At 44.4% G+C, this 144179-nt stretch overlaps 3 protein-coding genes and 1 long non-coding RNA gene across 9 annotated transcripts in view; 1 reads left to right on the top strand and 3 right to left on the bottom strand.

The window, feature by feature from the left end:
* Positions 1 to 17939: 17939 nt before the first annotated feature.
* On the bottom strand, positions 17940 to 29156 carry LOC149981367 (uncharacterized). Its single transcript, XR_016497561.1, has 2 exons — positions 29094 to 29156; positions 17940 to 20746 (listed from the first exon to the last, which is right to left on the bottom strand). It is a non-coding gene; the product is annotated as an uncharacterized LOC149981367 (long non-coding RNA).
* Positions 29157 to 52100: 22944 nt separating this feature from the next.
* selenoi (selenoprotein I) lies at positions 52101 to 102764 on the bottom strand. Of its 2 annotated transcripts, none has more exons than XM_036984538.2 (10): positions 102219 to 102764; positions 93773 to 93841; positions 91195 to 91303; positions 87195 to 87269; positions 73188 to 73450; positions 63835 to 63943; positions 63651 to 63699; positions 62388 to 62568; positions 61614 to 61793; positions 52101 to 58754 (listed from the first exon to the last, which is right to left on the bottom strand). In XM_036984538.2, exons 1-10 carry the CDS (start codon positions 102273 to 102275, stop codon positions 58647 to 58649), a joined length of 1200 nt encoding a protein of 399 aa, XP_036840433.1. In that variant the 5' UTR covers positions 102276 to 102764; the 3' UTR covers positions 52101 to 58646. The 2 variants fall into 2 exon arrangements, with proteins under 2 accessions (XP_036840433.1, XP_090098541.1); XM_090242415.1 differs by having other exon boundaries at positions 56765 to 58754; positions 61577 to 61793; positions 102219 to 102740.
* LOC118965477 (dolichyl-diphosphooligosaccharide--protein glycosyltransferase subunit 4) lies at positions 102750 to 107918 on the top strand. 2 transcript variants are annotated; one of them, XR_005052758.2, is made up of 3 exons: positions 102750 to 102888; positions 106278 to 106425; positions 107809 to 107918. XR_005052758.2 is itself a non-coding variant. In XM_036984539.2 (2 exons), exon 1 carries the CDS (start codon positions 106279 to 106281, stop codon positions 106390 to 106392), a length of 114 nt encoding a protein of 37 aa, XP_036840434.1. In that variant the 3' UTR covers positions 106393 to 106425; positions 107809 to 107918. The 2 variants fall into 2 exon arrangements, 1 of the variants encoding a protein (XP_036840434.1); XM_036984539.2 differs by lacking the exon at positions 102750 to 102888 and having other exon boundaries at positions 106279 to 106425.
* Positions 107919 to 139338: 31420 nt separating this feature from the next.
* Positions 139339 to 144179, bottom strand: part of LOC110529242 (microtubule-associated protein RP/EB family member 3) — a 38506-nt gene continuing 33665 nt past the window's right edge. For 2 of the 4 annotated variants that reach the window (XM_036984543.2, XM_090242413.1), the window contains 2 exons: positions 142859 to 142911; positions 139339 to 142736 (listed from right to left, as the gene is read on the bottom strand). In XM_036984543.2, coding sequence (XP_036840438.1) covers positions 142861 to 142911 — 51 coding nt within the window. In that variant the 3' untranslated portion in view covers positions 139339 to 142736; positions 142859 to 142860. The remainder of the gene's footprint in view (positions 142737 to 142858; positions 142912 to 144179) is intronic. The other 2 variants (XM_090242411.1, XM_090242412.1) reach the window with 1 other exon arrangement.

Here is a 144179-nt window from a genome sequence, read left to right as displayed (position 1 = left end):
TGGGCCCACTCCTCAGTTCTGAAGTGGGCCCACTCCTTAGTTCTGAAGTGGGCCCACTCCTCAGTTCTGAAGTGGGCCCACTCCTTAGTTCTGAAGTGGGCCCACGCCTCAGTTCTGAAGTGGTCCCACTCCTCAGTTCTGAAGTGGGCCCACTCCTCAGTTCTGAAGTGGGCCCACTCCTTAGTTCTGTAGTGGGCCCACGCCTCAGTTCTGAAGTGGTCCCACTCCTCAGTTCTGAAGTGGTCCCACTCCTCAGTTCTGAAGTGGGCCCACTCCTCAGTTCTGAAGTGGTCCCACTCCTCAGTTCTGAAGTGGGCCCATGCCTCAGTTCTGAAGTGGGCCCACGCCTCAGTTCTGAAGTGGTCCCACTCCTCAGTTCTGAAGTGGTCCCACTCCTCAGTTCTGAAGTGGGCCCACTCCTCAGTTCCGAAGTGGTCCCACTCCTCAGTTCTGAAGTGGACCCACTCCTCAGTTCTGAAGTGGGCCCACTCCTCCAAGCTTGCCTGCCACCCGGGTTCCCGTAGGACCCTGGCCTTTGTGCGAAAATGCTTTTGTTGGCCTATTATTGTTCTTGCACCCTATGTTTGAGGGTGCAAGAGAACCCCATAACTTAGAAGAGAGACACATGGTTCAAGGGGCCAAGAGAACCTCATCATTTAGGAGACACACATTTTCGGATGGGGCAAGAGATTCCAATAACTAAGTGGAGACATACGTGTTCGGAGAGGGCAAGAGAACCCCATAACTTAGGAGAGCTGTGTATTATTATGGGGCAAGACAACCCCATTATCACATTTTAGGGAAGCAGGGATCTGGAAGATGTGCTGCACCATGAGCTGGGCTGTCTCTTTGGCAGAGGGTAGCTTGGAGAGAGGAATGAAGTGGGCGGCTTTGGAAAACCGGTCCACTACTGTCAGGATGGCGGTGTTGCCATCAGATGGGGGAAGAACCGTGACAGAGTCCAGGGATATGTGAGACCAGGGACTGTGAGGAACAGGCTGAGGTTGAAGGAGACCAGCCAGAGCTTGCCGGGGAGTCTTGTTGAGACGTCAGGAACCATAATAGGCCAACAAAAGCATTATCGCACAAAGGCCAGGGTCCTACGGGAACCCGGTTGCCAGGCAAGCTTGGAGGAGTGGGACCACTTCAGAACTGAGGAGTGGGCAGCGTCAGGAACAAACATCCAGTTATTTGGGTCCCCCCCTGGGTTCGGCTGGGAACGCAGCGCCTCACGAACATGATTCCCTGAGTGCCGTCACCAGGCACAAGGTTGGAAGGATCATCTCGGGTTCCGGGGGTGTAGCCGCAGGGCTATAGCAGCGTGATAGCGCATCTGGCTTGACATTCTTGGATCCTGGTCAGTATGAGAGGGAGAAGTTGAACCGGGTGAAAAGCAGGGCCCATCTAGCTTGCCTGGAGTTGAGACGCTTGGCGGTGTGGAGATATTCTGGGTTCTTGTGTTCGGTCCACACAATGAACAGATGTTCCGGCCCTTCCAGCCGTTGCCTCCACTCCTTCAACGCCATCTTCACCGTGATAAGCTTACGATTCCCCACATCGTAGGTCCTCTACATTACATTGAGGTGATGGGAGAAGAAGGCACAGGGATGTAAATTGAGGACTAAGACGGTGGGACAGGACAGCCCCCACTCCAAACATTCGAAGCATCAGCCTCCACAACGAACTGGCTGGACGGGTCAGGATCAACCAAGATGGGAGCTGTGGTGAAACAGTGTTTGAGATATCAGCAGCTAGGGACCACGTGAACAGAACCTTGGGAGAGGTGAGTGCAGACAGGGGGGAAGCCAGGGTGCTGTAACCCCGAATAAAGCTGCGATAAAAGATGGCAAAACTGAACACGTCCCAGAGGTCCTGGCACTCTGCAGGAATGGCAGAGAGGTCCGGGGCAACTTCCTAGCCCCCTGGAAGTGGTCGCGGGGCAGGCTATGCTGACTTCAGGCAATAAGGGGAGTCACTGGAATCAAGAGAATCCAAATACCATGGGATCCTGAGGAGACTTAATAAGCAGGAATTGGATCATCTCACTGTGGTTCCTTGACACTCGTAGGTTGATGGGGATGGTATTGTGGGTGACCCGGCCTATAGAGTACCCGTCCAGAGCTCTAACATCCATGGGAATGGAAAGGGGTTGAGTGGGGAGGCCCAGCTTGGTTGCCAGGGTAGCAGCCATAAAGCTCTCATAGGCCCCAGAGCTGATGAGTACCCGGAGAGATTTTGACTGGTTCCCACACAGCAAGACGGCATGAAAAGGGGTGCGAGAAATGGGAGAGGAAAAGTTCTCCGTAAAGCCCAACGGAGTACTCTCTCCTACAGGGGAGCCTGGTCTTTTAGTAGACAGGTTGCCACAAATGGACCAATAGTCCCACAATGTTTTTAAAAATTATTTAACTATTATTTAACCAGGTAAGCCAGTTGAGAACAAGTTCTCATTTACAACTGCGACCTGGCCAAGATAAAGCAGTGCGACACAAACAACAACACAACACATGGAATAAACAAATGTACAGTCAATAACACAATAGAAAAGTCTATATACAGTGCGTGCAAATGTTGTAAGATTAGGGAGGAAGGGCAATAAATAGGCCATAGTGGCAAAATAATTACATTTGAGCAATTAAACACTGGAGTGGTAGATGTGCAGAGGATGAATGTGCAAGTATAGATACTGGGGTGCAAAGGAGCAACAACAAAAAAAATGTAATAATATATATATATATATATATACACAAATGAAATGAATAACAATATGGGGATGAGGTAGTTGGATGGGCTATTTACAGATGGGCTGTGTACATGTGCAATGATCTGTAAGCTGCTCTGATAGCTGATGCTGAAAGTTAGTGAGGGAGATATGAGTCTCTAGCATCAGTGATTTTTGCTATTTGTTCCAGTCATTGACATCAGAGAACTAGAAGGAAAGGCAGCCAAAGGAGGTGTTGGCTTTGGGGGTGACCAGTGAAATATACCTGCTGGACCGCGTGCCATGGGTAGGTGCTGCTATGATGACCAATGAGCTGAGATAACGCAGGGCTTTACCGAGCAAAGACTTATAGATGACCTGGAGCCATTGGGTTTGGCCACGAATATAAAGCAAGGGCCAGCCAACGAGAGCATACAGGTAGCAGTGGTGAGTAGTGAGTAGTGGTGACAAAACTGATGGCACTGTGATAGACTATATCCAATTTGCTGAGTAGAGTGGTGGAGGCTATTTTGTAATGACATCGCCAAAGTCAAGGATCGGCAGATAGCCAGTTTTATTAGGGAATGTTTGGCAGTGAAGGATGCTTTGTTGCGAAATAGGAAGCTGATTATAGATTAGGTTTGGATTGGAGATGTTTAATGTGAGTCTGGAAGGAGAGTTTACAGTCTAACCAGACACCTAGGTATTTGTAGTTGTCCACATATTCTAAGTCAGAACCGTCCAGAGTAGTGATGCTGGACGGGCGGGCAGGTGTGGGCATCGATCGGTTGAAGAGCATGCATTTAGTTTTACTTGCATTTTAGAGCAGTTGGAGACCACGGAAGGAGAGTTGTATGGCATTGAAGGTCGTCATGAGGTTAGTTAACACAGTGTCCAAAGATGGGCCAGAAGTATACAGAATGGTGTTGTCTGCGTAGAGGTGGATCAGAGAATCACAAGAGTGATATGTTCAGAGAAAAGAGTTGGCCCAAGAATTGAAACCTGTGGCACCCCCATAGGTCCGGACTGCCAGAGGTCCGGACAACAGGCCCTCCAATTTGACACACTGAACTCTATCAGAGAAGTAGTTGGAAAACCAGGCAAGGCAATAATTTGAGAAACCAAGGCTGTCGATAAGAATACGGTGATTGACAGAGTCAAAAGACTTGGTCAGGTCGATGAATACGGCTGCACAGTATTGTCATTTGTTGATGGCTGTTATGATATAATTTAGGACCTTGAGCGTGGCTGAGATGCACCCATGACCAGCTCGGAAACCAGATTGCAAAGTGGAGAAGGTACGGTGGGATTCGAAATGGTCAGTGATCTGTTTATTAACTTGGCTTTCGAAGACTTTAGAAAGGCAGGGCTGGATGGATATACTGTAGGTCTGGAACAGTTTGGGTCTAGCGTGTCTGCCCCTTTGAAGAGAGGGATGACCGTGGCAGCTTTCCAATTTTTAGGGATCCAGACGATACGAAAGAGAGGTTGAACATGCTAGTAATAGGGGTTGCAACAATTGCGGCAGATATTTTTAGAAAGAGAGGTTCCAGGTTGTCTAGCCCGGCTGATTTGTAAGGATCCAGATTTTGCAGTTCTTTCGAACATCAGCTATCTGGAATTGAGCGAAGGAGAAATGGGGGAGGATTGGGCAAGTTGCTGTGCGGGGTGCAGAGCAGTTGCCCGGGGTAGGGGTAGCCAGGTGGAAAGCATGGCCAATCGTAGAAAAATGCTTATTGAAATTCTCCATTATCGTAGATTTATCAGTGGTGACAGTGTTTCCTAGCCTCTGTGCAGTGGGCAGCTTGGAGGAGGTGCTCTTATTCTCCATCGACTTTACAGTGTCCCAGAACGTTTAGGAGTTTGTGCTACAGGATGCAAATTTCTGTTTGAAAAAGCTAGCCATTGCTTTCCTAACTGCCTGTGTATATTGGTCCTGACTTCCCAGAAAAGTTGCATATCGCGGAGGCTATTCAATGCTAATGCAGTACGCCACAGGATGTTTTCATGCTGGTCAAGGGCAGTCACGTCTGGAGTGAACAAGGGCTATATCTTTTCCTGGTTCAACATTTTTTGAATGGGGCATGCTTATTTAAGATGGAGAGGAAAGTCCTTTTAAAGAATAACCAGGCATCCTCTACTGTCGAAATGAGGTCAATATCTTTCCAGGATACCCGGGCCAGGTCGATTAGAAAGGCCTGCTTGCTGAAGTGTTTTAGGGAGCGTTTGACTGTGATGAGGGGTGGTTGTTTGCTGCAGTGATCGCTGAGATCCTGGTTGAAGACAGCAGAGGTGTATTTAGAGGGCAGGTTGGTCAGGATTATATCTTTGAGGGTGCCCAAGTTTTTGGATTAGGGTTGTACCTGGTAGATTCCATGATAATTTGTGTGAGATTGAGGGCATCTAGCTTAGATTGTACGACAGCTGGGGTGTTAAGCATATCCCAGTTTATGTCACCTAACAGTGCAAACTCTGAAGATAAATGGGGAGCAATTAATTCACATATGGTGTCCAGGGCGCAGCTGGTTGCTGAGGGGGCTTTGAAACAGGCGGCAACAGTGAGAGACTTATTTCTGGAAAGGTGGATTTTTAAAAGTAGATGCTCGAACTGTTTGGGCACAGACCTGCTGGAGTAATCCAGATCAGAGTCCAAAAGGTACAGAGCAGCAGACAATCTTGCGGTCAGGGCAGGTAGAGGTCAATAATCCAGGATGGTGTGACAAGGTACAGAAATGGTAGGCAGGCTCAGGGTATGGCAGGCAGAATTTTCTAAACTGGGAAAACTAGAAAACAGGAACTAGAAATATAAATAGACTGGAGCAAGGGGTAAAACACTGGTAGGCTTGATAAACAAAGCAAACTGTTAACAGACAAACAGAGAACACAGGTATAAATACACTGGGGAAGATGGGCGACACCTGGAGGGGGTGGAGACAAGCACAGACAGGTGAAACAGATCAGGGTGTGACACCCATAATTTAGGAGGGATAACTTTTCAGAGAGAACTCCATTATTTGGGAGAAATATGTTTTCGGAGGGGGCAAGAGAAGACCAAAACTTACAGAGATATGATTTCAGTAAGGGACAAGAGCAACCCATACAGTGTATTTGGGAAGTATTCAGACCCTGTAACTTTTTCCCCAAAAAAATTAAGATACAGCCTTATTCTAAAATGGATGAAATAGGGTTTTTTCCTCATCAATTCAAACCGGTTTTTTAAAATGTTTTCAGATTTATAAAAATTACAAAAATGCAATAAATATTTACATAATTATTCAGACCATTTACTCAGTACATTTCTGAAGCACCCTTGGCAGCGCTTACAGCCCAAGATTTCTTGGGTATGATGCTACAAGCTTGGAGTCTTCTTGGGTATGATGCTACAAGCTTGGAGTCGTCTTGGGTATGATGCTACAAGCTTGGAGTCTTCTTGGGTATGATGCTACAAGCTTGGAGTCTTCTTGGGTATGATGTTACAAGCTTGGAGTCTTCTTGGGTATGATGCTACAAGCTTGGCACACCTGTATTTGGGGAGTTTATTCTTTTCTTCTCTGCAGATTCTCTCAAGCTCTATCAGGTTTGATGGGGAGCATCGCTGCACAGATATTTTCAGGTTTCTCCACAGATGTTCGATCAGGTTCAAGTCCGGGCTCTGGCTGGGCAACTCAAGGACATTTGGAGACTTGTCCAGAAGCAACTACTGTGTTGTCTTGGCTGTGTGTTTAGGTTCGTAGTCCTGTTGGAAGGTGAACCTTTACCCCAGTCAGGGTCCTGAGCACTCTGGAGCAGGTTTTCATCAAGGATCTCTCTGAACTTTGATCTGTTCATCTTTCCCTGGATCCTGACTAGTCTCCCAGTCCATGTCGCTGAAAAACAATCCAACTTCCCCAGATATGTGCCTCGACACAATCATGTCTCGGAGCACAATGGACAATTCCTTTGACAATGGCTTACTTTTTTCTCTGACTGCACTGTCAACTGTGGGACGTTATATAGACAAGTGGGTTTCTTTCCAAATCATGTCCAACCATAGATGGATTCCAATTAAATTGTAGAAACATCTCAAGGACTATCGATGGAAACAGGATTCACCTGAGCTCAATTTAGAGTCTCATAGCAAAGGGTCTAAATATTTATAATAAGGTATTTCTGTTTTTTATTTTTAAAACATTTGCAAAAAATTATTGGTTATTGTGTGTAGACATATGAGGAAATCAATTTATTCTAAAATCAAAATCAATTTTAGAATAATGCTGTAGCATAAAAAATTGGGAACAAGTCAAGGGGTCTGAATACTTTCCGAATTCACGGAAACTATCAGGAAAGATAAGTGTTTGGAGGGGGCAAGAGAATTTATTAAAGATACTTGTTCTGAGGGGGCAAGATAACCTCATAACTTAGAGGAGAGGTACAAGTTCTAAGAGGGGAATGTATCCCCATATCTTATGAGAGATACATATTCTGAGGGAGCAAGAGAACCTCATAATTTAGAATGGAGATGCGTGTTCTAAGGGTGCTAAAGGACCCCATAACTTAGCTGAGATACATGTTCTGATGGGGCAAGAGAACCCCTTATCTGAGATGAGAGATATTTATTCTGAGGGATCAAGAGAACCCCATCATTTAGGAGAGATACGTGTTCTGAGGTGGCATCATTTAGGGGAGCTACGTTTTCGGTGAGGGCACTATGGTGTTGAACACTGAGCTGTAGTCAATGAACATAATTCTCACGAGTGTTCCTTTTGTCCAGGTGCGAAAGGGCGGTGTGGAGTGTGATTGAGTTTAAGTAATCTGTGGATTTGTTGGGGTGGTCTGCGAATTGGAGTGGATCTAGCGTTTCAGGGAAAATGGTGTTGATGTGAGCCATGACCAGCCTTTCAAAGTACTTCATAGGTACCACAGTGAGTGCTACGGGGTGGTAGTCATTTAGGCAGGTTACCTTCGCTTTCGTGGGTACAAGGACTATGGTGGTCTGCTTGTAGGTATTACTGACTCGGTATTACTGACTGAAAATGTCTGTGAAGAGACTAGCCAGTTGGTCCACGCATGCTCTGAGTAAACGTCCTGGTAATCCATCTGTCCCCGCGGCCTTGTGAATGTTGACCTTTTTAATGGTCTTGCTCACATCGGCTACGGAGAGCGTGATCACACAGTTGTCCGGAACTGCTGGTGCTCTCATGCATGCTTTAGTGTTGCTTGACTCTAAGTGAGCATAAAAGACATGTAGCCTGTCTGGTAGGTAACTGGGCAGATCGCAGCTGGGTTTCCCTTTGTAGTCCATAATAGTTTGCCCTGTATTGTCGCTTGCCTGTTTGATTGTTCGTCTGAGGGCATAGCGTGATTTCTTATAAGCGTCCGGATTAGTGTCCCTCTCCTTGAAAGTGGCAGGTCTAGCCCTAAGCTCAGTGTGGATGTTGCCTGTAAATCCATGGCTTCTGGTTGGGATATGTATGTACGGTCACTGTGGGGACGACTATCATCGATGCACTTATTAATGAAGCCGGTGACTGAGGTGGTATACTCCTCAATTTAGGAGAGCTACATGTTTTGATGTGGCAAGATAACCCCATAACTTAGGATAATTATATTTTCGTAGGGTACCAAAGAAAAGCAAAACTTATGTGTTATGTGTTCCTATGGGACAGGATAACCCCATAACTTGGGAGAGTTAGTTACGTGTTCACAGGGGGCAAAATGAATTATAAATTACCGGCGGGATACATGTTCTGAGCAGGCAAGAGAACCCCATAACTTATAGAAGAGTTACATTTTCTGAAGGGGTAAGACAACCCAATAACTTAGAGAGATGTCTGTTCTGAGGGGGCTACAGAACCCCATTACTTAGCTGAGATACATATTCTGAAGGGGCAAGAGAACCCCTTAACTGATATGAGAGATACGTGTTCTGAAGGGTCAAGAGAACCCTATAATTTAGGAGAGAAACTTGTTCTGAGGTGTCAAGAAAACTGCATAATTTAGGAGAGATACGTGTTTGGAGGGAGAAAGTGAAGCTCATAATTTAGGAGAGATATGTTTTAGGAGGGGGAAAGAGAACCCCATAAATAAGAGGAGAGAGAAGTGTTCAGAGGTGTCAAGAGAACCCCATAACTTAGTGGAAAAATAATTCAGAGGGAGCAAGAGAAAACCAACACTTAATAGAGATACGTTTATGGTAGAGGACAAGAGAACCCCATATAACAGAGGGGAGAGACATGTTTGAAGGGGGCAAGAGAACCGCATAACTTAGTAGAGAGATACGTGTTCGGAGGGGGCAAGAGAATACATAATTTAGAGGGGAGATACGTGTTCTTAGTATTGGATAGAATACACTCTGAAGTTTCTAAAACGGTTTGAATTTTGTCTGTGAGTATAACAGAACTCATATAGCAGGCAAAAACCTGAGAAATTCCACTTCCTGTTTTATTTTCTGGGGGTGGAAGATTTTCAACCAAGCTCTCATTGAAATTACAGCAAGATATTCACTTCCTACGCCTTCCACTAGATGTCAACAGTCAATAGAACTTTGTCTGATGACTCTAATGTGAAGGGGGGTCGAATGAGACAGGAAATAGTCACCACTGTCACGAGTTGACCATGCATTCACTATGCGCGTTCACAGGGGAAGGACCTGCGTTCCACCGGTCATCTGAAGTCATTCTAATTCTCCGGTTGGAACGTTATTCAAGATATATGTAAACAACATTCTAAAGATTTATTCAGTACATCGTTTGACATGTTTCTACTGACTGTTACGGAACTTTTGGACATTTCATCACATTATCGTGGATGCACTTTGTGACTTTTGGAATTGTTTTGTGAATGCTATATTTCGCTGGAAAATGGCTGTGCTTATTGTGGTTTGGTGGAGACCTAACATAATCGTTTGTAGTGCTTTCGCTGAAAAATCCTATTTGAAATCAGACACTTTGGTGGGATTAACAACAAGGGTACCTTTAAAATGATATAAGACACATGTATGTTTTAGGAATTGTAATTATGAGATTTCTGTGGTTTGAATTTGGCGCCCTCTATTTTCATTTACTAGCTATTTTATTTACTAGCTAACTAAATAGTAACAGAGGATAAACATACACACTTAATACATTAAAAACAGGTCCCTAGCGGACTGACAACAATGTGGATGCTTGTTACATAAGAGATGCAGAGGGGGGAGAGGGGGGGGGGGGACACTTAACATTGGTACTTTCAGAAACCACTCTTACTTACAGTAACCTTAAACCTGTTATGGCAAGGCGATCCCCTAGGGGAACTACTGTTGTTCCTCTCTGTAGTTGTCCGGTATCCTGTGACTTGACGTGAACAGAACTACAGAGTTTATTTTTCCTTCCATTCGCTCTTGAAGATACTTCTTTGAAGATAGGCTAGCCAGCCATGTCGATGGTTCCCAGTGGGGTGACAAGAGTAGGCTAATACAATGATTTGAGCAGAGTAGTATAATGGTCCTACTTCAATCTGCTTTTGAAGATACTTTACTTAGGACAGCTAATCAGCCGTACTAGTGATTGTCCATGAGGTGACTTTATCATCTCTACCTTGTGTTGAGATTCACAGTTCAAACCACTTTAAACGTGTAGCTTGATACTTTTTAGGTGTGCTATGTTAATTTCTTGACTCATCACTTATACAGTTTGTTCGAAAGGGGCGGTTCTGTCAGGCTGACATGCTCTCTGACTTCACTCAGGGGCGGTGGCTACTTACTGTGCACAGTTACAAAAAACAAATATCTCTTATAGTTTCTCAAATCACATCCCTATCTTAACAAAAACACTTTCATCATGTTTCATATTACATGCACAACGCACAGTATGGAAACTTGGTACATGTACAGTGGTTCGTACTTTAAAAGTTGTGAGCTTTTGTGGTAGATGGTGGCATTCTGTCATTGCACCACACTATAAAAAGGGGGCTTTAGAACGCTGATATATAGGTAGTCTGAACTGTGGCAATTAATGGTGGTGTTTTCAGTCTGAGAGTCTCTCTTCTCTGGCACTAGAGTCCAGCATCAGACAACAACAACAACAACAACTGTCGGTGGTCCTGGAGAGGAATTTCACATGACATGTGGGCTGACGATTTTCCAAAAAATAGTCACCGTGGGCTTTTGGAAAAAAATCATTCTAAATAACAAACTGGCTTTATTTACAAATTAGTAAGAATGTCTCACTCCATGTTCAAGAATGGCCTTTTCACCTTTTTTCAGATTACAATCGCTCACATACGGTTAATTGAAACGAAATCATCTCCAAAATATCATTGTTATTATTTTTTTAAAGCCATGGAAATGCAAATTCAGTAAAACAATTAAAAAGTAAGGAGCTTGGTTAATTAAAGAAAATTGTGATGAATAAAAATAGATACCACCTTCTCTTGCCATTTACAAAGCGATTATTATTATAATTATTAACCTTGCACTATAATTATATAAAAGCCCCTTAAATATTATTACAGACCTTAGATATTAATTTAGTATCCTCCAATCCTCGAAATGTAATTATTGCCGGAGAATCACGTCATTGAGTCAGGCAGCATTGGCGGAGTTGAAGAGGAACAAGATGGCAAACATGCAAATGTTTATTTTAACTACATTTTAGTTGCACCAAGTTTGGTCGGGTTTCATTCAGGAGACCTACATGTAGAGATAAAAAAACATATTTTTAGACATACTGTAGGCCTACCGTAGGCAACATGAGTCTCACTAGTGTTGAGTAATGTGCTGTTAAAAGTGTTGTAGGGGTTTTGTTTATTTATTTTTATTTAACCTTTATTTTACTACATAAAGGTCTACTTACTCTGCTGGCGTCTTGACCCAGTTTATGTCCTCATTTGCAATGCAAACCATAACATATAACCCATAAAAACCATAGAAAATTACTATGGGAATAAATTAGATGTTTATTTAACCTTCAGAAAGGGAGAAAAGTAAGGAACGTCTCTGTCGGCCCTGGAGGCATTTTGAAAACATATTTTCATAAGGGCCATAAGCAGGACAATACACGATGTGGTCCCAAAAACACCTCTATGACATAGGGTCCAGCATATCTCTTGAGGATGTCATTGAATGTCTTGCCAGCTTTGATCCAAGCCTGGGCCTGCAGGACGCAAAGTTATTTTTTGTTAGATGAATCATTGGGTCAAAACTACAGAACAGTACAAAAAAAGAGAACACACATGGTTAATGTTCTGGAAAAAAATAATATAATTAAAATATATAAATACTTTTTTTCATATGAGTTTACCTATATGCTTATGGTTTTGCCTACACCTAGCGACCTGTTTAAATTATTTGAGCAAAAAAGTATTTTTGTTTCAGGAGTCCGCCTGACTTTCTGACGAGTAATTATGACATCAGACTGTTAAACATCCACCACTAACATTGAGTGGCTGCTGCCAACAAACTGACTCAACTCCAGCCACTTTAATAATGGGAATTGATGGGAAATGATGTAAAATATATCACTAGCCACTTTAAACAATGCTACCTAATTACCTATTACCTATTCATATATCTTTATGTACATATTCTTTATCCCCTTACACTTGTGTCTATAAGGTAGTAGTTTTGGAATTGTTAGCTAGATTACTTGTTGGTTATTACTGCATTGTCGGAACTAGAAGCACAAGCATTTCGCTACACTCGCATTAACATCTGCTAACCATGTGTATGTGACAAATAAAATTTGATTTGATTTGATTAGTATTTATTTTGTTTGGGTGAAGAATGTCTCATGTTTGTAACCCCCGATATAAACAGTAGTATTTATTTAGTTTGGGTGAAGAATGTCTCATGATTTTTTACCCCCGATCGAAACAGCCAGACAAAAATAAAAGGGCCTATTGTCTCACCCCTTGTTCAACAAAGGCCTTTTCCCCTTTATTCAGATTACAACCGCTCGCTTTCGGTTATTTGAAAATGAAATCGTATCCAAAATATAATCATTTTTTTAGCAAGGACTTGAAAATGAGATTGTGAACTCTGCAAACAACGTTTCCACTCCGAGAATGAGAATGGTAAATGAATGTAATTAATACATTCATTTAAAACATTGGAATACAAAAGAAGCCATCCACCCATAATGGACAGGACAATAGACTCTTCATAGCCTGGCTACTGTAGGTGTGAAAATCCCCCCAACTTGCAAAGTATTCGATGCTTAAGTACTCTAAAGTTTTACATTTCTAACTCAAAACATCATGCAACCACAAAAACTCAGATAAAGCATACATTATCTGTTCATCAACATCTTTATGCTTTCGTCAAAAAAAAATAACGAGAAAAAAAAGACAGACGTTTATTTCATTTTAGTTGGACTTCCCCCCCAGCTCCACGACCACGGGTAAAACCTTTCTCAAGCAAAACATGTTGGTAGCTTTCTCCAGTTCCAAAAAAGTGATTTGTTTTCCTAGATTCTTAAAATGTGTTTCTGTACGCAGCATTTGTGTGTTGCAGTCACAATAGATTTAATTGATCTACCAATCCATGCCGTCCAATTGTTATAAAATGTCAGATTAAGCTGTACAGTATTTCTTCATCAATATCTTTACTCTTTCGTTAATAAAAATAATGATCAAAATACAGATTTTTATTTTGTTATGGATCCATAACGAATTACTATGTGAATAAATATCACTGACTCACAGAAAAATGTGAATAAAGTTGTCTAATGAAGGCAACACATAGTTGCTCACTGGAACACCCAAAGTCATCCAATTGTTATAATAGGATTTGAAGCAACAGCCAACCCGGGCGTGGTCAACTATTTCAGCACCGTTTCGCGCTGCCCTGAGACCAGCATGGGGACTGGTCTTGATAAATCAATGAGATTTTTATTTTCACTGAATCTCCACTTGGGTATTTGGTTAGACTACAATTATGGTGATGAAACGGTCACATTGTACAGCGCCATATTTTCCTAACGGAAACCCTGAGAGTTTTGTTTGAATATTAATCTAATTAATTAAGATACATTTCTTAAAATCTGTCCCATATACTATGTTCTTACAAAAAAGCTTTTAAAATCTCTAGTACAGCCAATATTAAAAAGAGACTAACGCTGCTCAAAGATTCTCTCTGGTGGTCAAACTAGCACTAACTAGCATGATTGGCAACAATGGCTGACACTTAAATAACGTGCCATAGAATTCTGCGGCAGCCCGCAAGGTATGCTGCAGTATTACGCAACTTTTAAAGGAAGAACCACTGTAGTTAGTTAGTCATAGCAGCCATTATAAAATAGGAATGTCATATCTAACAACAAATTAGCTGATTGGCTGAGAATCCAGTTGTCCAATGGCTGCTGTGGCTGCTGCTAGCTAGCATGATAATATAATGTTATTATGAATATGAACAGCAAGTACTTTGTTTAAAAATATATATATACACAGTACCAGTCAAAAGTTATAGAACACCTACTCATTCTCGGGGTTTTCTTTATTTTTACTGTGTTCTACATTGTAGAATAATAGTGTAGATATCAAAACTATGAAATAACACATATGGAATCACGTAGTAACCAAAAAAGTGTTGAACAAATCAAAACATATTTTATATTTGAGATTCTTCAAAGTAGCCAACCTATGTCAATCTACTATCCCCTATAGTACATACGTTGATAGGCTAGTGCTTTTGCTGTTTGTTAGGCCTACTCATCATGATGGTTGACGAAAAGTAAAAGTGGACAAGTCTTCCAATTTCTTCAATGCCTCGGAATTGGATACGGACGCGAGCAGTTGCGTCTCCGACGTGTCTGTCTTCACTTGTAGTGAAAAAACCCTGATCACCTGACGGGCATTGGCTAATAAGAATTAAGCTTTCTGAGAGAGCCATGTGAGTGAGAGATGCTTTGGAGCATGCAGCAGGGAGAAGGAACTTCTAATTACTGTATTATAATCAGCCCAAAGGTACAACGGCCACCGGCCGCAAAAGGCATGGATTCATTTATGGGGCATTACGACCACACTGGGAAATTTGAGGAATTATCAAGTGCTTGTCAGCTTTGTGAATGAGAGACTGATGAAGTGTGTGCAGCCTGCACAAATAACAAAGCAGAGCTTATTCCGTTCAAGCAACTTTTTTCAGGTCATTTTTAGAGTCGCATCATGCTTAGAATGGCCTCCCGAGCGGTGTAGCAGTCTAAGGCACGGCATCTCAGTGTTTGAGGCATCACTACAGACCTGGGTTCAATCTCCCGTGATTGGGAGCCCCTTAGGGTGGCGCACAATTGGCTCAGCATCATCCGGGTTTGGCTGGGGAGGGTGGGCTTTACTTTGAACATCGTGCTGTAGCGACTCCTTGTGGTGGGCCAAGTGCCTGTGGGCTGACTTCGGGCTATAGTTGAACATTTAAAAAATAAAAGTTCACCATTGCTTCCGGGTTTAGCGGGCAGGTGATAAGAAGTGTGGTTTGGCGGGTCGAGCACATTGGGGAGGTGCAGCGAAAAGACAAGATCACAATTGGATATCACGAAAAGGGGGGTAAAATACAAACGTTGGGCTGTATTTTTTGATCACAACTAAAATTGCATAAATAACTGTAAATTATGTCACACTCTGGCCATAGAGAGGCTTTTTATTCTCTATTTTGGTTAGGCCAGGGTGTGACTAGGGTCTATGTTCTTTTTTCAATGTTTTTGTATTTCTTTGTTTTTGGCCGGGTGTGGTTTTCAATCAGTCTGTCATTGTCTCTGATTGAAAACCATACTTAGGTAGCTGTTGCCCACATGGATTTTGTGGGTAGTTATTTTCTATTTAGTGTGTTTTGCACCTGACGGAGCTGTTTCGGTTGTTGTTTTGGTTATTCAGTGTTCAGTTAAATAAAGTAAATGACAAACATGTACCACGCTGCACCTTGGTCTTCACCTTCTTCCACCAACGGCCGTTACAGAACTACCCACCACCAACGGACCAAGCAGCGTGGAAAAAGGAGGAAAGGACATGGGAGGACATTCTGGATGGGAAGGGATCCTACACATTGGAGGAGATCCTGGCTGGAAGGGATCGCCTCCCATGGGAACAGGAGGAGGCAGCCAGGAGAGCGGAGGCAGCAGGAGAAGGGAACAAGTGCTATGAGGTAAGGCAGCGCAACAGGCACGAGAGACAGACCCCCCCCCAAAAAAATTGGGCGGGCACATGGGGATATTGGCTGAGTCAGGCGATAGACCTGAGCCAACTCCCCATGCTTACCGGGAGAGGCGTAGTACTGGTCAGGCACCATGTTATGCAATAAAGCGCACAGTGTCGCCAGTATGCGCTCATAGCCCAGTGCGCTATAGGCCAGCCCCCCGCAAGTGCCATGCGAGAGTGGGCATCCAGCTAGGGCGTGTTGTGCTGGCTGAGCATGTTTGGTCTCCGGTACACCGTTTGGGCCCAGGGTATCCTGCGCCGATGCTGCATGCTGTGTCTCCGGGGGGCTGGGAGGGTGCAGTTCGCCCTGTGCCTGCGCTCCGCAATGTGGGCATTGAGCCTAAGGGAGAGGTGCGAGTGGTATGTACCAGATCTCCAGTGCTCCCCCACAGCCCGGTTCAACCTGTGCCTGCACTCTGGATGGTCCGGGCTAAAGTGGTAATCCAGCCTGGAGGAGTGGTGCCAAGGCTGCGCACCAGAGCTCCCCCACAGCCCGGTCCATCCGGTGCCTCCTCCACGCACCAGGCCGGAGCTGCCGCCGTAAAGAAGGCACACCCGTACTCTCCCCTTTAGAGTCGGCCGGAGTCCGCACATTTGGGGGGGGGTTACTGTCGCGCCATGGCCAAAGAGAGGCTTTTTATTCTCTATTTTGGTTAGGCCAGGGTCCCACCTAGGTATCTGAAGATTAATGTACTGACTATGACTGGTCCACCTAACTATCTGAAGATGAATGTGCTGACTATGACTGTGATATGTGGTTGGCCCACCTAGCTATCTGAAGATGAATGTACTGACTATGACTGGTCCACCTAACTATCTGAAGATGAATGTGCTGACTATGACTGTGATATGTGGTTGTCCAACGTAGCTATCTGGAGATGAATTTTCTGACTATGACTGGTCCACCTAGCTATCTGAAGATGAATGCACTGACTATGACTGGTCCACCTAACTATCTGAAGATGAATGTGCTGACTCTGACTGGTTCACCTAGCTATCTGAAGATGAATGTACTGACTATGACTGGTCCACCTAACTATCTGAAGATGAATGTGCTGACTATGACTGGTTCACCTAGCTATCTGAAGATGAATGTACTGACTATGACTGTGATATGTGGTTGTCCCACCTAGCTATCTGGAGATGAATGTACTGACTATGACTGGTCCACCTAGCTATCTGAAGATTAATGTACTGACTATGACTGTGATATGTGGTTGTCCCACCTAGCTATCTGGAGATGAATGTACTGACTATGACTGGTCCACCTAGCTATCTGAAGATGAATGTACTGACTATGACTGTGATATGTGGTTGTCCCACCTAGCTATCTGGAGATGAATGTACTGACTATGACTGGTCCACCTAGCTATCTGAAGATGAATGTACTGACTATGACTGTGATATGTGGTTGTCCCACCTAGCTATCTGGAGATGAATGTGCTGACTATGACTGGTCCACCTAGCTATCTGAAGATGAATGTACTGACTATGACTGTGATATGTGGTTGTCCCACCTAGCTATCTGGAGATGAATGCACTAACTGTAAGTCGCTCTGGATAAGAGCATCTGATAAATGACTCAAATGTAACCTCAGCCCAGAGCCAGAACAATATTAACAACACACACAACAAATATTTATTCTGATGTGTTATTCCTCCTCCTCTCCTCCCCATCCTCTCTCATCCCATCCTCTCTCTTCCCCATCCTCTCTCCTCCCCATCCTCTCTCATCCCATCCTCTCTCTTCCCCATCCTCTCTCCTCCCCATCCTCTCTCCTCCCCATCCTCTCTCATCCCATCCTCTCTCATCCCATCCTCTCTCCTCCCCATCCTCTCTCATCCCATCCTCTCTCCTCCCCATCCTCTCTCATCCCATCCTCTCTCTTCCCCATCCTCTCTCCTCCCCATCCTCTCTCCTCCCCATCCTCTCTCATCCCATCCTCTCTCATCCCATCCTCTCTCCTCACCATCCTCTCTCATCCCATCCTCTCTCATCCCATCCGCTCTCATCCCATCCCCTCCCATCCTCTCTCATCCCATCCTCTCCCTCCACCTTATGGCTCATGGAGCGTATGAATAGTAGAACATTCGAATATTGAGTTATAATATTTATTTTTTTCTTGGTTGTGAGAATCACAGAGGAAGTGGTGAGTATTGTGGTCAGAAATATGGGGAATGTTGAAATGACTTTCCTCTGTATGTGTGTGTGCTGTTTTTAAGAACAGCCATTAGGTCGTAAAGCTGTGAGGGGTTTAATCCCATAATCAGAGACAGAGATGGAATTAAAACAACAAAATAACATGACATCACACATGCACAAACACACACAATGGCAACAGCATAAAAAAGTAATTCATCCTTACAGCCCTATTCTGTCCATCTTGCTTTCTCTCCGTTTCTCTTTCAATCTCTTTGTCTCTCTCTCTTTCCCTTCTTCCATTTATCTTTCTCTCACCATCTCTCTCTCCTTTTTTGAGAGTCTGGTGTCATGTAAAAATCTTCCCAACGTGAAATAGTTCCCAATTGTTCTGATTATGTTGTGATTGTGACGTCATGTTGTAAGATTTCTCACAGTGTGAAAATGTTCGCAGTCAATAATTAAAAGGCACGTCTATCTCCCTCGCCCTTGACTTATCTAGCTAGCATAATTAGGTATCAGCTGGTGGAGATGGCTTGTTCTCAGAGGTGTGCAGTTTTAGCTTGTTTATTTAGCTAAATAAAGTCATATAAAAGCTAGGTTATAGCCAAAGTATAAACAACTGTTTCACATCTCCTAGTTACTTTTGATAGCTAGCTCAATACATCTGCCATTCCGTGCATCACATGATAGGCTGCACTAGCTAGCTAGCACAACTAGATAGCTTATAACTTTACCCACCGTCTCTCACATTACCCAAAGCCAACAGTACATTGGTAGGCTCTCCTGGAGCAATTCCTGAGTAGAAAGTAAATGGCAGCACTGCAAATAAGTGCAATGCTGATTTGTGGTAAAAGCCAAATCAACTATCAACACTACTATCAAATACTTATACAACTAACCTATGGTGTTGCAGTTTCTCCAAAATAATCTGTTTTTGCTGTCATTTGTCACTTGAGTGACCTCTACTGTCCTAATGTAGAACTGAAGACTCAACTGTGTTCAAATCAAATCAAATTGTATTGGTAACATACACATGTTTAGCAGATGTTATTGCAGGTGTAGTGAAATGCTTGTGTTTCTAGCTCAGACAGTGCAGCAATATAACAAGTAATATCTAACCATTTTAAAACAATACACACAACACACACAAATCTAAAGTAAAGGAATGGAATTAAGAATATATAAATACCTGGACGAGCAATGTCAGACTGACATAGACCAACACACAGTACAATAGAATATAATACATTATACACATATGAGATGAGTAATGCAAAATATGTAAACATTATTAAGTGACTAGTGTTCCATTATTTAAGTGGCCAGTGATCTCAAGTCTATGTATATAGGGCAGCAGCCTCTAAGGTGCTAGTGATTGCTGTTTAGCAGTCTGATGGCCTTGAGATAGAAGCTGTTTTTCAGTCTCTGGCCCTGCTTTGATGCACAAGTACTGACCTCGCCTTCTGGACGATAGCGGGGTGAACAGGCAGTGGCTCGGGTGGTTGATGTCTTTGATGATCTTTTTGGCCTTCCTGTAACATCGGGTGTTGTAGGTGTCCTGGATGGCAGGCAGTTTGCCCCCGGTGATGCATTGTGTAGACCGCACCACCCTCTGGAGAGCCCTGCGGTTGCGGGGGGTGGAGTTGCCATGCCAGGCGGTGATACAGTGCGACAGGATGCTCTCAATTGTGCATCTGTAAATGTTTGTGAGGGTTTTAGGTGCCAAGCCAAATTTCTTCAGCCTCCTGAGGTTGAAGAGGCACTGTTGTACTTTCTTCACCACACTGTCTGTGTGGGTTGACCATTTCAGTTTGTCAGTGATGTGTATGCTGAGGAACGTTAAGCTTTCCACCTTCTCCACTGCGGTCAAATAAATGTGGATAGGGGGATGCGCCCTCTGCTTTCTCCTGAAGTCCACGATCATCTCATTTGTTTTGTTGATGTTGAGTGAGAGGTTGTTTTCCAGGTGCCAAGGCTGGACGCTGAGCAAGCACCCTTGTGGGGATCCAGTGTTGAAGATCAGTGGAGTGGAGATGATGTTTCCTACCTTCACCACCTGGGGGTGGTCCGTCAGGAAGTCCAGGACTCAGTTGCACAGGGCGGGGTTCAGACCCAGGGCCTCGAGCTTGATGATGAGCTTGGAGGGTACTATGGTGTTGAATGCTGAGCTATGTCAATAAACATAATTCCTACATAGGTATTCCTCTTGTCCAGATGGGATAGGGCAGTGTGTAGAGTGATGACGATTGCATCGTCTGTGGATCTATTGGGGTGGTACGCAAATTGAAATGGTTCTAGGGTGGCAAGTAAGGTAGAGGTGATATGATCCCTGACTAGTCTCTCAAAGCACTTCATGATGACAGAAGTGAGAAGTGAGTGCTACGGGGCAATAGTAATTTAGTTCAGTTACCTTTGCCTTCTTGGGTACAGGAACAATGGTGGTCATCTTGAAGCAGGTGGGGACAGCAGACTGGGATAGGGAGAGATTGAATCTGGCCGTAAACACACCAACCAGCTGGTCTGAGCATGGTCTGAGGACGCGGCTAGGGATGCCGTCTGGACTGGCAGCTTTGCGAGGGTTAACACGTTTAAATGCTTTACTCACATCGGCCACGGAGAAGAAAAAAGAAAGCCAACAGTCCTTGGTAGCGGGCCGTATCGGAGACACCGTGTTATCCTCAAAGCGTGCAAAGAATGTGTTTAGCCTGTCCGGAAGCAAGACGTTGGTCTCGGCGATGTGGCTGGTTTTCCTTTTGTAGTCCCTGACACATACAGTGGGGCAAAAAAGTATTTAGTCAGTCACCAATTGTGCAAGTTCTCCCACTTAAAAGATGAGAGAGGCCTGTAATTTTCATCATAGGTACACTTCAACTATGACAGACAAAATGAGAGAAAAAAAATCCAGAAAATCACATTGTAGGATTTTTTATGAATTTATTTGCAAATTATGGTGGAAAATAAGTATGTCCATCTCAGCCATTTCTAGCACGTGCTTCTGCTTCTGTTGAGCACCGCGGTACTGGACTGATGCCAATCAATCAAAGCGTTTTAGCCATTTCTGATGTTTTCCTCTGCTGAGGTCAGTGATCAATCCTTTTATGGGCGAGGGTTCACTAATTAGCGGTGGACTGGGAACAATCCCCTCTGATAGCTTGCACATTATGAAAAAAGATTTTGTTCATTTTTTTCAAAGTTTGGGTTTTGCGTTGATGGAAGCTGCAAATGCGATTTTAATTTATTTAAAGACGTTAATGAACCATCAATACTGGATCAGTGATGTGGGAGTTGATCGTGAATGAATTTGCAAAAGCAAAGTCAATGTGGAGGCTATATACAGGGGGTGCCGGTACAGAGTCAATGTGCGGGGGCACCGGTTAGTTGAGGTAGTATGTACATGTAGGTCGAGTTAATTAAAGTGACTATGCATAGATGACAACAGAGAGTGGCAGTGGTGTGGAGAGGGGAGGGGGGGGGCAATGTGAATAGTCTGGGTAGCCATTTGACTAGATGTTCAGGAGTCTTAAGGCTTGGGGATAGAAGCTGTTTAGAAGCCTCTTGGTCCTAGACTTGGTGCTCCGGTACCGCTTGCCGTGCAGTAGCAGAGAGAATAGTCTATGACTACGGTGGCTGGAGTATTTTACAATTTTCAGGGCCTTCCTCAGGGCCTTCCATCATCCTCCCTCAGGCAGATATCAGACTAAAAGCATGAGATGTAAAACCTGCACAAGTCAAGTCTCAGCTACAAGTCAAGTCTCAGCGACTAGGGCCTAGTGGACGTGTCAAACCCATTCCATGTAGGGCCTAGTGGACGTGTCAAACCCATTCCATGTAGGGCCTAGTGGACGTGTCAAACCCATTCCATGGAGGACCTAGTTGACGTGTCAAACCCATTCCATGTAGGGCCTAGTGGACGTGTCAAACCCATTCCATGGAGGGCCTAGTGGACGTGTCAAACCCATTCCATGTAGGGCCTAGTGGACGTGTCAAACCCATTCCGTGTAGGGCCTAGTGGACGTGTCAAACCCATTCCGTGGAGGGCCTAGTGGACGTGTCAAACCCATTCCATGGAGGGCCTAATGGACGTGTCAAACCCATTCCATGGAGGGCCTAGTGCACGTGTGAGGGTGAACCAGGGTGTCTGTAGTGAAGCCTCTAGCGCTGAGATGCAGTGCCTTAGACCGCTGCGCCACTCGGATGGCCGAGTGTCTGTGGTTTTTGCTCCTCCCTTGTACTTGATTGATGAATTAAGGTCACTAATTAGTGAAGAAGTCCCCTCGCCCTAGTTGTCTAGGTCTTAATTGAATGGAAAAAACATAAACATGCAGACACGAGGCCAGGGGATAGGATGAAAAACTCGAACTCACTCAGCCCTCAGTGGAATGAGTTTGATTAGAGTATACAGAGTGTCTAACTTTATTGTTCTAGAAGTAAACAAAGCCATATGTTTTTTATTTGTAGTTATTTTACCTTTATTTAACTAGGTAGGCTAGTTGAGAACAAGTTCTCATTTGCAACTGCGACCTGGCCAAGATAAAGCAAAGCAGTTCGACACATACAACATCACAGAGTTACACATGGAATAAACAAACATACAGTCAATAATACAGTAGAAAAGTCTATATACAGCATGTGCAAATGAGGAAGGATAAGAGAGGTAAGGTAATAAATAGGCCATGGTGGCGAAGTAACTACAATATAGCATTTAAACACTTGAATGGTAAGATGTGCAAAAGATGAATGTGCAAGTAGAGATACTGGGCTGGAAAGGAGCAAGATAAATAAATAAATACAGTTTGGGGATGAGGTAGATAGATGGGCTGTTTACAGATGGGCTATGTACAGGAGCAGTGATCTGTGAGCTGCTCTGACAGCTGGTGCTTAAAGCTAGTGAGGGAGGTAAGAGTCTCCAGTTTTAGTGATTTTTGTAGTTTGATCCAGTCATTGGCAGCAGAGAACTGGAAGGAGAGGCGGTCAAATTAAGATTTGTCTTTGGGGGTGACCAGTGAGATATACCTGCTGGAGTACGTGCTACAGGTGGGTGCTGCTATGGTGACCAGTGAGCTGAGAGTGAGCTGAGATAAGGCAGGGCTTTGCCTAGCAGAGACTTGTAGATGACCTGGAGCCAGTGGGTTTGGCGACGAGTATGAAGCGAGGGCCAGCCAACGAGAGCATACAGGTCGCGGTGGTGGGTAGTATATGGGGCTTTGGTGACAAAACGAATGGCACTGTGATAGTCCAATTTGTTGAGTAGAGTGTTGGAGGCTATTTTGTAAATGTCATTGCCGAAGTCAAGGATCGGTAGGATGGTCAGTTTTACGAGGGTATGTTTGGAAGCATGAGTGAAGGATGCTTTGTTGCGAAATAGGAAGCCAATTCTAGATTTAATTTTGTATTGGAGATGTTTAATGTGAGTCTGGAAAGAGAGTTTACAGTCTAACCAGACACTGAGGTATTTGTCTGGAGGATAGTTAACACAGTGTCCAAAGAAGGGTCAGATGTATACAGAATGGTGTCGTCTGCATAGAGGTAGATCGAAGAATCACCAGCAGCAAGAGCGACATCATTGATGTATACAGAGAAGAGAGTCGGCCTGAGAATTGAACCCTGAGGCACCCCCATAGAGACTGCCAGAGGCCCTCCAATTTGACACTGTCTGAGAAGTAGTTGGTGAACCTGGCAAGGCAATCATTTGAGAAACCAAGGCTGTTGAGTCTGCCAATAAGAATGTTGTGATTGATAGTCGAATGCCTTTGCCAGGTCGTGGAATATGGCTATATCTGTTCCTGGTTATAAAGGTTACTAGCGTTGCTTTGAGCTAAGAGGAAGTACTAACCAAGTAACAAGAAGCAGACCCCAAGCAAAAAAAATTGGGAGAGTTCTCCAAAATGGTATGTTTGCCTTGAATTTTTGAATCAGAGAGGGGAAATTCTCTTTAAATGGTGAGGAGTATTGTTTAGTAACTACAATTCCTAGATATGTCCATTTTTCTGAAGATGAAATGGAAGAAGTTCTAAACAAGAGGTGTTTTGCAACCATATGGGCATTAATTCGCTCTTGTTCCAATTTATTCTGTATCCCGAGAAGGTACCAAACACATTAATCAAGAATAGCTGGAATACTAGATTGTGATTCTGTTACATAGAGGAGAATGTCATCTGCATATAGGGAAATCTTATTTAGAGTATCTTTAGTATTATAGCAGTGTATTGCTGCATGAGATCTGATCGCCTGAGTGAGAGGTCCAATAATTAGAGCAAAGAGCATAGGCGACAGCGCACAACCTTGCTTTGTCCCTCTATAAAGGTTATATCGGGGCGACAATGATTGGTTAGTGAGTATTCTCGCACAGGGGTTCCTATATAAAAGCTGGATCCATTTTATGAACCCATCTCCAATATTACATTTCTGTAGGACCTTGAATAGATAGGACCACTGGTCAAAGGCCTTTTCGGTGACAAGAGACATAACGGTGTAAGAATATGTCGAAGAGGACGAGACAGAGGACGAGAGCTCAAAAGGACGAGAAGTCAATATAACGATTAAAGGAAATAGTGTTTTTTCTGTAATAGGGTATTATTGATCAAAGGTTCAGAGACATGGGAGGAACATGTCTTCTGAAATAGGATACTTGTTATTTGGCCATTTGGCTAGTTTTATTGCAAGGATTTCTAATTGCTCAACTACAGGCTAGGGCTGGGTTGTAAAAACTAGATGCTGTCCCTTTGTTCTGTGGAGAGAATCACAGGAGAGAACCACAGGAGAGAATCACTGAGAGAGCATCACTGAGGACAGGGGAGAATGACCATTTTCCTCACTGTATAATTTTTCCTCTTTGAATAAACCTAATAAACCTCCCCCTGATTTGCTTTGGGGTCTGTTATCAAAGAATAACATAAATTGCTCACAATGGCAAGGTCCACGTTGGGTAACCTCTAGAATACATAATGTTGAAGAGGCGCCTGAGATTGAAGAATGAGTTTCCGTTAGGGATAAAGCAGGTCTGGTCTGAATGGACCAATTTGCCCACTAAAGTGCTAAGCCTGTTAGCTAGAGTTTTTGCTAAAATATTTTGGTCTCTATTAAGGAAAGATATTGGTCTCTATGACCCTACCTCTTCCGGATCTTTACCCTTCTTATGTATAACTGTAACCAACAGTTTTCTTATGTATAACTGAAACCAACAGTTTTTGCAGGGAAAGAGCATGTTGCTCAATGTTTTATAAAATTCACCAGGGAATCCATCTGGACCCATGGTCTTTAGAGATGTAAGTGTTTGTTGAATTTCTCCAAGAGATATTTCCTTATTCGGGAAGTTGGAATCTTCCTGGTTCAGGGCAGAGGGATTAAAGTCCTCCAAAAAGTGTTGCATAATTAAGGGGTTAGGATCTGCTTTAGATGTATATAGAGTCTCGTAAAACTGACGGAATCTGTAATTGATGTCCTTGGGGGAAGAGAGTAATTCCCCAGTTGCAAATTTAACTTTGTGAATCAACCGGTGACTCTCAGTTTTTCGAAGTTGTCTGGCAAGTAATTTGTGTGGTTTGTCACCAAACTCAAAATATTTTTGCTTTGCATAGAGAAAAGATGTAGCTATTTTAGCTGAGAGAATATGATTATATTCAAATTTTAAAGCGGCAATTTTTTTTATGTTTCTCCATAGATGGACGACTAGCATTCTCTCTATCCAGTAAAGTGCATTTGTCCTCCAAATCTACTAATTTCTCTCTCCTGGCAGCCTGAAAGGAGATGATACAGCCTCTCAAATAAGCCTTCAGTGTTTCCCACAATAATGCTAAGGAAGTGTGTTTTAATTGGTATTAAACCTCCAGAGCCTCTGCTTTGATACGATGTCACCCTCAGGGAGAAGGTGAGTGGACTGTGGTCAGAGATTATAATATCATGATACCTCACATTACAGGTATAAGGGAGTAATTTTGCATCAACTAAAAAGTAGTCAATTCAGGTATAAACATTGCAAACATGAGAGTAAAAGGAGTATCCCTACCCGTTGGGTTACAGATCCTACAAATATCAAATCAGTTAGAATTTCTTATGTAGGTATTCAAGAATTGATTTGAATTGGAGGTAGGGGTTCGCCAGGTAGAGGATCTATCCAAATATTGGTTAAGGTCCCCCCAATGACCAGGTTAGTATGGGAGATACCTGGAATCAGGGCCCGTAGATATTCAGTAGAGTTACAGAAGTAGAAGGAATCTCTCCTATTTCGATCACATAACAACCCTCTTTATCCGCAATAGTGGTTTGATGTAGAACGGGAATTCCTTTCCGTACCAGAATCGCTGTGCCTCTCGGTTTGGCGTAGAAGTTAGAATGACCCACCCATCTACATTTAAGACTGCTATGATAATTGTTTTTCAGATGGGTTTCTTGCAAAAATATAATATCAGATGAGAGTGATTTTAAGTGGGCTAGGACCTTGCCTCTCTTAATTGGTTCGTTTAAACCCTTGACATTCCAGGAAGTAAATATAAAGCCCCGCCCTACTCTTGTTTGTAGTTCCTATGCTGGCCTGCAGAACATGTAACTCAATAAAAAGGTAAGAAGGCACACCAAGCCATCAAGATCAGCATATATGTACAGTGGTTCCTCCTTTAAAAGTTGTGAGCTTACACCGCAGGACCTAGAGGTACCCAGTGTCGCGGCTTCATTGTTCCAGAGCACCACAAGGGGGAGTTAGAGCACTCATAATGCATTTGGGTCCCAAGGTTTTATATGACCAATCATATCGAGGGGTTCCAATGACGTCACGAGCCACCAGTCCCTGATGACTTTCTTCAGCAAAGATGGCTGACAAAACATTATGGCTTTACGGTGGAAGCAAATGTAAGTAATTATAACAAGGCAAGCAAAAAAAATAGAATTGAGAGGAATCTGTTGGTTAATGTAACGATTGTGCATATTTTTTGAGCATTAAGTTCATTTACAAAAATCGCTATTTAGCAAGTTAGCTGACTAGCTAACATTAGCCAGCTAGCTAGCTGATAATATGACATAGTAATTTGTGTTGTTTCGTGTTTTAGGGACTCCTGAGAAAACCAGCAAACCAGGCTGTCGTCTTGGGAAACAGTGGATGTGAAGAATCTAGCTAGCTAAAGCATTTACTGCAAATGTAATGTACAATTGTGTAAGCTTGCCTTGCAATGCAGCTGAAGTAACATCGCTAGCTAACTATTTACTTGCTTATTGTGTAGTGGAGGATAACATTAACTGTATGACTATTTTTTTATTTAACCTTTGTTTATCCAGGTTTTTCTCATTGAGATAACATCTCTTTTCCAAGAGAGACCTGGTCCAATAGCAGCAGGGGGAACAATGTTTCAGACAAAACAACTTACATACACTAACATAACATTAAACAAAACTATAAACACACATACAGTACAACAATTACATATTACATTGAAAAACACAAACATCTTGACTGAAAACAGCTGTCCTAAAGACAATTACACTCTTCTATGATATATACATGGTCAAGTGTTTAAACTCCACCAACAAAACTAGATCATCACATTTTAAAATGTTCAGGAGAGAATTCCAGGACCACGGAGCTGAGTAACTAAAACTATTTCTACCATGACCTGTTCTAATTTTTGGTACTGTTAGAAGCAAATCAGAATGGGACCGTCATTTATATCTATTTACCAACCTGATTAAAAAAGAACAGAGAGAAAATGGCATTTTACCCAGTATGGGTATATAAATCAGTGTATACCAGTGTTTAAGCCTACGCAAGGTTAATGACGACTAGCCAACGGCGCTGCAGAGATCACAATGATGTGTTAGACGTTTCTGATTTGTAATGAACCTGAGGGCTGCATGATACACTGAATCAAGTGCTCTCAGGGTAGTGGCTGAGGCCTGCATATATATAACATCACTAAAATCTAAAACCGACAGTAATGTACATCGTACCAGCTCCTTCCTGGCCTCCAGAGAAAAACAAGCCTTATACTGGTAATAAAATCCTATTTTCAGCTTGAGCTTCCTTATCAAGTTCTCTACATGCACAGTGAAGCTCAGCTTATCATCAACCCACACACCCAAATATTTGTACACTTTAACTTGCTCTATAGTATGTCCAGCCGATGTAGCAATGACATGATTTGTAACATGCCTGGCATTTGAAAATACCATACATTTTGTTTAACCCGAATTCAAAATCAGCTTTAAATCATACAGATTCTGTTGTATGATGTTAAATGCTCTTTGGGCATTTTCAAAAGCTATAGATAAACTACTGCCACTTGAATAAATAACAGTATCTGCATAAAAATGAATAATATTCAATAAGATCCCCAATGTTGTTGATATACAAAATGAACAACAGTGGGCCCAAAATAGAACCTTGTGGAACACCTGAGCACACCTCTATGGACTCAGATTTACAACCATCCGCCATTACACATTGTGTACGATTTGATAGGTGATTTATAAACCAATCTAAATCATGACCAGTAATTCCACAACATTTTAACCTTTGCACTAACACAGCATGGTCCACGGTGTCAAAAGCCTTTGACAAATCAATAAAGACAGACAACACAATGTAACTTCTTATCAAGAGCACAGTGGATGTCATTTAAAACCTTCCATGTTGCTGAAACAGTGCTGTGGCCAGACCTAAAACCTGATTGCATTCCATCTAAGATGTTGTTTTCTTGGAAGTAGACCTTTAGCTGCCTACTAACTAAGGACTCCAGTACCTTTGACAGTACAGACAATTTTGATATGGGTCGATAGTTGTCAAGTAGCGAGGGATCTCCACCTTTCAGGAGAGGCAGTACAAAAGCAGATTTCCATAACTTGGGGATTTCCATTACATCAAGCGTGAGGTTAAAAATACATGTTAAGTTGCATATGAACGTGACTGACAGCTTCTCTGATCAATTCATTTATCAGAATCATTATTATAATGGATATAGCCAATAGAAACTAAGTTAAAACTAATGAAGCTGCTTGATGTGATTGTGTTACGCTGTAACCCTGAATTCACGCGTAGCGGATTGAATTGGCTAGCTAGCAAAGGAGAAGTTACGTTAGCTGGTGATTACTTGTGACTGAGAAAGATAGAAAGTGAACACTTACTGATAGTTTCCTTCCGTAGATGTTCCCAGGTACTGTTTTGAGATTGCCGTCTTGCACTATCAATCAAAAAAATAGAGCTATGTCATCGCAATAACAATCCAATTTCCTCACATCAACCCTCAGCACTTTGAGTCCGGATTGGCAGATGTACCAAATGCACATGCCCCCAGAACAGTTCTTCCAGGTCAAGGGAGATAGAGATATCTGCACGAGCTCAGCCATCCATACAAAGAGAAGCGCGTGCAATTATTGAACTGGGAACATTTTCACGCTGTGAGAAATTTTACAGCGTCACTATCACAACACAATCAGAAATATTGGGAACTGAGTTTTAAAACCCCAAATGACTTGAGTTCGTTTTCCCTCTGTCCTCCCCCTAAAACACGCACACAAACATGTACAATGGCACCAGCTGCACTGGTCCTAACAGAACTACTCTGTCCATCTAGCTTGCTCTCTCAATCTCTCTGTCCATCTCTCTTTCTCTCACCTTGTCTCTCTACTTTTTTGAGAATCTGGCACTGAGTTTCAAAACACCAAATTAATGAGTTAGTCTCCCCTCTCATCTCCCTCTCTCCTCTGCCCTCTCTTCTCCCTCTCTCCTGCCCCTCTTCTCCCTCTCCCCTCCCCATTTCCTCTCCCTCTCTCCTCTCCTCTCTCTTCTCCCCCTCCTCTCCCCTCCCCTCTCCCCTCTTCCCCCTCTCTCCCCTCGCCCTCTCCCCTTTCTTCTCCCTCTCTCCTCTCTTCCCCCTCTCTCCCCTCGCCCTCTCTTCTCCCCCTCCCCTTTCTTTTCCCTCTCTCCTCTCTCCTCCTCATCTCCTCTCCCTCTCTCCTCTCTCTTCTCCCTCTCTCCTCCCTCCCCTCTCCCCTTCCCCTCTCTTCTCCCTCTCTCCTCCCCCTCTCTCCCCTCGCCCTCTCCCCTCTCTTCTCCCTCTCTCCTCCCCCTCTCCCCTTTTTTCTCCCTCTCTCCTCTCTCCCCTCGCCCTCTCTTCTCCCCCTCTCCCTCCTTTTTTCTCCCTCTCTCCTCATCTCCTCTCCCTCTCTCCTCTCCCCTCTCTTCTCCCTCTCTCCTCTCCCCTCTTCTCTCCCCTCCCCTCTCTCCATCTCTCCTCCCCCTCTCTCCTCTCTGCTCCCCTCTCCTCTCTCCCCCAGGCTGACTGCAGTAGTTATTAAATCTAAATGTGCAGCAGATCTCTGAGGTCCTGTGTGTGTGTGTTTGTGTGTGTGTGTGTGTAACATCTTGCCACCGAAGAGGAAGCCCCTGGTTCTCCTGTCATCACCTTCCAGCTCCTCAAACATTTCAATTTTGAGCGCAGTGCCGGTCCCACACACAGACACACACGGTCTGCATTAGCGACAGTGGAGGTGCTCCCTCTGCTCCCATTTCAGGAGGGCGTTACTTCAACCCTCTCATTCTTCTCTCTCTCTCTTTTCTCCTCTCTCTCTCGCTTTCCTCCTCAATCTCGCTCTTTTCTCCTCTCATTTCTCTCTTTTCTTCTCTCTCTCTCAATTCAATTTAAGGGGTTTATTGGCATGGGAAACATATGTTGACATTGCCAAAGCAAGATAAACAAAAGTGAAATAAACAAAAAATGTACATTAAACATTACTCACAAAAGTACCAATAGAATAAAGACATTTCAAATGTCATATTATGTGCAAATAGTTAAAGTACAAAAGGGAAAATAAATAAACATAAATATGGGTTGTATTTAAAATGGTGTTTGTTCTTCACTGGTTTCCCTTTTCTTGTGGCAATAGGTCACAAATCTTGCTGCTGTGATGGAACACTGTGGGATTTCACCCAGTAGATATGGGAGTTTAGCAAAATTGGGTTTGTTTTTGAATTCTTTGTGGATCTGTGAAATATGAGCGAAATATGTGTCTCTAATATGGTCATACAAACGTAGGAGGTTAGGAAGGTTAGGTAGGAGGTTAGGAAGTGCAGCTCTGTTTCCACCTCATTTTGTGGGCAGTGTGCACATAGCCTACGGCGGCCTTTCTCAATAGCAAGGCTATGCTCACTGAGTCTGTACATAGTCAAAGCTTTCCATAAGTTTGGTTCAGTCACAGTGGTCAGGTATTCTGCTGCTGTGTTCTCTCTTTTTAGGGCCAAATAGCATTCTAGTTTGCTGTGTTTTTTTGTTAATTCTTTCGAATGTGTCAAGTAATTATATATTTTTTTCTCGTGATTTGGTTGGGTCTAATTGTGTTGCTGTCCAGGGGCTCTGTGGGGTCTGTTTGTGTTTGTGTCTCTCTCTCTCTCAGTGCATGCTGGGAGTGTTTTATAGTTGAGAGGCCTTGATTCTATTCTTAGTCTTTTCTTTAAATTTTTATTTTCTATGGTGGAGGGTTAACACTGTTGGTATAGTTCTACCAACTGTTTTTTTTTTTTCAAAATTAGGGAGGAAGAGGACAGACTTTTAGTTTCCTGGGGTTTGGATGGTGTGGTGTGCGCGATGGCTTCGCAGCCTAGAGTGGTGGAGACGCTGTCGTTACGGCATGGAATCAGGTGTGTTCCTGAGAATGGAGTTAAGGTGGAAGCTCGCGGTCGGTGAACAGGTAGGAGCTGAATTTATACATTACGCATCAAGAATGAACAAAGCTGTGGTTGTGTTCATGAAAAGAGTGACTTTGGTGGGAAGGCTGATTGCTAGTGGAATATTTGTAAGTATGTGTTGGTTGCCGATTTCTTCTGTTTTGACTCCTTCGACATAGTAGTTCAAATCAAATTGTATTGGTAACATACACATGTTTAGCAGATGTTATTGCGGGTGTAGTGAAATGCTTGTGTTTCTAGCTCCAACAGTGCAGTAAAATCTAACAATTTTCACAACAATACACACAAATCTAAAGTAAAGGAATGGAATTAAGAATATAGAAATACCTGGACAAGTAATGTCAGACTGACATAGACCAACACACAGTACAATAGAATATAATACATTATACACATATGAAATGAGTAATGCAAAATATGTAAACATTATTAAAGCGACGAGTGTTCCATTTCTTAAAGTGGCCAGTGATTTCAAGTCTACAATACAGTTGAAGTTTACATTATTTATTTATTTTTTATTCACCTTTATTTAACCAGGTAAACTAGTGGAGAACAAGTTCTCATTTACAACTGATGCCTGGCCAAGATAAAGCAAAGCAGTGCAAAAAACAACAACACAGAGCTACACATGGAATAAACAAGCGTAAAGGCAATAATACAATGGGAAAAAAAGAAAGTCTATATACAGTGTGTGCAAATGGCTTGAGGAGGTAAGGCAATAAATAGGCCATAGTAGCAATGTAATTACAATTTAGCAGATTAACACTGGAGTGATAGATGAGCAGATGATGGTGTGCAAGTAGTGATACTGGTGTGCAAAAGAGCAGCAAAGTAAATAAAACCAATATGGGGATGAGGTAGGTAGATTGGATGGGCTATTTACAGATGGACTATGTACAGCTGCAGCGATCGGTTAGCTGCTCAGATAGCTGATGTTTAGAGTTAGTGAGGGAAATGTAAGTCTCCAGCTTCAGCGATTTTTACAATTCCTTCCAGTCTCTCCCAGCAGAGAACTGGAAGAGAACTTGAAGGAAATGCGGCGAAAGGAGGAGTTGGCTTTGGTGATGACCAGTGAGATATACCTGCTGGAGCGCGTGCTACGGGTGGGTGTTGTTATCGTGACCAGTGAGATGAGATACATACACTAATTGACAGCATGCCAGATGGATTGCAGAGGTCTTGAGAAAGAAGGGTCAACACTGCAAATATTGACTCTGCATCAACTTCATGTATTTGTCAATAAAAGCCCTACACACTTATGAAATGCTTCTAATTATACTTCAGTATTCCATAGTAACATCTGACAAAAATATCTAAAGACACTGAAGCAGCAAATTTTGTGGAAATTAATATTTGTGTCATTCTCAAAACTTTTGAAGTCGGAAGTTTACATACACTTAGGTTGGAGTCAATAAAACTAGTTTTCCAACCAATCCACAAATGTCTTGTTAACAAACTATAGTTTCAGCAAGTCGGTTAGGACATCTACTTTGTGCACGACGCAAGTCATTTTTGCAACAATTGTTTACAGACAGATTATTTCACTTATAATTCACTGTATCACAATTCCAGTGGGTCTGAAGTTTACATACACTAAATTGACTGTGCCTTTAACTTCTTATGGCTGCATGGGCAGTATTGAGTAGCTTGGTTGAAAGGTGCCCAGAGGTGCCCAGAGTAAACGGCCTGCTCCTCAGTCCCAGTTGCTAATATATGCATATTATTATTGCAGTTTCTAAAACTGTTTGAATGATGTCTGTGAGTATAACAGAACTCAAATGGCAGGCAAAAACCTGAGAAGAAATCCAAACAGGAAGTGAGAAATCTGAGGATGGTCGATTTTCAACCCAGCCCCTATTGAATTCACAGTGGGATATGGATGAAGTTGCACTTCCCAGGGCTTCCATTAGATGTCAACCGTCTTTAGAAACTTGAATGAGGCTTCTACTGTGTTGTGGGGCTGAATGGCAGCTGAATGAGCCAGGTGTCTGGCAGAGAGCCAAGGGCTGGTCATCCGAAAGTCACATGATAGCGACCTGCGTTCCATGGCTTCTCTACACACAAAGGAATTCTCCAGTTGGAACTTATTTAAAGACTTATGATAACAACACCCTAAAGATTGATTCTATACTTAGTTTGACAAGTTTCTTCGACCTGTAATATAACTTTTTAAAGTTTTTGTCCGACGTTCGGATGGACCTGCACGAGCGTTTGGATTTGTGTACTAAACACGCTAACTAAAGTAGCTACTTGGACATAAATAATGGACATTATCGAACAAAGCAAGCATTTATTGTGGAACTAGGATTCCTGGGAGTGCATTCTGATGAAGATCATCAAAGGTAAGGGAATATTTATAATGTGATTTCTGATTTCTATTGACTCCAACATGCCGGATAATTGTATTTATTTTCTGAGCGCCGTCTCAGATTATTGCATGGTTTGCTTTTTACGTCAAGTTTTTTAAAAATCTGACACTGCGGCTGCATTAACCTGTTAGAGCTCTAGGGGCGCTATTTCATTTTTGGATAAAAAACGTTCCCGTTTTAAGCGCGATATTTTGTCACGAAAAGATGCTCGACTATGCATATTCTTGACAGTTTTGGAAAGAAAACACTCTGAAGTTTCAGAATCTGCAAAGATTTTGTCTGTAAGTGCCCCAGAACTCATTCTACAGGCGAAACCAAGATGATGCATCAACCAGGAAATTAGCAGAATTTCTGAAGCTCTGTTTTCCATTGTCTCCTTATATGGCTGTGATTGCGCAAGGAATGAGCATACACTTTCTGTCGTTCGCCCAAGGTCTTAGCAGCATTGTGACGTATTTGTAGGCATATCATTGGAAGATTGACCATAAGAGACTACATTTTCCAAGTGTCCGCCTGGTGTCCTGCGTGGAATTCGGTGCGCAATTGCCAGCTGCTTGTACTTTTCCATTTGATATAGGGGAGAAACCATGTGTCCAAGAACGATATATCAATGAAGAGATATGTGAAAAACACCTTGATTGATTCTAAACAACGTTTGCCATGTTTTCAGTCGATATTATGGAGTTAATTTGGAAAAAAGTTTGCGTTTTGAGGACTGAATTTTCGGGTTTTTTTGGTAGCCAAATGTGATGTATAAAACGGAGCTATTTCTAATACACAAAGAATCTTTTTGGAAAAACTGAGCATCTGCCATCTAACTGAGAATATCCTCATTGAAAACATCAGAAGTTCTTCAAAGGTAAATTATTTTATTTGAAGGCTTTTATGTTTTTGTTGAAATGTTGCGTGCTGGATGCTAACGCTAATGCTAACGCTAAATGCTACTCTAGCTAGCTACTTTTACACAAATTATTGTTTTCCTATGGTTGAGAAGCATATTTTGAAAATCTGAGATGACAGTGTTGTTTACAAAAGGCTAAGCTTGCGAGATGGCATATTTATTTCATTTCATTTGCGATTTTCATGAATAGTTAACGTTGCGTTATGGTAATGAGCTTGAGGCTGTAGTCACGATACCGGATCCGGGTTTGGGAGATCAGAGAGGTTAAGGAGAGGTATATCTATAATTCCATGTGTATAATTTGTATTTTCATCTACATTTATGATGAGTATTTCTGCTGAATTGATGTGGCTATTCAAAATCACTGGATGTTTTTGGAACTAGTGAATGTAACACTCCAATGTAAACTCAGATTTTTTAATATAAATATGAACTTTATCAAACAAAACATACATGTATTGTGTAACATGAAGACCTATGAGTGTCATCTGATGAAGATCATCAAAGGTTAGTGATGAATTTGATCTCTATTTGTGCTTTTTGTGACTCCTCTCTTTGGCTGGAAAAATGGCTGGGTTTTTCTGTGAGTTGGTGGTCACCTAACATAATCGTTCGTGGTGCTTTCGCTGTAAAGCCTATTTGAAATCGGACACTGTGGTGGGATTAACAACAAGATTACCTTCAAAACAGTATAAGATAGATGTATGTTTGAGGAATTTTAATTATGAGATTTCTGTGGTTTTGAATTTGGCGGCCTGCACTTCACTGGCTGTTGTCATATCATCCCGTTAACGGGATTGCCAAAGACGTTTTAAACAGCTTGGAAATGTCACATTTCAGAAAATGTCATGGCTTTAGAAGCTTCTGTTAATTGACATAATTTGAGTCAATTGGCGGTGTACCTGTGGGCCTACCTTCAAACTCAGCACCTCTTTGCTTGACATCATGGGAAAATCTAAAGAAATCAGCCAAGACCTCAGACAAAAAAATTGTAGACCTCCACAAGTCTGGTTCATCCTTGGGAGCAATATCCAAACGCCTGAAGGTACCAAGTTCATCTGTACAAACAATAGTATGCAAGTATAAACACCATAGGACCTTGCAGCCGTCACACCGCTCAGGAAGGAGACGTGTTTTGTCTCCTTGAGATTAACGTACTTTGGTGTGAAAAGTGCAAATCAATCCCAGAACAACAGCAAAGGACCTTGTGAAGATGCTGGAGAAAACAGGTACAAAAGTATCTATATCCACTGTAAAATGAGTCCTATATCAACATAATCTGAAAGGCCGCTCTGCAAAGAAGAAGCCACTGCTCCAAAACCAGCATAAAAAAAGCCAGACTACAGTTTGCAAGCATACTTCCAAAGTTGTGGAAAAATGGCTTAAGGACAACAAAGTTAAGATATTGGAGTGGCCATCACAAATCCCTGGCCTCTATCCCATAGAAAATTTGTGGGCCAAACTGAAAAGTGTGTGCAAGCAAGAAGGCCTAAGAATCTGACTCAGTTACACCAGCTCTGTCAGGAGGAATGGGCCAACATTCAGCCAACTTACTGTGTGAAGCTTAGGGTTAGGGTTAAGGCTACCCGAAATGTTTGATCCAAGTTAAACAATTTAAAGGCAATGCTACCAATTACTAATTGAGTGTATGTAAACTTCTGACCACTGGGAATGTGATGAAAGAAATAAAAGCTGAAATAAATCACTCTCTCTACTATTATTCTGACATTTCGCATTCTTAAAATAAAGTTGTTATCCTTACTGACCTAAGACAGGGAATTTTTACTAGGATTAAATGTCAGGAATTGTGAAAAACTGAGTTTATATGTATTTGGCTAAGGTGTATGTAAACTTCCGACTTCAACTGTATGTATGTACTGTATATAGGCAGCACCCTCTAATGTGCTAGTGATGGCTATTTAACAGTCTGATGTCCTTGAGATAGAAGCTGTTTTTCAGTCTCTCGGTCCCAGCTTTGATGCACTACTGACCTCGCCTTCAGGATGATAGCGGTGTGAACAGGCAGTGGCTTGGGTGGTTGCTGTCCTTGATGATATTTTTGGCCTGCTGTTAGTATCCTGGAGGGCAGGCAGTTTTCCACCGGTGAAGTTTTGGGAAGACCGCACCACCCTCTTGAGAGCCCTGCGGTTGCAGGCGGTGCAGTTGCCATACCAGGCGGTGATACAGCCCGACAGGATGCTCTCAATTGTGCATCTGTAAAAGTTTGTGAGGGTTTTAGGTGCCAAGCTGAATTTCTTAAGCCTCCTGAGGTTATCTGTGTGGGTGGACCATTTCAGTTTGTCAGTGATGTGTACACCGAGGAACTCGATGTGGACAGGGTGGTGCTCCCTCCGCTGTTTCCTGAAGTCCACAATCATCTCCTTTGTTTTGTTGACGTTGAGTGAAAGGTTATTTTCCTGGCACCACACTCCCAGAGCCCTCACCTCCTCCCTGTAAAATGTCTCATCATTGTTGGAAATCAAGACTACTACTGTTATGTCATCTGCAAACTTAATGATTGAGTTGGAGGCGTGCACAGTAAACATGGGCAACCTTTTAGATATCATCCTGACCAACTTGCCCTCTAAATACACCTCTGCTGTTTCCAACCTAAATCTCAGAGATCACAGACTCATTGCCTGCGTCCGTTATGGGTCCACGGTCAAACGACCACACCTCATCACTGTCAAATGCTCCCTAAAACACATCTGCAAGCAGGCCTTTCTAATCGACCTGGCCAAGGTCTCCTGGAAGGATATTTACCTCATCCCGTCAGTAGAGGATGCCTGGATGTTCTTCAAAAGTGCCTTCCTCACCATCTTAAATAAGCATGCCCCTTTCAAAAAATGTAGAACTAAGAACAGATATAGACCTTGGTTCACTCCAGACTACTGCCCTTGACCAGCACAAAAACATCCTGTGGCGCACTGCACTAGCTTCGAATAGTCCCCGCGATATGCAACTTTTCAGGGAAGTCAGGAACCAATATACGCAGTCAGTTAGGAAAGCAAAGGCTAGCTTTTTCAAACAGAAATTTGCATCCTGTAGCACTAATTCCAAAAGGTTTTGGGAGACTAAACTCCATGGAGAATAAGAGCACCTCCTCTCAGCTGCCCACTGCACTAAGGCTAGGAAACACTGTCACCACCGAAAAATCCAGGATAATCAAGAATGTCAATAAGCATTTTTCTACGGCTGGCCATGCTTTGCACCTGGCTACCCCAACCTCGGCCAACAGCTCTGCACCCCCCTCAGACACTGGCCCAAGCCCCCCCCCCCCCCCCCCCCGCTTATCTTTCACACAAATCCAGACAGCTGATGTCCTGAAAGAGCTGCAGAATCTGTATACCTACAAATCAGCTGGGCTAGAAAATCTGGACCCTCTCTTCCTAAAATTATCCTCCACCATTGTCCCCTATTACTAGTCTGTTCAACCTCCTTTTCGTATCGCCTGACATCCCCAAAGATTGGAAAGCTGCCACGGTCATCCCCATCTTCAAAGGGGAGACATTCTAGACCCAAACTGTTACAGACCTATATCCATCCTGCCCTGCCTTTCTAAAGTTTTCAAAAGCCAAGTGAACAAACAGATCACCGACCATCTCGAATCCCACCGTACCTTCTCTGCTATGCAATCCGGTTTCAGAGCTGGTCATGGGTGCACCTCAGCCACGCTCAAGGTCCTAAACGATATCATAACCACCTTCGATAAAAAACAGTACTTTCAGCCATCTTCAACGACCTGGCCAAAGCTTTTGAATCACCGTATTCTATCGGCAGACTCAACAGCTTTCGTTTTTCTATTGACTGCCTCGGCTGGTTCACCAACTCCTTCTCAAATAGAGTTCAGTGTGTCAAATCGGAAGGCTTGATGTCCGGACCTCTGGCAGTGTCTATGGGGGTGCCAAAGGGTTCATTTCACGGGCCGACTCTTTTCTCTGTATACATCAATGATGTCGCTCTTGCTGCTGGTGGATCTTTGATCCACCTCTACGCAGACGACACCATTCTGTATACTTCTGGCCCTTCTTTGGACACTGTGTTAACAAACCTCCAAATGAGCTTCAATACCATACAACACTCCTTCCATGGCCTCCAACTGCTCTTAAACGCTAGTAAAACTAAATGCATGCTCTTCAACAGATCGCTGCCCGTACCCGCCTAGCATCACTACTCTGGACGGTTCTGACTTAGAATATGTGGACAACTATGAATACCTAGGTGTCTGGCTAGACTGTAAACTCTCCTTCCAGACTCACATTAAGCATCTCCAATCCAAAGTTAAATCTAGAATGAGCTTCCTATTTCGCAACAAAGCCTCCTTCACTCATGTTGCCAAACATACCCTCCTAAAACGGACTATCCTGCCGATCCTTGACTTCGGCAATGTCATTTACAAAATAGCCACCAACAATCTACTTAGCAAATTGGAGGTAGTCTGTCACAGTGCCATTCGTCGCCAAACCCACTGGCTCCAGGTCATCTATAAGTCTTTGCTAGGTAAAGCCCCGCCTTATCTCAGCTCACTGGTCACCATAGCAACACCCACCCATAGCACACGCTCCAGCAGGTATAACACCTCTTTGGACACCTTTCCTTCCAGTTCTCTGCTGCCAATGACTGGAACGAATTGCAAAAAAAACTGAAGTTGGAAACGTATATCTCCCTTACTAACTTCAAGCATCGGATGTCAGAGCAGCTTATCAATCGCTGCAGCTGTACATAGCCCATCTGTAAATAGCACATCAATCCAACTACCTTCCTCATCCCCGTATTGGTTTTTTTTCTGCTCTTTTGCACACCAGTATTTCTACTTGCACATCCTCATCTCATCCTCATATTTCACTCCAGTGTTAGTTGCTAAATTGTAATTACTTCGCCACTATGGCCTATTTATTGCCTTAACTCCTTACATATTTTGCACACACAGTTTACAGATTTTCTATTGTGTTATTGACTGTACGTTTGTTTGTCCCCTTTGCTTAACTTGGCCAGGTCACAGTTGTAAATGAGAACTTCTTCTCGACTGGCCTACCTGGTTAAATTAAGGTGATTTTTTTTATTTAATGGCCATGCAGTCATGGGTGAACAGCGAGTACAGGAAGGGGCTGAGCACGCACCCTTGTGGGGCCCCAGTGTTGAGGATCAGCAAATTGGAGGTGTTGTTTCCTACCTTGACCACTTGGGGGCAGCCCGTCAGGAAGTCCAGGACCCAGTTGCACAGGGCGTGGGATCAGACCCAGGGCCTCGAGCTTAATGAGCTTTGAGGGTAATATGGTTTTGAATGCTGAGCTATAGTCAATGAACAGTATTCGTACATAGGTATTCCTCTTGTCCAGATGGGATAGGGCAGTGTGCAGTGCGATGGCGATTGCATCATCTGCAGATCTATTGGAGGGTAAGCACATTGAAGTGGGTCTAGGGTGTCAGGTAAGGTAGAGGTGATGTGAGACTTGACTAATCTCTCAAAGCACTTCATGATGACAGAAGTGAGTGCTACGGGGCGATAGTCACTGAGTTCAGTTACCTTTGCTTTCTTGGGTACAGCAACAATGGTGGCCATCTTGAAGCATGTGGGGACAGCAGACTGGGATAGGGAGAGATTGAATATGTCCGTAAACACACCAGTCAGCTGGTCTGCGCATCTTCTGAGGATGCGGCTAGGCATGCCGTCTTGGCCGGCAGCCTTGCGTGGGTTAACATGCTTAAATGTCTTACTCACGTGGGTCGCGGAGCAGTAGAGTCCACAGACCTTTGTTGCAGGCCACGTCAGTGGCACTGTGTTATCCTTTAAGCCAGCGAAGAAGGTGTTTAGCTTGTCTGGAAGCAAGACTCTTGTGTCCGCGACGTGGCTGGTTTTCCCAGCCACATACGTCTCGTGTCCGAGACATTGATTTGCGACTCCACTTTGTCTCTATACTGATATTTTACCTGTTTGAATACCTGACGGAGGGAATAACTACACCGTTTGTATTCGACCATATTCCCAGTCATCTTGCCATGGTTAAATGCGTTGGTTCGCGCTTTCAGTTTTGAGTGAATGCTGCCATTTATTCACGGTTTCTGGTTAAGGTAAGTTTTAATAGTCACCGTGGGAACAACATCTCCTATACACTTCCTGACAAACTCAGTCACTGTATCAGTATATTTGTCAATGTTATTCTCTGAACATATCCCAGTCCACATGATCAAAACAATCTTGAAGCATGGATTCCAATTGGTCAGACCAGTGTTGAATAGTCCTTGGCACGGGTACTTCCTGTTTGAGATTCTGCCTATAGGAAGGGAGGAGCAGAAAGGAGTCATGATCAGATTTCCTGAATGCAAGGCCGGGGAGAGGCATGTAAGCATTCTGGAAGTTGGAGAAGCAGTGATCGAGTGTTTTAGCAGTGCGAGTACTACAGTTGATGTCCTGAAAGAACTTTGGTAGCACTTTCCTCAAATCCCCAGCTACAATAAATGTGGCCTCAGGATGTGGTTTCCAGTTTGCATAAAGTCCAGTGAAGGTCTGAGGGCCATCGTGGTATCGGCTTGAGGGGGAATATACACAGCTGTGACTCTAAATGAAGAGAATTCTCTTGGGCGGTAATATGGTCAGCATTTGATTGTGAGGTATTCTAGGTCGGGTGAACAAAAGGTCTTGAGTTCCTTTATGGTATCACAATCACACGATGAGTAGTTAATCATGAAAAATCTTGCCAGAGAAATATTTATTCCTGCCTGTGCGATGAACTGAGAACCCAACTGGATGTACGGAGTCAGACAGTTTATCCCGAGAGAGCCATGTTTCCGTGAAACAGAATATGTTATAATCCCTGATGTTTCTCTGGAAGATAATCCTCGCCCTCAGCTCATCAGCTTTATTATCCAGAGACTGAACATTAGCAAGTAATATACTGGTGTGCGTTCCTCCTGAGTCGGACTAGAGGTCCGTTTCTAGTACCTCTTCTCCGCCGACGATAATTTGGGTCAGCCTCTGAAATCAGTTCAATTGCCCTGGGGATACAAACAAAGGATCAGATTCGGGAAAGTTGTATTCCTGGTCGTAATGCTGGTAATGAGTGAGTTACCACCACTCTGATATCCAAAAGTTATTCCCGGCTGTATGTAATAGCTTAATAATGTAAGAAATTACACATTTAAAAAAATACTGCAAAGTTGCCTAGAGGCTAGAAACACTGCTGCCCTCTATCGGCGCCATCTGCGAATCTGCCTCTGTTAATTATTATCAAATTCAGAAAGAACAGTTTGTTCAGTTTGATAGCGTTTTATGTGTACTGTCGGCAGGTTTTCAGGCAGATTCCGTTAAGCATGTTGTTTATTTCTGGAGGCAAGTGTTTATGTTTCTGAAAAACAATGAGCAACAGTAAAATGTGCATTTTAAAATGAAGCAAGGGAAGTGGCTCTACACAGGGTTTGCCGGCACGATACTTTGAGTGTGGGGATTTGGGGCATAAGAGCTTTGCATGCCCACATAAAGGCCGTAGACAAGGTGAGTGTACAAGCGCCAGTGGGGAAAATCGAGGTCAACATGCAAGTGGCCATGAGACACGGGCAGCAGAGGCTGGGTCTAGTCATGCTATAGATGGTGGTGTAGATGAGGCTGGGTCTAGTCATGTTATGGATGGTGGTGTAGATGAGGCTGGGTCTAGTCATGTCATGGATGGTGGTGTAGATGAGGCTGGGTCTAGTCAGGTTATGGATGGTGGTGTAGATGAGGCTGGGTCTAGTCATGTTATAGATGGTGTAGATGAGGCTGGGTCTAGTCATACTATAGATGGTGGTGTAGATGAGGCTGGTTCTAGTCAGGTTATGGATGGTGGTGTAGATGAGGCTGGGTCTAGTCAGGTTATAGATGGTGGTGTAGATGAGGCTGGGTCTAATCATACTATGATGGTGGTGTAGATGAGGCTGGGTCAAGTCATGTTATGGATGGTGGTGTAGATGAGGCTGGGTCTAATCATACTATGATGGAGGTGTAGATGAGGTTGGGTCTAGTCAGGTTATAGATGGTGGTGTAGATGAGGCTGGGTCTAGTCATGTCATGGATGGTGGTGTAGATGAGGCTGGGTCTAGTCATGTCATGGATGGTGGTGTAGATGAGGCTGGGTCTAGTCATGTCATGGATGGTGGTGTAGATGAGGCTGGGTCTAGTCAGGTTATAGATGGTGGTGTAGATGAGGCTGGTTCTAGTCAGGTTATGGATGGTGGTGTAGATGAGGCTGGGTCTAGTCAGGTTATAGATGGTGTAGATGAGACTGGGTCTTGTCAGGTTATAGACGGTAATATAGATGAGGCTGGGCATAGTCAGGTTATAGATGGTGTAGATGAGGCTGGGTCTAGTCAGGCTATAGATGGTGGTGTAGATAAGACTGGATCTAGTCAGGTTATAGGTTGTGTCGATGAGGCTGGGACTAGTCATACTATAGATGGTGGTGTAGATGAGGCTGGGTCTAGTCAGGTTATAGATGGAGGTGTAGATGAGGCTGGGTCTAGTCAGGTTATAGATGGTGGTGTAGATGAGAAACCCAGCCTAAAACCACGAACAGCAAGCAATGCAGGTGTTGAAGCACGTTGGCTAGGAAAAACTCCCTAGAAAGGCCAAAACCTAGGAAGAAACCTAGAGAGGAACCAGGCTATGAGGGGTGGCCAGTCCTCTTCTGGCTGTGCGGGGTGGAGATTATAACAGAACATGGCTAAGATGTTCAAATGTTCATAAATGACCAGCACGGTCAAATAATAGGTCTGGGACAGGTAGCATGTCCGGTGAACAGGTCAGGATTCCATAGCCGCAGGCAGAAAGGTTGAAACTGGACCAGCAGCACGGCCATGTGGACTGGGGACAGCAAGGAGTCATCATGCGAGGTAGTCCTGAGGCATGGATCTTCCTGAGCGGTATGACGTCTGCATGGTCCCATTGTGTTTATACTTGCGTACTATTGTTTGTACAGATGAACGTGGTACCTTCAGGCATTTGGAAATTGCTCCCAAGGATGAACCAGACTTGAGGAGGTCTACAATTTTCTGCGGTCTTGGCTGATTTCCTTTGATTTTCCCATGATGTCAAGCAAAGAGGCACTGAGTTTGAAGGTAGGCCTTGGAATTCATCCACAAGTACACCTCCAATTGACTCAGATGATGTCAGTTAGCCTATCAGAAGCTTCTAAAGCCACGATATCATTTTCTGCAATTTTCCAAGCTGTTTAAAGGCACAGTCAACTTAGTGTACGTAAACTTCTGACCCACTGGAATTGTGATACAGTGAAATAATCTGTCTGTAAACAATTGTTGGAAAAATTACTTGTGTCAGGAACAAATTAGTTGTCTTAACCGACTTTCCAAAACTATAGATTGTTAAGAAGAAATTTGTGGAGTGGTTGAAAAATGAGTTTTATTGACTCCATGTAAACTTGTACATAGATTTTAGTTTCTTCAAAGTAGGCACCCTTTGCCTTGATGACAGCTTTGCACACACTTGGCATTCTCTCAACCAGCTTCATGAGGGAGTCACCTGGAATGCTTTTCCACCAGTGTTGAAGGAGTTCCATCATATGCTGAGCACTTGTTGATTGCTTTTCATTCATTCTACGATCCAACTCATCCCAAACCATCTCAATTGGGTCTCAATTGAGGTCGGGTGATTGTGGAGGCCAGGTCATCTGATGCAGCACTCCGGCGGCAGGTAGCCTAGTGGTTATAGCGTTGGGCCAGTAACCAAAAGGTTGCTGGATCGAATCCCCGAGCTGACAAGGTAAAAAAAAATGTCGTTCTGCCCCTGAGCAAGGCAGCTAACCCACTGTTTCCTGAGCGCTGAAGACGTTAACCTTTCTGATCTCCCCATCCCGGATCCGGGATCGTGAATACAGACTCAAGCTCATTACCATAACGCAACGTTAACTATTCATGAAAATCGCAAATGAAATGAAATAAATATGCTAGCTCTCAAGCTTAGCCTTTTGTTAACAACACTGTCATCTCAGATTTTCAAAATATGCTTCTCAACCATTGCAAAACAAGCATTTGTGTAACAGTATTGATGGCTAACGTAGCATTTAGCATTAGCATTCAGCTGGCAACATTTACACAAAAAAACAGAAAAGCATTCAAATAAAATCATTTACCTTTGAAGAACTTCAGATGTTTTCAATGAGAAGACTCTCAGATAGCAAATGTTCAGTTTTTCCTGAAAGATTATTTGTTTAGGACAAATCGCTCCGTTTTCTGCGTCACGTTTAGCTATGAAAAAACCCCTGTATCCAGGATTGTGTAAATCTATCAGCAAGCTCATTAGCATAACACAACGTTAACTATTTATGAAAATCGCAAATGAAATGAAATAAATATGCCATCTCTCAAGCTTAGCCTTTTGTAAACAACACTGTCATCTCAGATTTTCAAAATATGCTTCTCAACCATAGGAAAACAATCATTTGTGTAAAAGTAGCTAGCTAGCGTTAGCATTTCGCGTTAGCATTTCGCGTTAGCATTAGCGTTAGCATCCAGCACGCAACATTAACAAAAACATAAAAGCCTTCAAATAAAATCATTTACCTTTGAAGAACTTCTGATGTTTTCAATGAGGATACTCTCAGTTAGATAGCAGATGCTCAGTTTTTCCAAAAAGATTCCTTGTGTATTAGAAATAGCTCCGTTTTATACATCACATTTGGCTACCAAAAAAAATCCGAAAATTCAGTCCTCAAAACGCGAACTTTTTTCCAAATTAACTCCATAATATCGACTGAAAACATGGCAAACGTTGTTTAGAATCAATCATCAAGGTGTTTTTCACATATCTCTTCATTGATACATCGTTCTTGGACACATGCTTTCTCCCCTGAATCAAATGGTAAAGTAGAAGCAGCTGGCAATTGCGCACCGAATTCGACGCAGGACACCAGGCGGACACTTGGAAAATGTAGTCTCTTATGGTCAATCTTCCAATGATATGCCTACAAATACGTCACAATGCTGCTAAGACCTTGGGCGAACGACAGAAAGTGTAGGCTCATTCGTTGCGCAATCACAGCCATATAAGGAGAGAATGGAAAACAGAGCTTCAGAAATTCTGCTAATTCCTGGGTGATGCATCATCTTGGTTTCGCCTGTAGAATGAGTTCTGGGGCACTTACAGACAAAATCTTTGCAGATTCTGAAACTTCAGAGTGTTATTATGCATAGTCGAGCATCTTTTCGTGACAAAATATCGCGCTTAAAACGGGAACGTTTTTTATCCAAAAATGAAATAGCGCCCCTAGAGCTCTAACTGGTTAAGGCAGCCCACCGCACCTCTCTGATTCAGAGGGGTTGGGTTAATCTCGCATGTGTAGTATTTTCACGTTCGGATGAAATGAGTGCCCAAAGTAAACTGCTTGTTACTCAGGCCCAGAAGCTAGGATATGCATATAATTGGTAGATTTGGAAAGAAAAACTCTAAATTTTCCAAAACTGTTAAAATGATGTGAGTATAACAGAACTGATATGGCAGGCGAAATTCAAGAGGACAATCCATCCAAAAAAAAGAACAATTCAGACTTCCACTGTTTTCCAGTGGCTTTCATGTTTATTATGAGGCGAAGTCCTCTCAGATTGCAGTTCCTATGGCTTCCACTAGATGTCAACATCTAGTTTCAGGCTGTTTTTTGGAAAAATGAGATAGAATTTGTGGTTTTTCGAAGTGGCTCCCATTTTGGCTGTCATGTTTCCATGCACATGGGTGAAAGCGCGTTCTTTGTGATTTATCTCCGGTAATGAACATACTATTCTCCGTCTAAATGTTATTGTTTATTTATGTATTAGAGTACCGGAGGTTTGATTATAAACGTTGTTTGACTTGTTTGGATAAGTTTATTGGTAATGTTTGGGATTCATTTTGTATGGATTTTGAAGGATGGAAACCGGGTGGATTTTTGAATGAAGCGCGGCAGCTAAACTGAGTTTTTATGGATATAAAGAAGGACTTTATCGAACAAAAGGACCATTTGTGATGTAACTGGGACCGGTTGGAGTGCCAACAGAGGAATATCTTCAAAGGTAAGGCATTTATTTTATCGCTATTTCTGACTTTCGTGTCGCAATCTGCCTGGTTGAAAAAGGTTTTTCATGTTTTTGTATGCGGGGCGCTGTCCTCAGATAATCAAATGGTGTGCTCTCACCATAAAGCCTTTTTGAAATTTATTTATTTTACTTATTTTACTTTATTTTGATGTATAATACTTGTATTTTCATGAATGTTAAATATTTATATTTCTGTCATTTGAAATTCGCGCCCTGCAATTTCACCGGATGTTTCCAGATGGGATGCTACCGTCCATAAGAAGTTAACCAATCACAAGGCTCTTGGTCAAATAGCCCTTACACAGCCTGGAGGTGTGTTTTAGGTCATTATCCTGTTGAAAAACAAAATGATAGTCCCACTAAGCGCAAACCAGATGGGATGGCATATCGCTGTGGTAGTCATGCTGGTTAAGTGTGCCTTGAATTTGAAATAAATTACAGACCGTGTCACCAGCAAAGCACCCCCACACATCACACCTCCTCCTCCATGCTTCACGGTGGGACCCACACATGCTGAGAGCCTACGTTCACCTACTCTGCGTATTACAAAAACACGACGGTTGGAACCAAAAATCTCAAATTTGGACTCATCAGACCAAAGGACAGATTTCCACCGGTCTAATGTCCATTGCTTCTTATTGGTGTACTTTAGTAGCAAATCGACCATGAAGGCCTGATTCACGCAGTCTCCTCTGAACAGTTGATGTTGGAATGTGTGCGTTACTTGAACTCTGAAGCATTTATTTGGGCTGCAATTTCTGAGGCTGGTAACTCTAATGAACTTATTCTCTGCAGCAGAGGTAACTCTGGGACTTCCTTTCCTGTTGCGGTCCTCATGAGAGCCAGTTCCATCATAGCGCTTGATGATTTTTGCGACTGCACCTGAAGAAACTTTCAAAGTTCTTGAAATGTTCTGGATTGACTGACCTACATGTCGTAAAGTAATGATGGACTGTTGTTTCTCTTTGCTTATTTGAGCTGTTCTTGCCATAATATGGACCTGGTCTTTTACCAAATAGGGCTATCTTCGGGAAACCATCCCTACCTTGTCACAACACAACTGATTGGCTCAAAAAGGAAATTCCACAAATTAACTTCTAACAAGGCATGCCTGCTATTTGAAATGCATTCCAGCTGACTACCTAATGAAGCTGGTTGAGAGAATGCCAAGAGTGTCCAAAGCTGTCATCAAAGCAAAGGGTGGCAACTTTGAAGAATCTCAAATATAAAATTTAATTGATTTGTTTAACACTTTTTTGGTTACTACATGATTCCATATGTGTTATTTCATAGTTTTGATATCGTCACTATTATTCTACAATGTAGAAAATATTAATAATAAGGAAAAACCCTGGAATGTGTGTGTCCAAACTTTTGACTGGTACTTTATTATGTTACGAATTCCAACGTTTTGATATAATTTTAATGATATGTTAAAGACCCCACTGAACGATTCAAAACATGAATAATCATATTTGTCTTGGTAAAATATATTCTATAACATAAGGAAGTGAAATGATCACCAAAGCATGTTTTCACCCACTCTGGGCAGTCACACTTTAACAGCAAAATGCTTTTGTATGGAGTGCGGAAAGTTTATAAATCACAAAAATATTGGATGTGCAGTCTTTTCATAAATGGCTCATGCAGATATTTAGTGTGAAATGCACAACCGTTATAAATTACCTTTACAATTTAGAGGTGATCTGCTGCTGCCTGGTGGAGGCAGGAGGTACTACATACAGCGCCTTATCACCAGTTTCAACTACATCACCATAGTTACACATAGTTACATCACCATGGGAACATTAACAAAAGCGTCACCACGGTTACATTCACATCAGGTGTGCAACGTTGAATTCAACAAAAACTGTACTATACTGAATGACTAGATGAAAAACGCTGATTATGGTATAATTATATAATATCTACCCAGAGGTAGATTGTATGGTGTTTGTTGCAAGAGTTTTGTGATTTAAAATGGTCCCATATTGATCAGTCCACACCCAGCAAAGGGGAGCAAAGTACCTCAAAGGCTGTTGAAGAACAGTACGCACCATTTTGGGTAAACGTGTCGTTCAGTACAAATCATCACGCAGCATAACAAAATAACTGAACGCATCCCTGGAACATTCAAACGTCCATATGAATAAATAGGTGTGTCGCTCTGATAGAAAGGTTAAACAAACATTTTATTAATTTGGACAGGCCTTTGTTTCTTTACATCATCATAATCATCATTATCAGGTGCTCTGCAGCCGCGTCACATGACAGACAAACTCACAGCTGTAAATGACAATAAAGAGCTCTGGACAGACAGAGTCACAGATTAACGGTTTCATCCAGAGTCGTTAGCAGTGATGGAGGAGACTTGATGACCAGGATCATTAGTAGAGAGGGTCCAATGGACCTCAAATCCCTTTCTATACCCAACTTCCAGACACATAGGGTGCCTCATAGAGCTAAAGTAGTGCACTACATAGGGAGCCTTCAGATGGACTAAACCCTACCTGGTCTCCGAGACCTTCCGATGGACTAGACCCTACCTGGTCTCCCAGACGTTCAGACGGACAAGACCCTTATCGTTTAAAACCACAGGCGACATCTGCTCAAAACAAAAGTGATGTAATTAAGCACGTGTTGTAATTACTAGGATTCTGTGGTTTCACAGGCAAAAGGGATTGCATTTTGATTGAAAATAAAACGCTTTCGGTCTTCCCAATGAACAAAAAATACTTTATGGAAAAGAGATGTATGATACACCATGCTGCCTTGTTGACAAAATCGCAGAGCTGCGTAGATTACTGTTGGATTCGTAGATTACTGTTGGATTCGTAGATTACTGTTGGATTCGTAGATTACTGTTGGATTCGTAGATTACTGTTGGATTCGTAGATTACTGTTGGATTCGTAGATTACTGTTGGATTCGTAGATTACTGTTGGATTCGTAGATTACTGTTGGATTCGTAGATTACTGTTGGATTTGTAGATTGTTGGATTCGTAGATTACTGTTGGATTTGTAGATTACTGTTGGATTTGAGAAGGGTGCTTCATTCGCGGTGAAAGAAGACCATAGACTGGTGCCACGTGGCTTAGCATAATCAAATCCGCCCATTGATAAACAAACACTGGGAAGTGAAGTCACCACTAGATACCGGTAATGACGTCATGACTAGATTCCGGTAATGACGTCACGACTAGATACCGGTAATGACGTCGCCACTGGATACCGGTAATGACGTCGCCACTGGATACCGGTAATGACGTCGCCACTGGATACCGGTAATGACGTCGCCACTGGATACCGGTAATGACGTCTCCACTGGATACCGGTAATGACGTCACCACTAGATACCGGTAATGACGTCACCAGTGAAGTCATCACTAGATATGGGTATAATGGTGCTTTCCAGACAACTGGGAACTCAGGAATAAAAGGTAAAATCAGGGCGTCCGTGATCTTTAGGTCAGAATGTCCGAGCTCCTGAAAGTTTCCGACTTGGAAATACGAGTTAAATGACCGTTCAAAAATGTTTCCCTAATTTCAAGTCCTCAGTTCTTTTAAACATGGCAAGAAGCCTGATGAAACTCGAGGCGCGTTCCATAGCTAAGGCGAGGCAACAATCAGTGTTTGTGTCACGTCAAGGACTGTGTGATGGACTGTGTGATGGACTGTGTGATGGACTGTGTGATGGACTGTGTCATGGACTGACAAATTGCTATAACCTACACTACATGACCAAAAGTATGTGGACATCTGCTCGTCGAACATCTCATTCCAGAATCATGGGTATTTGCTGCTATAACAGCCTCCACTCTTCTGGGGAGGCTTTCCACTAGATATTTTAACATTGCTGCAGGGACTTTCTTCCATTCAGCTACAAGAGAATTAGTGAGGTTGGGCACTGATGTTGGGCGATTAGGTCTGGCTCGCAGTCAGCGTTCCAATTCATCCCAACGGTGTTTGATCATGCTGAAAAAGTAAAGGGCCTTCCCCAAAACTGTTGCTACAAAGTTGGAAGCACAGAATCGTCTAGAATGTCATTGTATGCTGTAGCGTTAAGATTTCCCTTCACTGGAACTAAGGGGCCTAGCCCGGACCGTGAAAAACAGCCCCAGACCATTATTCCTTCTCCACCAAACTTTACAGTTGGCACTATGCATTCGGGCAGGTAGCGTTCTTCTGGCATCTGCCAAACCCAGCTTTGTTGATTGGACTGCCTGATGGTGAAGCGTGATTTATCACTCCAAAGAACGAGATTCCACTGCTCCAGAGTCCAATGTCCGTGACCTTTACACCACTCCAGCCGACGCTTGACATTGCACATGGTGATCTTAGGCTTGTGTGCGGCTGCTCTGCCATGGAAACCAATTTCATGAAGCTCCAGCCGAACAGTTATTGTGCTGATGTTGCTTCCAGAGGCAGTTTGGAACTCTGTAGTGAGTGTTGCAACCGAGGACAGAATTTTTACGCTCTATGTGCTTCAGCACTCGGCGGTCCCTTTCGGTGAGCTGATGTGGCCTACCACTTCACAGCTGAGCCGTTGTTGCTCCTAGACGTTTTCACTTCACATTAACAGCATTTACAGTTGACAGAGGCAGCTCTAGCAGGGCACACATTTGACAAACCGACTTGTTGGAAAGGTGGTATCCTATGATGGTGCCATGTTGAAAGTCACTGAGCTCTTCAGGAAGGCCATTCTACTGCCAGTGTTTGTCTATGGAGATTGCATGGCGGTGTGCTCGATGTGTCAGCAACGGGTGTGGCTGAAATAGCCGAATCCACTAATTTAAAGGGATGTCCACATACTTTTGTATATATAGTGTATGTGAGCTGATACTTAAAATACATATCCAGGCGTTAGATCTATCACGCTAAGGAATGATCCCAAATGGCACACTATTCCCTGTATAGTGCACTCCTTTTGATTTGAGCCAAGCGCCCTGGTCGTGCACTATATTATAAGGAATAGGGTGCATTTAGGACACAAAAGGAGGAAGACTTGAAGCAAGAGAGATAACAGGGCCTAAAGTCTGACTTCTCCAGCAGGGGGCGTTTTTATGTATTTGTCGCTCACCAAGAAAGGAGTTTTTGTATGGAGGTCAATGAGTGGCCAATTTCGTTAACATATTTAATGGCTTATTTCATCGAACAAGTTTTGAAATGATTAGGTCGTTACGAGTGTACTGATATAAGTAGGGCACATGGCATTCCAGCAACTTTGAGAAAAAAAACTTATATATCAGAGTTGTGCCTGGTCTTCACTAGTTACCACAACCACAAAGTCATAAATAAGATGGCGCCAACAGACATGGTCACCCTGCTTCTAGCTCCTAGCCAACTTTACAGTATAGTTGTTTTTGTGTGTTATATCTTACATTATTTTCTCAGGTTTCTTGCATTATTACCTACTGCCAAAAAATAACATTTAGTTATTAGATCACTCACCCGCATTTCCATCACAAATAAGACTTCCCTGAAATATTACTTCCTAATGTTCAGTCCCTGGACAATAACTTAAGACAAGATCAGGGCTCTCCTTCCAGAGAGGCATCAGTGACATCATATTCCCCGTCAAGCTGAGACCGTGACGGCTCAAGGAATTACACTGGAACGACACCATTCTGTATACTTTTGGTCCTTCTTTGGACACTTAACTAACCTCCAGACGAGCTTGCATACAACACTCCTTCCGTGGCCTCCAACTGCTTTTAAATGCAAGTAAAACGAAAAGCCCGCCCGTCTAGCATCACTACTCTGGACGGTTCTGACTTAGAATATGTGGACAACTACAAATACCTAGGTGTCTGGTTGGACTGTAAACTCTCCTTCCAGACTCACATTAAGCATCTCCAATCCAAAATTAAATCTAGAATCGGCTTCCTATTTCGTAAGAAAGCATCCTTCACTCATGCTGCAAAACATACCCTGGTAAAATTGACAATCCAACCGATCCTTGACTTTGGTGATGTCATCTATAAAATAGCCTCCAACAAACTGGATGTAGTCGATCACAGTGCCATCTGTTTTGTCACCAAAGCCCCACATACTACCCACCACCGCGACCTGTATGCTCTCGTTGGCTGGCCTTCGCTTCACATTCGTCACCAAACCCACTGGCTCCAGGTCATCTATAAGTCTCTGCTAGGTAAATTCCCCCCTTATCTCAGCTCACTGGTCACCATAGCAGCACCCACCCGTAGCACACGCTCCAGCAGGTATATCTCACTGGTCACTCCAAAAGCCAATTCCACCTTTGGCCGCCTCTCCTTCCAGTTCTCTGCTGCCTCATATCTCCCTCACTAACTATAGACATCAGCTGTCAGAGCAGCTTACAGATTATTGCACCTGTACATAGCCCATCTGTAAATTGCCCACCCAACTACCTTATCCCAGTGTTATTTATTTGCTCCTTTGCACCCCAGTATCTCTACTTGCACATTCATCTTCTGCTCATCTATCACTCCGGTGTTTAATTGCTAAATTGTAATTATTTCGCCACTATGGGCTATTTTTTTCCTTACGTCATTTATCCTACCTCATTTGCACTCACTGTATATAGACTTTTACTATTGTGTTATTGACTGTGTTTATTTCATCTGTTGTTGTTTGTGTTGCGCTGCTTTGCTTTATCTTGGCCAGGTCGCAGTTGTAAATGAGAACTTGTTCTCAACTGTCCTACCTGGTTAAATAAAGGTGAAATAAAAATAAATAAAATAAACACTGGACTTTGTACCAACTGGAAATTGCATATCCCGAGGCCGCCTTTATTGTAGCTTCAATAAAGCGAATCTGAGGAAAATGCCACTGAAGTTTTATCAAAACATCACCTGCGCTACTCGCTAATCAAGAATTCTTGACCATTGCTACTCCCCCTCCCAGGACGGTTACAAGCCCCTCCCACGCCCTGCCTTTGGCAAATCAGATCACGCCTCCCTTCTGCTCCTCCCTTCCTATAGGTAGAAACTTAAACAGGAAGTACCTGTACCTGACTGCGATTGTTCGACATTGGTCTGACCAATCGAACAACGTTGACGTAAACACTTGGTGACTGGATTCAATGACATATAAACTGACTTGCTGACTGGGTTCACCAGGAAGTGCATAGAGGTTACCACTGTTACGATTAGAACTTATCCAAAACAAATAACCGTGGAGACGGCAGCATTCGCACAAAACTGAAAACATATGTGATAGGGTCTCCAGCCATGTCGGTCACTGACACCTTACTCCCGGACAAGCTAAACACCTGCTCCCTCTTCAAGGAAAACACAGTGCCGTTGATGTGGGCCAACGAGGAGTATGAGCTCTCTTTCTCTGTGTCAGACATGACATTTAACCCTCTTAAGGCTGCTGGCCCAGATGGCCGTATCCTCAAAGCATGTTCAGACTAGCTGGCTGGAGTGTTTACGGACATGTTCAATCTCTACCTATCCCAGTCTGCTGTCCCCACTTGCTTCAAGGTGTCCACCATTGTTCCGGTACCAAAGAAAGGGAAGGAAACTAAATGACTATTGCCCCATAGCACTCACTTCTGTCATCATAAAATGCTTTGAGAGGCTAGTTAAGGATCATATCAACTCCACCTTACCAAACACCATAGAGCCACAGGTAGCCTAGTGATTAGAGCATTGGGCCAGTAACTGAGAAGGTTGCTAAATGGAATCCCCGAACTGACAAAGTAAAAATCTGTCGTTCTGCCCCTGAACAAGGCAGTTAACCCACTGTTCCCTGGTAGGCCGTCATTGTAAATAAGAAATTTCATACACACACACACACACTGCATTCTAGTCATAGCTCATCGTTTTTAACTACTGCTGTACACACCTTCTCTACTCACATATACTGTCCATAACATCTATTCACACCATCATATACATACATATACAGTACCAGTCACAAGTTTGGACACACCTACTCATTCCAGGGTTTTTCTATATTTTTAAAATGTTCTACATTGTAGAATAATAGTAAAGACATCAAAAATATGAAATAACACATATGGAATCATGTTGTTAACAAACCAAAAAAGTTGAATAAATAAAAATATATTTTATATTTGAGATTCTTCAAACAGCCACCCTTTGCCTTGATGACCGCTTTGGACACTTTTGGCATCTCTCAACCAGCTTCATGATGTAGTCACCTGGAATGCATTTCAAATGACAGGTGTGCCTTGTTAAAAAGTTAACTTGTGGAATTTCTTTCCTTTGTAATGCATTTGAGCCGATCAGTTGTGTTGTGACAAGGTATGGGTGGTATACAGAAGATGGTCTTTTACCAATTAGGGCTAAGTCCATATTATGGCAAGAACAACTCAAATAAGCAAAGAGAAACGACAGTCCATCATTACTTTAAGACATGAAGGTGAGTCAATACGGAAAATGTCAAGAACTTTGAAAGTTTCTTCAAGTGCAGTTGCAAAAACCATCCAGTGCTATGATGAAACTGTCTCTCATGAGGACGGCCACAGGAAAGGAAGACCCGGAGTTCCCCCTGCTGCAGGAAGACCCAGAGTTCCCCCTGCTGCAGGAAGACCCAGAGTTCCCCCTGCTGCAGGAAGACCCAGAGTTCCCCCTGCTGCAGGAAGACCCAGCGTTCCCCCTGCTGCAGGAAGACCCAGAGTTACCTATGCTGCAAGAAGACCCAGAATTACCTCTGCTGCAGAGAATAAGTTCATTTGGGTGGATATCTCAGATTGCAGTCCAAAGAAATGCTTCACAGAATTCAAGTAACAGACACATCTCAACATCAACTGTTCAGAGGAGAATGTGTGAATCAGGTCTTCATGGTCAAATTGTTGCAAATAAACCACTACTAAAGGACACCAATAAGAAGAGGAGACTTGCTTGGGCCAAGAAACACAAGCAATGGATATTACACCAGTGGAAATCTGTCCTTTGGTCTGATGAGTCCAAATTTGAGATTTCTGGTTCCAACCGCCGTGTCTTTGTGAGACGCAGAGTAGGTGAACGGATGATCTCCGCGTGTGTGAGTCCCACCATGAAGCATGGAGGTGGTGGTGTGATGGTGCTTTGCTGGCGACACCGTTGGTGATTTATTTAGAATTCAAGGTACACTTAATTAACCAGCATGGCTACTACAGCGATACGGCATCCCATCTGGTTTAGACTTAGTGGGACTATCATTTATTTTTAACAGGACAATGACCCAACACACCTCCAGGCTGTGTAAGGACTATTTGACCAAGGAGAGCGATGGAGTGCTGCATCAGATGACCTGGCCTCCACAATCACCCCACCTCAACCCAACTGAAATGAAGGGTGAAGGAAATGCAGTCAACAAGTGCTCAGTATATGTGGGAACTCCACCAAGACTGTTGGAAAAGCATTCCAGGTAAAGCTGGTTGAGAGAATACCAAGAGTGTGCAAAGCTGTCCAGGCAAAGGGTGGCTACTTTGAAGAATCTAAAATCTATTTTTGTTTAACAGTTTTTTGGTTACTAAATGACTGCATGTGTTATTTCATAGTTTCAAGTCTTCACTATTATTCTACAATGTAGAAATAAAGAAAAAGTGTCCAAACTTGACGACTGGTACTGTATATACTGTATATATTGTATATACTGTATATATTGTATATACTGTATATATTGTATATACTGTATATATTGTATATATTGTATATACTGTATATATTGTATATATTGTATATATTGTATATATTGTATATATTGTATATACTGTATATATTGTATATACTGTATATATTCCGGATATTGCTCCTTCAAATATTTATATTTTTATTAATTCCTTTTAATATTTTGGATTTGTGTGTATTGTTTTGTATTGTTCTGTATTACTGAGCTGTTGGAGCTAGTAACATAAGCATTTCGCTGCACCCGCAATAACATCTGCAAAATGTGTACGCAATGAGCAGTAACATTTTACTTGATAAAACCACCTATTTAAAAATAGTCTGTTCTTAAAATGTGATTTTAAACCTAACCTTAGGCCTAACCTTAACTTTAAACTAAAAATCGAAAAACAATATACCAAATTTTGACTTTGTGGCTGTGGTAACCGTTGTGCCTGTTCTTTACACCCATGTCTGCCCTCTCCTCCCGACTGCCTTTTTTGAAAGACATTTATTTTCATTGCAGCCACTAGAGTATCCGGTCAATATAACGGGGCAAACAGACAGACGTTGGTCCAACAGAAGGAACAGACAGACAGTGTTACAGGTGTATACCAGGTGTTACAGTAATACAGGTGTGACAGTACAGACAGTGACAGGTATATCTCATGGGGTTGTGGTCATGGCAGCCTGTTCCCTCAGAGTGAGTCGCTCCGCTGGCGGTTTTCAGACACACTCTTCATTCAAGCGCTGCTGCTACCAACACACACACACACGCACAAACACCCCAGCTATGAGAGATTAACAGAGAGGAAATCAAATGAAAAATAATAATAAAAAATAAAAAAAAAGAACTTGAGCACGAATCGGCCTGTTGCCACGACGACACCTCAGTTGTGGGAGGATTCTGGAGGTCAGAGTTCAGACTACAGAGGCCACTACAGTTCACAGCTCAGGGGTCATCCTGGGGTCAGCGCTGAGCGAGGTCCATGATTGGGTGTTTCCACCCTCTGTCTCGCCCCCCAAAGGGCCCTGATTGGTCAGAACTGGCCTCACAGTTAACTCAGACTACCAACTGTCATCACCAAGCATGTGTGTAGTGCGCACGTGTGTGAGAGCATGTTTCACACACACCTCAGCTGAATTAGCGGAGTATTTTTAGATCATAATAATATTCTCTTTGTTCAGTTCTTTCTCTAAATAAAAAAACAAAACCCCATTTTAATAATCATGTTGCCATATAAAGACAGACAGTTTCACTTCCCCTCAACACTCCAATCAAAAGACACAGCTGAGACTCCGCCTTCATACCCTTGATAGAACCATGACACACCAACTGACGGACCGACCGCACGATTCAGATGAGGTCAGGTGTTAGAGGTCAGGGGTGGAGCAGAGCTGTCTGTCAAACTAGAGGTCAGGGGTTAGAGGTCAGGGGTGGGTCAGACCTGTCTGTCAAACTAGAGGTCAGGGGTGGGTCAGACCTGTCTGTCAAACTAGAGGTCAAGGGTGGGTCAGACCTGTCTGTCAAACTAGAGGTCAGGGGTGGGTCAGACCTGCCTGTCAAACTAGAGGTCAGGGGTGGGTCAGACCTGTCTGTCAAACTAACTAACTGAAATGACATTTCCCCAAGGCAATAACATACTGAACATTCATAAGAGTGTGTGTGTGTTTAAACCGTTTAACAGTAAAGTAACAACTGTGGCGTTTGTGTAAGTGTGTCTAAGTATGTCTGTAAGCGATGTGTTTGGGTTTAAGCAGTGTGTGTGTGGTCTGGGCTCCTGTCCTCCCGGCTGAAGAATATTTCCGTAGGAAACAACATCTCATTGGCTCATCAGCTCAACCTATCAGCAGCCAAGGAACCAAGAGCCCCGGGATACCGCCCCCAAAGTTCTGAGGGCCGCCCCCAAACTGACACTGCGCGGGAAGGGGGTTGGGGGGTGTGTGTGTGTGCCAGGGCGGAGGGTCAGAGATCAGATGGGTGGTAGAATCCTCGTGGTGGGAGTGGTGTGTTTCCATGGTAATGAGAGTGAAGTGTCGGTTGGCTGCAGAGGGAGGTGGGAGGGTCTAAACCTCTGCTCCCTGCAAGCCGATTCGCCCCTGGTCCTGTCAGTCAGTGCTGGGCTTCATCAGAGAGAAGGCAAAGATGTTGAAGTGATCGCTGAGCTGTTTCACCTGGAGAAAGAGAAGAGAGGGAGGAGGTGGAGGAGAGGATGGAGAGAGAATATCATTTAACTTACAATGGCTAAATCTCAAACCGAGCATTTGGCCACTGCCATTTATCGATTGGTCACTGTGAGCTGATGTGATCAAGTCTGCCACTGTGGGCAAAATGAAAATTCAGATGTCCTTCGTTTCCTAGGTAACCCTGTAACTCTGAAGCTAGCTGTGCTATGTTGCTAACTAGGTAGGTAGAGACTTGGTGAGTCCTTGCTAATATCTAGCTAGATGGCCATGCTAGCAAGATGTTGAAGAATTTAATTAGATCTCACCACGATGTAACTACCGTTACCCCATACTGCCAGTACCAGCTAGCCACATTTTTAGATTACTAGCTAGCTAACTGGTTAGCATCATCATTCACTAGCATAACAAATAGACTAGCTAGCTAAATTCTCACCTTGCTTGCCATGACATCAGCTTCTAGCAAGCTAATCAAGCAACCTTGCTAGCTAGGATGCAGCTAGTAAGCTTTCAGTAATGTGTCAAAATCCCTGCTAGCTAGAAGGCAATTGAGCTTCATCCGGTATTTAAAAAAAAGGCAGAGGCGGAAGGCTACTGAGTAATAGTGAAAGGGGGAGATGTGTTGTGTTGGGAAACAGCTTTTTTCACCCGACTTGTCCAATTTATCACCTTTAATAAGTTTAATGAAACACCTTAAAGAGTTTATATAATGTGTCATTACATTTAATTTTACCTTTATTTAACTAGGCAAGTCAGTTAAGAACAAATTATTATTTTCAATGATGGTTTAGGAACAGTGGGTTAACTGCCTGTTCAGGGGCAGAACGACAGATTTGTACCTTGTCAGCGCGGGGGTTTGAATTTGCAACCTTCCAGTTACTAGTCCAACACTCTAACCACTAGGCTACATGCCTATTTGATTTGTGTCAAATTTGAAATCGGGTTTTTAGGGCGGCGCTAAAGTTCAGAAGTAAACAGCGGCTGTCGCGGCTTTTGAGAGTCATGATGGCTGGCAGTGATGACGATCCAAATGAATGCATTATGTTGTACAACTGACTAGGTACCTCCCCTTACCCTCTCCCTGTCCCCTGTCCCTGTCTTGTTTTAAATCTGCGAGAGAAGCGCTACACCTGGTGGAGAGAGGCTGTATGACACAACGTGTTACGTAGCGATACGTCTAAATGTATCGTATAGCGTCAGAGGGGTCAGTTTTTTAAACTTTTCTAAAATATGATTGGTCCATTGCTATGCAATTACAGCGCCGTAACGACAGAGCGACAGAGCCGTAACGACAGCGCCGTAACGACAGAGCGACAGCGCCGTAACGACAGAGCGACAGAGCCGTAACGACAGAGCGACAGAGCCGTAACGACAGAGCCGTAACGATAGAGCGACAGAGCCGTAACGACAGAGCCGTAACGACAGAGCGACAGAGCCGTAACGACAGAGCGACAGAGCCGTAACGACAGAGCCGTAACGACAGAGCGACAGAGCCGTAACGACAGAGCCGTAACGACAGAGCCGTAACGACAGAGCCGTAACGACAGAGCCGTAACGACAGAGCGACAGAGCCGTAACGACAGAGCGACAGAGCCGTAACGACAGAGCGACAGAGCCATAACGACAGAGCGACAGAGCCGTAACGACAGAGCGACAGAGCCGTAACGACAGAGCGACAGAGCCGTAACGACAGAGCCGTAACGATAGAGCGACAGAGCCGTAACGACAGAGCAACAGAGCCGTAACGACAGAGCCGTAACGGCAGAGCGACAGCGCCGTAACGACAGAGCGACAGAGCCGTAACGACAGAGCGTAACGACAGAGTGACAGAGCCGTAACGACAGAGCCGTAACGACAGAGCCGTAACGACAGAGCCGTAACGATAGAGCGACAGAGCCGTAACGACAGAGCGACAGAGCCGTAGCGACAGAGCCGTAACGACAGAGCCGTAACGACAGAGCCGTAACGACAGAGCCGTAACGACAGAGCGACAGAGCCGTAACGATAGAGCGACAGAGCCGTAACGACAGAGCCGTAACGATAGAGCGACAGAGCCGTAACGACAGAGCGACAGCGCCGTAACGACAGAGCGACAGCCGTAACGACAGAGCCGTAACGACAGAGCGACAGAGCCGTAACGACAGAGCCGTAACGACAGAGCGACAGAGCCGTAACGACAGAGCCGTAACGAGAGCGACAGCGCCGTAACAATGAAGTTTGCCAAGAAGGATGAAAACTAGCATAGTTCAGCTAGCCAGCTAGTTTACCTGGAGAAATACAAGCTCAGGCCTAGTGCAAATGTGTGCCTGCTGGGTGCACAAGCAAACTCTGCTAATTCAGGGGACAGATTGTTGTTCTTATGCCCTGATATCAGGAGCTGGCAGCAAAAAGTTTACATTAAACAATTCAGAGACTGAAACAAATTTATCAGATTACATATTTATGGAGAGCAAATCGACATACAATCCCAAAATCAGCTGTAACTGGCAATATCAAAATAAAGCCTAAAACGATGTTTGAGTGAACCCTGAATACAGAAAATGTCTGGTGACCTTCAGGACACAGTAGACAAACAGAGCAACAGGGAGCAGAAAACACACATCCTTTAGTTGGTGTTTGTTTTAGCTCTGGAAGAGATAGTTAGCTACAGTGGTGAAAGTGGGGTACAGTGTCTTCTGTGATTTATCTTCATTATTAGAATTGTTTTGGGAAAACGTGGCTGGTAATATTAGAGCCCCCACAGCTGGTCGACACATTGTTTTATTTCCCACCCTGCTCACCACTGCCACTGTAGTGTGTGTGTGTGTACTCACCACTGACACTCCGTAGTGTGTGTGTGTGTGTACTCACCACTGACACTCCGTAGTGTATGTGTGTGAGTATGACGATGGCCGTCCACACGTAGATCAACAGCGTCTCGTTAGCAACCAGCCCTGTAACCGCCAACAACACCACCGTCGCCATGGGAACCAACAGCCAGCTCAGCGGTTGGCAACGGGTGTTACTCATCTGGCACACGATCAGCTTACACTGCAGACACACACAGACACACACAGACTTAGCAGTTATGTAGTTCATATCTTTATTTGTGGAGAGCAGGGAACTTTAATGGGGGCCACAAAAATCTAAGCTCATCATGAGGGGCTGCTGTGGCTCGTGGGGCTGCGTAGCCACACGTGCAGTCAGAGCCACATTTTGCATAGGGTGGTGAGAAAAGCTGCAGTTTTTAATAAGACATCTGACAGAGTGACAAATAAAATCATTGGGGGCCACCCGGTCAGTAATTCAACCATGATTACTACAAATTAAAGATAGCTGGCAGCTAGACTTAACTTAATAATTTATTTTAAATGTAGCTGTCAGTGACTGATATAAGAGAAACTGCTGATGCACAAGCACATTCCAAAATGGAGCATTGTGTATTCTACTATTCTAACTCAAGGTCCCAGGGGCCTGTAAAGACAGGAGAGGGCCTGTAAAGACAGGAGAGGGCCCGTAGACAGGAGAGGGTCCGTAGACAGGAGAGGGCCCGTAGACAGGAGAGGGCCCGTAGACAGGAGAGGGCCTGGTGCAGTGTGTGTGTGGTGTGTGTAGTTAGAGCTGGTGCATGTGTGTGTGACTCACTGTGACATTAGCGAAGGCTGTCCCCACCATGAGGTAGAAGACTCTGGGCTGCTGCTGGAGGATGCCGGATGGAGAGAAAATCACCCAGACAGAGGAGAGGAGGCAGAGGAGGACAGGAGAGAGGAAGGGGAGGAAGGCCTCGTACATACTGCTGTGTTTCAGAGTGTTATTACGAGACGCCCTGAGAGAGAGAGGGGGAGATAAAAGAGAGGGTTACCTCTAAAGCTCTGTCACGATCAAGTAAGTTGTTAGTTTAGTTTACTAGGATCCTATTAATCTAAACTAACAGCAAATGGGGGTCCTAGTAAACTACACTAACCACAGCTAACAGGGGTTACTAGTAAACTACACTGACAACAGCAAACAGGATTACTAGTAAACTAAACTAACAGCTAATGGGGGATCCTAGTAAACTAACAGCTAACGAGGGATCCTAGTAAACTAAACTAACAGCTAACGGGGGATCCTAGTAAACTAACTGCTAACGAGGGATCCTAGTAAACTAACAGCTAACGAGGGATCCTAGTAAACTAAACTAACAGCTAACGAGGGATCCTAGTAAAATAAACTAACAGCTAACGAGGGATCCTAGTAAACTAAACTAACAGCTAATGGGGGATCCTGGTAAACTAAACTAGCATCAGCTAATGGGGGATCCTAGTAAACTAAACTAGCATCAGCTAACGGGGGATCCTAGTAAACTAAACTAACAGCTAACGGGGGATCCTAGTAAACTAAACTAACAGCTAACGGGAAATCTTAGTAAACTAAACTAGCATCAGCTAATGGGGATCCTAGTAAACTAAACTAACAGCTAACGGGAAATCCTAGTAAACTAAACTAGCATCGGCTAATGGGGATCCTAGTAAACTAAACTAACAGCTAACGGGGATCCTAGTAAACTAAACTAGCATCGGCTAATGGGGATCCTAGTAAACTAAACTAGCATCAGCTAATGGGGATCCTAGTAAACTAAACTAGCATCAGCTAATGGGGATCCTAGTAAACTAAACTAGCATCAGCTAATGGGGATCCTAGTAAACTAAACTAGCATCAGCTAATGGGGTATTCTAGTGAACTAAACTAAGAAAAGCTGATGGGGGATCCAAGTGAGAGTTAAATTAGGTTGCTAGGTTAACGCACTGCAGCTAAACCAACTTGACATGTTGAGTCTGAAGGAGATTGACGTTTACTAAGTTTACATGTTGAGTCTCTGAAGGAAAAATGACTATAACAGTTAGTAAGCTAAGAGCTGTAACTTACTTGAAGACGTTGTAGAGGCTCATGGGAAGGGTCACAGTGAACGAACAACCTGGTGGTGACACCACGAACAACCAATCAGAACACAACATCAATTTACATAACATCAGAACCAATCACACTGCACGGTGCACGAAACTGTCCAATCCCAGCTCAGACAGCAGTAATCTAACCAACAGGAGCTCACCGAGGATCATGAAAGTGAAGAGGTCTCGGTAGTGGAAGTTCCACCAGATTGGTTCATACCACGTCTCCACGCCAACCATCGCTGTGAAGATGTACACTATAGAGATGGTCTGAGAGAGAGAGTCAGAGGGAGAGAGAAAGAGAGATGAGAGAACAGAGAAAGAAGTGCGAGAGAGGGAGATGAGCGTGAGAAAGAGAGATGAGAAAGAGAGAGAGAGACAGGGCGGAGAGAGAGAAACAGATGAGAGAGAGATGAGAGAGAGAGATGAGAGAGAGGTCATGATCAGATGATCTCCTGCATTTTTCAGCATGTTCTTAAAAAAAATAGATTAAGTTAGATAAACTTGGATTTTTTTGTCAGGAACATATACATGATACTACCCTCCACAACATAACCTTCACTATGTCACCAGGACATATTCAGGATTCTACCCTCCACAACACTATGTCACCAGGACATATTCAGGATTCTACCCTCCACAACACTATGTCACCAGGACATATTCAGGACTCTACCCTCCACAACACTATGTCACCAGGACATATACAGGATACTACCCTCCACAACACTATGTCACCAGGACATATTCAGGACTCTACCCTCCACAACACTATGTCACCAGGACATATTCAGGACTCTACCCTCCACAACACTATGTCACCAGGACATATACAGGATACTACCCTCCACAACACTATGTCACCAGGACATATTCAGGACTCTACCCTCCACAACACTATGTCACCAGGACATATTCAGGACTCTACCCTCTACAACATAACCTTCACTATGTCACCAGGACATATTCAGGATTCTACCCTCCACAACACTATGTCACCAGGACATATTCAGGACTCTACCCTCCACAACACTATGTCACCAGGACATATACAGGACACTACCCTCTACAACACTATGTCACCAGGACATATTCAGGACTCTACCCTCTACAACATAACCTTCACTATGTCACCAGGACATATACAGGATACTACCCTCCACAACACTATGTCACCAGGACATATTCAGGACTCTACCCTCCACAACACTATGTCACCAGGACATATACAGGATACTACCCTCCACAACACTATGTCACCAGGACATATTCAGGACTCTACCCTCCACAACACTATGTCACCAGGACATATACAGGACACTACCCTCTACAACATAACCTTCACTATGTCACCAGGACATATGTCACATGTCACCAGGACTCTACCCTCCACAACACTATGTCACCAGGACATATACAGGATACTACCCTCCACAACATAACCTTCACGATGTCACCAGGACATATACAGGATACTACCCTCTACAACACTATGTCACCAGGACATATACAGGATACTACCCTCTACAACACTATGTCACCAGGACATATACAGGATACTACCCTCTACAACACTATGTCACCAGGACATATACAGGATACTACCCTCTACAACACTATGTCACCAGGACATATACAGGATACTACCCTCTACAACACTATGTCACCAGGACATATACAGGATACTACCCTCTACAACACTATGTCACCAGGACATATTCAGGATACTACCCACCACAACACTATGTCACCAGGACATATACAGGATACTACCCACCACAACATAACCTTCACTCCATATCAAAACTCAAAACCCACAACCTGATTTTGGAGGGAATTACAGAATCACCTGGAAGGCTTACAGCTACCAAAGATACCAAGGAAACACTCTGGGAAACAATAGAAACCTGAAAACACCTGGAACCTGTTCAGAGGTAATTAAAATACAGTACCCTGCGTACGTAAAGAATGATAAGGCAAGAAAATATCATAAAATGAAGCTCCTTATGGAAAATCAAGAGACACTTTTTGCTGACTATTATAAAAATGGGAACATCAGCAACCTCATCTTCCACACAAACTATCCCCTGGCAGGGCACAGTGCTATATTAGCACACTACCCCATTGTTAAGAGCGGGGGGGTTAACTAGGGGTGGAAACTCAGGATACTAGACAACGAGGACTCTGTGTCAGCTAATATAAACCTCTATAAGTCTGGAACAGTAATGGTACAGGCCAACCCCAAACAGTTTCCGCTGGACTTTCACCTAATCAAAGAATTAGCTCAGCAGGAGAAGCTCACCCTGGAGATAGATACCCCCACCCCGAGTGGATCAGACGTCTTCATTAAATAACCCCACAAACGAGCAACTCCACGCGGAAAGTCAATCTCCCAGCACAGAGTACTACCCCCTCATTGAAATGAAGGATACATTCACCCAGCTGGAGGTAAGGCAGGTGGAGCTGGAACAGCAGGTGATTACACTCCAGTCAGCACAGACCCAGACAACAGTCCAGCACAACAACACCCCCTTAACTAGACCCGGAGAGCTGGAGGTGGAGAGAGACATGTCTGCACTCTGGACAGTGGTGAGACAACTTCAACAATATAAAATGCAAGAGCAGGAGAAGAACAGAGCACTAGAGGAGAGGATCAGGCTGCTGGAGGAGAGGTTGAGGGGGATGGAGGAGAGGATCAGGCTGCTGGAGGAGAGGTTGAGGGGGATGGAGGAGAGGATCAGACTGCTGGAGGAGAGGGTGAGGGGGATGGTGTGTGACAGAACAACCCACTAGAGAGGGGGCTCCCCCGCAGAGAAGCCAGCAGAACAGCCCACCTCAGACCCTGACCATAGCTTCGACATCGCAGAACAGACAAATGAAGAACCCCAAGCCCAGCGGCTCTCACCCCCTCTGAGCACCCCGTCAGCCACCCTGATAGCCCTCCTGACAACCCTTAACACCCATTGAGGACATACACAAGACACAGATTGTTCTCCTTACGGACTCAAATGGGAAATATATACAATCATTTCCCCCCCGCTGGGTGTCCGGACACTCTGGTGTCCAAACACCCAGCGCGCCCTAGACCTTCTGTCTGAGGACCAACTAGGGTCACCCAGCCACATAATAATACCGTCATTTCTGGACTATTAAAACCTCGGTGTTAGGGGGCAGTATTTTCATTTTTGGAGAAAAAAGAATTGTCCAGAAAATATGCTAGAATATGCATATAATTGACAGCTTTGGATAGAAAACACTAATGTTTCCAAAACTGTAAAGATATTGTCTGTGAGTATAACAGAACTGATGTTGCAGGCGAAAGCCTGAGAAAAATCCAACCCGGAAGTGCCCCAGGTTTTGAGAGCGCTGCGTTCCAATAACTCCCTATTCAGCTGTGAATGTACCATCAACGAGCTTACGCTTTCTACGTATTCCCCAAGGTATCTACAGCATTGTGACGTAGTTTTACGCATTTCTGTTGAAGAATAGCCGTAGGCGGCCACAAGTGGTCACATGGTGGCTCCGAGAGAGATTCTCGCGTAAAATACAGAGGTAGCCATTACTCCAATCGGTCCTAGTGAAAAACTAATTGTCCCGACGGATATATTATCGAATAGATATTAGAAAAACACCTTGAGGATGGATTGCCATATTTCTGTCGATATTATGGAGCTAATTTTGAATATTTTTCGGCGTTGTGGTGACCGCAATTTCCGGGCGATTTCTCAGCCAAACGTGAAGAACAGAGCTATTTCACCTACAAAAATAATATTTTGGGAAAAAATGAACTTTGGCTATCTAACTGGGAGTCTCATGAGTGAAAACATCCGAAGTTCATCAAAGGTAAACAATTTAATTTGATTGCTTTTCTGATTTCCGTGACAAGGTTGCCTGCTGCTAGCAAGGCATAATGCTATGCTAGGCTATGATAAACTTACAAATGCTTGTCTAGCGTTGGCTGTAAAGCATATTGAAAATGTGAGATGACAGGGTGATTAACAAAAGGCTGAGCTGGGTTCCAATATATTTCACTTGCGATTTTCATGAATAGGAATATTTATGTCCGTTGCGTTATGCTAATTAGTGTCAGATGATGACAACGGTCCCGTTCACGGGCTGGGGTGTCACTACAGGTTAAGCGCACCTGAATATAAGCCGCACCCACTGAATTATAAAAAAATATGTATTTTGTACATAAATAAGCCACACGTCTATAAGCCGCAGGTGACTACCGGTACATTGAAACAAATGAACTTTACACAGCTTTTAAACGAAACACGGCTTGTAACAAAAATAATTAGGCTTTAACGAAACACGGCTTGTAACAAAGATAGTGACCAATGACCAAGAAAGTCATTGGTCACTATCTTCCTCCTCCTGTGCACTGAAACCACTGAAGTCATCTCCTTCGGTGTCGGAGTTGAATAGCCTCAGAATTGCTTCATCCGATGTTGGATCGTTTTCATTGTTGCTCACGTCACTTTCATCCGGAGGCAAATTCCCCGCTGAGCTCATGCTGCCCTCTTCAACACGCAGCAATCCAGCCTTTCAAAACCCGTTGATTATAGTGGAGTTTTTGACAATGCTCCATATTGACCATAAGTTGCTCTTCGCATGCGGCCCGTTTTAGTGAAGGATTTCTCCCCACTTGTCATCCAAGCCTCCCACTGAACACGGAGCGCCACCTTGATGGGAAGTTTGAGCGCACTCGATTTACGTCACATTATGTGATGGTGCTCAGTTTATTGGCGGCAGGAATCTTGTGAAAGCAGGAAAAATCCATAAATTAGCCGCGTCATTGTATAAACCGCGAGGTTCAACGCGTGGGAAAAAAGTAGCGTCTTATAGTCCGGAAATGACGGTACACACAGGCACAAACCACCTGAGAGCACAGCAGGAAAGGGTGACCACAGCACTGACGGGAGTGATTGAAAAAGTTTCTTCTACTTTCCCCAATGCAGAAGTGGTTATCTCCACCCTGCTACCACGAAAAGACTTCCACCCTGCTACCATACATCGGGTAAACGCAAGTATTTCCCATGACTGTGCCTTAAAATCAAATGTTTTCCTGGCCCACCACTCCACCCTGGACCTGAACAGCCTCTATGACCAGGCCCACCACTCCACCCTGGCCCTGAACAGCCTCTATGACCAGGCCCACCACTCCACCCTGGACCTGAACAGCCTCTATGATCAGGTCCACCTCTACAAGGCAGCAGTGCCCACATTGGCCCGGACTCTAAAGGACATCGCTCTCAAACTCAGCCCCAACACTTTACACAGGAGCAACAGATCAATAGACACCCCACCCAGACCAGCGAGATACTCTCCCAGACTTGCGGGACCCCCCCCACTGGACCTACCCATAGAGGACCCACGCCTACATTCAGTCCACAGCACCACCAGCCACACACACACCCACCCCAACCAATCAACAGGCCCCCAAGTCAACCATGTCAACACACAATTTAGGCCCCCTCAGATTAGACATATGCCCCTTCTTCCCACCCCCGCAGGGAGGGCCTCAACATGAAAGTCACACATACGCCCAGGCCGTGAGCAGGCAAACAGACCCAACCCCCACTCTTACAATAGCCCAAGCCAATGGCATGTACCAGATGCTCAGCAGGCTCTGCTCACACTTACTGACCTGGGGCCAAACCACACAACCAACAACATTGGACACTTTATGGAACACAAAGCCTTCACGATCTCATCCTGGGGTATCCAAGGCCTGAGGTCATCTGCCTTTGGCCTAAAGAGCAGGAACCTGGACTTCAAAGAAATCCGAAATACAGACATTGTCATCCTACAAGAAACCTGGTATAGAGGAGACGAACCCACTGGTTGCCCTCTAGGTTACAGAGAGCTGGTAGTCCCATCCACCAAACTACCAGGTGTGAAACAGGGTATAAAGGAGATGGACCCACTGGTTACCCTCTAGGTTACAGAGAGCTGGTAGTCTAATCCACCAAACTACCAGGTGTGAAACAGGGAAGGGACTCAGGGGGTATGCTAATTTGGTATAGAGCAGGCCTAACCCACTCCATTAAATTAATCAAACAGGAACGTTTGACTAGAAATTCAAAAGGAAATCATTTTAACAGAGAAAAAAAATATTATTCTGTGTGCTACCTATATCCCCCCCATACTTTAATGAAGCCAGCTTCTCCATCCTGGAGGGGGAAATCAATCATTTCCAAGCCCAGGGACATGTACTAGTCTATGGTGACCTTACATGCCAGAACCGGACAAGAACCTGACACCCTCAGCACACAGGGGGACAAACACCTACCTGGAGGAAACACCATTCCCTCCCCCATATGCCCCCCTAGACACAACTACAACACAACCAACAAAAACAGGTCACAACTCCAGCAGCTCTGTCGCACGCTGGGTATGAACATAGTCAATGGTAGGCTGAGGGGACTCCTACGGTAGGTACAGCTATAGCTCATTTCTTGGCAGTAGTACTGTAGACTACTTTATCACTGACCTCAACCCAGAGTCTCTCGAGCGTTCTGTCACCCTACTGACACCCCTATCAGATCACAGCAAAATCTCTACCTGAAAAGAGCAATACTCAATCATGAGGCATCAAAGCCAAAGGAACTGAGTAACATTAAGAAATGCTATAGATGGAAGGAATGCAGTTTGGAAACCTACCAAAAAACTATTAGGCAACAACAAATTCTATCCCTTTAGACAATTTCCTGGGTAAAACGTTCCACTGTAATAGTGAAGGTGTAAACAGTATATTTGACCTCTCAGCTTCCCTCCATCAAATCTAAAAATCTCAAATAGAAAACCGAAGAAAATGAACAACAAATGGTTTGATGAAGAATGAAAAAACCTAAGAAAGATATCGAGAAACCTATCCAACCAAAAACATAGAGACCCAGAAAACCTGAGACTATGCCTTCATTATGGTGAATCACTAAAACAATACAGAAATACACTACGGAAAAAGAAGGAACAGCACGTCAGAAATCAGCTCAATGTAATTGAAGAATCGTTAGACTAACCTCTTCAGGGAAAATTGGAAAACACTAAAACAACACAAAGAATTATCTATCCAAAATCGAGATGTGTGGATAAACCACTTCCCCAATCTTTTTGGCTCTATAACAAAGAACAAACAGCAAAAACATATACATGATCAAATAATCTTAGAATCAACTATTAAAGACTACCAGAACCCACTGGATTCTCCAATAACATTGAATGAACTACAAGACAAAATACAAACCCTCCAACCCAAAAAGGCCTGAGGTGTTGATGGCATCCTCAATGAAATGATCAAATATACAGACCACAAATTCCAACTGGCTAAAACTCTTTAACATCATCCTTAGCTCTGGCATTTTCCCCAATATTTGGAACCAAGGACTGATCACCCCAATCCACAAAAGTGGAGACAAACTTGACCATAATAACTTCCGTGGGATATGCGTCAACAGCAACCTTGGGAAAATCCTCTGCATTATCATTAACAGCAGACTTCATTTCCTCAATGAAAAACAATGTTCTGAGCAAATGTCAAATTGGCTTTTTACCAAATTAACATACAACATCCCACTTGTTCACTCTGCACATCCTACTTGACAACCAAACAAACCAAAACAAAAGGCAAAGTCTTCTCATGCTTTGACTCAATCTGGCATGAGGGTCTGCTATACAAACTGATGGAAAGTGTTGTTGGGGGAAAAACATACAACATTATAAAATCCATGTCCACAAACAACAAGTGTGCGGTTAAAATAGGCAAAAAACGCACACAATTCTTCCCACAGGGTCGTGGGGTGAGACAGGGATGCAGCTTGAGCTTCACCCTCTTCAACATATATATAAACAAATTGGAGAGGACACTAGAACAGTCTGCAGCACCCGGCCTCCCCCTGCTAGAATCTAAAGTCAAATGTCTACTGATGATCTGGTGCTTCTGTCACCAACCAAGGAGGGCCTACAGCAGCACCTAGATCTGTCCCCAACCAAGGAGGGCCTACAGCAGCACCTAGATCTGTCCCCAACCAAGGAGGGCCTACAGCAGCACCTAGATCTGTCCCCAACCAAGGAGGGTCTACAGCAGCACCTAGATCTGTCACCAAACAAGGAGGGCCTACAGCAGCACCTAGATCTGTCCCCATCCAAGGAGGGCCTACAGCAGCACCTAGATCTGTCCCCATCCAAGGAGGGCCTACAGCAGCACCTAGATCTGTCCCCATCCAAGGAGGGCCTACAGCAGCACCTAGATCTTCTGCACAGATTCTGTCACACCTGGGCCCTGACAGTAAATCTCACTAAGACAAAAATAATGGTCTTCCAAAAAAGGTCCCATTGCCAGGACAACAAACACACATTCCATCTGGACACCGTTACCCTAGAGCACACAGAAAACTATACATACCTCGGCCTAAACATCAGCGCCACAGGTAACTTACACAAATCTGTGAACGATAGAAGGGCCTTCTATGCCATCGAAAGGAACGTAAAATTCAACATACCAATTAGGATCTGGCTAAAAAATACTTGAATCAGTTAAACAACCCATTGTCCTTTATGGTTGTGAGGTCTGGGGTCCGCTCACCAACCAAGAATTCTCAAAACGGGACAAACACCAAATTGAGACTCTGCATGCAGAATTCTGCAAAAATATCCTCAGTGTACAACGTAGAACACCAAATACTGCATGCAGAGCAGAATTAGGCCGATACCCACTAATGATCAAAATCCAGAAAAGAGCCGTTCACTTCTACAACCACCTAGAAGGAAGCGATTCCCAAACCTTCCATAACAAAGCCATCACCTACAGAGAGATGAACCTGGAGAAGAGTCCCTTAAGCAAGCTGGTCCTGGGGCTCTGTTCACAAACAAAAACATACCCCACAGACCCCCAGGAGACCAACACAATTAGACCCAACCAAATCGATGAGGTGAGAAAACAAAAAGATAATTACTTGACGCATTGGAAAGAATTAACAAAATAACAGAGCAAACTAGAATGCTATTTGGCCCTAAACAGAGAGTACACAGTGGCAGAATACCTACAAAATGAGGTGGAAACTGAGCTGCACTTCCTAACCTCCTGCCAAATGTATGACCAATGTTGATAAACTCCCATATCTACTAGGTGAAATACCACAGGGTGCCATCACGGCAGCAAGATTTGTGACCTATTGCCACAAGAAAAGGTCAACCAGTGAAGAACAAACACCATTGTAAACACAACTCATATTTATGTTTATTTATTTTCCCTTTTGAACTTTAAATATTTGCACACCGTTATAACACTGTGTATAGACATAATATGACATTTGTAATGTCTTTATTCTTTTGGAACTTCTGTGAGTGTAATGTTTCCTGATCATTTGTATTGTTTATTTAACTTTTGTTCATTATCTGCCTCACTTGCTTTGGTAATGTTAACATATGTTTCCCATGCCAATAAAGCCCCTTGAATTGAATTGACAGAGAGCCAGAGCGATGAGGTGAATGTGTAGTGTCTCCTACTCACCACTTGGCTGATGTCATATCCCCAGGGCAGGAATAGGATTCCTGTGTTGTATTTCTCCCAGTGAGACAGGATGAATGAGAAAAGGACCACCCACAGGATGTAGTACAACGTGGCCACGCCCACACCGCTCGGGCCACGCCCAAATATGGAGTAGACGGTGGCCACGAAGAACACACAGGCCCAGCTGTCCAGGCCATGGTCAAACAGCTCCCCCAGTGGTGTGGAGGAGTTAGTACGCCTCGCCTGCTTACCATCCACACCGTCTATCAGAGACACACAGAGAGAGAGAAAGAGAGAGAGAGAGAGACAGAGACACAGAGAGAGAGAGAGAGAGAGAGAGAGAGAGAGAGAGACAGACATACAGAGAGAGAGAGACAGAGAGAGTTTGGACAATAAATGGACACTGCAGTAGGGCTGTCAGCAGTAGGGCTGACATAAATCTTGGTCAACCGAGAGTCATCAGTATTGGTAGAAATTTTAAAAAAAGGTGTATTTTTCCATATATAGACATCCTATGTGTTTTAATTAAATCAACTATATTCACTGAGCTGGTCTGATGCTTTAAGCACTATTTGATTAAATAAATAAAAAAGACAAATGACTAGAGGGAGTGCGACCTGATTTCATTGTGCCGGGATCAGATTTGCTGCGCTATGTTAAAAAAAATGACAGCGACTGACTGACTATCGCTGTCTCTCTCTCTCTCCTCCCTGCTACAGCCACCACCACAGAACATCAGTGTGTATAGTGCTGTCTCTCTCTCCTCCTTGCTACAGCCACCACCACAGAACATAAGTGTGTATAGTGCTGTCTCTCTCCTCCCTGCTACAGCCACCACCACAGAACATCAGTGTGTATAATGCTGTCTCTCTCTCTCTCCTCCCTGCTACAGCGACCACCACAGAACATCAGTGTGTATAGTGCTGTCTCTCTCTCCTCCCTGCTACAGCCACCACCACAGAACATCAGTGTGTATAGTGCTGTCTCTCTCTCTCTCCTCCTTGCTACAGCCACCACCACAGAACATCAGTGTGTATAATGCTGTCTCTCTCTCTCTCCTCCCTGCTACAGCGACCACCACAGAACATCAGTGTGTATAGTGCTGTCTCTCTCTCCTCCCTGCTACAGCGTCCACCACAGAACATCAGTGTGTATAGTGCTGTCTCTCTCTCCTTCCTGCTAAAGCGACCACCACAGAACATCAGTGTGTATAATGCTGTCTCTCCTCCCTGCTACAGCGACCACCACAGAACATCAGTGTGTATAGTGCTGTCTCTCTCTCCTCCCTGCTACAGCGACCACCACAGAACATCAGTGTGTATAGTGCTGTCTCTCTCTCCTCCCTGCTACAGCGACCACCACAGAACATCAGTGTGTATAGTGCTGTCTCTCTCTCCTTCCTGCTAAAGCGACCACCACAGAACATCAGTGTGTATAATGCTGTCTCTCCTCCCTGCTACAGCGACCACCACAGAACATCAGTGTGTATAGCGCTGTCTCTCTCTCCTCCCTGCTACAGTGACCACCACAGAACATCAGTGTGTATAGTGCTGTCTCTCTCTCCTCCCTGCTACAGACGACCACCACAGAACATCGGTGTGTATAATGTTGTCTCTCTCTCCTCCCTGCTACAGACGACCACCACAGAACATCAGGGTATAGTGCTGTCTCTCTCTCTCTCCTCCCTGCTACAGCCACCACCACAGAACATCAGTGTGTATAGTGCTGTCTCTCTCTCTCTCCTCCCTGCTACAGCGACCACCACAGAACATCAGTGTGTATAGTGCTCTCTCTCTCTCCTCCCTGCTACAGCGACCACCACAGAACATCAGTGTGTATAGTGCTGTCTCTCTCTCCTCCCTGCTACAGCGACCACCACAGAACATCAGTGTGTATAGTGCTGTCTCTCTCTCTCTCCTCCCTGCTACAGCGACCACCACAGAACATCAGTGTGTATAGTGCTGTCTCTCTCTCCTCCCTGCTACAGCGACCACCACAGAACATCAGTGTGTATAATGCTGTCTCTCTCTCCTCCCTGCTACAGCGACCACCACAGAACATCAGTGTGTATAGTGCTGTCTCTCTCTCCTCCCTGCTACAGCCACCACCACAGAACATCAGTGTGTATAGTGCTGTCTCTCTCTCCTCCCTGCTACAGCGACCACCACAGAACATCAGTGTGTATAGTGCTGTCTCTCTCTCCTCCCTGCTACAGCGACCACCACAGAACATCAGTGTGTATAGTGCTCTCTCTCTCCTCCCTGCTACAGACGACCACCACAGAACATCAGTGTGTATAGTGCTGTCTCTCTCTCCTCCCTGCTACAGACGACCACCACAGAACATCAGTGTGTATAGTGCCGTCTCTCTCTCCTCCCTGCTACAGACGACCACCACAGAACATCAGTGTGTATAGTGCTGTCTCTCTCTCCTCCCTGCTACAGCGACCACCACAGAACATCAGTGTGTATAATGCTGTCTCTCCTCCCTGCTACAGCGACCACCACAGAACATCAGTGTGTATAGTGCTGTCTCTCTCTCCTCCCTGCTACAGCCACCACCACAGAACATCAGTGTGTATAGTGCTGTCTCTCTCTCCTCCCTGCTACAGCGACAACCACAGAACATCAGTGTGTATAGTGCTGTCTCTCTGACTGATTGATACAGTTGCCTATATAGGTATTGAAAAATAGGCCTCAGTAAGTTACGGTATTAAAACTAAACAGTTCTAAGGTATACAGCTACACTGTGGTTCTACAAGGCTGCTATACTAATGATAATGACATGGTGGTTCTACAAGGCTGCTATACTAATGATAATGACATGGTGGTTCTACAAGGCTGCTATACTAATGATAATGACATGGTGGTTCTACAAGGCTGCTATACTAATGATAATGACATGGTGGTTCTACAAGGCTGCTATACTAATGATAATGACATGGTGGTTCTACAAGGCTGCTATACTAATGATAATGACATGGTGGTTCTACAAGGCTGCTATACTAATGATAATGACATGGTGGTTCTACAAGGCTGCTATACTAATGATAATGACATGGTGGTTCTACAAGGCTGCTATACTAATGATAATGACATGGTGGTTCTACAAGGCTGCTATACTAATGATAATGACATGGTGGTTCTACAAGGCTGCTATACTAATGATAATGACATGGTGGTTCTATACTACTAATGATAATGACATGGTGGTTCTATACTAAGTCTACTAATGATAATGACATGGTGGTTATATACTAAGTCTACTAATGATAATGTCATGGTGGTTATATACTAAGTCTACTAATGATAATGACATGGTGGTTCTATACTACTAATGATAATGACATGGTGGTTCTATACTAAGTCTACTAATGATAATGACATGGTGGTTCTATACTAAGTCTACTAATGATAATGACATGGTGGTTCTATACTAAGTCTACTAATGATAATGACATGGTGGTTCTATACTAAGTCTACTAATGATAATGACATGGTGGTTCTACAAGGCTGCTATACTAATGATAATGACATGGTGGTTCTACAAGGCTGCTATACTAATGATAATGACATGGTGGTTCTATACTAAGTCTACTAATGATAATGACATGGTGGTTCTACAAGGCTGCTATACTAATGATAATGACATGGTGGTTCTACAAGGCTGCTATACAAATGATAATGACATGGTGGTTCTACAAGGCTGCTATACTAATGATAATGACATGGTGGTTCTACAAGGCTGCTATACAAATGATAATGACATGGTGGTTCTACAAGGTTGCTATACTAATGATAATGACATGGTGGTTCTACAAGGCTGCTATACTAATGATAATGACATGGTGGTTCTACAAGGCTGCTATACTAATGATAATGACATGGTGGTTCTACAAGGCTGCTATACTAATGATAATGACATGGTGGTTCTACAAGGCTGCTATACTAATGATAATGACATGGTGGTTCTACAAGGCTGCTATACTAATGATAATGACATGGTGGTTCTACAAGGTTGCTATACTAATGATAATGACATGGTGGTTCTACAAGGCTGCTATACTAATGATAATGACATGGTGGTTCTACAAGGCTGCTATACTAATGATAACGACATGGTGGTTCTATACTAAGTCTACTAATGATAACGACATGGTGGTTCTATACTAAGTCTACTAATGATAATGACATGGTGGTTCTATACTAAGTCTACTAATGATAATGACATGGTGGTTCTATACTACTAATGATACTGACATGGTGGTTCTATACTAAGTCTACTAATGATAATGTCATGGTGGTTATATACTAAGTCTACTAATGATAATGACATGGTGGTTCTATACTACTAATGATAATGTCATGGTGGTTCTATACTACTAATGATAATGACATGGTGGTTCTAAGTCTACTAATGATATTGACATGGTGGTTCTATACTAAGTCTACTAATGATAATGACATGGTGGTTCTATACTAAGTCTACTAATGATAATGACATGGTGGTTCTATACTAAGTCTACTAATGATAATGCTATTACTAATTACTATAATGATGACCACAATAATATTGGTAATAATGAAGGAGATGAATAAAAAGGAGGGTTCTTATTACTAGAAATGTGATTTGTTTGACTACTTGGAACAGCGTAAACACTAATTAAATGATACCAGAGGCTAAAGAAACAACGTGTAAAGACATTATGACAGCACAGCAAAGAGTAAAAGCAGACGAATTTGTGAAATTGTTTATCTGAAATGTTGTGGTTACATGAGGCTTAGTGTTCACAGAATCAGTAGGATATTAACCAAACAGTCAAACAGGCAACAGAAGACATATTTGTCTTCTGTTGATAGATGTGCAACATGCAACAAGTTCAAAGAATATAATCTATGGATTTCACATGACTGAGCAGGGGTGCAGCCACTTGGTAGCCAGGCCAAGTCAATCAGAATGAGTTTTACCCCACAAACGGGCTTTAATACAGACAGAAGTGCTCCTCAGTACCACCACCACCCTCAGCATCTGATCCAGCAGGGGAAGAAACCGGATGCTGAGGTCCATGACTGGGATGGTAACAACGGAGGTTGTGAGAAATCCCGCTATGCCCTCCAATGAACCAATAAACAGGCAAAGCGTCAATACAGGACTAAGATTGAATCATACTACACCGGCTCTGACGCTCGTCAGATGTGGAAGGGCTTGCAAACTAAGAACCATGTGAGTAAGACTTTTAAACAGGTCAACATCCACAAGGACGCTGAGTCGCAGGATGTGTACTCCGAGCAATCACTGACCAACTGGCAAGTGTCTTCACTGACATTTTCAACCTCTCCCTGACTGAGTCTGTAATACCGGCATGTTTCAAGCAGAACACCACAGTCCCTCTGGATAGTACGTCTGGATGCTGGACCTCCTGACGGGCCGTTCCCAGGTGGTAAGGGTAGGTAAAAACACATCTGCCATGCTTATTCTCAACACGGGGACCCCTCAGGGGTGCGTGCTCAGTCCCCTCCTATACTCCCTGTTCACTCATGACTGCACGGCCAGGCACAACTCCAACACCATCATCAAGTTTGCCGACGACAACAGTGGTAGGCCCAATCACCGACAACGAGACAGCCTATAGGGAGGAGGTCAGAGACCATGTGGTGCCAGGACAACAACCTCTCCCTCAACGTGATCAAGACAAAGGAGATTATTGTGGACTACAGGAAATGAGAACCGAGAACGCCCCCATTCTCACCGACGGGGCTGTGCGGCCCCCCAAAGAAATGCCACCCCACACCATGACTGACCCACCGCCAAACCGGTCATGCTGGAGGATGTTGCAGGCAGCAGAACGTTCTCCACGGCGTCTCCAGACTCTGTCACGTCTGTCACATGTGCTCAGTGTGAACCTGCTTTCATCTGTGAAGAGCACAGGGCGCCAGTGGCAAATTTGCCAATCTTGGTGTTCTCTGGCAAATGCCAAACGTCCTGCATGGTATTGGGCTGTAAGCACAGCCCCCACCTGTGGACGTCGGGCCCTCATACCACCCTCATGGAGTCTGTTTCTGACCGTTTGAGCAGACACATGCACATTTGTGGCCTGCTGGAGGTCATTTTGCAGGGCTCTGGCAGTGCTCCTCCTGCTCCTCCTTGCACAAAGGCGGAGGTAGCGGTCCTGCTGCTGGGTTGTTGCCCTCCTACGGCCTCCTCCACGTCTCCTGATGTACTGGCCTGTCTCCTGGTAGCGCCTCCATGCTCTGGACACTACGCTGACAGACACAGCAAACCTTCTTGCCACATCTCGCATTGATGTTCCATCCTGGATGAGCTGCACTACCTGAGCCACTTGTGTGGGTTGTAGACTCCGTCTCATGCTACCACTAGAGTGAAAGCACCGCCAGCATTCAAAAGTGACCAAAACATCAGCCAGGAAGCATAGGAACTGAGAAGTGGTCTGTTGTCACCACCTACAGAACCACTCCTTTATTGGGGGTGTTTTGCTAATTGCCTATAATTTCCACCTGTTGTCTATTCCATTTGCACAACAGCATGTGAAATTATTTTATATATTTTATTTTCCAAAAACTCAACTGCAAAACACTCTCCTGGAACCCGCCTCACCAATTTAAAAATATATATATATATTATTTACCTCAAATCTGAAATCTACAATAGAAGCTAGCCTGAAGCTAACCAGAAGCTATCCAGTTTACTGGCTAACGTTAGTATACAGCTAACCACGGTTTGTGGTCATCAGCTATCCTTTAGCTCGAAAATCTATCGCCAGTTTTGTACAACGTGACTCAGACCAGAACATAAACAATAGTATTTTTATTAGTGTTGCACCATTGTTCTTATGTATTATAACTACTGAACAATTTTAGTAGCACATGTCTTAGACTGATGGACAAAGCCATCCCTACGGCTTCTACAGTGGATCAGTCCACTCAGACAGGTGTCTTGTACACCATGAAAAAAACTATTTTTTGCTGCTGCTTGACAAAGACATTTCGGTCGACCAACAGCCTATCGATCGACTAATCTAATGGGGTCAGCCCTACACGGCAGTAAATAAAACCTAATAAATACATCTGTCTTGTCCAGGACCGGAGTCTAAACAGAACGCTGCGCCAATCAGAGCTACAGTAGACAATTACCACACAGGCCTGCCATCATTCACTTTGAACTGGACTGTGTGTTTACAGGCAGCATCAACAGCGTGACTTTAAATCAAATGTTAGGCGATTTGGCCTTGTTCGCAGTCGGCGTTCCAATTCATCCCAAAAGGTGTTCAATGGGGTTGAGGTCAGGGTTCTGTCGAGGCCAGTCAAGTTTCACAGCAATCTCGACAAACCAGTTCCGTATGGACCTTCCTTTGTGCACGGAAGCATTGTCATACTGAAACAGGAAATGGAGTTTCCCAAACTGTTGCCACAAAGAATAATCAAGAATGTCACCGTAGTGTTAAGATTTCCCGTCACTGGAACAAAGAGGCCAGAACCATGAAAAACAGCCACAGACCATTATACCTCCTCCACCAAACTTTACAGTTGGCACTATGCATTGGGGCCTGCAGCGTTCTCCTGGCATCCTCCAAACCTAGATTTGTCCGCCAGACTGCCATATGGTGAAGCGTGATTCTTCCCTCCAGAGAACATGTTTCCATTTCTCCAGAGTCCAATAGAGAAGAGATTTACACCACTCCAGCCGACGCTTGGCATTATCAATGAAATGTATTTATAAAGCCCTTTTTACATCAGCCGATGTCACAAAGTGCTGTACAGAAACCCAGCCTAAAACCCCAAACAGCAAGCAATGCAGGTGTAGAAGCACAGTGGCGAGGAAAAACTCCCTAGAAAGGACAGAACCTAGGAAGAAACCTAGAGGAACCAGGTTATGAGGGGTGGCCAGTCCTCTTCTGGCTGTACCGGGTGGAGATTATAACAGTACGTGGCCAAGATGTTCAAACATTCATAGATGACCAGCAGGGTCAAATAATAATAATCACAGTGGTTGTAGAGGGTGCAACAGGTCAGCACCTCAGGAGTAAATGTCAGTTGGCTTTTCATAGCCGATCATTCAGAGTTAGTGACAGCAGGTGCGGTAGAGAGAGAGTCCAAAACAGCAGGTCAGGGACAAGGTAGCATGTCCAGTGAACAGGTCAGAGTTCCATATCCAGAACAGTTGAAACTTGCACAGCAGAACGGCCATGTGGACTGGGGACAGCAAGGAGTCATCAGGCCAGGTAGTCCTGAGGCATGGTCGTATGGCTCAGGTCCTCCGAGAGAAAGAGAGAGAGAAAGAAAGAGCAAGATAATTAGAGGGACATACTTAAAACTCACACAGGACAGCGGGTAAGACAGGAGAAATACTCCAGAAATAACAGACTGACTAGCCTCTCCACCCGGCACAGCCAGAAGAGGACTGGCTACCCCTCATAGCCTGGTTCCACTCTAGGTTTCGGCCTTTCTAGGGAGTTTTTTCTAGCCACCGTGCTTCTATACCTGCATTGCTTGCTGTTTGGGGTTTTAGGCTGGGTTTCTATACAGCACTTGAATATATCAGCTGATGTAAGAAGGGATCTTTTTATTTTTTATTTTATTTGATTCAGCCCCCCGACACAAACTATTGCAGCATAAACACCGGAGGCTGAGACAGGAGGGAGACACTCCGACAATACCCCCGGACAGGGCCAAACAGGCAGGATATAACCCCACCCACTTTGCCAAAGCACAGCCCTCACACCACTAGAGGGATATCTTCAACCACCAACTTACCATCCTGAGACAAGGCTGAGTATAGCCCACAAAGATCTCCGCCACGGCACAACCCAAGGGGGGCGCCAACCCAGACAGGAAGATTACGTCAGTGACTCAACCCACTCAAGTGACGCACCCCTCCTAGGGACGACATGGAAGAGCACCAGTAAGCCAGTGACTCAGCCCCTGTAATAAGGTTAGAGGCAGAGAATCCCAGTGGAGAGAGGGGAACCGGCCAAGCAGAGAAAACAAGGGCGGTTCATTGCTCCAGAGCCTTTCCGTTCACCTTCACACTCCTGGGCCAGACTACACTCAATCATAGGACCCACTGAAGAGATGAGTCTTCAATAAAGACTTAAAAGTTGAGACCGAGTCTGCGTCTGCGTCTCTCACATGGGTAGGCAAACCACTCCATAAAAATGGAGCTCTATAGAAGAAAGGCCTGCATCTTGTGACAGTAGTGTACGTGTAGGTATGTACGGCAGGACTTGTAATGCTTTGTAGGTTAGCAGGAAAACCTTGAAATCAGCCCTTGCCTTAACAGGAAGCCAGTGTAGGGAGGCTAGCACTGGAGTAATATGATCACATTTTTTGGTTCTAGTACGATTCTAGCAACCGTATTTAGCACTAACTGAAATTTATTTAGTGCTTTATCCGGGTAGCCGGAAAGTAGAGCATTGCAGTAGTCTAACCTAGAAGTGACAAAAGCATGGATACATTGTTCTGCATAATTTTTTGGACAGAAAATGTCTGATTTTTGCAACATTACGAAGATGGAAAAAGCTGTCCTTGAAATATTCTTGATAAATTCATCAAAAGAGAGATCAGGGTCCAGAGTAACACCGAGGTCCTTCACAGTTTTATTTGAGACGGCTGTACAACCATCAAGAGTAACTGTCAGATCCAACATAGGATATCTTTGTTTCTTGGGACCTAGAACAAGCATCTGTTTTGTCTAAAAGTTTAAAAGCAAAAAAATTGCCGCCATCCACTTCCTTATGTATGAAACACAGGCTTCCAGGGAGGGCAATTTTGGGGCTTCACCATGTTTCATCAAAATGTACAGCTGTGTATCGTCCGCATAGCAGTGAAAGTTAACATTACGTTTTCAAATGACATCCCCAAGAGGTAAAATATATAGTGAAAACAATAGTGGTCCTAAAACAGAACCTTGAGGAACACCGAAATTTACAGTTGATTTGTCAGAGGACAAACCGATCACAGAGACAAACTGATATCTTTCCGACAGATAAGATCTAAACCAGGCCAGAACTTGTCCGTGTAGACCAATTAGTGTTTCCAATCTCTCTAAAATAATGTGGTGATCGATGGTGTCAAAAGCAGCACTAAGGTCTAGGAGCATGAGGACCGATGCAGAGCCTCGGTCTGACGCCACTAAAAGGTAATTTACCACCTTCACAAGTGCAGTCTCAGTGCTATGATGGGGTCTAAAACCAGACGCAATCGTTAGGCAAGGGTAATTTAACTGTAGGAAGGATGAAACAGCGTCTGTGCCACCAGTAAGTACAGATAGTAGTATGAATCCCCTCGCACTGTCCCCACAGCCGGACAACTTTCTCAAGGCTTCTGGAAGGAAATGCTGAAGGAATGCTCAACCGGTGTCGCTCATTCAGCCGACAAACTCTCAACCGGTTATCCCTATTAAGCAATGAGTCAGAGTGGGAGGCCAATCCTTCTCTGGTCTCTCCTCCACCCGTTACGGGGTCTGAGACGCCGAAGCCTCCCACCATTAGCTCTGACAAATTGAAAACCCTCGTCATTGGCGACTCCATTACCCGCAGTATTAGACTTAAAACGAATCATCCAGCGATCAGACACTGTTTACCAGGGGGCAGGGCTACCGACGTTAAGGATAATCTGAAGATGGTGCTGGCTAAAGCTAAAACTGGCGAGTGTAGAGAGTGTAGAGATTGTTATCCACGTCGGCACCAACGATGTTAGGATGAAACAGTCAGAGGTCCCCAAGCGCAACATAGCTTCAGCGTGTAAATCAGATAGAAAGATGTGTCGGCATCGAGTAACTGTCTCTGGCCCCCTCCCAGTTAGGGGGAGTGATGAGCTCTACAGCAGAGTCTCACAACTCAATCTCTGTTTGAAAACTGTTTTCTGCCCCTCCCAAAAGGTAACATTTGTCAATAATTGGCCCTCTTTCTGGGACTCGCCAGAAAGCCTGGCCTGTTGAGGAGTGACGGACTCCATCCTAGCTGGAGGGGTGCTCTCATCTTACCTACGAACATAGACAGGGCTTTAACTCCTCTAGCTCCACAATGAAATAGGGTGCAGGCCAGGCAGCAGGCTGTTAGCCAGTCTGCCAGCTTAGTTGAGTCTGCCACTAGCACAGTCAGTGTAGTCAGCTCAGCTATCCCTGTGTCTGTGCCTCGACCTAGGTTGGGGAAAACTAAACAAGACTGTGTTCGCCTTAGCAATCTCACTGGAATAAAGACCTCCTCCATTCCTGTCATTATTGAAAGAGATCATGATACCTCACATCTCAAAATAGGGCTACTTAATGTTAGATCCCTCACTTCAAAGGCAGTCATAGTTAATGAACTAATCACTGATCATAATCTTGATGTGATTGGCCTGACTGAAACATGGCTTAAGCCTGATGAATTGACTGTGTTGAATGAGGTCTCACCTCCTGGTTACACTAGTGACCATATCCCCCATGCATCCCGAAAATGCGGAGGTGTTGCAAACATTTACGATAGCAAATTTCAATTTACCCCCCAAAAATAAATGACTGCGTTTTCGTCTTTTGAGCACCTAGTCATGAAATCTATGCAGCCTACTCAATCACTTTTATAGCTACTGTTTACAGGCCTCCTGGACCGTATACAGCGTTCCTCACTGAGTTTCCTAAATTCCTATTGGACCTTGTAGTCATAGCAGATAATATTCTAATTTTTGGTGACTTTAATATTCACATGGAAAAGTTCACAGACCCACTCCAAAACCCACAGACCCAACGCAGTGAGTTTTGTCCAACATGTCTCTGGACCTACTCACTGCAACAGTCATACTCAGGACCTAGTTTTGTCCCGTGGAATAAATATTGTGGATCTTAATGTTTTTCCTCATAATTGGACCACCATTTTATTACATTTGCAATCGCAACAAATAATCTGCTCAGGCCCCAACCAAGGAGCATCAAAAGCCGTACTATAAATTCTCAGACAACCCAAAGATTCCTAGATGTCCTTCCAGACTCTCTTCACCTACCCAAGGATGTCAGAGGACAAAAATCAGTTAACCACCTAACTGAGGAACTCAATTTAACCTTGCGCAATACCCTAGATGCAGCAGCGCCCCTAAAAACAAAACACATTTGTCATAAGAAACTAGCTCCCTGGTATACAGAAAATACCCGAGCTCTGAAGCAAGCTTCCAGAAAATTGGAACGGAAATGGCGCCACACCAAACTGGAAGTCGTCCGACTAGCTTGGAAAGACAGTACCGTGCAGTATCGAAGAGCCCTCACTGTTGCTCAATCATCCTAGAACAATCCAAAATCTATTTTTGATAATGTCGCAAAGCTAACTAAAAAGCAGCATTCCCCACTTCAGCAGTGATAAGTTCATGAACTTTGACAAAAAAATAATGATAAGGCGATCGTTCTCCTGTATAGTATGAGTACAGCAACTGCAATTAGAAGGCATCATGTTAATGTTACTACTTAGCTTCGGCTGGTGGAGGTCCTGACGAACCATGTCCAGATAAAGCGTCTGGAGTGAAAAAGTTGAATGAAAAAAAGTAGAGTGAGGGAAAAACTAAAAATATCATCGCTAATAAAAAGTAAAAAACGTAAAGTTGGCAGAGAGCAAAGAAACGTTAGCAACAAATCGCACAGCAGCACGTAAACTAGTCTACAGTCGAGGCCAAAAGTTTTGAGAATGACAATTTTCACAAAGTCTGCTGCCTCAGTTTGTATGATGCCAATTTGCATATACTCCCGAATGTTATGAAGAGTGATCAGATATATCGCAAAGTCCCTCTTTGCCATGCAAATGAACTGAAACATTTCCACTGCATTTCAGCCCTGCCACAAAAGGACCAGCTGACATCATGTCAGTGATTCTCTTGTTAACACAGGTGTGAGTGTATGCTCAGGGATTCGATCTAGCCAACTTTCGGTTTCTGGCTCAACGCTCTAACCACTAGGGTACTGCATGCTTCTATCCCAACCCACGTTTTGACAACTGAATGGGAAATTGCCTGCCCATTTGATCGATGCCAAATACATTTGATTGACAACTATGAGATACGCTAACTGTGGATAACAGTCGTTCAAGTTCCGCACAGCTAGCTAGCAAAGTGATTCACATTTCTTGCTAGCTAACTAAATGACACCTGCATTTCTAGCTGCAGCCACAAAAAAACAATACGAGAGGAAAAGTTGGTTACTCACCCAGTCCTCCAATGACATGACATCCTCCCAGCAGCTAGCTAGTTAGGCTCCGTGTTTTCATATTGCTACATAAAGACCTACATAAATAGATATGCTAGCCTATTAGCCATGCTATGACTGACTTGTGACCATTGCTAGGTTGATTGTATTGACATTCCCAGTCTTAGTTACAGTCGTCCGTTTCTGTCCAGAATATTGAGTCGTTGAAAACGAAACAGTGGATCCTGAATGGATGCAGCAAACAACGTACCAGCCCAGCTGTGATTTACAACCTGATATTTTAGACTACCAAGAAATGTATTGGTGTATTATATTAATCGTGTATTGAACTGCATCCATCTATTCTGCCAACATCTTACTGTACGTCATGGAACGTTGAGTCACATAGATCCTATTATTAAAACCTCCCTGGTCTTTGTGGTTGAATCTGTGATCGAAATTCACTTCTCGCCTGTGGGACATTACAGATAGTTGTATGTGTGGGGTACAGAGATGAGGTATTCATAAAAAAAAATCATGTTAAACACTATTATTGCACACAGAGTGAGTCTATGCAACTTATTATGTGACTTGTTAAGCACATATTTACTCATGAACTTATTTAGGCTTTACAAAACAAAGGGGTTGAATACTTATTGACTCAAGACATTTCAGCTTTTTAATTTGAATTAATTTGAGAGGGATTTTTTTATGGCACTTTGACATGTATTGTGTGTAGGCCAGTGACAAACAAATGTCAATTAGGTCAATTTTAAAATTCAGGTGACGCCAATGAGAGAACTTACCTAGCGTACACACACACGCTACACACACAGCAGTACTCACCAAGTGTATACGCCAGGAAGTTGAAAAGTCCTGCAGCGACCCAAACCCAGCTTGGCACATGAGTGTATCCTTCAGCTAACACACCACACACACACACACACACAGAGAGAGAGAAATCAGTTATTTTGTGCAAACATAAGTCTACATACACTGCCTGACCAAAAGTATGTGGACACCTGCTAGAACATCTCATTCTAAAATCATGGCCATTAATATAGAGTTGGTCCCCCCTTTGCTGTTATAACAGCCTCCCTCCACTCTTCTGGGAAGACTTTAATATGGAGTTGGTCCCCCCTTTGCTGCTATAACAGCCTCCCTCCACTCTTCTGGGAAGACTTTAAAATGGAGTAGGTCCCCCCTTTGCTGCTATAACAGCCTCCCTCCACTCTTCTGGGAAGGCTTTAATATGGAGTTGGTCCCCCCTTTGCTGCTATAACAACCTCCCTCCACTCTTCAGGGAAGGCATTAATATGGAGTTGGTCCCCCCTTTGCTGCTATAACAGCCTCCCTCCACTCTTCTGGGAAGACTTTAATATGGAGTTGGTCACCCCATTGCTGCGATAACAGCCTCCAGTCTTCTGGGAAGGCTTTAATATAGGGTTGGTCCCTTCTTTGCTGCTAAAACAGCCTCCCTCCACTCTTCTGGGAAGGCATTAATATGGAGTTGGTCCCCCCTTTGCTGCGATAACAGCCTCCACTCTTCTGGGAAGGCTTTAATATGGAGTTGGTCCCCTCTTTGCTGCTATAACAGCCTCCAGTCTTCTGGGAAGGCTTTCCACTTGATGTTGGATCATTGCTGCAGGGACTTGCTTCCATTCAGCCACAAGAGCATTAGTGAGGTCGGCACTGATGTTGGCCGATTAGGCCTGGCTCGCAGTCGGCGTTCCAATTCATCCCAAAAGGCGTTTGATGGGGTTGAGGTCAGGTCAGGTCTCTGTTCAGGCCAGTCAAGTACTTCCACACCGATCTCAACAAATAGTTTCTGTATGGACCTTGCTTTGTGCACGGGGGCATTGTCATGCTGAAACAGGAAAGGGTCTTCCCCGAACTGTTGCCACAACGAATAATCTATAATGTAACTGTTAAGATTTCCCTTCTCTGGAACGAAGGGCCCGAACCATGAAAACAGACCATTAATCATCACCTCAGAGAACGGGTTTCCACTGCTCCAGAGTCCAATGGCGGGGGAGCTTCACACCACTCCAGAGAACGGGTTTCCACTGCTCCAGAGTCCAATGGCGGGGAGCTTCACACCACTCCAGAGAACGCGTTTCCACTGCTCCAGAGTCCAATGGCGGGGAGCTTCACACCACTCCAGAGAACGCGTTTCCACTGCTCCAGAGTCCAATGGCGGGGAGCTTCACACCACTCCAGAGAACGGGCTTCCACTGCTCCAGAGTCCAATGGCGGGGAGCTTCCCACCACTCCAGAGAACGGGCTTCCACTGCTCCAGAGTCCAATGGCGGGGAGCTTCCCACCACTCCAGAGAACGGGCTTCCACTGCTCCAGAGTCCAATGGCGGGGAGCTTCCCACCACTCCAGAGAACGGGCTTCCACTGCTCCAGAGTCCAATGGCGGGGAGCTTCACACCACTCCAGAGAACGGGCTTCCACTGCTCCAGAGTCCAATGGCGGGGAGCTTCCCACCACTCCAGAGAACGGGCTTCCACTGCTCCAGAGTCCAATGGCGGGGAGCTTCCCACCACTCCAGAGAACGGGCTTCCACTGCTCCAGAGTCCAATGGCGGGGAGCTTCCCACCACTCCAGAGAACGGGCTTCCACTTGAAAGTCACTGAGCTCTTCAGGCTATTCTGCTGTCAGTGTTTGTCTATGGAGATTGCATGGCACTGTGCTCTATTTTATACACCGGTCAGCAATGGGTGTGGCTGAAATAGACGAATCCACTAATTTGAAGGGGTGTCCACATACTTGCCTGTGTACGCATGTATATAAAGTGTATAAGTCTGTAAGTCCATTGTTGCATCAACGAGACCTTTCATGAGTCATTTGAGGGTGTGTGTGTGTGGTGCAGGTTGTGTGTGTGTGGGTGTGGTGCAGGTGTGTGTGTGTGTGTGTGGTGCAGGTGTGTGTGGTGCAGGTGTGTGTGGTGCAGGTGTGTGTGTGGTGCAGGTGTGTGTGTGGTGCAGGTGTGTGTGTGGTGCAGGTTGTGTGTGGTGCAGGTTGTGTGTGGTGCAGGTTGTGTGCGGTGCAGGTTGTGTGTGGGTGGGTGGATGTGTGTGTAGGTGTGTGTGTAGGTGTGTGTGTGGGGGTGTGGTGCAGGTTGTGTGTGTGTGGTGCAGGTGTGTGTGTGTGGGTGTGTGAAGTCACTGGAACTTGTTTCCTTCATGACCAAAGGGTCATAACACATAACACAAACAACTTGCACCACACACACACACCCACACACACACCCACACACCAACACACAACCCACACCACACACAACCTGCACCACACACACACACACACAACCTGCACCACCCACACACACAACCTGCACCACACACACACACACACAACCTGCACCACACACACACAACCTGCACCACACACACACAACCTGCACCACACACACACAACCTGCACCACACACACACACACACAACCTGCACCACACACACACAACCTGCACCACACACACACACACACACACAACCTGCACCACACACACACACACACAACGTGCACCACACACACACACACACACAACCTGCACCACACACACACACAACCTGCACCACACACACACACAACCTGCACCACACACACACACACACACAACGTGCACCACACACACACACACACACACACAACCTGCACCACACACACACACACAACCTGCACCACACACACACACACAACCTGCACCACACACACACACACACACAACCTGCACCACACACACACACACACACAACCTGCACCACACACACACACACACAACCTGCACCACACCCACACACACACAACCTGCACCACACCCACACACACACAACCTGCACCACACCCACACACACACACAACCTGCACCACACCCACACACACACAACCTGCACCACACCCACACACACACAACCTGCACCACACCCACACAACCTGCACCACACCCACACAACCTGCACCACACCCACACAACCTGCACCACACCCACACACACACAACCTGCACCACACCCACACAACCTGCACCACACCCACACACACACAACCTGCACCACACCCACACACACACAACCTGCACCACACCCACACACACACACAACCTGCACCACACCCACACACACACACAACCTGCACCACACCCACACAACCTGCACCACACCCACACACACACAACCTGCACCACACACACACAACCTGCACCACACACACACACAACCTGCACCACACACACACAACCTGCACCACACACACACAACCTGCACCACACACACACACACAACCTGCACCACACACACACACACACAACCTGCACCACACACACACACACACACACACACAACGTGCACCACACACACACACACACACACAACGTGCACCACACACACACACACACACACACACAACCTGCACCACACACACACCCACAACCTGCACCACACCCACAACCTGCACCACACCCACAACCTGCACCACACCCACACAACCTGCACCACACCCACACAACCTGCACCACACCCACATACACACAACCTGCACCACACCCACACAACCTGCACCACACCCACACACACACACAACCTGCACCATACCCACACACACACAACCTGCACCATACCCACACACACACAACCTGCACCACACCCACACACCCTGCACCATACCCACACACACACAACCTGCACCATACCCACACACACACAACCTGCACCACACCCACACACACACAACCTGCACCACACCCACAACCTGCACCACACACCCACAACCTGCACCACACACCCACAACCTGCACCACACACCCACAACCTGCACCACACACACACACGGCGGGCGGCATACCGGATGCATCAAAGTGGTAGTCGTAGAAGGACAGCATGAGGAAGTTGAAGACCAGGAACATGAAACCAGTGAAGGTGATGAGGTTAGGAGCTAACCATCTGGGCATCACCTGGAAAAGAGAGAGAGAGGGGGAGAAAGTAGAGGGAGAGGGATGGAGAGAGAGCGATGGAGAGAGAGAGAGGGGGGGGGGGGGGGGGGGGGAGTAGAGGGATGGACAGATTGAAAAACTTTTCTACCAAACACACAGTGTTTAAACTCTGGTGTCCAAACACCCAGAGCGCCCTAGACCTTCTGTCTGAGGACCAACTAGGGTCTCCCAGCCACGTAATAATACACACAGGCACAAACCACCTGAGAGCACAGCATGAAAGGGTGACCACAGCACTGAAGGGAGTGATTGAAAAAGTTTATTCTACTTTTCCCAATGCAGGGTTATCTCCACCCTGCTACCACGAAAAGACTTCCACCCTGCTACCATACAGCGGGTAAACGCAAGTATTTCCCGTGACTGTGCCTCAAAACCAAATGTTTTCCTGGCCCACCACTCCACCCTGGACCTGAACAGCCTCTATGACCAGGTCCACCACTCCACCCTGGACCTGAACAGCCTCTATGACCAGGCCCACCACTCCACCCTGGACCTGAACAGCCTCTATGACCAGGCCCACCACTCCACCCTGGACCTAAACAGCCTCTATGACCAGGCCCACCACTCCACCCTGGACCTGAACAGCCTCTATGACCAGGCCCACCACTCCACCCTGGACCTGAAAAGCCTCTATGACCAGGCCCACCACTCCACCACCCTGGACCTGAAAAGCCTCTATGACCAGGGCCACCTATACAAGGCAGCAGTGCATTGTATATTGGACACTTTATGGAACACAAAGCCTTCAGAATCTCATCTTGGAATATCCCAGGCCTGAGGTCATCTGCCTAAAGAGCAGAAACCTGAACATCGCCAGATAAATCAGAAATACCTGTCTCCCCCCACTAGAATCACCATATTTCAACAACATACTACTTACATAGATGTAATGATACCTTGCCATTCTTCAGTGTTTGAGGTGACAGACGGACTCTGTACCGGTACCCCCTGTATATAGCCTCATTACTAACCTGTACCCCCCCCCCCACATTGACCCGGTACCCCCTGTATATAGCTTCATTACTAACCTGTACCCCCCCACATTGACCCGGTACCCCCTGTATATAGCCTCATTACTAACCTGTACCCCCCCACATTGACCCGGTACCCCCTGTATATAGCCTCATTATTAACCTGTACCCCCCCACATTGACCCGGTACCCCCTGTATATAGCCTCATTACTAACCTGTACCCCCCCACATTGACCCGGTACCAGTACCCCCTGTATATAGCCTCATTACTAACCTGTACCACCCCCACATTGACCCGGTACCCCCTGTATATAGCCTCATTACTAACCTGTACCCCCCCACATTGACCCGGTACCCCCTGTATATAGCCTCATTACTAACCTGTACCACCCCCACATTGACCCGGTACCGGTAGCCCCTATATATAGCCTCATTACTAACCTGTACCCCCCCCCCCCACATTGACCCGGTACCCCCTGTATATAGCCTCATTACTAACCTGTACCCCCCCCCACATTGACCCGGTACCCCCTGTATATAGCCTCATTACTAACTTGTACCTAACCTTTCAGTCTCTCGATGTGCAAAACTGACAGAGACATACCCCAAGCGACTTACAGCTGTAATCGCAGCAAAAGGTGGCGCTACAAAGTATTAACTTAATTAAGGGGGCTGAATAATTTTGCACGCCCAATTTTTCAGTTTTGATTTGTTAAAAAAGTTTGAAATATCCTATAAATGTCGTTCCACTTCATGATTGTGTCCCACTTGTTGTTGATTCTTCACAAAAAAATACAGTTTTATATCTTTATGTTTGAAGCCTGAAATGTGGCAAAAGGTCGCAAAGTTCAAGGGGGCCGAATACTTTCGCAAGGCACTGTATTTCCCTCAGATTTCACAGATCCACAAAGAATATGAAAACAAATCAAACACTGATAAACTCCCATATCTACTGGGTGAAATACCACAGTTTGCCATCACAGCAGCAAGATGTGACCTGTTGCCATGACAAAAGGGTAACCAGTGGAGCACCAACACTGTTCATATTACAAACACTTGCACATTGTTACAACAGTGTAAATAGCCAGTAATATAACATTTGAAATGTCTATATTCTTTGAAAACTTTTGTGAGTGTAATGTTCACTAATGCTTCCATTGTTAATTTCCCTTCAGTTTATTGTCTATTCCATTTGCTTTGGAGATGTAAACGTGTGTTTCCAATGCCAATAAAGCCCTTTAAATTGAGAGAAGGGTAGAGGTAGAGAGAGGGTCAAGGTTATTGTATCTCAGCAAACCTCATTAATGATGCAGACAGACCTCATTATCATAATACACACACACTGTAGTCATAGTCACAATAACCTGTGTGTGTGTGTGGTGTGTGGTGTGTGGGTGTGTGGTGTGTGGGGTGTGGTGTGTGGGTGTGGGTGTGTGGGGTGTGTGGGTGTGGGCTCACCTTGACTACAGAGTTCCAGAAGGGGTGCATGACGTAGACTGACAGGGGGTTGGAATCCACCGCACTGTACTGAAGAGAGGAGAGAAGGAGAGAAAGTGAGGAGCGGAGAGAAGGGAGTCATTAAAACTCGTTTTTCAACCACTCTACAAATTTCTTGTTAACAAACTATAGTTTTGGCAAGTTGGTTAGGACATCTACTTTGTGCATGACACAAGTCATTTTCCCAACACTTGTTTACAGACAGATTACTCCAGTGGGTCAGAAGTAGAGACCGATACCAATTTTTCAACGCCGATAATAATGAAAATTACAACAATACTGAATGAACACTTATAAATAATGAAACATGTTCAATTTAGTTTAAATAATGCAAAAACAAAGTGTTGGAGAAGAAAGTAAAAGTGCAATATGTGCCTTGCTCAGAACATGAGAACATATGAAAGCTGGAAGTTCCTTTTAACATGAGTCTTCAATATTCCCAGGTAAGAAGTTTTAGGTTGTAGTTATTATAGGAATTATAGGACTATTTCCCTCTATACCATTTGTATGTCATATTCCTCTGAATTTTGGATGTTCTTATAGGCACTTTAGTATTGCCAGTGTAACAGTATAGCTTCCGTCCATCTCCTCGCTCTTCCCTGGGCTCGAACCAGGAACACAACGACAACAGCCACCCTCGAAGCAGCGTTACCCATGCAGAGCAAGGGGAAAAACCACTCCAAGTCTCAGAGCGAGTGACGTTTGAAACGCTATTAGCGCGCTCCCTGCTAACTAGCTAGACATTTCACATCAGTTACACCAGCCTCATCTCGGGAGTTGATAGGCTTGAAGTCATAAACAGCGCAATGCTTGACGCACAACGAAGAGCTGCTGGCAAAACGCAAGAAATTGCTGCTTGAATGAATGCTTACAAGCCTGCTGCTGCCTACCATCGCTCAGTCAGATACTTAGATACTTGTATGCTCAGTCAGATTATATGCAACGCAGGACACGCTAGATAAACTAGTAATATCATCAACCATGTGTAGTTAACTAGTGATTATGTTTGATTGATTGATTGTTTTTTTATAAGGTAAGTTTAATTCTAGCTAGCAACTTACCGTGGCTTACTGCATTCGCGTAACAGGCAGACTCCTTGTAGAGTGCAACAAGAGGCAGGTGGTTATAGCATTGGACTAGTTAACTGTAAGGTTGCAAGATTGGATCCCCCGAGCTGACAAGGTGAAAATCTGTCGTTCTGCTGCCCTGAACGAGGCAGTTAACCCACTGTTCCTAGGCCGTCATTGAAAAAAATAATGTGTTCCTAACTGACTTGCCGTGTTAAATAAAGGTTAAATTAAATTGTGTAAAAAATAAAAATAAATAAAATCGGCCAAATCAGTGTCCAAAAATACTGATTTCCGATTGTTATGAAAACTTGAAATCGGCCCTAATTAATCGGCCATTCCGATTAATCGGTCACCTCTAGTCAGAAGTTTACATACACTAAGTTGACTGTGCCTTTAAACAGCTTGGAAAATTGCAGAAAATGGTGTCATGGCTTTAGAAGCTTCTGATAGGCTAATTGACATCACTTGAGTCAATTGGATGTGTACCTGTGGATGTATTTCAAGGCCAACCTTCAAACTCAGTGCCTCTTTGCTTGACATCATTTGAAAATCAAAAGAAATCAGCCAAGGCCTCAGAAAAACAATTGTAGACCTCCACAAGTCTGGTTCGTCCTTGGGAGCATTTCCAAACACCTGAAGGTACCACGTTCATCTGTACAAACAATAGTAGGCAAGTATAAACACCATGGGACCACGCAGCCGTCATACCACTCAGGAAGGAGGCTCGTTCTGTCTCCTTGAAATGAACGCACTTTAGTGCGAAAAGTGCAAATCAATCCCAGAATAACAGCAAAGGACCTTTATTTTTATTTTACCTTTATTTAACTAGGCAAGTCAGTTAAGAACCAATTCTTATTTTCAATGACGGCCTAGGAACAATGGGTTAACTGCCTGTTCAGGGGCAGAACAACAGATTTGTACCTTGTCAGCTCGGGGGTTTGAACTTGCAACCGTCCGGTTACTAGCAACCTTCCGGTTACCTTGTAAAGATGCTGAAGGAAACAGGTACAAAAGTATCTATATCCACAGTAAAATGACTCCTATATTGACATAACCTGAAAGGCTGCTCAGCAAGGAAGAAGCCACTGCTCCAAAACCGCAATAAAAAAAAGCCAGACTACGGTTTGCAACTTCACATGGGGACAAAGATCGTATTTTTTGAAGAAATGTCCTCTGGTCTGATGAAACAAAAATAGAACTGGTTGGCTATAATGACCATTGTTGTTTTTGGAGGAAAAAGGGGGAGGCTTGCAAGCCGAAGAACACCATCCCAACCGTGAAGCACGGGGGTGGCAGCATTATGTTGTGGGGGTGCTTTGCTGCAGGAGGGACTGGTGCACTTCACAAAATAGAAGGCATCATGAGGTATGAAAATTATGTGGATATATTGAAGCAACATATCAAGACATCAGTCAGGATGGGTCTTCCAAATGGACAATAACCCCAAGTATACTTCCAAAGTTGTGGCAAGATCGCTTAAGGATCACAAAGCATGTGAAAGGAAGGAGGCCTACAAACCTGACTCAGTTACACCTGCTCTGTCAGGAGGAATGGGCCAAAATTCACCCAACTTATTGTGGGAAGCTTGTGGAAGGCTCCCCAAAATGTTTGATCCAAGTTAGACAATTTAAAGGCAATGCTACCAAATACTAATTAAGTGTATGTCAACTTCTGACCCACTGGGAATGTGATGAAAGAAATAAAAGCTGAAATAAAGAATTCTCTCTACTATTATTTTGACAATTCACATTCTTAAAATAAAATGGTGATCCTAACTGACCTAAAAACAGGAAATGTTTACTTGGATTAAATGTCAGGAATTGTGAAAAACTGAGTTTAAATGTATTTGGCTAAGGTGTATGTAAACTTCCGACTTCGACTGTATATGCACAGGCAGGTGTGCATATACAATACAGACACACACAGATCGGGGGTGAGAGAGCCTCAGTGGGAGATCAGATCGGGCTTCTTCTCTCCATTCTATCACCATCCCTGTCACTCCCTCTCTCCCTGGCACAACAAGAGAGTGACTTTGGACCCCATGCACAAACTAGACCTTATAAACCAGACAACACTATCTTACAGAGTTGTTCTCCTCATAAACCAGACTACACTATCTTACAGAGTTGTTCCCCTCATAAACCAGACCTTTCAGTAACCGATCAACAGTATTCATTTGGACAGCTGGATGTTCAGAGTTGCCACTGACAGCTAGCTGGCTAGTTAACGTTGGCTACATCAATCACCAACACCAAGGTGTTTTCAACAGGAACCAAACGAGGAGGAACATATCTGATTTTGTCCAATAGATACTCCTGTTTGGACTAATGATTACACCCCATCTACATTGCTGTCTCCCTCCTCATACCCAACCCAGAGAGCTCTGGGGCATATTCCTTACCCCATCTACACTGCTGTCTCCCTCCTCATACCCAACCCAGAGAGCTCTGGGGCATATTCCTTACCCCATCTACACTGCTGTCTCCCTCCTCATACCCAACCCAGAGAGCTCTGGGGCATATTCCTTACCCCATCTACACTGCTGTCTCCCTCCTCATACCCAACCCAGAGAGCTCTGGGGCATATTCCTTACCCCATCTACACTGCTGTCTCCCTCCTCATACCCAACCCAGAGAGCTCTGGGGCATATTCCTTACCCCATCTACACTGTCTCCCTCCTCATACCCAACCCAGAGAGCTCTGGGGCATATTCCTTACCCCATCTACACTGTCTCCCTCCTCATACCCAACCCAGAGAGCTCTGGGGCATATTCCTTACCCCATCTACACTGTCTCCCTCCTCATACCCAACCCAGAGAGCTCTGGGGCATATTCCTTACCCCATCTACACTGTCTCCCTCCTCATACCCAACCCAGAGAGCTCTGGGGCATATTCCTTACCCCATCTACACTGTCTCCCTCCTCATACCCAACCCAGAGAGCTCTGGGGCATATTCCTTACCCCATCTACACTGTCTCCCTCCTCATACCCAACCCAGAGAGCTCTGGGGCATATTCCTTACCCCATCTACACTGCTGTCTCCCTCCTCATACCCAACCCAGAGAGCTCTGGGGCATATTCCTTACCCCATCTACACTGCTGTCTCCCTCCTCATACCCAACCCAGAGAGCTCTGGGGCATATTCCTTACCCCATCTACACTGTCTCCCTCCTCATACCCAACCCAGAGAGCTCTGGGGCATATTCCTTACCCCATCTACACTGTCTCCCTCCTCATACCCAACCCAGAGAGCTCTGGGGCATATTCCTTACCCCATCTACACTGCTGTCTCCCTCCTCATACCCAACCCAGAGAGCTCTGGGGCATATTCCTTACCCCATCTACACTGCTGTCTCCCTCCTCATACCCAACCCAGAGAGCTCTGGGGCATATTCCTTACCCCATCTACACTGCTGTCTCCCTCCTCATACCCAACCCAGAGAGCTCTGGGGCATATTCCTTACCCCATCTACACTGCTGTCTCCCTCCTCATACCCAACCCAGAGAGCTCTGGGGCATATTTCTTACCCCATCTACACTGTCTCCCTCCTCATACCCAACCCAGAGAGCTCTGGGGCATATTCCTTACCCCATCTACACTGTCTCCCTCCTCATACCCAACCCAGAGAGCTCTGGGGCATATTCATTACGCAGATTCTGTTTAAAAAAGAAAATCTTAAATAAGAAGGCAAACTGAAGGACACAGGGAAAGGCCTACCCAAATTTGTCCAATAGAAAGTCTCAGTGGCAGCTGCTGTTATGATATACAAAGCCTTCAGAAAGGAGCCACACCCTGGAACTTAACACATTTTGTTGTGTTACAGTCTGAATTTGAAATGGATTAAATTGACATTTTTTTGTAACTTGCCTACACACAGTACCCCATCATGTCAAAGTGGAATAATGTTTTTTCTAAATGTTAAATTCATGAAAAATGAAAAGCTGAAATGTCTTGAGTCAATAAGTAGTCAACCCCTTTGTTATGGCAAGTCTAAATAAGTTCAGGAGTAAAAATGTGCTTTAATTAAGAAGTCACATAATAAGTTGCATGGACTCACTAGCGTAACATGATTTTTGAATAACTACCTAATCTCTGTACCAACACATACAACTATCTGTAATGTCCCTCAGGCGAGAAGTGAATTTCAAACAGATTCACCCACAAAGACCTGGGAGGTTTTACAATGCCTTGCAAAAGGCACCTATTGGTAAATGGGTAAACATTTTTAAAGCAGACATTGAATATCCCTTTGGGCATGGTGAAGTTATTAAATACACTTTGGACAGGAAGGAAAACGCTCAGGGATTTTACCATAAGGCCAATGGTGACTTTAAAACAGTTACAGAGTTTAATGGCTGTGATGAGAGAAAACTGAGGATGGATCAACAACATTGTAGTTACTCCACAATACTAACCTAAATGACAGACTGAAAAGACAGAAGCCTGTACAGAATAGCAATACTAACATAATTGATAGTGTGAATAGAAAGAAGCCATTATAGGATAAACAATATTTTAAAATATGCATCCTGTTTGCAACAAGAAACTAAAGTAATACTGCAAAATATGTGGCAAAGCAATTCACTTTTTGTCCTGAATACAAAGTGTTATGTTTGGGGCAAATCCAATACATTACTGAGTACCATTCTCCATATTTCCAAGCATTGTGGTGGCTGCATCATGTTATGGGTATGCTTGTAATTGTTAAGGACTGGGGAGTTTTTCAGGATTAAAAACAATTAAATTAAGCTAAGCAAAGTCAAAAACAAATAGTTCAGTCTGCTTTAAACCAGACACTGGGAGATCAATTCACCTTTCAGCTGGACAGTAACCTAAAACACAAGGCCAAATCTACACTGGAGTTGCTTACCTAGGCAGTGAATGTTCCTGAGTGGCCGAATTACAGTTTACTTAAATCTGCTTTGAAATCTAAAGCAAGACTTGAAAAAGGTTGTCTAGCAATGATCAACAACCAATTTGACAGTTTGAAGAATTTTGAAAATAATAGGCAAATATTGTACAATATAGGTGTGCAAAGCTCTTAGATACTTACTCAGACTCACAGCTGTAGCAGCTGCTTCATTTTCAATACATTTGCAAAAATAATGGGGTGTTGTCATTATAGGGTGTTGTGTGTAGATGGGTGAGAAAAAATGATCTATTTAATCTGTTTTGAATTCAGGCAGTGACAACAAAATGTGGAAAAAGTCAAGGGGTATGAATACTTTCTGAAGACACTGTACTTTTGTGGAGATGGGAAACTTCATTGGAATAGTAATTATGGCCATTGTGAAAGTGCATCGTCAATGGGCCGCACGGTGCATTCTGGGAGATTCTGGGACAAGGAGCGCTCTCCTTCAAGGGGTCAATTGGGCACTAGCTCAAAAACCTAATATTAGCAGGAATTTTGTCAACAAGAAGTATAGGACAACATTTTAAAAACATTTTGAGAAGCGAAAAAATGTATGTGTTCTCTGTAATAGCTTTGGAATAGTGACATTACGTACTTGAGGAAAATAGGAAGGTTTCTCAACTCGTACCAATGTTTGTTCTGTACAATTGCGGCCGCTGAAATTCGTACATCTTATTGAATACAACCACTAACTTTTTCCTAACTTGTGTTGCTCGTACTACTTAAACTGGAATGAATTGGCACATCCATATTCACGCTGCTCTGAGCAACACCAATTAGGAAAAGGTCTGGTTGTATTCAATACAAGTTTTCAGACTGATGGTGACTAAATGTTGTTGCTAGCAAATCCCACGACCAGTTATGAAAACAACTCCTCCTCGATATAGAGTGGTGAGAAGGAGGAACTCCAGGGACCCTTAGTGTCAGGAAGTAATATAGCCATTCATTGTAGTCATTGCAATCCGTAGAGTTGCCATTTTCTCATGTCAAATAACTTGTGACATTCCTGGATTGCTCATTATATGAATAAAGTCTGATTTAAATCAACAAATATGATTGTCAGTTGAAAGAAGATTAAGGGAACAAGACTGTATACATATCTCTGGCTGTGTTGGCAAAATCACTACATATCCCATCAAGCTAAGCGGGGAGACCCCGCCCATTTTCATAGTTCCATGACCAGCCCGAAATGTCCAGGTAACCCTACACTCAAAACTGAATTTGGATACACATTGAGGAGCAGTGATGTCCTTCGCCACCAGAGTATGAGCGAGTGGGTGTGTCGAAAGGAAAGGAGTGTGTAAAGGAGTGGCCAGTGTAGAAAGCGCTCTGCCATAGGTTAGACCAGTGGTTCCCAAACAGTGGGGCGCCGAGGGTTCGGCCCGGGGGAGCAGGGGTCTTCCTTTTTTTACCGCTGTACTGCGAGAGTTTGGAATTCTGTTTTTAAGCCAGAGTCAGTAGTATTTCACTGTTTGTTTTACGCAAATAATTTGACCCTTTCAGTTATAAAATTGATTATTTATTTAAAGTATTTATGATGGGTGTACTCTTGCTTCATACATTGCATGCGTGCTTACTGTCACCCTACTATTAGCTACTACAATCAGGTAGCTACTTCCCACGCCGTTGCCGGACAGTCGTGCTTTTCAAGCAGGAGCGAAGGGCACTGCGTCCCGGTGTTGCCGTTCATGCTCTCCCCATTGAGTAGTAGACTATATGAAGGCTATGAATCAAGGTGACATCTAGATGGTTATCAATATTAGTTATCAATATCGCCACGCAAAACGTCCTTCAGTGGCAACAAATCTGCCAAATAACCCATCCGCCGGTCGTCATATCGGGCTGCAGCTACTTTGCTAATCAGGAAGTAGTATTCTGGTGGGAAATTGTGTTTTATAAAGAAAGGACGTATATTTCCCCCCGTTCTTTCCCGCCACTAAACAAAATTAAGGAGGTGAAGTCTTTACAGCCTGAATGGAGAATATATTCTGTACCCGCTGTGCATATCAAGCCCACTAACGGGTGCTTTCGAATTCACGACATAGAGTAACTAGTTAGCGGGTTAACTAGCTGGTTAGTTCGCTGGTTAACTAGTTAATAGTGAACAAACATAGGTACAGGTATGAGTTGAGAAACCTTCCTATTTTCCTCAAGTACGTAATGTCACTAGTTAACGTTACGTTAGCCAATGCTGACAGGTCGCTTATCGGTCAGATCCATTAATACACAACCGGTTAGTCTATTCCAGTTACAATATGACCCCAGCCATATGAGCTGACCGTAGCGAAATTAAAAGGACATTTCCCAGAATGTTCAGCGGCCGATAATGATGGTGGTGTAACTGAACGCCAAAAATACTCGTTAGCTAACCAGGTTAGCATGCTAACCGCTAGCTAGAGGAGCAGTCTTTCTCTTCACGTTACCTTGTACTTGTCGAAGCCCGACAGTTGGTCCCGAGTGACATATTCGTACAGCGCCATGTTGGCAACTCACAGGATCTACTCTAACTAACTAACTAACTAACTATCTGAACGTTAGCTATTGGCTTCTCCGATCTCTGTTCCGCGTACCGCAAAAGCGAAGCACCATCTAGCTAGTTAGCTAACCAGCTACTCCTCACGCCGGCTAGGCGACAGATCCACGTCTCGGCCACTCCTCTCCCTCCGGTCCCGTGCAGCCGGACACCACTACCGCCCTCTCTGGCTTGGAGGACCAAATGTATTAAATCTAAAATATGTATTCATGTTCAATTATGAACATCTAGATTAAAATTATCTATTAAAATATTCATACGTGATTTTGAGTCGTTCCTTCTATCACAGTTTTTTTGTTAGAAATCATGGGGTGTGTTCGTAAATTCATCAGTTATTCTACTCTTCTGGCGTATTTCGGATAGAGTGCTCTGAAACCGGAGTAGATCGAACGTCATGCGCCGCTGTATGAACGCCGTTCCCATGGCTCCTCCCCTCTACGTCGACGTGGCGCTCTGCGCTAGTCCGAAGCGACGGGACCGGAAACCGAGGATAGAATCACACACCAGAAAGACAAAACTGAACCTGCAACCGACTAAAATACACATAAACAAGGAATAACGTAAGGGTTGAATTATCTCTTTTTTTTTGCTGAAATGTCATCGTATTATTTTTCCTTAGTAGGTGATGCCTTCCTATTCGATTTCATATCGAGTTTTTATGTCTGCAATGTTGGCTAAGGATGCAGCTCACACAGTTGCTCACCAACGTCAGATAAGGAACTACCTGTGTCTAAAAATTAGAATAGCCATAATCATGTTATTTTTTAAACTATTCATAATGTGCCATTGAATAGGCGGCCAACCATCCAGGTGCAGCTCACGTTAGCTAGATATATAGCTAGTTGTTGTCCGATGTCAATTAATTATGAATGGTGGGTAGGTAAGTAGATAGCTAGTTAACTTGTGTTCAGTTCCTTGCCTGTCATGGATGACCAGGGGTGTAATCATTACTCCAATTCTGTTGTAAAAAGTTTAGCAACACAAACAGTTTACCCCAAACGGAAAACGCAAACGGGTTTCTAGAATGGTGATATTAGGTGTGTTTCTGCCCCCTCCCCCCAGAATGGTGGTACAATGTGTGTTTCTGCACCCACACTCCTCCTCCTCTGTTCCTCTGGTGAGTCAGAGGTTAACCCAGGCCCTGCAGCCCCCAGTATCACTCCCATTCCCCAGGCGCTCTCATTTGTTGACTTCTGAAACCGCAAAAGCCTTGGTTTCATGCATGTTAACATCAGAAGCCTCCTCCCTAACTTTGTTTTTTTCAGTGCTTTAGCACACACTGCCAACCCGGATGTCCTAGCCGTGTCTGAATCCTGGTTTAGGAAGGCCACCAAAAATCCTGAAATTCCATCCCAAACTATAATATTTTCCGACAAGTTAGAACTGCCAAAGGGGGTGGAGTTAGCCTGCAGAGTTCTCACACTATCCAGCTCTGTGCCCAAACAATTCAAGCTTCTACTTTAAAAAATCCACCTTTCCAGAAACAAGTCTCTCACTGTTGCCACTTGTTATAGACCCCCTTCAGCCCTCAGCTCTGCCCTGGAAACCATATGTGAATTGATCGCCCCTCATCCATCTTCAGAGTTGGTACTGTTAGGTGACCTAAACTGGGACATGCTTAACACCCCGGCCATGCTACAATCTAAGCTAGATGCCCTCAATCTCACACAAATGATCAAGGAACCTACCAGGTACAACCCTTAATCTGTAACCATGAGTTCCCTCTTAGATATAATCCTGACCAACATGCCCTCTAAATACACCTCTGCTGTCTTCAACCAGGATCGCAGCGATCACTGCCTCATTGCCTGCTTGCGTAATGGGTCCGCGGTAAAACGACCACCCCTCATCACTGTCAAATGCTCCCTAAAACACTTCAGCGAGCAGGCCTTTCTAATCGATCCTGGAAGGATATTGACCTCATCCCGTCAGAATCCATCCTATATCCATCCTGCCCGGCCTTTCTAAAATCTTCGAAAGGCAAGTTAACAAACAGATCGCCCACCATTTCGAATCCCACGTTACCTTCTTCACTATGCAATCTGGTTTCAGAGTTGGTCATGGGTGCGATATAATAAACGATATAATAACCGCCATCGATAAAAGACAGTATTGTGCAGCCGTCTTCATCAATCTGGCCAAGGCTTTCAACTCTGTCAATCACAGCATTCTTATCGACAGACTCAATAGCCTTGGCTTCTCAAATGACTGCCTCGCCTGGTTCACCAACTACTTCTCTGATAGAGTTCAGTGTGTCAAATCGGAGGGCCTGTTGTCTGGACCTCTGGCAGTCTCTATGGGGGTGCAACAGGTTTCAATTCTCAGGCCGACTATTTTCTCTGTATATATCAATGATGTCGCTCTTGCTGCTGGTGATTCCCTGATCCACCTCTACGCAGACGACACCATTCTGTATACATCTGGCCCTTCTTTGGACACTGTGCTATCTAAACTCCAAACGAGCTTCAAAGCCATACAACACTCCTTCTGTGGCCTCCAACTGCTTTTAAATGCATGCTCTTCAACTGATCGCTGCCCGCGCCCTCTTGTCCGACTAGTATCACTACTCTGGACGGTTCTGACTTAGAATATGTGGACAACTACAAATACCTAGCTGTCTGGTTAGACTGTAAACTCTCCTTCCAGACTCACATTAAGCATCTCCAATCCAAAATTAAATCTAGAATCAGCTTCCTATTTCGCTACAAAGCCTCCTTCACTCATGCTGCCAAACATACCCTCGTAAAATTGATTATCCTACCGATCCTCGACTTTGGTGATGTCATTTACAAAATAGCCTCCAACACTCTACTCAGCAAATTGGATGCCGTCTATCACAGTGCCATCCGTTTTGTCACCAAAGCCCCATATACTACCCACCACTGCGACCTGTATGCTCTCGTTGGCTGGCCCTCGCTTCATACTCGTCGCCAAACCCACTGGCTCCAGGTCATCTATAAGTCTTTGCTAGGTAAAGCCCCCGCCTTATCTCAGCTTGCTGGTCACCATAGCAACACCCACCCTTAGCACGCGCTCCAGCAGGTATATTTCACTGGTCACCCCCAAAGCCAACACTTCCTATGGCTGCCTTTCCTTCCAGTTCTCTGCTGCCAATGACTGGAACGAATTGCAAAAAATCACTGAAGCTGGAGACTTATATCTCCCTCACTAGCTTTAAGCACCAGCTGTCAGAGCAGCTTACTGATCACTGTGCCTGTACATAGCCCATCTGTAAATAGCACACCAGACTACCTCATCCCAATATTATTACTTACCCTCTTGCTCTTTTTCACCCCAGTATCTCTACTTGCACCTCATCTGCACGTCAATCACTCCAGTGTTAATGTTAAATTGTAATTATTTCACCACTATGGCCTTTTTATTGTCTTACCTCCTTACTCTTCTACATTTGCACACACTGTATATAGATTTATCTATTGTGTTATTGACTGTACATTTATGTGTAACTCTGTCACAGTGCTCTGCTTTATCTTGGCCCGTTCGCAGTTGTAATTGAGAGCTTGTTCTCAACTGGCCTACCTGGTTAAAACATGGTGGTATAGTGTGTGTTTCTCACCCCCCCTCCAGAATGGTGATATTATGTATGTTTCTGCCCCCCCCCCCCTCCAGAATGGTGATATTATGTATGTTTCTGCCCCCCCCCCTCCAGAATGGTGATATTATGTATGTTTCTGCCCCCCCCCCCCTCCAGAATGGTGATATTATGTATGTTTCTGCCCCCCCTCCAGAATGGTGTTATTATGTATGTTTTGGTCCCCCCCTCCAGAATGGTGATATTATGTATGTTTCTGCCCCCCCCCTCCAGAATGGTGATATTATGTATGTTTCTGCCCCCCCCCCCCCCTCCAGAATGGTGATATTATGTATGTTTCTGCCCCCCCCTCCCTCCAGAATGGTGATATTATGTATGTTTCTGCCCCCCCTCCAGAATGGTGACTGACGTGCAGCTGGCCATCTTTGCCAACATGTTGGGTGTGTCTCTGTTCCTGCTGGTGGTTCTATATCACTATGTAGCTGTCAACAACCCCAAGAAACTGGAGTAGAACTGGTTTTTCCAGAGAGGAGGAGAGATGGAGGTGAGGAGACTGGGTGGGGTGGGGTGAGGAGGAGAGATGGGGGGAGGGGTGGGTTGAGAAAGAGGAGGAGAGGAAGTGGGGTGAGGAGGAGAGGAAGTGGGGTGAGGAGGAGAGGGGGTGGGGTGAGGAGGAGAGATGGGGGGGTGAGAAAGAGGAGGAGAGGGGGTGGGGTGAGAAAGAGGGGGTGAGAAAGGAGTGATGGGGTGTGAGGGGGGAGGAGTGATGGGGTGTGAGGGGGGAGGAGTGATGGGGTGTGTGGGGGGAGGGGTGATGGGGTGTGTGGGGGGAGGAGTGATGGGGTGTGTGGGGGGGTGATAGGGTGTGAGGGGAGAGGAGTGATGGGGTGTGGTGGGGAGTGATGGGGTGCGAGGGGGGAGGAGTGATGGGGTGTGAGGATGAGGTTAGGGAGAGGAGTGAGGATGAGGTTAGGGAGAGGAGTGAGGATGAGGTTAGGGAGAGGAGTGAGGATGAGGTTAGGGAGAGGAGTGATGGGGTTAGGGAGAGGAGTGAGGATGAGGTTAGGGAGAGGAGAGGATGAGGTTAGGGAGAGGAGTGATGGGGTTAGGGAGAGGAGTGACGAGGTTAGGGAGAGGAGTGAGGGTGAGGATGAGGTTAGGGAGAGGAGTGAGGATGAGGTTAGGGAGAGGAGTGATGGGGTTAGGGAGAGGAGTGATGGGGTTAGGGAGAGGACTGATGGGGTTAGGGAGAGGAGTGATGGGGTTAGGGAGAGGAGTGATGGGGTTAGGGAGAGGAGTGATGGGGTTAGGGAGAGGAGTGAGGATGAGGTTAGGGAGAGGAGTGAGGATGAGGTTAGGGAGAGGAGTGAGGATGAGGTTAGGGAGAGGAGTGAGGATGAGGTTAGGGAGAGGAGTGAGGATGAGGTTAGGGAGAGGAGTGACTGGGTTAGGGAGAGGAGTGATGGGGTTAGGGAGAGGAGTGATGGGGTTAGGGAGAGGAGTGATGAGGTCAGGGAGAGGAGTGAGGATGAGGTCAGGGAGAGGAGTGAGGATGAGGTCAGGGAGAGGAGTGAGGCTGAGGTTAGGGAGAGGAGTGAGGATGAGGTTAGGGAGAGGAGTGAGGATGAGGTTAGGGAGAGGAGTGATGGGGTTAGGGAGAGGAGTGATGGGGTTAGGGAGAGGTGAAGAGGGTCTGAAGAAAGGGATGATAACTCTGCTAGTCAGCCATTGGAGGTTCTGCCCACAGATATTGGTATCAGTTTACCCCTACCAGTTTTCTAACCATCCTGTCAGTCTGTTATTTCGTTCCAAATGGAATCCTATTTAGTATTTAGTGCACTACTATAGACCAAAGCCCATAGGGTCAAATATAGGGAACGGGGTGCCATTTTGCCATCAGGATGTGACTTGACCTCTCTCCTCACAGGTGGCTGAAGAGGACCATCGAGAGTAGCAGTCAGATGCCATACCTCTGCTTGCATTAGTGCTGTCTCATTCTGTGCAGGTGTTTTCTAATAAAATGACTCTACAAACACCTGTCAGTTTATTGTGTGGTGATTGATTAGAAAGAATTGTTCATTTTGACACAAAAATTACATACAAACATTACATACAAATATGGACACTCGGGGGTGGAACTTATTGATTTTTTAAATGACTTCTATACATTTCCTACTGCCCTGCATCCAAAATCTGGGCCATGGGATATTTGATGGGATATATTATTACGTAGCTTAAAGTTGTATTTTTATTCATGTTTGCAATAAAGATGACGCTATACAATACACATTTACGCTAAACCTATATCTAAAAAAACATCCTAATGATAGATCTACACTACATATATACAGTGGCAAAAACAAATGTGAACCCTTTGAAAATACATGTATTTCTACATAAATTGTTCATAAAATTTGATCTATACTTCATCTAGGTCTCAATAATAGACAGTCTGCTTAAACTAATAACACACAAACAATGATACGTTTTCGTGTCTTTATTGAACACACCGTGTAAACATTCACTGGTTGACCCTCCTTTGGCAGCTATAACCTCAACCAAACGTTTTCTGTAGTTGTGGATCAGACCTGCACAACGGTCAGGAGAAATGTTGGACCATTGCTCTTTACAAAACTGTTTCAGTTCAGCAATATTCTTGGGATGTCTGGTGTGAACTGTTCTCGAGGTCACGCCACAGCATCTCAATCGGGTTGAGGTCAGGACTCTGACTGGGCCACTCCAGAAGGTGTATTTTCTTCTGTTGAAGCTTTTCGGTGGTTCGTTTTCTTCTGTGTTTTGGGTCGTTGTACTTTTGCATCACCCAACTTCTGATGAGCTTCAATTGGCGGACAGATAGCCTAACATTCTCCTGCAAAATGTCTTGATAATCTTGGGAGTTCATTTTTCCATCGATAATAGCAAGCTGTCCAGGCCCTGAGGCAGCAAAGCAACTCCAAACCATGATGCTCCCTCCACCATACTTTACAATTCGATTTTGGTGTGCTGTGTCTTTTTTTCTCCATACTTAGTGTGTGTGTTCCTTCCAAAGAACTAAACTGTAGTTTCACCTGTCCACATAATTTTTTATTTTACCTTTTATTTAACTAGGCAAATCAATTAAGAACAAATTCTTAATTTCAATGACGGCCTAGGAACAGTGGGTTAACTGGTCTAGGAACAGTGGGTTAACTGGTCTAGGAACAGTGGGTTAACTGCCTGTTCAGGGGCAGAACGACAGATTTGTATTTTGTCTGCTCGGGGGTTTGAACTTGCAACCTTCCGGTTACTAGTCCAACGCTCTAACCACTAGGCTACCCTAGTTGTGCTGTGTAACATCCAGGTGCACTTTTGCAAAAAAAAATTGGACAGCAGTGGCTTCTTCCGTGGTGTCCTCCCGTGAACACCAATCTTGTTTAGTGTTTGACATATCGTAGACTTATCAACGGAGATGTTAGCATGTTCCAGAGATTTCTGTAAGTCTTTAGCTGACACACTAGGATTCTTCTTAACCTCATTAAGTATTCTGCGCTGTGCTCTTGCAGTCGTCTTTGCAGGACGGCCACTCCTAGGGAGAGTAGCAACAGTGATGAACTTTCTCCATTTATAGACAATTTGTCTTACCTTGGACTGATGAACATCAAGGCTTTTAGAGATACTTTTGTAACCCTTTCCAGCTTTATACAAGTCAACAATTCTTAATCTTCTGAGATCTGTTTTGTTCGTGGCATGGCTCACATCAGGCAATGCTTCTTGTGAATAGTAAACTCACATTTTGTGAGTGTTTTTTATAGGGCTAGGCAGCTCTAACCAACATCTCCAATCTCGTCTAATTGATTGGACTTCAGGTTAGCTGACTCCTGGGGTGGCAGGTAGCCTAGTGGTTAGAGCGTTGGACTTGTAACCCGAAAGGTTGCAAGATCAAATCCACCAAGGTAAAAATCTGTAATTCTGCTCCTGAACAAGGCAGTTAACCCACTGTTCCTAGGCCATCATTGAAAATAATAATTTGTTCTTAATCTGACTTGCCTAGTTAAATGGAGTCAAGTCATTAGCCTAGGGGTTCACATACTTTTTCCAACCTACACTATGAATGTTTAAATGATGCATTCAATATAGACATAAATGTGTGTTATTAGTTTGAGCAAACTATGTTTATCTATTGTTGTTGTGACTTAGATGAAGATCAGATCAAATGACAAATTTATGCAGAAATCCAGGTCATTCCTAACAGTTCACATACTTTTTCTTGCTACTGTACATTATTTTCCTAACATGTTACTGTAACACATTTACACTAGGCCTACATCTAAAAATACATTCTAGTGATATATATACAGTATATCCATAATTGTCCTATCATTAGGATGTGTTTTCAGTTGAAGTCGGAAGTTCACATACACCTTAGTCAAAACCATTTAAACTCAGTTTTTCACAATTCCTGACATTCAATCCCAGTAAAAATTCCCTGTCTTAGGTCAGTTGGGATCACCACTTTATTTTAAGAATGTGAAGACAGAACGCGTCTCCTTCCTGAGCGGCTGCGTGGTCCCATGGTGTTTATACTTGCATACTATTGAATGTGGTACCTTCAGGCGTTTGGCTTGCTCCTCAAGAAATGCTGGCAGCCATAAGTTGATTTGAGGTTTGATGCGGGTGTTTCTTCTTGGGTGTGTCCTTGCCATCACCAAGACAGACGCACCCTCAACATCAGTCAAATGGTGGTGAGGTCTGGTCTTCCAACACGCAGTACCTTTCTAGACAAAGTGCCGGACGGTAACTATAGAGTTATTTTTTATTTTTTCACCAGGTAGGCCAGTTGAGAACAAGTTCTCATTTACAACTGAGACCTGGCCAAGATAAAGCAAAGCAGTTCGACACATTCAACAACACAGAGTTACACATGGAATAAAACAAACATACAGTCAATAATAAAATAGAAAAATAAGTCTATATACAATGTGAGCAAGTGAGGTGAGATAAGGGAGGTAAAGGCAAAAAAAAGGCCATGGTGGCGAAATAAATACAATATAGCAAGTAAAACACTGGAATGGTTGATTTGCAGTGGAAGAAAGTGCAAAGTAGAAATATAAATAATGGGGTGCATATGAGCAAAATACATAAATACAGTAGGGGAAAAGGTAGTTGTTTGGGCTAAATTATAGATGGGCTATATACAGGTGCAGTAATCTGTGAGCTGCTCTGACAGCTGGTGCTTAAAGCTAGTGAGGGAGATAAGTGTTTCCAGTGTCAAAGATTGTTGTGTTCGTTCCAGTCGTTGGCAGCAGAGAACTGGAAGGAGAGGCGGCCAAAGGAGGAATTGGTTTTGGAGATATACTGTACCTGCTGGAGCGCGTGCTACAGGTGGGTGCTGCTATGGTGACCAGCGAGCTGAGATAAGGGGGGACTTTACCTAGCAGGGTCTTGTAGATGACATGGAGCCAGTGGGTTTGGCGACGAGTATGAAGCGAGGGCCAGCCAACGAGAGCGTACAGGTTGCAGTGGTGGGTAGTATATGTGGCTTTGGTGACAAAACAGATGGCACTGTGATAGACTGCATCCAATTTATTGAGTAGGGTGTTGGAGGCTATTTTGTAAATGACATTGCCGAAGTCGAGGATCGGTAGGATGGTCAGTTTTACGAGGGTATGAGAAAAGGAGGATTTGTTGCGAAATAGGAAGCCAATTCTAGATATAACTATGGATTGGAGATGTTTGATGTGAGTCTGGAAGGAGAGTTTACAGTCTGACCAGACAGCTAGGTATTTGTAGTTGTCCATATATTCTAAGTCGGAACCGTCCAGAGTAGTGATGTTGGATGGGCGGGCAGGTGCGGGCAGCGATCGGTTGAAGAGCATGCATTTAGTTTTACTTGTATTTAAGAGCAGTTGGAGGCCACGGAAGGAGAGTTGTATGGCATTGAAGCTCGTCTGGAGGTTTGTTAACACAGTGTCCAAAGAAGAGCCAGAAGTATACGGAATGGTGTCGTCTGCGTAGAAGTGGATCAGAGACTCACCAGCAGCAAGAGCGACATCATTGATGTATACAGAGAATAGAGTTTGCCCAAGAATTGAACCCTGTGGCACCCCCATAGAGACTGCCAGAGGCCCGGACAACAGGCCCTCCGATTTGATACACTGAACTTTATCTGAGAAGTAGTTGGTGAACCAGGCGAGGCAGTCATTTGAGAAACCAAGGCTATCGAGTCTGCCGATGAGAATCGACTCTGATTGACAGAGTCGAAAGCCTTGACCAGGTCAATGAATACGGCTGCACAGTATTGTTTCTTATTCATGGCGGTTAAGATATCGTTTATGACCTTGAGCGTGGCTGAGGTGTACCCATGACCAGCTCTGAAACCAGATTGCATAGTGGAGAAGGTATGGTGGGATTCGAAATGGTCGGTAATCTGTTTGTTGACTTGGCTTTCGAAGACCTTAGAATGGCAGGGTAGGATAGATATAGGTCTGTAGCAGTTAGGGTCAAGAGTGTGTCCCCCTTTGAAGAGGGGGGTGACCGCAACTGCTTTCCAATCTTTGGGAATCTCAGATGACACGAAAGAGAGGTTGAACAGGCTAGTAATAGGGGTTGCAACAATTTCGGCAGATCATTTTAGAAAGAGAGGGTCCAGATTGTCTAGCCCGGCTGATTTGTAGGGGTCCAGATTTTGCAGCTCTTTCAGAACATCAGCTATCTGGATTTGGGAGAAGGAGAAATGGCGAAGGCTTGGACGAGTTGCTGTGGGGGTTGCAGTGCTGTTGACCGGGGTAGGGGTAGCCAGGTGGAAAGCATGACCAGCCGTAGAAAAATGCTTATTGAAATTCTCAATTATAGTGGATTTATTTCCTATACTCAGTGCAGTTGGCAGCTGGGAGGAGGTGTTCTTATTCTCCATGGACTTTACAGTGTCCCAGAACTTTTTAAAGTTTGTGTTGCAGGAAGCAAATTTCTGCTTGAAAAAGCTAGCCTTGGCTTGTCTAACTGTCTGTGTATATTGGTTTCTAACTTTCCTGAGGATGTGGCGGATGTACCCAGTATAACTTTACCAACGAATGCACGATGTTCAATCACCCTATTACGAGCAAGGCCATTCAAATTAAGGGCAGTTGTTCCCCTTCCACTTAATCACAACAAACCTCCTGCAAGTTGAGTTCAATAACTACAGTTATGGTGAGACGCCGGAGGAAGCTTTGAATAGGTCAGTAGCACATGAGCACAGGAGGTTGGAGGCACCTTAATTGGGGAGAATAGGCTCATGGTAATGGCTGCAGCGGAAGGGGTGGAATGGCATCAAATACATCAAACATGGTTTCCATTACATTTGATCTGTTCCAGCCATTATTATGAGCCGTTCTCCCCTCAGCAGCCTCAACTGGTCAGCAGCAATTGCTGTATTTATGTAGATATTGTAAAGTGTTATGGTATCTTTCAACAATAGCAAGAAGTCCATGTAGAATAAACAACCCTTTACATAATACCATATAATCAGTGTTCTGCTAATATAACAAAGTTCACCATCATCTTCCATTGTCATTTCAAGCCGACACTGATACTGTCACTCCCAGCCGTTACAGATACTGTCATTCCCAGATACAGATACTGTCATTCCCAGATACAGACACTGTCATTCCCAGATACAGATACTGTCATTCCCAGATACTGTCATTCCCAGATACAGATAATGTCATTCCCAGATACAGATACTGTCATTTCGAGATACAGATACTGTCATTCCTAGCAGATGCAGATACTGTCATTCCCAGTCGATACAGATACTGTCATTCCCAGCCAATGCAGATACTGTCATTCCCAGTCGATACAGATACTGTCATTCCCAGCTGATACAGATACTGTCATTCCCAGATACAGATACTGTCATTCCCAGCCGATACAGACACTGTCATTCCCAGATACAGATACTGTCATTCCCAGCCGATACAGACACTGTCATTCCCAGCAGATACAGATACTGTCATTCCCAGCAGATACAGATACTGTCATTCCCAGATACAGACACTGTCAATCCCAGATACAGATAATGTCATTCCCAGTCAATACAGATACTGTCATTCCCAGTCCGTACAGATACTGTCATTCCCAGCCGATGCAGACACTGTCATTCCCAGCCGATGCAGACACTGTCATTCCCAGTCGATACAGATACTGTCATTCCCAGCCGATACAGACACTGTCATTCCCAGCAGATACAGATACTGTCATTCCCAGTCGATACAGATACTGTCATTCCCAGCCGATACAGATACTGTCATTCCCAGATACAGATACTGTCATTCCCAGATACAGATAATGTCATTCCTAGCAGATACAGATACTGTCATTCCCAGCCGATACAGATACTGTCATTCCCAGCCGATGCAGATACTGTCATTCCCAGCCGATGCAGATACAGTCATTCCCAGCCAATACAGATACTGTCATTCCCAGATACAGATACTGTCATTCACAAGATACAGACACTCATTCCTTGCCGATACAGATACTGTCATTCCCAGATACAGATACTGTCATTCCCAGTTACAGATACTGTCATTCTTAGATACAGATACTGTCATTCCCAGATACAGATACTGTCATTCCCAGATACAGATACTGTCATTCCCAGTCGATACAGATACTGTCATTCCCAGCCGATGCAGATACTGTCATTCCCAGATACAGACACTGTCATTCCCAGCCGATACAGATACTGTCATTCCCAGATACAGATACTGTCATTCCCAGCCGATACAGATACTGTCATTCCCATATACAGATACTGTCATTCCCAGATACAGATACTGTCATTCCCAAAATACAGATACTGTCATTCCCAGAAAACAGATACTGTCATTCCCAGACACAGATACTGCCATTCTCAGCCGATACAGACACTGTCAATCCCAGCCGATACAGACACTGTCATTCCCAGATACAGACACTGTCATTCCCAGTCGATACAGATAATGTCATTCCCAGATACATATACTGTCATTCCCAGCCGATACAGACACTGTCATTCCGAGATACAGATACTGTCATTCCCAGCCGATACAGACACTGTCATTCCCAGCAGATACAGATACTGTCATTCCCAGTAGATACAGATACTGTCATTCCCAGATACTGTCATTCCCAGATACAGATAATGTCATTCCCAGATACAGATACTGTCATTCCCAGATACAGATACTGTCATTCCTAGCAGATGCAGATACTGTCATTCCCAGTCGATACAGATACTGTCATTCCCAGCCGATGCAGATACTGTCATTCCCAGTCGATACAGATACTGTCATTCCCAGCTGATACAGATACTGTCATTCCCAGATACAGATACTGTCATTCCCAGCCGATACAGACACTGTCATTCCCAGATACAGATACTGTCATTCCCAGCCGATACAGACACTGTCATTCCCAGCAGATACAGATACTGTCATTCCCAGCAGATACAGATACTGTCATTCCCAGATACAGACACTGTCAATCCCAGATACAGATAATGTCATTCCCAGTCGATACAGATACTGTCATTCCCAGTCCGTACAGATACTGTCATTCCCAGCCGATGCAGACACTGTCATTCCCAGCCGATGCAGACACTGTCATTCCCAGTCGATACAGATACTGTCATTCCCAGCCGATACAGACACTGTCATTCCCAGCAGATACAGATACTGTCATTCCCAGTCGATACAGATACTGTCATTCCCAGCCGATACAGATACTGTCATTCCCAGATACAGATACTGTCATTCCCAGATACAGATAATGTCATTCCTAGCAGATACAGATACTGTCATTCCCAGCCGATACAGATACTGTCATTCCCAGCCGATGCAGATACTGTCATTCCCAGCCGATGCAGATACTGTCATTCCCAGCCAATACAGATACTGTCATTCCCAGATACAGATACTGTCATTCACAAGATACAGACACTCATTCCTTGCCGATACAGATACTGTCATTCCCAGATACAGATACTGTCATTCCCAGTTACAGATACTGTCATTCCTAGATACAGATACTGTCATTCCCAGATACAGATACTGTCATTCCCAGATACAGATACTGTCATTCCCAGTCGATACAGATACTGTCATTCCCAGCCGATGCAGATACTGTCATTCCCAGATACAGATACTGTCATTCACAAGATACAGACACTCATTCCTTGCCGATACAGATACTGTCATTCCCAGATACAGATACTGTCATTCCCAGTTACAGATACTGTCATTCTTAGATACAGATACTGTCATTCCCAGATACAGATACTGTCATTCCCAGATACAGATACTGTCATTCCCAGTCGATACAGATACTGTCATTCCCAGCCGATGCAGATACTGTCATTCCCAGATACAGACACTGTCATTCCCAGCCGATACAGATACTGTCATTCCCAGATACAGATACTGTCATTCCCAGCCGATACAGATACTGTCATTCCCATATACAGATACTGTCATTCCCAGATACAGATACTGTCATTCCCAAAATACAGATACTGTCATTCCCAGAAAACAGATACTGTCATTCCCAGACACAGATACTGCCATTCTCAGCCGATACAGACACTGTCAATCCCAGCCGATACAGACACTGTCATTCCCAGATACAGACACTGTCATTCCCAGTCGATACAGATAATGTCATTCCCAGATACATATACTGTCATTCCCAGCCGATACAGACACTGTCATTCCGAGATACAGATACTGTCATTCCCAGCCGATACAGACACTGTCATTCCCAGCAGATACAGATACTGTCATTCCCAGTAGATACAGATACTGTCATTCCCAGATACTGTCATTCCCAGATACAGATAATGTCATTCCCAGATACAGATACTGTCATTCCCAGATACAGATACTGTCATTCCTAGCAGATGCAGATACTGTCATTCCCAGTCGATACAGATACTGTCATTCCCAGCCGATGCAGATACTGTCATTCCCAGTCGATACAGATACTGTCATTCCCAGCTGATACAGATACTGTCATTCCCAGATACAGATACTGTCATTCCCAGCCGATACAGACACTGTCATTCCCAGATACAGATACTGTCATTCCCAGCCGATACAGACACTGTCATTCCCAGCAGATACAGATACTGTCATTCCCAGCAGATACAGATACTGTCATTCCCAGATACAGACACTGTCAATCCCAGATACAGATAATGTCATTCCCAGTCGATACAGATACTGTCATTCCCAGTCCGTACAGATACTGTCATTCCCAGCCGATGCAGACACTGTCATTCCCAGCCGATGCAGACACTGTCATTCCCAGTCGATACAGATACTGTCATTCCCAGCCGATACAGACACTGTCATTCCCAGCAGATACAGATACTGTCATTCCCAGTCGATACAGATACTGTCATTCCCAGCCGATACAGATACTGTCATTCCCAGATACAGATACTGTCATTCCCAGATACAGATAATGTCATTCCTAGCAGATACAGATACTGTCATTCCCAGCCGATACAGATACTGTCATTCCCAGCCGATGCAGATACTGTCATTCCCAGCCGATGCAGATACTGTCATTCCCAGCCAATACAGATACTGTCATTCCCAGATACAGATACTGTCATTCACAAGATACAGACACTCATTCCTTGCCGATACAGATACTGTCATTCCCAGATACAGATACTGTCATTCCCAGTTACAGATACTGTCATTCCTAGATACAGATACTGTCATTCCCAGATACAGATACTGTCATTCCCAGATACAGATACTGTCATTCCCAGTCGATACAGATACTGTCATTCCCAGCCGATGCAGATACTGTCATTCCCAGATACAGACACTGTCATTCCCAGCCGATACAGATACTGTCATTCCCAGATACAGAAACTGTCATTCCCAGCCGATACAGATACTGTCATTCCCATATACAGATACTGTCATTCCCAGATACAGATACTGTCATTCCCAAAATACAGATACTGTCATTCCCAGAAAACAGATACTGTCATTCCCAGACACAGATACTGCCATTCTCAGCCGATACAGACACTGTCAATCCCAGCCGATACAGACACTGTCATTCCCAGATACAGACACTGTCATTCCCAGTCGATACAGATAATGTCATTCCCAGATACATATACTGTCATTCCCAGCCGATACAGACACTGTCATTCCGAGATACAGATACTGTCATTCCCAGCCGATACAGACACTGTCATTCCCAGCAGATACAGATACTGTCATTCCCAGTAGATACAGATACTGTCATTCCCAGATACAGATACTGTCATTCCCAGTCGATAAAGATACTGTCATTTCCCAGCCGATACAGACACTGTCATTCCCAGCAGATACAGATACTGTCATTCCAAGTCGATACAGATACTGTCATTCCCAGATACAGATACTGTCATTCCCAGATACAGACACTGTCATTCCCAGATACAGATACTGTCATTCCCAGATACTGTCATTCCCAGATACAGATAATGTCATTCCCAGATACAGATACTGTCATTTCGAGATACAGATACTGTCATTCCTAGCAGATGCAGATACTGTCATTCCCAGTCGATACAGATACTGTCATTCCCAGCCAATGCAGATACTGTCATTCCCAGTCGATTCAGATACTGTCATTCCCAGCTGATACAGATACTGTCATTCCCAGATACAGATACTGTCATTCCCAGCCGATACAGACACTGTCATTCCCAGATACAGATACTGTCATTCCCAGCCGATACAGACACTGTCATTCCCAGCAGATACAGATACTGTCATTCCCAGCAGATACAGATACTGTCATTCCCAGATACAGACACTGTCAATCCCAGATACAGATAATGTCATTCCCAGTCAATACAGATACTGTCATTCCCAGTCCGTACAGATACTGTCATTCCCAGCCGATGCAGACACTGTCATTCCCAGCCGATGCAGACACTGTCATTCCCAGTCGATACAGATACTGTCATTCCCAGCCGATACAGACACTGTCATTCCCAGCAGATACAGATACTGTCATTCCCAGTCGATACAGATACTGTCATTCCCAGCCGATACAGATACTGTCATTCCCAGATACAGATACTGTCATTCCCAGATACAGATAATGTCATTCCTAGCAGATACAGATACTGTCATTCCCAGCCGATACAGATACTGTCATTCCCAGCCGATGCAGATACTGTCATTCCCAGCCGATGCAGATACTGTCATTCCCAGCCAATACAGATACTGTCATTCCCAGATACAGATACTGTCATTCACAAGATACAGACACTCATTCCTTGCCGATACAGATACTGTCATTCCCAGATACAGATACTGTCATTCCCAGTTACAGATACTGTCATTCTTAGATACAGATACTGTCATTCCCAGATACAGATACTGTCATTCCCAGATACAGATACTGTCATTCCCAGTCGATACAGATACTGTCATTCCCAGCCGATGCAGATACTGTCATTCCCAGATACAGACACTGTCATTCCCAGCCGATACAGATACTGTCATTCCCAGATACAGATACTGTCATTCCCAGCCGATACAGATACTGTCATTCCCATATACAGATACTGTCATTCCCAGATACAGATACTGTCATTCCCAAAATACAGATACTGTCATTCCCAGAAAACAGATACTGTCATTCCCAGACACAGATACTGCCATTCTCAGCCGATACAGACACTGTCAATCCCAGCCGATACAGACACTGTCATTCCCAGATACAGACACTGTCATTCCCAGTCGATACAGATAATGTCATTCCCAGATACATATACTGTCATTCCCAGCCGATACAGACACTGTCATTCCGAGATACAGATACTGTCATTCCCAGCCGATACAGACACTGTCATTCCCAGCAGATACAGATACTGTCATTCCCAGTAGATACAGATACTGTCATTCCCAGATACTGTCATTCCCAGATACAGATAATGTCATTCCCAGATACAGATACTGTCATTCCCAGATACAGATACTGTCATTCCTAGCAGATGCAGATACTGTCATTCCCAGTCGATACAGATACTGTCATTCCCAGCCGATGCAGATACTGTCATTCCCAGTCGATACAGATACTGTCATTCCCAGCTGATACAGATACTGTCATTCCCAGATACAGATACTGTCATTCCCAGCCGATACAGACACTGTCATTCCCAGATACAGATACTGTCATTCCCAGCCGATACAGACACTGTCATTCCCAGCAGATACAGATACTGTCATTCCCAGCAGATACAGATACTGTCATTCCCAGATACAGACACTGTCAATCCCAGATACAGATAATGTCATTCCCAGTCGATACAGATACTGTCATTCCCAGTCCGTACAGATACTGTCATTCCCAGCCGATGCAGACACTGTCATTCCCAGCCGATGCAGACACTGTCATTCCCAGTCGATACAGATACTGTCATTCCCAGCCGATACAGACACTGTCATTCCCAGCAGATACAGATACTGTCATTCCCAGTCGATACAGATACTGTCATTCCCAGCCGATACAGATACTGTCATTCCCAGATACAGATACTGTCATTCCCAGATACAGATAATGTCATTCCTAGCAGATACAGATACTGTCATTCCCAGCCGATACAGATACTGTCATTCCCAGCCGATGCAGATACTGTCATTCCCAGCCGATGCAGATACTGTCATTCCCAGCCAATACAGATACTGTCATTCCCAGATACAGATACTGTCATTCACAAGATAGACACTCATTCCTTGCCGATACAGATACTGTCATTCCCAGATACAGATACTGTCATTCCCAGTTACAGATACTGTCATTCCTAGATACAGATACTGTCATTCCCAGATACAGATACTGTCATTCCCAGATACAGATACTGTCATTCCCAGTCGATACAGATACTGTCATTCCCAGCCGATGCAGATACTGTCATTCCCAGATACAGACACTGTCATTCCCAGCCGATACAGATACTGTCATTCCCAGAAGATACAGGCACTGTCATTCCCAGCCGATACAGATACTGTCATTCCCTGATACAGATACTGTCATTCCCTGATACAGTTACTGTCATTCCCTGATACAGATATTGTCATTCCCTGATACAGATACTGTCATTCCCTGATACAGATACTGTCATTCCCTGATACAGATAATGTCATTCCCAGATACAGATATTGTCATTCCCAGACACAGACACTGTCATTCCAATATACAGATACTGTCATTCCCAGCCAATACAGATACTGTCATTCCCAGATACAGATACTGTCATTCCCAGCAGATACAGATACTGTCATTCCCAGTAGATACAGATACTGTCATTCCCAGATACAGATACTGTCATTCCCAGATACAGATACTGTCATTTCCCAGCCGATACAGACACTGTCATTCCAAGTCGATACAGATACTGTCATTCCCAGATACAGATACTGTCATTCTCAGATACAGACACTGTCATTCCTAGCAGATACACATACTGTCATTCCCAGTCGATACAGATACTGTCATTCCCAGCCGATGCAGATACTGTCATTCCCAGCCGATGCAGATACTGTCATTCCCAGCCGATACAGATACTGTCATTCCCAGATACAGATACTGTCATTCACAAGATACTGACACTGTCATTCCCAGCCGATACAGATACTGTCATTCCCAGATACAGACACTGTCATTCCCAGCCGATACAGATACTGTCATTCCCAGATACAGATACTGTCATTCCTAGATACAGACACTGTCATTCCGAGATACAGATACTGTCATTCCCAGCCGATACAGACACTGTCATTCCCAGCAGATACAGATACTGTCATTCCCAGTAGATACAGATACTGTCATTCCCAGATACAGATACTGTCATTCCCAGTCGATAAAGATACTGTCATTTCCCAGCCGATACAGACACTGTCATTCCCAGCAGATACAGATACTGTCATTCCAAGTCGATACAGATACTGTCATTCCCAGATACAGATACTGTCATTCTCAGATACAGACACTGTCATTCCTAGCAGATACACATACTGTCATTCCCAGTCGATACAGATACTGTCATTCCCAGCCGATGCAGATACTGTCATTCCCAGCCGATGCAGATACTGTCATTCCCAGCCGATACAGATACTGTCATTCCCAGATACAGATACTGTCATTCACAAGATACTGACACTGTCATTCCCAGCCGATACAGATACTGTCATTCCCAGATACAGACACTGTCATTCCCAGCCGATACAGATACTGTCATTCCCAGATACAGATACTGTCATTCCTAGATACAGATACTGTCATTCCCAGATACAGATACTGTCATTCCCATATACAGACACTGTCATTCCCAGATACAGATAATGTCATTCCCAGATACAGATACTATCATTCCCAGACACACATACTGTCATTCCCAGATAGAGACATTGTCATTCCCAGCCGATGCAGATACAGATACTGTCATTCCCAGATACATATACTGTCATTCCCAGTCGATACAGATACTGTCATTCCCAGCCGATGCAGATACTGTCATTCCCAGCCGATGCATATACTGTCATTCCCAGCCGATGCATATACTGTCATTCCCAGATACAGATACTGTCATTCCCACATACAGATACTGTCATTCCCAGCCGATAAAGATACTGTCATTCCCTGATACAGATACTGTCATTCCCTGATACAGATACTATCATTCCCTGATAAAGATACTGTCATTCCCAGACACAGATACTGTCATTCCTAGACACACATACTGTCATTCCCAGATAGAGACATTGTCATTCCCAGCCGATGCAGATACAGATACTGTCATTCCCAGATACATATACTGTCATTCCCAGTCGATACAGATACTGTCATTCCCAGCCGATGCAGATACTGTCATTCCCAGCCGATGCATATACTGTCATTCCCAGCCGATGCATATACTGTCATTCCCAGATACAGATACTGTCATTCCCACATACAGATACTGTCATTCCCAGCCGATACAGATACTGTCATTCCCAGCCGATACAGGCACTGTCATTCCCTGATACAGATACTGTCATTCCCTGATACAGATACTGTCATTCCCTGATAAAGATACTGTCATTCCCAGATACAGATACTATCATTCCCAGACACACATACTGTCATTCCCAGATAGAGACATTGTCATTCCCAGCCGATGCAGATACAGATACTGTCATTCCCAGATACATATACTGTCATTCCCAGTTGATACAGATACTGTCATTCCCAGCCGATGCAGATACTGTCATTCCCAGCCGATGCATATACTGTCATTCCCAGATACAGATACTGTCATTCCCACATACAGATACTGTCATTCCCAGCCGATACAGATACTGTCATTCCCTGATACCGATAATGTCATTCCCTGATACAGATACTGTCATTCCCTGATAAAGATACTGTCATTCCCAGACACAGATACTGTCATTCCTAGACACACATACTGTCATTCCCAGATAGAGACATTGTCATTCCCAGCCGATGCAGATACAGATACTGTCATTCCCAGCCGATACAGATACTGTCATTCCCAGCCGATACAGGCACTGTCATTCCCAGCCGATACAGACACTGTCATTCCCTGATACAGATAATGTCATTCCCTGATACAGATACTGTCATTCCCAGATACAGATAATGTCATTCCCAGATACAGATAATGTCAATCCCTGATACAAATACTGTCATTCCCAGACACAGATAGTGTCATTCCCAGATACAGATAGTGTCATTCCCAGACACAGACACTGTCATTCCGAGATACAGATCCTGTCATTCCCAGATACATATAAAGTCATTCCCAGATAGAGCCTCTGTCATTCCGATATACAGATACTGTCATTCCCAACCAATACAGATACTGTCATTCCCAGATACAGTCATTCCTAGACACAGATACTGTCATTCCTAGACACAGATACTGTCATTCCCAGACATAGATACTGTCATTCCCAGATACAGATACTGTCATTCCCAGATAGAGTCACTCATTCCCAGCCGATACAGATACTGTCATTCCCAGAAGATACAGGCACTGTCATTCCCAGCCGATACAGATACTGTCATTCCCTGATACAGATACTGTCATTCCCTGATACAGTTACTGTCATTCCCTGATACAGATATTGTCATTCCCTGATACAGATACTGTCATTCCCTGATACAGATACTGTCATTCCCTGATACAGATAATGTCATTCCCAGATACAGATATTGTCATTCCCAGACACAGACACTGTCATTCCAATATACAGATACTGTCATTCCCAGCCAATACAGATACTGTCATTCCCAGATACAGATACTGTCATTCCCAGCAGATACAGATACTGTCATTCCCAGTAGATACAGATACTGTCATTCCCAGATACAGATACTGTCATTCCCAGTCGATAAAGATACTGTCATTTCCCAGCCGATACAGACACTGTCATTCCAAGTCGATACAGATACTGTCATTCCCAGATACAGATACTGTCATTCTCAGATACAGACACTGTCATTCCTAGCAGATACACATACTGTCATTCCCAGTCGATACAGATACTGTCATTCCCAGCCGATGCAGATACTGTCATTCCCAGCCGATGCAGATACTGTCATTCCCAGCCGATACAGATACTGTCATTCCCAGATACAGATACTGTCATTCACAAGATACTGACACTGTCATTCCCAGCCGATACAGATACTGTCATTCCCAGATACAGACACTGTCATTCCCAGCCGATACAGATACTGTCATTCCCAGATACAGATACTGTCATTCCTAGATACAGACACTGTCATTCCGAGATACAGATACTGTCATTCCCAGCCGATACAGACACTGTCATTCCCAGCAGATACAGATACTGTCATTCCCAGTAGATACAGATACTGTCATTCCCAGATACAGATACTGTCATTCCCAGTCGATAAAGATACTGTCATTTCCCAGCCGATACAGACACTGTCATTCCCAGCAGATACAGATACTGTCATTCCAAGTCGATACAGATACTGTCATTCCCAGATACAGATACTGTCATTCTCAGATACAGACACTGTCATTCCTAGCAGATACACATACTGTCATTCCCAGTCGATACAGATACTGTCATTCCCAGCCGATGCAGATACTGTCATTCCCAGCCGATGCAGATACTGTCATTCCCAGCCGATACAGATACTGTCATTCCCAGATACAGATACTGTCATTCACAAGATACTGACACTGTCATTCCCAGCCGATACAGATACTGTCATTCCCAGATACAGACACTGTCATTCCCAGCCGATACAGATACTGTCATTCCCAGATACAGATACTGTCATTCCTAGATACAGATACTGTCATTCCCAGATACAGATACTGTCATTCCCATATACAGACACTGTCATTCCCAGATACAGATAATGTCATTCCCAGATACAGATACTATCATTCCCAGACACACATACTGTCATTCCCAGATAGAGACATTGTCATTCCCAGCCGATGCAGATACAGATACTGTCATTCCCAGATACATATACTGTCATTCCCAGTCGATACAGATACTGTCATTCCCAGCCGATGCAGATACTGTCATTCCCAGCCGATGCATATACTGTCATTCCCAGCCGATGCATATACTGTCATTCCCAGATACAGATACTGTCATTCCCACATACAGATACTGTCATTCCCAGCCGATAAAGATACTGTCATTCCCTGATACAGATACTGTCATTCCCTGATACAGATACTATCATTCCCTGATAAAGATACTGTCATTCCCAGACACAGATACTGTCATTCCTAGACACACATACTGTCATTCCCAGATAGAGACATTGTCATTCCCAGCCGATGCAGATACAGATACTGTCATTCCCAGATACATATACTGTCATTCCCAGTCGATACAGATACTGTCATTCCCAGCCGATGCAGATACTGTCATTCCCAGCCGATGCATATACTGTCATTCCCAGCCGATGCATATACTGTCATTCCCAGATACAGATACTGTCATTCCCACATACAGATACTGTCATTCCCAGCCGATACAGATACTGTCATTCCCAGCCGATACAGGCACTGTCATTCAAATCCGATACAGACACTGTCATTCCCTGATACAGATACTGTCATTCCCTGATACAGATACTGTCATTCCCTGATAAAGATACTGTCATTCCCAGATACAGATACTATCATTCCCAGACACACATACTGTCATTCCCAGATAGAGACATTGTCATTCCCAGCCGATGCAGATACAGATACTGTCATTCCCAGATACATATACTGTCATTCCCAGTTGATACAGATACTGTCATTCCCAGCCGATGCAGATACTGTCATTCCCAGCCGATGCATATACTGTCATTCCCAGATACAGATACTGTCATTCCCACATACAGATACTGTCATTCCCAGCCGATACAGATACTGTCATTCCCTGATACCGATAATGTCATTCCCTGATACAGATACTGTCATTCCCTGATAAAGATACTGTCATTCCCAGACACAGATACTGTCATTCCTAGACACACATACTGTCATTCCCAGATAGAGACATTGTCATTCCCAGCCGATGCAGATACAGATACTGTCATTCCCAGCCGATACAGATACTGTCATTCCCAGCCGATACAGGCACTGTCATTCCCAGCCGATACAGACACTGTCATTCCCTGATACAGATAATGTCATTCCCTGATACAGATACTGTCATTCCCAGATACAGATAATGTCATTCCCAGATACAGATAATGTCAATCCCTGATACAAATACTGTCATTCCCAGACACAGATAGTGTCATTCCCAGATACAGATAGTGTCATTCCCAGACACAGACACTGTCATTCCGAGATACAGATCCTGTCATTCCCAGATACATATAAAGTCATTCCCAGATAGAGCCTCTGTCATTCCGATATACAGATACTGTCATTCCCAACCAATACAGATACTGTCATTCCCAGATACAGTCATTCCTAGACACAGATACTGTCATTCCTAGACACAGATACTGTCATTCCCAGACATAGATACTGTCATTCCCTGATACAGATACTGTCATTCCCTGATACAGTTACTGTCATTCCCTGATACAGATATTGTCATTCCCTGATACAGATACTGTCATTCCCTGATACAGATACTGTCATTCCCTGATACAGATAATGTCATTCCCAGATACAGATATTGTCATTCCCAGACACAGACACTGTCATTCCAATATACAGATACTGTCATTCCCAGCCAATACAGATACTGTCATTCCCAGATACAGATACTGTCATTCCCAGCAGATACAGATACTGTCATTCCCAGTAGATACAGATACTGTCATTCCCAGATACAGATACTGTCATTCCCAGATACAGATACTGTCATTTCCCAGCCGATACAGACACTGTCATTCCAAGTCGATACAGATACTGTCATTCCCAGATACAGATACTGTCATTCTCAGATACAGACACTGTCATTCCTAGCAGATACACATACTGTCATTCCCAGTCGATACAGATACTGTCATTCCCAGCCGATGCAGATACTGTCATTCCCAGCCGATGCAGATACTGTCATTCCCAGCCGATACAGATACTGTCATTCCCAGATACAGATACTGTCATTCACAAGATACTGACACTGTCATTCCCAGCCGATACAGATACTGTCATTCCCAGATACAGACACTGTCATTCCCAGCCGATACAGATACTGTCATTCCCAGATACAGATACTGTCATTCCTAGATACAGACACTGTCATTCCGAGATACAGATACTGTCATTCCCAGCCGATACAGACACTGTCATTCCCAGCAGATACAGATACTGTCATTCCCAGTAGATACAGATACTGTCATTCCCAGATACAGATACTGTCATTCCCAGTCGATAAAGATACTGTCATTTCCCAGCCGATACAGACACTGTCATTCCCAGCAGATACAGATACTGTCATTCCAAGTCGATACAGATACTGTCATTCCCAGATACAGATACTGTCATTCTCAGATACAGACACTGTCATTCCTAGCAGATACACATACTGTCATTCCCAGTCGATACAGATACTGTCATTCCCAGCCGATGCAGATACTGTCATTCCCAGCCGATGCAGATACTGTCATTCCCAGCCGATACAGATACTGTCATTCCCAGATACAGATACTGTCATTCACAAGATACTGACACTGTCATTCCCAGCCGATACAGATACTGTCATTCCCAGATACAGACACTGTCATTCCCAGCCGATACAGATACTGTCATTCCCAGATACAGATACTGTCATTCCTAGATACAGATACTGTCATTCCCAGATACAGATACTGTCATTCCCATATACAGACACTGTCATTCCCAGATACAGATAATGTCATTCCCAGATACAGATACTATCATTCCCAGACACACATACTGTCATTCCCAGATAGAGACATTGTCATTCCCAGCCGATGCAGATACAGATACTGTCATTCCCAGATACATATACTGTCATTCCCAGTCGATACAGATACTGTCATTCCCAGCCGATGCAGATACTGTCATTCCCAGCCGATGCATATACTGTCATTCCCAGCCGATGCATATACTGTCATTCCCAGATACAGATACTGTCATTCCCACATACAGATACTGTCATTCCCAGCCGATAAAGATACTGTCATTCCCTGATACAGATACTGTCATTCCCTGATACAGACACTATCATTCCCTGATAAAGATACTGTCATTCCCAGACACAGATACTGTCATTCCTAGACACACATACTGTCATTCCCAGATAGAGACATTGTCATTCCCAGCCGATGCAGATACAGATACTGTCATTCCCAGATACATATACTGTCATTCCCAGTCGATACAGATACTGTCATTCCCAGCCGATGCAGATACTGTCATTCCCAGCCGATGCATATACTGTCATTCCCAGCCGATGCATATACTGTCATTCCCAGATACAGATACTGTCATTCCCACATACAGATACTGTCATTCCCAGCCGATACAGATACTGTCATTCCCAGCCGATACAGGCACTGTCCTTCAAATCCGATACAGACACTGTCATTCCCTGATACAGATACTGTCATTCCCTGATACAGATACTGTCATTCCCTGATAAAGATACTGTCATTCCCAGATACAGATACTATCATTCCCAGACACACATACTGTCATTCCCAGATAGAGACATTGTCATTCCCAGCCGATGCAGATACAGATACTGTCATTCCCAGATACATATACTGTCATTCCCAGTTGATACAGATACTGTCATTCCCAGCCGATGCAGATACTGTCATTCCCAGCCGATGCATATACTGTCATTCCCAGATACAGATACTGTCATTCCCACATACAGATACTGTCATTCCCAGCCGATGCAGATACAGATACTGTCATTCCCAGCCGATACAGATACTGTCATTCCCAGCCGATACAGGCACTGTCATTCCCAGCCGATACAGACACTGTCATTCCCTGATACAGATAATGTCATTCCCTGATACAGATACTGTCATTCCCAGATACAGATAATGTCATTCCCAGATACAGATAATGTCAATCCCTGATACAAATACTGTCATTCCCAGACACAGATAGTGTCATTCCCAGATACAGATAGTGTCATTCCCAGACACAGACACTGTCATTCCGAGATACAGATCCTGTCATTCCCAGATACATATAAAGTCATTCCCAGATAGAGCCTCTGTCATTCCGATATACAGATACTGTCATTCCCAACCAATACAGATACTGTCATTCCCAGATACAGTCATTCCTAGACACAGATACTGTCATTCCTAGACACAGATACTGTCATTCCCAGACATAGATACTGTCATTCCCAGATACAGATACTGTCATTCCCAGATAGAGACACTCATTCCCAGCCGATACAGATACTGTCATTCCCAGAAGATACAGGCACTGTCATTCCCAGCCGATACAGATGCTGTCATTCCCTGATACAGATACTGTCATTCCCTGATACAGTTACTGTCATTCCCTGATACAGATACTGTCATTCCCTGATACAGATACTGTCATTCCCTGATACAGATACTGTCATTCCCTGATACAGATACGGTCATTCCCTGATACAGATAATGTCATTCCCAGACACAGACACTGTCATTCCAATATACAGATACTGTCATTCCCAGCCAATACAGATACTGTCATTCCCAGATACAGATACTGTCATTCCCAGCCACTACAGATACTGTCATTCCCAGATACTGTCATTCCCAGACACAGATACTGTCATTCCTAGACACAGATACTGTCATTCCCAGACACAGATAGTGTCATTCCCAGACACAGATAGTGTCATTCCCAGACACAGATAGTGTCATTCCCAGACACAGATAGTGTCATTCCCAGACACAGACACTGTCATTCCGAGATACACATCCTGTCATTCCCAGCCAATACAGATACTGTCATACCCAGATACTGTCATTACCAGACACAGATACTGTCATTCCGAGATACAGATCCTGTCATTCCCAGCCAATACAGATACTGTCATTCCCAGATAGAGCCACTGTCATTCCGATATACAGATACTGTCATTCTCAGATAGAGACACTCATTCCCAGCCGATACAGATCCTGTCATTCCCAGCCAATACAGATACTGTCATTCCTAGACACAGATACTGTCATTCCCAGACACAGATACTGTCATTCCCAGATACAGATACTGTCATTCTCAGATAGAGACACTCATTCCCAGCCGATACAGATACTGTCATTCCCAGAAGATACAGGCAATGTCATTCCCAGTCGATACAGATACTGTCATTCCCAGACACAGATAGTGTCATTCCCAGACACAGATAGTGTCATTCCCAGACACAGACACTGTCATTCCGAGATACAGATACATTCATTCCCAGCCAATACAGATACTGTCATTCCCAGATACTGTCATTCCCAGACACAGATACTGTCATTCCCTGATACAGATACTGTCATTCCCTGATACAGATACTGTCATTCCCTGATACAGATACGGTCATTCCCTGATACAGATAATGTCATTCCCAGACACAGACACTGTCATTCCAATATACAGATACTGTCATTCCCAGCCAATACAGATACTGTCATTCCCAGATACAGATACTGTCATTCCCAGCCACTACAGATACTGTCATTCCCAGATACTGTCATTCCCAGACACAGATACTGTCATTCCTAGACACAGATACTGTCATTCCCAGACACAGATAGTGTCATTCCCAGACACAGATAGTGTCATTCCCAGACACAGATAGTGTCATTCCCAGACACAGATAGTGTCATTCCCAGACACAGACACTGTCATTCCGAGATACACATCCTGTCATTCCCAGCCAATACAGATACTGTCATACCCAGATACTGTCATTACCAGACACAGATACTGTCATTCCGAGATACAGATCCTGTCATTCCCAGCCAATACAGATACTGTCATTCCCAGATAGAGCCACTGTCATTCCGATATACAGATACTGTCATTCTCAGATAGAGACACTCATTCCCAGCCGATACAGATCCTGTCATTCCCAGCCAATACAGATACTGTCATTCCTAGACACAGATACTGTCATTCCCAGACACAGATACTGTCATTCCCAGATACAGATACTGTCATTCTCAGATAGAGACACTCATTCCCAGCCGATACAGATACTGTCATTCCCAGAAGATACAGGCAATGTCATTCCCAGTCGATACAGATACTGTCATTCCCAGACACAGATAGTGTCATTCCCAGACACAGATAGTGTCATTCCCAGACACAGACACTGTCATTCCGAGATACAGATACATTCATTCCCAGCCAATACAGATACTGTCATTCCCAGATACTGTCATTCCCAGACACAGATACTGTCATTCCGAGATACAGATCCTGTCATTCCCAGATATATATACACTGTCATTCCCAGATAGAGCCACTGTCATTCCGAGATACAGATCCTGTCATTCCCAGCCAATACAGATACTGTCATTCCCAGATAGAGCCACTGTCATTCCGATATACAGATACTGTCATTCCCAGATACTGTCATTCCTAGACATAGATACTGTCATTCCCAGACACAGATACTGTCATTCCCAGATACAGATACTGTCATTCCCAGATACAGACACTGTCATTCCCAGTCGATACAGACACTGTCATTCCCAGTCGATACAGATAGTGTCATTCCCAGTCGATACAGATAGAGTCATTCCCAGACAAAGATGCTGTCATTCCCAGACACAGATAGTGTCATTCCCAGACACCGATAGTGTCATTCCCAGACACAGATAGTGTCATTCCCAGACACAGATGGTGTCTTTCCCATACACAGATATTGTAATTCCCAGACACAGATAGTGTCATTCCCAGACACAGATAGTGTCATTCCCAGACACAGATAGTGTCATTCCGAGATACAGATCCTGTCATTCCCAGATACATATACTGTCATTCCCAGATAGAGCCACTGTCATTCCGATATACAGATACTGTCATTCCCAGCCAATACAGATAATGTCATTCCCATATACAGATACTGTCATTCCCAGCCAATACAGATACTGTCATTCCCAGATACTGTCATTCCCAGCCACAGATACTGTCATTCCCAGCCACAGATACTGTCATTACTAGACACAGATACTGTCATTCCTAGACACAGATACTGTCATTCCCAGACACAGATACTGTCATTCCCAGACACAGATACTGTCATTCCCAGACACAGATACTGTCATTCCCAGATACAGATACTATCATTCCCAGATAGAGATACTGTCATTCCCAGATACAGACATTGTCATTCCCAGTCGATACAGATACTGTCATTCCCAGCCGATGCAGATACTGTCATTCCCAGCCGATGCAGATACTGTCATTCCCAGATACATATACTGTCATTCCCAGATAGAGACATTGTCATTCCCAGCCGATGCAGATACTGTCATTCCCAGCCGATGCAGATACTGTCATTCCCAGCCGATGCAGATACTGTCATTCCCAGCCGATGCAGACACTGTCATTCCCAGCCGATGCAGATACTGTCATTCCCAGCCGATACAGATACTGTCATTCCCAGATACAGATACTGTCATTCCCAGCCGATACAGATACTGTCATTCCCAGCCGATACAGATACTGTCATTCCCAGCCGATACAGATACTGTCATTCCCAGATACAGACACTGTCATTCCCAGAGACAGATGCTGTCATTCCCAGATACAGATACTGTCATTCCCAGATACAGATGCTGTCATTCCCAGCCGATACACATACTGTCATTCCCAGATACAGACACTGTCATTCCCAGATACAGACACTGTCAATCCCAGATACAGATACTTTCATTCCCAGATACAGATGCTGTCATTCCCAGATACAGATTCTGTCATTCCCAGATACAGATACTGTCATTCCCAGCCGATACAGATACTGTCATTCCCAGATACAGACACTGTCATTCCCAGATACAAATGCTCTCATTCCCAGATACAGATGCTGTCATTCCCAGATACAGATACTGTCATTCCCAGATACAGATACTGTCATTCCCAGACACAGATACTGTCATTCCCAGATACAGATACTGTCATTCCCAGACACAGATACTGTCATTCCCAGCCGATACAGACACTGTCATTCCCAACCGATACAGATATTGTCATTCCCAGCCGATAAAGATACTGTCATTCCCAGCCACAGATACTGTCATTACTAGACACAGATACTGTCATTCCTAGACACAGATACTGTCATTCCCAGACACAGATACTGTCATTCCCAGACACAGATACTGTCATTCCCAGACACAGATACTGTCATTCCCAGATACAGATACTATCATTCCCAGATAGAGATACTGTCATTCCCAGATACAGACATTGTCATTCCCAGTCGATACAGATACTGTCATTCCCAGCCGATGCAGATACTGTCATTCCCAGCCGATGCAGATACTGTCATTCCCAGATACATATACTGTCATTCCCAGATAGAGACATTGTCATTCCCAGCCGATGCAGATACTGTCATTCCCAGCCGATGCAGATACTGTCATTCCCAGCCGATGCAGATACTGTCATTCCCAGCCGATGCAGACACTGTCATTCCCAGCCGATGCAGATACTGTCATTCCCAGCCGATACAGATACTGTCATTCCCAGATACAGATACTGTCATTCCCAGCCGATACAGATACTGTCATTCCCAGCCGATACAGATACTGTCATTCCCAGCCGATACAGATACTGTCATTCCCAGATACAGACACTGTCATTCCCAGAGACAGATGCTGTCATTCCCAGATACAGATACTGTCATTCCCAGATACAGATGCTGTCATTCCCAGCCGATACACATACTGTCATTCCCAGATACAGACACTGTCATTCCCAGATACAGACACTGTCAATCCCAGATACAGATACTTTCATTCCCAGATACAGATGCTGTCATTCCCAGATACAGATTCTGTCATTCCCAGATACAGATACTGTCATTCCCAGCCGATACAGATACTGTCATTCCCAGATACAGACACTGTCATTCCCAGATACAAATGCTCTCATTCCCAGATACAGATGCTGTCATTCCCAGATACAGATACTGTCATTCCCAGATACAGATACTGTCATTCCCAGACACAGATACTGTCATTCCCAGATACAGATACTGTCATTCCCAGACACAGATACTGTCATTCCCAGCCGATACAGACACTGTCATTCCCAACCGATACAGATATTGTCATTCCCAGCCGATAAAGATACTGTAATTCCCAGCCGATACAGATACTGTCATTCCCAGATACAGACACTGTCATTCCCAGATACAGATACTGTCATTCCCAGATACAGACACTGTCATTCCCAGATACAGATACTGTCATTCCCAGATACAGATACTGTCATTCCCAGATACAGATACTGTCATTCCCAGATACAGACACTGTCATTCCCAGATACAGATACTGTCATTCCCAGATACAGACACTGTCATTCCCAGATACAGATACTGTCATTCCCAGATACAGACACTGTCATTCCCAGATACAGATACTGTCATTCCCAGATACAGACACTGTCATTCCCAGATACAGATACTGTCATTCCCAGATACAGATACTGTCATTCCCAGATACAGATACTGTCATTCCCAGATACAGACACTGTCATTCCCAGATACAGATACTGTCATTCCCAGATACAGACACTGTCATTCCCAGATACAGATACTGTCATTCCCAGATACAGATACTGTCATTCCCAGAAACAGATACTGTCATTCCCACATACAGATGCAGTCATTCCCAGCCGATACAGATGCTGTCATTCCCAGATACAGATACTGTCATTCCCAGATACAGATGCTGTGCCTATCATTTAGTCATGTAAAAATGTGGTTACCATGGTAACATGCCAGAGTGGTCATAACTTCCTGTCTGGTGGTAATGGGGTTACCATGGTAACATGTCAGAGTGGTCATACCTTCCTGTCTGGTGGTAAATGGGTTACCATGGTAACAAGTCAGAGTGGTCATGCCTTCCTGTCTGGTGGTAATGGGGCTACCATGGTAACATCAGAGTGGCCATGCCTTCCTATCTGGTTGTAATGAGGTTACCATCTAATCATTAGTTTTGTACATTTTATGAGGGGGGAAGGTTAACAGTACAAGGGGAGGGTTCTGTGCTGATATTTGTAATGTTGGGGAGGGAGTGTCTTTTTTTAATGAGACCTCGAGTTGGACCAGCCCCCCCACCCCGTAGTAAATGTATATCTTTACCTCACCTTCGTAATATTGACATAAGCTCAGACCCACTTGTTTTTCAAACATGGTCCTGTTTTATCAATTGCTGTGCTGATCAATGGACAGTTCATTACCTCTCAAATTATTATGTAGCTTAAAGTTGTATTTTTATTCATGTTCGTAATGAAGATAGTGACGCAACAATGATACACATTTACACTAGGCCTAGATCAAAAAATACATACAGCCTAATTTCATTTAACCTTTATTTAACTTGGCAAGTCAGTTAAGAACAAATATTTATTTACAATGGCGGCCTAGGAACAATTAACTGCCTGTTCAGGGGCAGAACGACAGATTTTTACCTTGTCAGCTCGGGGATTCAATCTTGCAACCTTTCGGTTACTAGTCCAATGCTCTAACCACTAGGCTACACTGCCGGGGTATTAGGGGAAGGGGTAGCCACCCTGGCTATATACAGTATTAGAGTGTAGCCCAAACCGTTGGGGCGCTACAGATAGAAGTTGGCAGAAGAGACCTCAGACGAGTCGTGTGAAGCTAGTGGGTGTCCTAGAGCATGTGTACGTGAGAGTCTTTCAATAGTGTGGTTATAACCAGGGTGGTCATAATATTGGCGGATGTGGGGGATTGAGACAGCCCATGCAAAAAAATATATATATATCTCTAGCTTAAACAGATGGATTTTGATAGGGATTTTATTATGTTAATTAGATTTCCGCAGGGGTGCGGAAATTGTAGGCTAAGGGTTAATATTAAAAAAATGTGGGGGTTAATGTGGGAACTGGTAATGGCTGTCTGGTATCCACATCCTGGGGAGTCTAACTAGCAGGCTGTTTTTTGTCCAGTTATGTAGACCACTACTCCCTGACTGTGCTCTGCCAATGCCCTCTACTCTTCCCTGTCCCCCTCTTCACTCCCTCTCACCCATAAAACGTATCACCCCTTTATACAATCCATAAAGCCTAATCATTTCAAATAAGCACACACCATGTGGGGTGTCAAAACTGTAAACCCAAGAGATCCAAGGCTGGTGACGGTATCCAGTACAAACCTTGTCATGACACTACTTAAATAGTCTGGTAAAGACAGGAATCTTTTGTCTCATTATGTTTTTGTTGTTCATTCACTCAGTACTGATTGCATATTTATTTATCTTGCTTTGTAAAAAAAAAAAAAATAGCCTAAAAAAGTGTTGAAAAGGGTCACATAGCTAGCAAGTTAGCAAGCATGGTGTTTTCTTTTGACTGCCAAAAAGGTCACGCAAGTAAGCAGTAATGTTGGTGTGTTTAACCTGGGTGCACCCCACCTCCCTGGACACTTGGTGTGTTTAACCTGGGTGCACCCCACCTCCCTGGACACTTGGTGTGTTTCACCTGGGTGCACCCCACCTCCCTGGACACGGTGTGTTTAACCTGGGTGCACCCCACCTCCCTGGACACTTGGTGTGTTTAACCTGGGTGCACCCCCACCTCCCTGAACACTTGGTGTGTTTAACCTGGGTGCACCCCCACCTCCCTGGACACTTGGTGTGTTTAACCTGGGTGCACCCCACCTCCTTGGACACGGTGTGTTTAACCTGGGTGCACCCCACCTCCCTGGACACTTGGTGTGTTTAACCTGGGTGCACCCCACCTCCCTGAACACTTGGTGTGTTTAACCTGGGTGCACCCCACCTCCCTGGACACTTGGTGTGTTTAACCTGGGTGCACCCCCACCTCCCTGGACACTTGGTGTGTTTAACCTGGGTGCACCCCACCTCCCTGGACACTTGGTGTGTTTCACCTGGGTGCACCCCACCTCCCTGAACACTTGGTGTGTTTAACCTGGGTGCACCCCCACCTCCCTGGACACTTGGTGTGTTTAACCTGGGTGCACCCCACCTCCCTGGACACTTGGTGTGTTTAACCTGGGTGCACCCCACCTCCCTGGACATTTTTACTTGTGGATGGCATCTTCAGATGTTCGGGAATACATTTAAAAGTAACTTGTCACTCTAATAAAGGAATGGAAGCTAATATGTAGGCAATCACATCACTTGTAATTGGCTACAATCCACCTTTGCCCTCTGAATGAGAGAACTGCATGAATGAGAGATGTACTGGCCTTTGAGATCAAATCAAATTTCATTAGTCACATGCGCCGAATACAACCTCACAGTGATATGATTACTTATGAGCCCCAAACCAACAATGCGGTTTACAAAAATACAGATAAGAATAAGAAATTAAAGTAACAAGTAATTAAAGAGCAGCAGTAAAATAACAATAGCGAGACTATATACAGGGGGTACCGGTTAGTTGAGGTAATATGTACCTGTAGGTAGAGTTATTAAAGTGACTGTGTATAGATAATAAACAGAGAGTAGCAGAGATGTAAAAGAGGAGGGGGGGGGGGGGCAATGCAAATAGTCTGGGTGGCCATTTGATTAGATATTCAGGAGCCTTATGGCTTGGGGGTAGACGCTGTTTAGAAGCTTCTTGGACCTAGACTTGGTGCTCCGGTACCGCTTGCCGTGCAGTAGCAGAGAGAACAGTCTATGACTAGGGTGGCTGGAGTTTTTGACAATTTTTAGGGCCTTCCTCTGACACCGCCTGGGATAGAGGTCCTGGATGGCCGGAAGCTTAGCCCCAGTGATGTACTGGGCCGTATGCACTACCCCTGCTGCCATACCAGGCAGTGATGCAACCATGCTCTCGATGGTGCAGCTGTATAAACTTTTGAGGATCTGAGGACACATTCCAAATCTTTTCAGTCTCCTGAGGGGGAATAGGTTTTGTCGTACCCTCTTCACGACTGTCTTGTTGTGTTTGGAACATGTTAGTTTGTTGGTGATGTGGACACCAAGGAACTTGAAGCTCTCAACCTGCTCCACTGCAGCCCCGTCGATGAGAATGGGGGTGTTCTCGGCCCTCTTTTTCCTGAGTCCACAATCATCTCCTTTGTCTTGATCACGTTGAGGGAGAGGTTGTTGTCCTGGCACCACACGGCCAGGTCTCTGATCTCCTCCCTATTGGCTCATCAGCAAAATGAATGATAGTGTTGGAGTCGTGCCTGGCTGTGCAGTCAATCCTTCGCGTCCGACTCGTTGGAAGAAAAAGGATTCCTCGGTGAGGATTCGCTGTCCTGATAACTAGAAGCTCTTTCTGGTCATAAGACACGGTGGCAGAACATTATGTACAAAATAAGTTACAAATAATGCTGAAAAACATACACAATAGCACGATTGGTTACGGGATCGGTAGCTATCTCCTTCGGCACCATTCCATTCTTTTCTCTGCTCTTGCCAACGGTATTCCTTTCTCTCTGTGTGCCCAGTGAGGGCTGGATGTGTTCCCGGGAGCCAGGGTAGACTGTGGAGAGGTCACCCAGAGAGAGGACACCATGGTAGGGCACAGACTATGGGCTATGGGCTAGATTCAATCTGTATTGTGGAAGATCTGACATATGAGCTGATATATGCAGCGCTATACCGTGAATGCAGTCTCCGCTAACACAGGAACATTGCCTTTAAACTTCTATCGCACTGTAGCGCAGCTATTCAGCACTACGGATTGAATCGAGCCCTGAATCTAGGCCTGTGTGTGTGTCATAGACGTAAGGTGTGTGCGTGTGTCCACTCCTACAATAAGAGTCGACCAGTCTATTCCTTCTGGTTTTGAACCCATCTCTTTATTCAGCCTTGTAATAAAATGACAAACAATGCATGTCTATCACAGGGCTGCCATGACAACCAGGGGCAGCTATCAGTCACTCCTGACAGCTGTCAGTCACCACTAAGCCCTGCTCCCCATCACCATGACAGAGACTGTGGTGTTTTTAACACAGTGCAACATGTCAACAACAACACGTCAACAACCCCCCCCAAAAAAACTCCAAATCAAAGACAGCAGCTAAAACAATAATCCACATTCACCCATTAGTATCTATGGTATAGTAGTGTGTTTTTGTTCATTCATATAGTTTAATAATAAAAGCCTTCTCTGGGTAATAAATAGATTCACATTAACCACCTTGTTAACCTGTTAGCCACTCCATGTTTACCCTAACTAACTCCACATTCAAAACAATACAACAATTTAACCCAGGGTGAATTCAGTGGTTAACACCCGCAGACTGTTGCAGACAGAAATATAAGAAATAGAGCTGACATGATTCTGACACACAGTTGAGTCTGTTCTACTGTAATCCAGTTCTATCTGAATGTTATGTAACGTTGCTCCCCGCTGAATAGAGACCCCTGGTTCCTGCTGGCCTCACCCAATCACCTTACATGTAGGTTTCTGGATCATTCTGATTGGTTTGTTTTGCTTCCATTGGTGCAAGCTTCTCCACCCTCCCTTATCCAATCCAGAGTTCGGAAAGAACGGAAAATAACCGCTAAAGAAATAAAATCATGCCGTCTGGTTAACAACTGACAACATGGTGGTGCAGCTGAGCCCATATTATTAATGCAGGGACTGATATGTGTATGGTAGGTAGATGCCGAGCCAGTGGAGCCAGTGGAGTCAGTGGAGTCAGTGGAGTCAGTGGAGCCAGTGGAGTCAGTGGAGCCAGTGGAGCCAGTGGAGTCAGTGGAGCCAGTGGAGCCAGTGGAGTCAGTGGAGTCAGTGGAGCCAGTGGAGCCAGTGGAGTCAGTGGAGCCAGTGGAGCCAGTGGAGTCAGTGGAGTCAGTGGAGCCAGTGGAGTCAGTGGAGCCAGTGGAGTCAGTGGAGCCAGTGGAGCCAGTGGAGTCAGTGGAGTCAGTGGAGCCAGTGGAGCCAGTGGAGTCAGTGGAGCCAGTGGAGCCAGTGGAGTCAGTGGAGCCAGTGGAGTCAGTGGAGCCAGTGGAGCCAGTGGAGTCAGTGGAGCCAGTGGAGCCAGTGGAGCCAGTGGAGTCAGTGGAGTCAGTGGAGTCAGTGGAGCCAGTGGAGTCAGTGGAGCCAGTGGAGTCAGTGGAGCCAGTGGAGTCAGTGGAGTCAGTGGAGCCAGTGGAGTCAGTGGAGCCAGTGGAGTCAGTGGAGTCAGTGGAGCCAGTGGAGCCAGTGGAGTCAGTGGAGCCAGTGGAGTCAGTGGAGCCAGTGGAGCCAGTGGAGTCAGTGGAGCCAGTGGAGCCAGTGGAGCCAGTGGAGTCAGTGGAGCCAGTGGAGCCAGTGGAGTCAGTGGAGTCAGTGGAGCCAGTGGAGTCAGTGGAGCCAGTGGAGCCAGTGGAGTCAGTGGAGTCAGTGGAGCCAGTGGAGCCAGTGGAGCCAGTGGAGCCAGTGGAGCCAGTGGAGTCAGTGGAGCCAGTGGAGCCAGTGGAGCCAGTGGAGTCAGTGGAGCCAGTGGAGCCAGTGGAGCCAGTGGAGCCAGTGGAGTCAGTGGAGCCAGTGGAGTCAGTGGAGCCAGTGGAGCCAGTGGAGTCAGTGGAGCCAGTGGAGCCAGTGGAGTCAGTGGAGTCAGTGGAGTCAGTGGAGTCAGTGGAGCCAGTGGAGCCAGTGGAGTGAGTCTCTTTCCAATCTGAGAGAAGCATGCGAGACTTGGTTCTGGGTTCAGAGATGATGGAGTTTGATGTGTGACCTGCATTTATAGGCAGAGGGCTCTATAGAGCCATACTAACAACCTGACATCTCCTTTACAATAGCCATTAGCCTAGCACCCTGCTAACACCTCCCATACAGATTAACCAAAGATTTTTGTAACTAACCCAAGATAGACCGGAGTCTGTCATTTCCAATGGGAGCAGATAAACCATAGTGGGCAGAGCCAACCACGAGCTAGTGAGATCCTATTGGCACATTCTAGCATTTATTTGCATATTTCCATTAGGGAACGCCTACTCTGAAGTGCGTGTGTGCAATAACTCAATTCACTCGTACACTTTTTCTAAACAACACAATACTTTGAAACTTTCGTAAAGGATAAAGTCTACAAAACGCAGTACTCTGCTTGTTACAGATTCTAGTTTGGGAAACAGAAAAACTGTAGAGGTCAAATGTTTCATTGATGAGAAAATTTGCAGAATGTCGGCCAAAATCCTTCTCCCACTGCCGGCCAATGTGCTTCCTCTCATCACCATATTTGGTAGAGCTAGCTATTAGCCTAGCATCCTGCTAACAACGCCCATACAGATTAACTGTTCATAGCTAGCTATTAGCCTAGCATCCTGCTAACAACGCCCATACAGATGAACTGTTCATAGCTAGCTATTAGCCTAGCATCCTGCTAACAATACCCATTCAGATGAACTGTCCGGAGCAGACATGTCTTGGGGGGTGGTTGGGAGAAGATGGGAGAAGAAAAGGGGAAGGAGATGAGAATCTTGAAGAGGTGATTCACGGAGGGAAGTGGTGCAGAGAAAAGAGGTATGGAGTGGTGCAGAGAAAAGAGGTATGGAGTGGTGCAGAGAAAGGAGGTATGGAGTGGTGCAGAGAAAGGAGACGTGGAGTGGTGCAGAGAAAGGAGGTATGGAGTGGTGCAGAGAAAGGAGGCGTGGAGTGGTGCAGAGAAAGGAGGTATGGAGTGGTGCAGAGAAAGGAGGCGTGGAGTGGTGCAGAGAAAGGAGACGTGGAGTGGTGCAGAGAAAGGAGGCGTGGAGTGGTGCAGAGAAAGGAGGTATGGAGTGGTGCAGAGAAAGGAGGTATGAAGTGGTGCAGAGAAAGGAGGTATGGAGTGGTGCAGAGAAAGGAGGCGTGGAGTGGTAACGAGAAAGGAGACGTGGAGTGGTGCAGAGAAAGGAGGCGTGGAGTGGTGCAGAGAAAGGAGGTATGGAGTGGTGCAGAGAAAGGAGGTATGAAGTGGTGCAGAGAAAGGAGGTATGGAGTGGTGCAGAGAAAGGAGGCGTGGAGTGGTGCAGAGAAAGGAGGTATGGAGTGGTGCAGAGAAAGGAGGCGTGGAGTGGTGCAGAGAAAGGAGGCGTGGAGTGGTGCAGAGAAAGGAGGCGTGGAGTGGTGCAGAGAAAGGAGGCGTGGAGTGGTGCAGAGAAAGGAGGCGTGGAGTGGTGCAGAGAAAGGAGGTGTGTTTAGTATTCTTCTTGGTCTCCCTGTGGCGCCTCCTCCACCTTGTCGTACTCTGGCGCCATGAAGCCATCCTAAAACACACACGCACACAGAGGTCAGACAGATGTCAGGGGCTGTCTGGGGGTGTGTAAGTGTGTGTGTGCATGTGAAAAGTTGTGTGAATGGTGTGTGTGTAATTATTAATTTTATTCACCTTTAGTGATCAGGTAAGTTGTCTGAGAAGGTATTCTCTTTCTCAACCTCGCCCTGGGGAAGATTTACAGGGGAGAGGTGGAGAGGAGAGGGGGAGAGGAGGCGGAGAGGAGGGGGAGAGTTACAATGGAGAGAGGGAGAGGTACAGAAGAGAGGAGAGGGGGAGAGTTACAGGGGAGAGGAGAGGAGGGGGGAGAGTTACAGGGGAGAGGTGGAGAGGGGGAGAGTTGTAACCTAGCTGGTAACCTAGCTGGTAACCAGGTAACCTAGCTGGTAACCTAGCTGGTAACCTAGCTGGTAACCTAGCTGGTAACCTAGCTGGTAACCTAGCTGGTAACCTGGTAACCTAGCTGGTAACCTGGTAACCTAGCTTCATACACTTATAGGGGAACTTGAGTGTTTTATAACTTGAGTCTATGGGCGAGTTATAATCCATGGAAAGCCATTTAGACGACATTGATGGTGAGGAACCTTCTAACGTCAAGTTGTAAAACACTGAACTTCACAACACTCATAAAAAACAAACAAAACAAACAATTGTTAGTATGACTATTAAACAGTTTGTTAATATTTTATTAGCTTGATTAATTCTACCTCCTATTTTGAACATGACTTTTAGAAGCTTCTAGTTGATGGAGCAGCAGCTCCTCCTGTAGGACTGTGTGTAATCACAGGACACCACCCTCTACTGTGGATGGCAATATACAGCGCATTCAGAAGGTATTCAGACCCCTTCACTTTTTTCACATTTTGTTACGTTACAGTCTTCTTCTAAAATACATTAAATACATGTTTTTTTCTCATCAATCTACACACAATACCCCATAATGATAATTTTTGCAAATGTATTAAAAATAAGAAACATAAATACCTTATTTACATAGGTATTCAGATACTTTGCAATGAAACTCGAAATTGAGCTCAGGTGCATCCTGTTTCCGTTGATCATCCTTGAGATGTTTCTACAACTTGATTGGAGTCCACCTGATATAAATTAAATTGATTGGATATGATTTTGGGCTCCCGAGAGGCGCAGCAGTCCAAGGCACTGTATCTCAATGCTAGAGGTGTCAAACCCTGGTTTGATTCCAGGCTGTATTACAACCAGCCGTGATTGGGAGTCCCATAGAGCAGAACACAATTGGCCCAACATTGTCCGGGTTTGGCCAGGTTAGGCCGTCATTATAAATAAGAATTTGTACTTAACTGACTTGCCTAGTTAAATTAAGGTTACATAAAAAAACTATTTTTTGGGAAGGGAACACAACTGTCTATATAAGGTCCAACAGTTGTCAGAGAAAAAAACCAAGCCATGAGGTCGA

The sequence above is a fragment of the Oncorhynchus mykiss genome, chromosome 8, assembly GCF_057628025.1.
Source record: "Oncorhynchus mykiss isolate SJ-2025 chromosome 8, ASM5762802v1, whole genome shotgun sequence".
NCBI classification, from domain to species: Eukaryota; Metazoa; Chordata; class Actinopteri; order Salmoniformes; family Salmonidae; genus Oncorhynchus; species Oncorhynchus mykiss.
The sequence above is the reverse complement of the archived record's forward strand: the minus strand, read 5'-3'. Positions and strand labels throughout refer to the sequence as shown.

Excerpts from the sequence above, each read along its gene's own strand:
- selenoi (XM_090242415.1), bottom strand. The coding sequence starts at position 102,275 with ATGGCGCTGTACGAATATGTCACTCGGGACCAACTGTCGGGCTTCGAC. Across the intron at positions 91,304-93,772 it reads TCTGGAACTCTGTAGTCAAG|GTGATGCCCAGATGGTTAGC; the intron begins GTGAGCCCACAC and ends TCTCTTTTCCAG. Across the intron at positions 61,794-62,387 it reads CAGCCTTCGCTAATGTCACA|TGTAAGCTGATCGTGTGCCA; the intron begins GTGAGTCACACA and ends GTGTGTCTGCAG.
- LOC118965477 (XM_036984539.2), top strand. The coding sequence starts at position 106,279 with ATGGTGACTGACGTGCAGCTGGCCATCTTTGCCAACATGTTGGGTGTG.